Below are 144,179 nucleotides of genomic sequence, written 5' to 3' on the forward strand. Positions count from 1 at the left end.
ACTCTTAAAATCAATGGCAATAAACACTTTTGGTTAGATGCTAAGCAGCTTTCGATAGTAAAAAGCATTTTGAGAATCATTTCACTTTTATCCCCCCAAAAAATTTAATCCAAGAAAATGTTACTGCCAGAGACTTTTCTCGGATTGTGTACTCCCATTACAAATTTTTCTTCCTGTATCGACTAACCGAACGGGATGGTCGGCCATATCCCCAAAACTTGCCAAATTTTTAAGTGAAATTTTCACAAGTTATAGTTTTATTGTTTTCCCATTTATGTAAAACGGTTCGATAAAGACAAAAGGTATATTTTGCCTTTTGTTGATTTATAGTTGCCTGGGAATCTCCGTTACATAGTTTTATATCAAATTAAGATCAACCTCAACGATATTAACTAAATTGATATAATATCAGCTATACTGGAGGAATACATTTAGATCAATACACATCCTTTTACTTTTTTCCCCTTAAAATTAATTAACCACTAATTTAAAATAAAAAAAATGTTTGTCCCATGTGGACATTGGGAATCAAACTAAGAATCGTGTGGAATTTACTGCAACTGTTTAATTAGCAGAACGATGTAATGTTTCAACAATCTGCTGTTTGTCTTTTGATTGTGTTTATTTTGAAATTATTTTGTGGTTCCAAATTCCATCGATTTTTAGAATCAATGTTGTCCAAGTATCATCGTTTGTAAAATGAAGGCTCTCAAACGTACACTCGTTTTAAAATTAGTTATGCTTATTTATAAAAATAATGTCAAAAGTGTGACAACGAACTTATCAACTTTCTCTTTAAAATCAACGAAAACAAAAAAGTTGTTGCAAACTGCCAGCCAACTAAAAGGGCCAAAAAGTATAAATGAAATAAAAAATATATTGTTTTAGCAAATTTCTCTTTGTAACCACTGCATCACCCAGCCGCCCAAAGTGATCGTGACGTGCGGTTTAGAACGAAAGCTCATTAATTTTTGCATTGCGACAAACAAATCCACATAAAACATTGTCTATCAAAGCCAAAGGCAATCGTTAAAATTGGTTAATTTTCTCCATTCCAATAGACTTGTAACAGTCTTTGCGCTAATGATGATGATATGAATAGCTTTCACCATACAGCACCACACTCACCGGAATGTTCTTTCATCGTGATAATACTATCCGAAACATAATGAATGCGCAATTAATCAGTATGAGCAATATAATGCCAGCTACAAGCCTTGTCAGTACTATCATGATCATTCAACCTAATGAATGCGCAATTAATCAGTATGAGCAATATAATGCCAGCTACAAGCCTTGTCAGTACTATCGTGTTCATTCAACCTAATGCAAAATAACCGCCATTAACATTACCACTTCCCTTATGACCAATCGTCTTCCAACTTGAACTTGTCCAATTACAATTTTACTTCAAAGACTAAAACTGTCCTAAATAACAAGCCTTGGTCTGTTGAAATTTGATCCACGATTCTGTACTGTAAGAGTCTTGAAAACTAAACATCGTTTGAATGAACTCGATCGGTGCAAGGGCTAAAGGGTCGGGAGACGGTCTTTCAAACAATGACTGTTTGGTCAGATTCAGAACCAACTGATTAGAACCACGGTTCTAGCATTAACAGTCATGAAAACTAAACATCGTTTGAATGAACTCGATCGGTGCAAGGGCTAGAGGGTCGGGAGACGGTCTTTCAAACAATGACTGTTTGGTCAGATTCAGAACTAACTGATTAGAACCACGGTTCTAGCATTAACAGTCATGAAAACTAAACATCGTTTGAATGAACTCGATCGGTGCAAGGGCTAGAGGGTCGGGAGACGGTCTTTCAAACAATGACTGTTTGGTCAGATTCAGAACCAACTGATTAGAACCACGGTTCTAGCATTAACAGTCATGAAAACTAAACATCGTTTGAATGAACTCGATCGGTGCAAGGGCTAGAGGGTCGGGAGACGGTCTTTCAAACAATGACTGTTTGGTCAGATTCAGAACCAACTGATTAGAACCACGGTTCTAGCATTAACAGTCATGAAAACTAAACATCGTTTGAATGAACTCGATCGGTGCAAGGGCTAGAGGGTCGGGAGACGGTCTTTCAAACAATGACTGTTTGGTCAGATTCAGAACTAACTGATTAGAACCACGGTTCTAGCATTAACAGTCTTGAAAACTAAACATCGTTTGAATGAACTCGATCGGTGCAAGGGCTAGAGGGTCGGGAGACGGTCTTTCAAACAATGACTGTTTTGTCGATTCAGAAACAACTGATTTGAGCTGTAACTCAACATCACAGTTCCCATACACAAAGATGCGAACTTGGTTTGGCACATTTCTGGAACATGACATCATTATGTAACAATGAACAACATTAACCGATGACGAAATTAAATAATTAACGTTGTTTTTTGCGAAATTGAAATTGACAAGTGAATATTAAACTGTTGAAATTGAGTTACCCACTTTGACTGTTGAATGTTGAAGCAACGGAGTATTAATTTTCAAACGAAACTTATAATAAATTGAGTTTGAGTTGAGTTTTAAATTTTTTTTTTCATTCAGAGAAATCTCTAAAATTTGAGAAAATCTATATCATAAGTTCCCACAATAAAAATATATTTTATAATCGAATATCTTATTTTGGTATTGGGTAAAAAAACAAAACATTATAAATAAAACATGACAGATGTCAATACTTAATAATACAATCAACGCCATATCGTCATGGATGGGCACCCGTTACCACGCACCAACACCAGCATCACAGTAATTAATTAATTTTTTCGTCAATCCCATTGATACGGTTCTCACTCCACAGTAGCTTTATTGCTGTAAAGGATTTTAAACTAAACATAAAAAAACGAGACTCGTAAATGGCATCCTTGAATATTAAAGTCAGAAACAAATAAAACAATACATGCATGGTTACCAAGGTGATATGCATCGGTTTATTTCCATTCCCTTTCCCCCCTCTCATGTTCGTATTATTTTGTATACTCACCCCCCCCCCCCCCAACACACACACACACACACTTAATTTATTTACACGGACGTATTGACTCTGTCTTAATGAAAAAAGTATACCTTTGAAATAGCTCTAGAGTTACCTTAATTATTTTCAATGGACGTAACATTAATTTAGTTGACGTTTCAACCATCGTGGCCGATTGGTATGCAAAAGAAAGCTGAATACTGTTCAAATGAATAACTTAATCACAATGATGAATCAAACATGCACAAAAATTAATGCTAGAGAAAACAGGGGAAAACGCCCACAACATTAGTAGGCCTTGATTGATACTTCCAAAACGAGTCAGCTAAAACACAAGTATTGTCATTACAACCACAAAGAATGAACAAGGAGGTAATGGCCATCGTACATTCAAAGGTACAATACAATGTACCAATTAAAACAATTATTCGTAAAAGACCATTTTGATATTAAACAAAGGATGCACATTTTAGTTATCGAGATATGGCATTAACTTTGTATTCATAAAACCCTAAGCTTATAAGACAGTTTCTTCATTCCTATTGGTCGAGAGCAACGGCCGGGCTGTTGTGCCACATCAAGCGGTACGCGCGACGCGCACATCATCTCCTTATAAGGAGTTGTTTACCCGAGGGCCTTACCATTTCATAGCTGGAGGGGTGCTGTGTTCATTGAAAAATTAAAATGTTTGCATTTATTTTACTTTTTGACTTCGTCTCGGTAAAATTATCAAGAACCATGCCTCGTTGGGATTAAACCACTATAGTTGGAAACCTCTCACCACACATTGATTCCCTTATTTATTATAGACAAGGGATGGGCAAATTTACCTATGCCCAGGAGCATGCAGGCAATCCGGCAAAACACAGTTGGGAAATTCGAGCGTAGACCGCCACACATACAGGCAAAGAAAGCATATGACATTTTAACCGGTATTACAAAGTGGTGGTACTTGTGTTTTGGACTGTGTAGTACTTCGGGCGGAAAAAAAACACTGTCACCAAGTCCACTACCCCATCCCCGTTTGCCAGAAAGAGTATCATGCTTTGAAGGTTGATATCGTTAGCAATAGCCGAAGCTGAGCCGCCAGTTCGAATAGCCTGATGCAAATATACTGAATGTCAGAGCCCAACCTTGGTGGAGGGGGGGGGGGGTCATTGCTACGCGTGACGTCATTGTAATGGGTCAATAAGTTTATTGTTCAACATTGACCTTCGAATATATCTATATTTTACATGAAGGTCCTCTAAAGAAGGTCCGGTTTGGATCGAAAGCTAAAGGCCATCTACCCTACTCGGCTCACTATATATTTTACTTATTTAAAAAAAAACTATTAGCAATAATGGTAATGAACAAGCTTGAGTACCACATGAACCCTTCTATTGATTATGATAATAATAATTAACATAAACCAACATTACGTTTTCCCTTTCATTTCACTTGCTCAATTAAGCGACCAAATTAAACGTCGTGTTATTGAAAGCTTCTAAAAAAAAACAATCATTCAATTTCAATGAATGTGTCGGCAGATGTCTGTTCAGGTCATGCGATATAAACGATAACCATTTTTAGTATTACAATACACTCAACAAACGACATTACAATTCGAAACCGCTTTTCACAGAAATCTCTAGTTGCGCCTATTCTAGTAATTAATTGAAAACCAGCTTCGCTTGGCTAAACACGAGTTTAATTGACTCTCTAATGTAATTTGCTTGTCTCAATTAAGTGAAACCGAATAAAGGTTTCAACTGAAGGAGCAAGAATCATGGAATATATTTAATAAATGCAAAATGACAAACCATAACAACCAGTGTATACCGGTAAGATTAAGCCCTGATGCATTTCACCTCAGCACAGAGGAAGATTCTGTTATATTAGTTCACATCTCCCCCATCTGAGCACTCTAGAGTAAATTGTACGTGAAGACAGGTGCAAGAAGATACACGCATGTCTTGAGACAGAGCGCCCCTCCACTTCTCACTATTTTCTTAGGGAGAATGGGTTGCAACTACATGTAAAAGAATATATGTTGTGTTGCAGCCGAAGTCCTTATGCATACAGTGCCAGTGGTTGCATCCAGGTTGCATGAGATCATTAATGATAACTTTTTGTTTTGACTGTGTAGAGAAAACATCAAATCATAAAAAAACCCGTGTGCATTACGGCTAGCTCCCGCATGAACACTTACTACCAATGAAGACTATAGTATCCCAATCGCTATAATATAGTATCTCTATAGACAGAGAGAGCTGATGAAATCGTCAATATTATTTAGTTTCAGATATAGTTCATCTTTTTGTTTCCTAAAACGTAAACCTTCTTCCCTTTACGGATAATAATGTATAATAATTATGAATAATGAACAAGCTACCTCCCGAAGAGGTGATCAATATAAATTCATTAATAGTTGATTTAGGCGAGGGTTTTGGATACCGGCATGTATTGATGGGATTGATCAACTACACAATGATGAACGAGGTACTGGCCTCGACTTGTTAGTCTTTAAACAAGTCGTTATGTCTGATGTCGGTATGGATTTATTTGCTCACAAGAAGAAAAACTATTGGTTTTTATAAAAACGTATTTTTTTTTAAGTATACTGTATTGTCCAAAGGTTAACACTTCGTGTATCACAACTTATATATGAAATAACAAACCTGTGCAAATTTAGGCTCAATCGGTCATCGGAGTCGGGAGAAAATAACGGGAAAACCCACCCTTGTTTCCGCACGTTTCACCGTGTCATGACATGTGTTTAAAATTAATCCGTGTTTCTCGATATGGAGAATTTATATTGTTTTAATGTTTTCTCAAAAAGTAAAGCATTTCATAGATAATATTTTACGGGAAGTATTTCACAATTAACTTCTGTAAACCATCTAAGTTATATGTAAATCTGTGCAACTTTTGATGTTTGTTCTATTTAGAAAGTGTCCAATGGCTTTAAACAGAAACAGTGTTGTACAACAAATGTATCCACGGGTGTGAAAATGTTAATGCTTTTATTTTCACAAAATATTTGACTCATTGATCTTGGTCCCACTTTTTAGAAGAAAAACAAGTTTATAACTGCACTTACTATAGCAGTAGTAAAAACATTACTGTAATAAAACAAATAACATTATACATAATGTATTTTGTTTCCTTTTGTTGGGGGAAAATGAAAAGAATAAAAAACACGATAAATGATTAAATAATTATGTATTTTCAGCCATATCACAGTGATCATGAACTTCGATATCATCACGTACGACGATTACACTTAAATAGATTGCGTACGTTAGCATGGCTGGACTTTTGCTATTCATGTGACGTCACGTCCTTCCATAATGTGAGGGAAAGCCAAGGTTCACTATTACACATTGCAACGCGTAGTGATAGAGCTGCCAGTTTTTTGACAATTAATTGGTAAAAAATTTGCCTTCGCAATGTTTCTTAAATGGACTAGATAATAACATCAGATAAATAACGATGATGTAATTTTGTAAAAAAATAAATAAAATTCGTTCCAGCATTAATTTGTTTTCTGTGTATACTGTCAGTCCAAATACACTGATTGTTAGTGGTCTGCTATACGGAATTTCAAGCATAAATTCCATTAAGATTCATACAAATCCAACTCATGAATAATGTATGAATCTAGAATACCAGGACAACTCTTTAATGAAACGGCTATCCCTTCACTTTACAACAATAAGGGGACCAACAATAAAATCCGTTTTATTTTACCACTAACGTCGTCTGTAATTTCTTCTTCTTTTTTTGCTCACGAAGATTTCTGTTAACGATGGAAAAATTTCGATGTACACGTGCGACCTGATTAATTGACAATCTTTCTTTCTCCGCTATGTCAGTCAAGGCCACCTTTTATAACAATTCCCTGCAATCATGTCTTCGTACCCAATGATTTGCCTCTGTTCACAGCACCATGGAGCAAAAAAACACATTAATATCCGAATACAATAGACACGAGAGAGAATAGGAACTATAGAGTAAAGAAAATCACGTAACCATGGTATGGCTCTGAAAGGAACATCAAAAGCGGCAGTCTTTAGAATCAATTAAACTTAATACAACCTCTTCCTGATGCAGTATATGGTGAGACCTGGGGAGGGGGGAGGTGGGAGGGGCTGGTGAGACTAGAAGTCGTCTTCATGGACGCTGTTTTCAGTGAAACGGTACACTTCTTCCACGTGTATAATATAGATTTCCGTGTCTCTGGTCGTCGCATTATTATTTTAGGGAATTTGAAAAAAAAAAAAATTCTACAAGGAAATAATAATAAAACATAGTGGCAAGAATAATTTCTTTGCGTGCAAACGATGGAAAGCAGTTTTCTGAACGAATGGAACATGATTTGTGACGTCTTCACTCAGAGTGCTGAGTGCAATCCCTCTGCAGCCAAAACAAACACAGTGCAATATAATGCTGTTCTACATCATTAACGACGCACGTGTCGTAATACATTGTGACCTGATTGACTCAAACGAAGGCAAGACATAAACTTTCTGAATAATGGATCACGCATCTCGTTGCATAAGACTTTCCAATAATTTGATTCAAGATGCGGCCTATACAGGAGGATGGATTTGTTCTGAGGATGACTATAAGTAGCGCCTATATTAATTTGCCAAACTTGTAGATTTACACACTGAAATAAACCACTAAAACCACAGAAACTCACGTTCCGTTGTTTCTGGTTTTGTTGTTGTTGTTGTTTGTTTGTGTTGTTGTTGTTGTTGTTGTTGTTGCTTTTTGTTTTTTGAATACTGAATGTGTCCTTATACTCTGAGCGTATACTGACCACACCCCTCCCAGTCCAAGATGTCACAAGACAGACTCTAGCCCCCCCCCCCCCCCACCACCACCCCACCCTCCGTCGCAGTAGGAAAAAGTGCCCAGAAGCATGCAGGTCCATTATGAGCGATGCACAAACGCCACCCGACCGCATTATTCACTTTTTTGCACATTCTGTCTGTTCTAGATTATTAGGAGACCTAGTAAGGATGACCTAGTATCGGGCATAATGCTCATAATGAGCATGGCAACTAAACAACCGCTATGCAGGTGTCACATTATTATTACCTCACTGGGCACGGCCTCTGTCAGCAGATGAACACGAAATCAATCACAGATTTGCCGCCCAAAATCATGCAGATTCAAGGGAAAACAGTCTGAAAATAATTACTAGATTTGTGTTTTTACGAACAGGTGTATGGGAAGTACATTTGATGCTGCGTACGTATGGAGAGTGAAGATTTATGTTGCATTGAAGCGTTGACGTAGAATAATGTTTGAAGGGGGGGGGGGTGTAAATTAGCTAGGGCTTTGAAGACACTGAATACCTTTTTGTCAAATACCAGTCTTCTCACTTGATGTATCTAAACATAATGCACAAAATAACAAACCTGAGAAATTTCAACTCAATTAATTTATCGTCGAAGTTGCGAGTTATTATAATGGAAGAAAAAAAAACCTTGTCACACGAAGTTGTGTGCTTTTATGCTCGATTTTCGAGACCTCGAAATCAGTTCAAAATATTACTGAGTAATACTTCTTTCTCAAAAACAGTTACTTCAGAGGGAGCTGTTTCTCACAATGTTTTATTCTATCAACAGCTCTTCGTTGCTCCTTACCAAGTAAGTTTTTATGCTAACTTTAGTTACCAATAGTACCCATATAAAACAGTGCCTTTAATGCAAACACCACACAACTTCTTGTAAAGAGAAGGCAAGTACTTTAAGTTTTAGACATGGGAGGGAAACCTTTGGAGTTTACCTACGCAGTCAGGGACTGAAAATACCCAATTCAAAAGCAATGTGTTGGTCTGGGAATCGAACCAGGGTCCACAAAGGTGACTCTAACAACCGAGCCAAACTGACTGAACTGCTGTGATAATGTGACTTTATTATGTGACAGGTATCAACGTATAATAGTTATCTTTTAAAAGTCGCCTGACTCTCCAAAGAAAATGAAGATGTCACTGCTAATGTGAGTTTCATTCTAATGAGTTATTGACTATTTAAAGAAATATATCATTGTTTTTTAGTATCATTGAGATCGCATTAATAGGTTGGGTGCACCTAGCACATGGTATTCTATGTCTGTGGGTTGTACCCTCCGCCCCGCCCCTGTCCACTGTAAACGTTTTATACAGCGCCCTCTCGCGCGCACACATCGAACGTTCAGAACAGAAAGCAAGATGGCGGCTTGTCCACCGCTAGCAAGATCCCGAAACGATGTCCGTCCTCCGGCCGGAGCGAACCCTAAAACACCCGCTTGGGCTCAGAAAGATTATGTCCTAAAGAACTGGATCAAAGAGGAGAGGCAACGAAGGAGGAATTTTCTTGCCGATCAGGTTCTGGAGCCCAATGAGCCCCGACCAGAATACCTGAAACCAGGCAAGGCCAAGAAATTATGGTTTGCTATTCGAAAGCCGTTTTGGAACGCGCTATGGCCGCTTAATGAAGCAATGGTAAGTCGGCTTCTTCTTCTTGTTCCAGTTTATGTGCCAACTTAAGAAGTATCTGAAGACAAAGTCACATTGTGATAAGTGCAAAACATGGTGGACTGTGTAAAGTAAAAGAATCGGTCGGCCAAGTTGGTGGAGCACTTGTTTACGTCTCTCGATTGTCTGCTGATGATGATTGTTGTTGGTTGGTGTAGCCACAACACAGTCCAACACACTGCTGGTCCTACCATGCCTGCGGCTTTTTAATGGGTGTCCCTCTGGCCATGACTGGAGTCTGAATGGGGAAGTCTTGTCAATTATATTTACAAATATCTGTTTAGTGTTAGGTTTACTTCTAGAAACTGTAGAGTGTAGGCCTATAGTATTACTATTTATACGGTTCCGCCGTGAGCCTAGTAATAGGGGTCTGTGAGCACATCATTTACTGTGCAATAATCCGCCATCTCGATGACAACAACATCTTGTCAGACTCACAGCACGGTTTTCGCCAGCAAAGGTCGTGTGACTCCCAGCTCATCCTCACGGTTCAAGATCTAGCAAGAGGATTGGATGACAAGTCACAAATCGATATGATCCTTCTTGACTTCGACAAAGTCTCACACCGTCACCTCCTATTAAAGGCTGATCACTACGGCATACGCAACAGCACACTGGACTGAATCCAAGATTTCCTCCATAAACGGTCCCAAGTCGTTGTAGTTGATGGTCAGAAGAGCACTGAATCCCAAGTAACATCAGGAGTACCACAGGGTAGCGTCTTAGGTCCATTGTTGTTCCTTATCTTCATCAACGACCTTCCCGATTGCGTCCGTCACTCAACAACTAGGCAGTTTGCTGATGACAGTGTAGTATACAAGCACATCTCATCTCTCAATGACACGACCAGCCTCCAAAAAGATCTTGATGCCCTACAAGACTGGGAGTCAAAGTGGCTGATGAGGTTCAACGCTAACAAATGCAATGTGCTCCAAATCACCAACAAGCGCAGGCCCATCCACGCTACCTACACCGTTCATGGCCACACATTAGAAGTTCAACATTCAGCTAAATATTTTGGAGTCCACATCGACTCACATCTCAGCTTCAATACCCATATCGGCACTATCACTAAAAAAGCCAACTCCACTCGAGCTATCCTGTCCCGTAATCTCAGGCACTGCAGTCATAGGATCAAGGAATCTGCATACAACACATTCGTAAGACCAACAGTCGAGTACGCTAGTGTTGTATGGGACACCCACACACAGTGCAACTCCAAGAAAGTGGAACAAGTCCAACGCAATGCAGCCCGCTTTGTCACAGGGATCTACGACAGGACAAGAAGTGTCTCTGCTATCCTACAAGAGCTAAACTGGCAATCCCTACAGGACCGACGCACTAGCAGTCCCCTGGCTATGATGTACAAAATCCGTTATGGTCTCGTTGACATTGAGTGGAACCGGTACCTCGTCCATCTATCTACATCAACCAGAGGTCACAAATCCCGCTTTGTCATCCCTCACACCAAATCAACTGTGTTTACCAACTCCTTCTTCCCACGCACCATCCGGGACTGGAATAGCCTAGCAGTAGACCCAGCGGAGTACAAATCGCTGACGCCTTTAAGCTTGCACTTGAGGCTCATCCATCTAAGTAGCTCTCCATATCCAACAGTTTTTACTTGCACTTGTTTTCATAAATTATTTCCGCACTCGACAGCATGTCCTAACTTATTTTTCTTGGACGCATGCGCAAACACGCAGTGCATTTATCCTCACATATGTGAGGCTGCACTTCACAGGAAGGAAGGAAGGAAAGGGTCTAATATTTTGGGCCTCCTAAATAAGGACCTTATTTAACGCTATACGTTTTTCAAATCAGCGTTGATAGGTGAAAGTTTTACGACCGTTAGCCAGCAGTAACTGAAGTTTCTTTTGTACTACACTACCAAAACTTTTCCCACATACATGACATACTCAATCTACATTATGCTTGCATTTCCTTTTAGTTTAGTGAAATTAAAAAACATCGTAAAAAAAAACAATTTTCTGCTCAGTACTCACTGTTGTTTTTCTGGCGCATCACACATTTTTTGACTTCTCATATGCAGCCTACTACATGTAGATCGACGAACTGCCGAGCTGCGGCCAAGTCAGACTAAACCATTCTGTGAGAGGGGTGTTACAAACCCGTTCGGCAGTGCGTAGGCGCTTTATGCGTGAACGGCGGGTATTATTGTAAACAAACAGCGCACGCACTGCCACACGGGTTTGTACACCCCTTTCACAGAATGGTTTAGTCCGACTCGCCCGCGGCTCGGCAGCTCGTCGATCTACATGAAGTAGGCTGGTGCCCGATTTATAAGCGTTGAGCATATTGAGAAGTAAAAAAACGTGTGATGCGGCAGAAAAACAACAGTGAGTACCGAGCAGAAAATTGCTTTTTTTGACGATGTTTTTTAATTTCACTAAACAAAAAGGAACTGCAAGCATTATGAATGTATGAGTATGCGGGGAAAGTTTTTTGGTAGTGTAGTACAAAAGAAACTTCAGTTATTGCTGGCTAACGGTCGTAAAACTTTCACCCAGCAACGCTGATTTGAACAAACGTGTTAAGGAGGCCCAAAATATTAGACCCCTATAAGGCTCACAGGGGAGCCTTATAGTTTCTAGAAGTAGTGTTTGGTGATGATGCTATGTAAATACCTCGGAGCAAGAACTTGCTCTTCTTAGAGTAGGAGGGTCTCTGGCTTGTCACTGAAAGAGTTAAAAAGGGAGCCAGGTAATGAGTTAAAAAGTGGCGCTTGTATTTTGTAAGTAACGTTTAAAAAAAAAAGAGCAATCAATGATTAAGTTTGTTTTTCCAATTGCAATTTACAAAAAATTTTCAATGATTGTATTTAACTCATCAAATGTACACTAGTATTGATGTATGTTTTTTTTTATTTATTCACAGAATTATAGATTATTTCATGGCATCTATGCAGTAAGACGTTGCGTCACCGTGTTTCTTCTACCGATGTGGCTCACGCATTATGTCATCAAGTACCATGTAGCTGTGAGTATTTCTACATCATGATCCTTTTGATTGACCAATTATAGTTTGTGTCCCAACTTAGAATCATTCAAGTCCCAAACAGCCTGGGGTATAAATTTTTAGGTCTCGTGGTTCCGACTGAAGTTGGGCCTGGCCCATCTTGACATTCTTGATCTCTTTTGATGCTACAAATCACAGTCAATAACATTTTGTTTGACAGAAGGAAGGTGAGAAGTATATTAAAACCTTTACAAAATACCAGCATACATTTAGAATCTTATTTTGTATACTTTAAACACCTGTTTTTTTTTATTATTTATATAAAGTAAACTTTTGAACACTTAAAATTAAATACCGAAGTTCAAAAACTTGCCTGACCATAGTTCAGGTTCCAGTATTGGACCAGGCAACCCAACACGTACATTGTACGTAAGTCAAGCAGCAGTAATCTAGTGGTTTTCACACATATACTTATTCAGACTGATTTTTGATAGTAATTGTTCCTGCATCTGCCAATGTTGTTGCTCATGGCACATAAACATATCTGGGGCATTTATTTTATTCCTAAAAACCGCCTCGGCTCCTTGGGGAGTTTACATCCTGGGCTGATATGCGTACATTGTACGTGTAGTACCATGATGGAGCAATAATAGTACACTAAGCTAAATCAATACAACAACCACCTCTGCCCTCACAGGTACCCATGTACATGTACATGTACTCCCTGGTGCACAGTGCAGAGAAGCAATTATAGGCACCAGGTGCCACATTTACATACACCCCCCCACCCCATGACTTACGCACGAGAACTTGAGACAAGCGACCATTCGCTCGGCATAACACGCTAAAGGGACAGATTCCAAATCTCCTCAAGGTTCAGTAAATAATACAAAATAATATAAAACATGCTCAATTGTGTTACAGTACGTCTAATCTTAAAACATGATCCTTGATTATTGATTATTTGATCCTTGTTTCTCGTCTTTGCAGACCGTTCCAGGAAGTATTCAAATCCAGAAGGCTCCTATATATCCAGTAAGATTAATTGTTTCATCAATTAACTATTATCAGACTTAACAAATATATTGATTTTCCTGTTAACCCCAATTCATTGAAAATCTGCTGACTGTAAAAAAAACTTCAAACCCTCAAAATAGTTGTTGCTTAACATCAATTTGTCCTGACTGGCTGCACGTTTCACTACTGTCCAACTCAAATTGAAGACTTCACTAAAATATTAAATCAATGCAGAATCTGGTTCAGATGTACAGTGTTTTTCCAATTCAGAATCCATATTATTTCCTTTTTATCCTTGAGTTAATAATAATTTCAAACTAAATGCAGCTTTGAGTACACAAAGATAAACATTTCCTGGGTCAATGAACTTTATTACTTTAGGCATGTGTACAAAAAGCAATTTAAAATAACATATTATTCTTCCCACTGTACCAATCACACCTTTTTCCCCCAAGCGACCAGAAATGTGTTTTTGTTAGCCTTGCCAAAAACCCACAGGAAATGTATTGAGCCAGTTTCCCTTTCATTATTTATTTATGCTTCAAGTCTCAACCTCTGTTTTTGTTTTTATTCAGGGTGATGAGGACAAAGTCAAAGCCTAGAGGGCCATTTTATGCTTTCAACGGTTTCTCCAGTTTGCTGTTAATACATGAATGAGATTTCTTATGAAGATTTTAAACATTTGTGACCCACTCTGTGAAAATGAGTCAGATGTCGCCCAATGCATTATTAAGTTATGGACAGTTTAATGTGGAAAATGAAAAATAAGAAATATATCATTTTACTTGTAATTCGTTTTTCACCAAAAATCATGTAGTGGCTTATTTTAAACGGGAGTGACTCAGCAACGCGATACACCCCAAAGCTTAGACATATACCTAATTACTGCTGCTGATGTGTTCTTTCCAGCCATGCATAACTCAATTCTTGAAATTGCCTACATCTGACTCATTTTCACAGAGCGGGTCACATTTGGAATTTACTTAAGTTACCATTACTGGAAAGTCAATTTCTTGTGAATGGTGGAAGGACTGTGTTAAGTTTAGAGTGTTCAATACAATCCATCATACAAGGCAGTCAGTGGGAGGTTTATTAATAAGACATGTTTATAAAAGTAGGTCACTTAAGTTTGATCGATTTGTCACACTTCATACTGTAGTTGGCTTAATAATTTAAGTTAGTTCAAAAATAAGCAAGTGTTTTCTGGAGGAAGTATTATAACAAATTGGGACTTAATTCCTTAAGATTGCTTAGTTTCACAGGACACGTATAGGTTCAAGATAGAATTTACTCTCTTTTTTGTTGTGAAACAAGAACTTTTTTAGGTTGTACCAATTAAGCACAAACTACATGTAACGTGCTCACTGCTCCAACTAACTTCAATGGTCCATCTGTTCTAATACAACACCAATGTACGCTTAAATGGTTGGGGGGGGGGGGCTTTCTTGTCTCGATGATTTTGTTATTGATTTGTATGATTTATTGGGTGTCTCTTTTCTGAACACTCGAACGGACACAAGTTGAATAATAACAGTAAACACAACCGAGTATTAGAAAATCCATTGTACAGTCTATTGAATGTGTCACCAAGTTAAATTCGGACATTGAATTCTGTTAATCACCTCAATAGAAAAAATCCTCGGAAATTTGTTTTTGTATAGAAAATAAATTCCATGGGCACTTTTAGGACTCTACCAGTCAAAAGCAATGTATATTGTTATGGTTGGTAATCAGGTGTCACTATACTATGCGATATACTTTTAGGAATCTACCAGTCAAAAGCAATGTATATTGTTATGGTTGGTAATCAGGTGTCACTATACTATGCGATATACTTTTAGGAATCTACCAGTCAAAAGCAATGTATATTGTTATGGTTGGTAATCAGGTGTCACTATACTATGCGATATACTTTTAGGAATCTACCAGTCAAAAGCAATGTATATTGTTATGGTTGGTAATCAGGTGTCACTATACTATGCGATATACTTTTAGGAATCTACCAGTCAAAAGCAATGTATATTGTTATGGTTGGTAATCAGGTGTCACTATACTATGCGATATACTTTTAGGAATCTACCAGTCAAAAGCAATGTATATTGTTATGGTTGGTAATCAGGTGTCACTATACTATGCGATATACTTTTAGGAATCTACCAGTCAAAAGCAATGTATATTGTTATGGTTGGTAATCAGGTGTCACTATACTATGCGATATACTTTTTCAGTAAATGTATGTTAAACATCTCTTTGAAATTTGCCCTTATTGTTTGCAGTTTGATTTGAATAAATAGTTTATAATGTTAAATCAGAATATTTTGTCATAAGTAATTGGTTTTCAGAGTCATAAATTTCCTATTTACAGGGGTGTAACTTAATTTAGTTTTGTTGTTTTAGGTAAAAACAATACACCTGTAAGTTGTTTTTCTGGCGCTTTATAAAATTCGTTGCATGATTGGTCGGTGAACCACTTGACTGCAGAGAACAATTAGACTGCTTGATGCAGCCCATGTCAATACGCAAGCTGCGTAATAGATGTTAAATTTGCATCGGGGATAAAGAATATTAATTTTTTTGGTTTTTACCCATATACACCGATGTGTGTAGCACTGTATACTCAGTACTTTCCCCCGAGTCCTGTGAAAAAAAATCACAGGCATTTTACTCAGGTGGGATTCGAACCCACGACCTTTGCAATTCTAGAGCAGGCTTGTTAAGATGACATCTGTTAGCTGCTTGTTAAGATGACATCTGTTAGCTGCTTGTTAAGATGACATCTGTTAGCTGCTTGTTAAGATGACATCTGTTAGCTGCTTGTTAAGATGACATCTGTTGGCTGCTTGTTAAGATGACATCTGTTAGCTGCTTGTTAAGATGACATCTGTTAGCTGCTTGTTGAGATGACATCTGTTTTCAGGCAAATTTGAGCCTTGAAAAAAAAGTAAGGAAACTCATTCAGATTTCCAAGGACTTATTACATTTGTACTAATGGTTTCCATAAACACATAGAGCCTTTGATTGAAGCTAATTAAACAATAATTTAACTGATTTTAGTAAGCGGAACAAAACTTAAATAAACACATTGGAATTTCAATATACATGTACACTGTGAAGTGTTTACTCTATGTGCGTCTCCAAGAAGACAAAAATCCTCACATGGAGAATTTTGAATTGAGACCCATATACATGTTTGTACAAGACCGCTCAACCACCAACTCTGAAAGTGATGCAGTGTGTAGGAAAACACTAGCAGGGCCTCTTTTCTAGACGATAGGTGCACTGGGTTCGTTTACTTTCAATACAGAACACAATATACCATTGGTTCAAGCCCATCCAAAAGACAAAGCAGTAAAGTGTCTGGCTCAAAGACAGAAGTACCAGGACTTCGACTGGAAGCTAAACTCACACAACACCAGTGCTTGTGCCTAATGTGCTAGGGCACTTGAACAAGACTCTTAAAAAGAAAGCCACAGAAGCGAACAAAAAGTGGTACATATTTACAAAAGATCTTTATTTGTTGTACCTTATTTACAAAGTACAGTATAAAACTTACCAGGCATTCAATTATCTTTTAACAAAATGTACAATTCATTTACAAAAGGCACTCTTTTTATGTTTTTTAAAGAAATGTACACGGGATAAATGGTTACTTCTATAACGGACAATGGACGGAATTTAAACAAGGAAGAACAACAATATTATAAAAAGTTAAGTGTGCTGAGCACATATATACAGCTCATTATGGACAGTGAGAGCAAAAAGTAACATTACTGTAAATATGTTATATTGCTGAAATGTTAAAGCAAAAATGACAATGAAAACAATTGTTATTATCCAAATAATGTTTGAGTGTGGTGAAAATACCCAGTAAAAACTGGCCAGATATTTTGAACAATGTTCTTGTAAGTACATGTGGTAACTGACCCCCAAACTAAAAAAGGCACGCAGAAATACTTTTAAGGAAATGTACGCTTGAGCCTTTCATTTCCAGTTATCCCCCTAAAAAAAGAAGAACAAATAAAACAAGTCTTGCTCTGTTTCACAAAGCACTAATATTTATCTTAAGATGAGCTATAGTGATTTGTATTGTGACATCACACTGTGCTTAGTAATTGATCCACATACCAGCTGCCGCTACTGCTGCTAAGATCAATCTTGGACCTTTGAGAAATCATCCCCTGGACCAGTAAAACATTTTGCGTGACGAGACATGTGGGCTAGTCATGCTAGTTGGGAGTTTCTTTAAACTCAAGTGAGTTCTGTCAACTTGAAATCTTAACATGAAATGGACGAACGTCCATAGATGTTATAACAATCTTGGGGTGCTTTATCTCTTTGTCTACTTGTTCTTTAGCTTTACTTGAGCTGGCATTATTTTGATGAGCTTCTCATCTTTTTGTCTGGAGCTCGCTGTTCACCGTCTGCTTAATGAGCTCTTCCAGTTTTTCTTTCTGCGATGAGTGAAAACAAAATGAAATCCATTTATAAATCAATAAAGGAAGTTGTTAATGACAGATTGTGAAAAAGACAAAAACAGTTTTCATTAAATAACTCGGACATGTCTTTTTGATCATTAATTGTAACATTCATTGTTTCAGTCATTTAACCTAACAAAACAATTTGCAGCAAGAAGATAAAACAGCAACTATGAAACAGAAAAAGATAAAAATCACAGAAAAAGATGAAATCACATCTTTTCGAGTAATCTGATTCATCAAATCATATTATGAAGTTAGCAGATTTGAGCTCTGAAATATTGAATCCATTGTAAAAATATTCCCACAACCTCCTAGCCAAAGTATTGTTCACCATGGTCACAGGGCAAAGTCAGACAGCCTGATTTCAGATCTTGGTTAAAAGCCTCCCCACCCACACCATCCTCCTATCTAGCACTAGTGACCACCCTCCCCCTTCAACCCCACCCACACCATCCTCCTATCTAGCACTAGTGACCACCCTCCCCCTTCAACCCCACCCACACCATCCTCCTATCTAGCACATATTGACCACCCTCCCCATTCAACCCTACCCACACCATCCTCCTATCTAGCACATATTGACCACCCTCCCCCTTCAACCCCACCCACACCATCCTCCTATCTAGCACATATTGACCACCCTCCCCCTTCAACCCCACCCACACCATCCTCCTATCTAGCACATATTGACCACCCTCCCCCTTCAACCCCAACCACACCATCCTCCTATCTAGCACATATTGACCACCCTCCCCATTCAACCCTACCCACACCATCCTCCTATCTAGCACATATTGACCACCCTCCCCCTTCAACCCCACCCACACCATCCTCCTATCTAGCACATATTGACCACCCTCCCCCTTCAACCCCACCCACACCATCCTCCTATCTAGCACATATTGACCACCCTCCCCCTTCAACCCCACCCACACCATCCTCCTATCTAGCACATATTGACCACCCTCCCCCTTCAACCCCACCCACACCATCCTCCTATCTAGCACATATTGACCACCCTCCCCCTTCAACCCCACCCACACCATCCGTCTATCTAGCACATATTGACCACCCTCCCCCTTCAACCCCACCCACACCATCCTCCTATCTAGCACATATTGACCACCCTCCCCCTTCAACCCCACCCACACCATCCTCCTATCTAGCACTAGTGACCACCCTCCCCCTTCAACCCCACCCACACCATCCTCCTATCTAGCACATATTGACCACCCTCCCCCTTCAACCCCACCCACACCATCCTCCTATCTAGCACATATTGACCACCCTCCCCCTTCAACCCCACCCACACCATCCTCCTATCTAGCACTAGTGACCACCCTCCCCCTTCAACCCCACCCACACCATCCTCCTATCTAGCACATATTGACCACCCTCCCCCTTCAACCCCACCCACACCATCCTCCTATCTAGCACATATTGACCACCCTCCCCCTTCAACCCCACCCACACCATCCTCCTATCTAGCACATATTGACCACCCTCCCCCTTCAACCCCACCCACACCATCCTCCTATCTAGCACATATTGACCACCCTCCCCCTTCAACCCCACCCACACCATCCTCCTATCTAGCACATATTGACCACCCTCCCCCTTCAACCCCACCCACACCATCCTCCTATCTAGCACGTATTGACCACCCTCCCCTTCAACCCCACCCACACCATTCGTCTATCTAGCACATATTGACCACCCTCCCCCTTCAACCCCACCCACACCATCCTCCTATCTAGCACATATTGACCACCCTCCCCCTTCAACCCCACCCACACCATCCTCCTATCTAGCACTAGTGACCACCCTCCCCCTTCAACCCCACCCACACCATCCTCCTATCTAGCACATATTGACCACCCTTCCCCTTCAACCCCACCCACACCATCCTCCTATCTAGCACTAGTGACCACCCTCCCCCTTCAACCCCACCAACACCATCCTCCTATCTAGCACTAGTGACCACCCTCCCCCTTCAACCCCACCCACACCATCCTCCTATCTAGCACTAGTGACCACCCTCCCCCTTCAACCCCACCCACACCATCCTCCTATCTAGCACATATTGACCACCCTCCCCCTTCAACCCCACCCACACCATCCTCCTATCTAGCACATATTGACCACCCTCCCCCTTCAACCCCTCCCACACCATCCTCCTATCTAGCACATATTGACCACCCTCCCCCTTCAACCCCACCCACACCATCCTCCTATCTAGCACATATTGACCACCCTCCCCCTTCAACCCCCCCCACACCATCCTCCTATCTAGCACATATTGACCACCCTCCCCCTTCAACCCCACCCACACCATCCTCCTATCTAGCACATATTGACCATCCTCCCCCTTCAACCCTACCCACACCATCCTCCTATCTAGCACATATTGACCACCCTCCCCCTTCAACCCTACCCACACCATCCTCCTATCTAGCACATATTGACCACCCTCCCCCTTCAACCCCACCCACACCATCCTCCTATCTAGCACATATTGACCACCCTCCCCCTTCAACCCCACCCACACCATCCTCCTATCTAGCACATATTGACCACCCTCCCCCTTCAACCCCACCCACACCATCCTCCTATCTAGCACATATTGACCACCCTCCCCCTTCAACCCCACCCACACCATCCTCCTATCTAGCACATATTGACCACCCTCCCCCTTCAAACCCCACCCCACACCATCCTCCTATCTAGCACTAGTGACCACCCTCCCCCTTCAACCCCACCCACACCATCCTCCTATCTAGCACATATTGACCACCCTCCCCCTTCAAACTCCACCCACACCATCCTCCTATCTAGCACATATTGACCACCCTCCCCCTTCAACCCCACCCACACCATCCTCCTATCTAGCACTAGTGACCACCCTCCCCCTTCAACCCCACCCACACCATCCTCCTATCTAGCACATAGTGACCACCCTCCCCCTTCAACCCCACCCACACCATCCTCCTATCTAGCACATATTGACCACCCTCCCCCTTCAACCCCACCCACACCATCCTCCTATCTAGCACATAGTGACCACCCTCCCCCTTCAACCCCACCCACACCATCCTCCTATCTAGCACTAGTGACCACCCTCCCCCTTCAACCCCACCCACACCATCCTCCTATCTAGCACATATTGACCACCCTCCCCCTTCAACCCCACCCACACCATCCTCCTATCTAGCACATATTGACCACCCTCCCCCTTCAACCCCACCCACACCATCCTCCTATCTAGCACATATTGACCACCCTCCCCCTTCAACCCCACCCACACCATCCTCCTATCTAGCACATATTGACCACCCCCCCACTTCAACCCCACCCACACCATCCTCCTATCTAGCACATATTGACCACCCTCCCCCTTCAACCCCACCCACACCATCCTCCTATCTAGCACATATTGACCACCCTCCCCCTTCAACCCTACCCACACCATCCTCCTATCTAGCACATATTGACCACCCTCCCCCTTCAACCCCACCCACACCATCCTCCTATCTAGCACATATTGACCACCCTCCCCCTTCAACCCCAGCCACACCATGCTCCTATCTAGCATATATTGACCACCCTCCCCCTTCAACCCCACCCACACCATCCTCCTATCTAGCACATATTGACCACCCTCCCCCTTCAACCCCACCCACACCATCCTCCTATCTAGCACATATTGACCACCCTCCCCCTTCAACCCCACCCACACCATCCGTCTATCTAGCACATATTGACCACCCTCCCCCTTCAACCCTACCCACACCGTCCTCCTATCTAGCACATATTGACCACCCTCCCCCTTCAACCCCACCCACACCATCCTCCTATCTAGCACATATTGACCACCCTCCCCCTTCAACCCCAGCCACACCATCCTCCTATCTAGCACATATTGACCACCCTCCCCCTTCAACCCCACCCACACCATCCTCCTATCTAGCACATATTGACCACCCTCCCCCTTCAACCCTACCCACACCATCCTCCTATCCAGCACATATTGACCACCCTCCCCCTTCAACCCCACCCACACCATCCTCCTATCTAGCACATATTGACCACCCTCCCCCTTCAACCCCACCCACACCATCCTCCTATCTAGCACATATTGACCACCCTCCCCCTTCAACCCCACCCACACCATCCTCCTATCTAGCACATATTGACCACCCTCCCCCTTCAACCCCACCCACACCATCCTCCTATCTAGCACATATTGACCACCCTCCCCTTCAACCCCACCCACACCATCCTCCTATCTAGCACATATTGACCACCCTCCCCCTTCAACCCCACCCACACCATCCTCCTATCTAGCACATATTGACCACCCTCCCCCTTCAACCCCACCCACACCATCCTCCTATCTAGCACATATTGACCACATCTTATCCTTCTCCGAATCATCATGCTTAGTGACAATCATGACAATTGCAAGAAATTAGACATGGACAAAACAATTTTGTATAAAAGCTGATAAACTTTTACTTGAATCACTTTCTGCAATCTCTTATCAAATGCTACACACCGATGAATTTACCTGATTGTCTTCAACTGGTGGCATATTCCTCAGTTGGAAAACTGACACTTGACCCTCGCTATCGCCAACTAGAATACACTGTGGATTTATAAACAGATTCAAATCAGTGGAATTAATGCATTTATGTTTAGAGTGTCAAGCTTTCAACTTGGTAAGTTAGTCATTATTATGTAGAGGACCAAAATAGAATAGAATAGAAGAATAGAACAGCAATTTATTTGCAATCTTAAAATAAAAGTGGTTGGATTTAAATACACTCAAAAACAACAGTAAAAATCTAAAAACTACAATACAAATTATTTAACTGTACACATTTTAAAAACATTGGAACAGAAACCAGGCAGGGCAAAAGGCAAAAGCAGATGAAACGCAAGTGAAAAACTAGGCAAAAAACATATGAGGACAATGGGCACGAAAACTACCACTAGACGTTTTACTTTTTTCAAGAGATGTGAACATTTATACTTACATTTGAGTTGAGAGCAAATTGAAGGCATGACAGCTTTACTCCTGGCGCTGGTACGTTGACAATGATTGGATCTAACCTATAATGGCAGCAAGAAAACAAAATCAATCTTGGTTCTTTAAAAAAAGGATTTGGAATAGTTGTGGTAGAGTTTATATACCAGTGTTTGTAAAAGTCTTGTGTGTTTTAATATTCATTCATTCATACATTCATTCATTCAAACTTACATTTATTTTCATAATTCATCATATTCATGAAAACAGTACAAGTACTTTTTTTAATGGAATAACCAATAAACAAAGCTATTTTATGAGGCAGAGAAAAACAAATAAATAGAGTATGGAGGCATCATCTGGAAGCCGAGGCTTATGTAAGGATGCCTGGGGACAGACAATAAATGGGGACAAGAACGTACATACATGACATATTTGATACGAACAACAAGGTCTCCCTGCACTGGGTAATTCTAAAGAGATGGGTGTTCCAGAGGGGAATGTTTATGTACACATCATATGGGGGAATATAAAGCAAAGGAACATACAAAGTCTGGTACACATCATATGGGGGAATATAAAGCACAGGAACATACAATAAGTCTGGTACACATCATATGGGGGCATATAAAGCAAAGGAACATACAATAAGTCTGGTACACATCATATGGGGGAATATAAAGCAAAGGAACATACAATAAGTCTGGTACACATCATATGGGGGAATATAAAGCAAAGGAACATACAATAAGTCTGGTACACATCATATGGGGGAATATGAAGCAAAGGAACATACAATAAGTCTGGTACACATCATATGGGGGAATATAAAGCAAAGGAACATACAATAAGTCTGGTACACATTATATGGGGAAATTTAAAGCAAAGGAACATACAATCAGTCTGGATAGCCAGATTATTGTCAGATTTTATTTCAACTGGCAAATGGATAACAAACTACAACATATATTTTACAATATGAAGGCATAGAGTACAACAAGCAGTAAAAGGCTAGCCTTAAGTTACAAAAATGTACTGGCAAAATACTGTATTAAAAATGCACTATAAAGCAAAAAGATACAGCACATCAGAAGATAAAACAAAAAACAATCAAATGATAACAAATAAAGGAGAATACAAGTCAAGCACTTTATTCTTCATTTTGTTGCTTTCACAAATAAAGCAACAAACATAGAAACACTCAATACTAGCGCCGCTACGGGTTAGATTGGGGGTTGGAGGAGTTCAAGTGGAGTGGATAAGAGACTTACATGTTTATACTGAGGTCCCATATCTCAACAGCGCCCTCATTGACACATCCAAATACAGTCGCTGAGTTTGGAGACCACGACACATCCATGACTGCTTTCTGAATCCATCAAGAATAATAAAAATGATAACAATGTGAAGGTTCAAACAAAATTCACAAGATTCTCAATTGCTCTTGGTTTCATACCAGAACAACAAGAAGTAGGATTTGAAACGTTGCATGGTGGAAGTATACCTATCAAGAGATGTTTGCGGTAACACTATGTGAATATCTCTCTGAGTAGTGTAATGTTGGTTCTGAAATTGATCAGAAGAAGACGATCAGAGCATTCTGATTGAAACGTTGATTCGTTAACCACCGGCTTCTTTTCAGAACCAACACTTCTTAAAGGAGATTTTCACATGGTGTTGTAATACCTCTCTTAGCACAACAACAATAAATAATACTAGATAAGCCCCTACCGTTGAGGAGAAACAGTTGAGAACAGGTTGCTGTCGGTCTTGTACCCAGAGTCTCATACTCCAGTCAGCACTACAGCTAATAAATACATCAGGTAGGAATGGTGACCACTCTATCTTGTAGACTGGTCCCTGTGGGTGACAGAGGTCAAATATGAATACAAAAATCAGTTAAAATTATGCAAATTTAATCCTTGTTTGTGTTGCTGGTAAGTTTGATTGTAAAACAGCGATCAGAGTCACAAGAAAATGGTAATGAATAATATACTTATGTGTTTCCACTGTGCTCAAACATTGAGTTTTACAAGCGAGATCAAAACAAACTATTTTACTCATTTCTCAAAAACTACAGCACTTCAAACAAAGCAATTTCAGAATTTTGTTTCCACCATGACCATCTTGTAACCATGTAAGTTAAATGCGCAAATCTGTGATTTTAAATCTTACTAATGTTGTATAAGTTCTAAAGTTCCCTGAATGTTCAAGCAATATTATTGTACTGATTCTGGTTTTATCAAAATGGTGTCTGACTATTTGTTATCCTTTGATTCTCAGATCAGTTTCCTTTGATTTGAATGATTCAAGTAAGACTAATGAAATGGTGAACTCACCGTGTGACCGAAGTAAGTGTCTAAATATTGCTCATTGTAAGAACAAGAACATTTATGAATGTGCCCTTCCTCTGTTCCTGCCAAGTAGCTGAAGCAAAAAGGAAACAAAGAAAGATTATTAAAAACATTTGGTTTGTAAATTAGGATGATTTTCTTTTTTATTCATGTTATTGCTATGAGTCTACAGTCAGAAGCCACAATGAACTGGGTTTCACAAAGAGCCAAGATTGAAGTGCCTTCAAAATGGATTCGCATTATGATGTTATTAGTTTTCATACAGTAAGCACCGGAAGGTTAGCAATCCTTTTCATGTGATTACGGTAAGCAGTGCAAAGAAATGGGAACTCATATAAGAGACCAAGAGCACATTAACGAGACCAAGCATGACAGTAAGAAGGTGTATCATTTTTCAGATGTAGATTGGAGCAAGTTAATAAAGTACCTTAAAAGTGAGAAAGATAATTTTAAATTACATGGCAGCCATTGAAGATGATAAAGTTATGTTGTGATGTGGCCATATTTCCTTGGTTCCAGTAATTATGCAATGAACTGACTGGTGTTATTTGGTCCTAACAGTTGGGATATAACTGTTGAGGTTCAGTAGAATGGAGTCTTTAGGAGGATATGGGGGAGTCTTCTTCCAAAAATGGACTCTTGCCTTCCTCATTACTACTCACATACCGCGATAATTACGTTCTAGTAATTATGCAATGAACTGACTGGTGTTATTTGGTCCTAACAGTTGGGATATAACTGTTGAGGTTCAGTAGAATGGAGTCTTTAGGAGGATATGGGGAAGTCTTCTTTCCAGAATACTTATAGGGGTCACCCTTATAAACTCTTGCCTTCTTCTTACTACTCACATGCTGAGATCCTTGGGATTGAAATCAAAACACATCCCTGAAGCTTGACGTGAGATGAAACCTTCACTCTTTCCTTCTTTGCCGTCTTTCTGTTTCTTACTAGCCTTGGCTACCCTCTTTAACTTCATCAGGTCCGAACACTCAAATCCCTGAACACAAATAAAAACAGCCAAGGATTTCATACCAATTTGTTTTACACTTTTTATCAATGAGGGTTTAATCAAATGGCTACAAATGCTGTAAAAAAATGCCTGCTAATGAGAGTAGTTGCTTCTTATATGTTCTCATATCCATAACTTCAACATTCAGTATCTTCATCATGCTAGTTTTAGATTTGATTACCTTTCTGATTTGCCATTGTGTGACTCGTCCATCAGTGGAGATTGAGATGAGAAGTTCCCCCCTCTCCTCACCGGATGATGCCCCCTTCTCTTTATCGATCCATTTCAGCTGCCAGACGGGTGCAGCATGCTTACCGTGGCTCTCACTGAAAACAAGTATTTAAATCATATTTAAGCAAACTTACCTAACCCTTCAAGACTGACTGTTGTAGCTCTCAGTTGTTTGTACTAAAATTCTGATTCAGGCGACAGCAAGTTTGTACCAAAATGCTGGTTCAGGCGACAGCAAGTTTGTACCAAAATGCTGATTCAGGCAGTAGCAAGTTTGTACCAAAATGCTGGTTCAGACGACAGCAAGTTTGTACCAAAATGCTGGTTCAGGCGACAGCAAGTTTGTACCAAAATGCTGGTTCAGGCGACAGCAAGTTTGTACCAAAATGCTGGTTCAGGCGACAGCAAGTTTGTACCAAAATGCTGGTTCAGGCGACAGCAAGTTTGTACCAAAATGCTGGTTCAGGCGACAGCAAGTTTGTACCAAAATGCTGGTTCAGGCGACAGCAAGTTTGTACCAAAATGCTGATTCAGGCAGTAGCAAGTTTGTACCAAAATACTGGTTCAGACGACAGCAAGTTTGTACTAAAATGCTGGTTCAGGCGACAGCAAGTTTGTACCAAAATGTTGATTCAGGCGACAGCAAGTTTGTACCAAAATGCTGGTTCAGGCGACAGCAAGTTTGTACTAAAATGCTGGTTCAGGCGACAGCAAGTTTGTACTAAAATGCTGGTTCAGGCGACAGCAAGTTTGTACCAAAATGCTGGTTCAGGCGACAGCAAGTGTGTACTAAAATGCTGGTTCAGGCAACAGCAAGTTTGTGCCAAAATGCTGATTCAGGCGACAGCAAGTTTGTACCAAAATGCTGGTTCAGGCGACAGCAAGTTTGTACCAAAATGCTGATTCAGGCAGTAGCAAGTTTGTACCAAAATGCTGGTTCAGACGACAGCAAGTTTGTACTAAAATGCTGGTTCAGGCGACAGCAAGTTTGTACCAAAATGTTGATTCAGGCGACAGCAAGTTTGTACCAAAATGCTGGTTCAGGCGACAGAAAGTTTGTACTAAAATGCTGGTTCAGGCGACAGCAAGTTTGTACTAAAATGCTGGTTCAGGCGACAGCAAGTTTGTACCAAAATGCTGGTTCAGGCGACAGCAAGTTTGTACTAAAATGCTGGTTCAGGCAACAGCAAGTTTGTGCCAAAATGCTGATTCAGGCGACAGCAAGTTTGTACCAAAATGCTGGTTCAGGCGACAGCAAGTTTGTACTAAAATGCTGGTTCAGGCGACAGCAAGTTTGTACTAAAATGCTGGTTCAGGCCACAGCAAGTTTGTACCAAAATGCTGATTCAGGCGACAGCAAGTTTGTACCAAAATGCTGGTTCAGGCGACAGCAAGTTTGTACTAAAATGCTGGTTCAGGCCACAGCAAGTTTGTACCAAAATGCTGATTCAGGCGACAGCAAGTTTGTATTAAAATGCTGGTTCAGGCGACAGCAAGTTTGTACTAAATAGCTGGTTCAGGCGACAGCAAGTTTGTAACAAAATGCTGATTCAGGCCACAGCAAGTTTGTACCAAAATGCAAAATATCCAAAGCGACTGCAAGAAGTTTGCACCAAATTCCCCACTTGACTGGTCACAAGCAACTCTTGTACTAAAATGATGCAAACGACTGTAGGATTTGACCTGTTTGATTTGACAGTGCACATGTAAATATTACAACCTGAACTGACATCTATTTTCCTAATGTCATTGTACTTACTAGCTATCAAGTACTGGAGCACTGTTGTTACTTCTAACATTGTAGATGGCTACCATACCATTGTACATACCAACCTAGAAATAAAACAAACATGCTGTAAATTCTACAACAATAAGTAGAAGAATTAAACGGTAGAAGGGATATGAGAAGATGTTTTTGTTTTCTTCTGTCCACACCTTCACTGACCTAAAACTTTCTTAATGTTAAAATACATGACATGAGAAAACCTCTCAAACTGATGAATGTTGTTCTCTGTTTTTTCCAGCTTTCTATAAGGCAACAAAAACAAGAAAACAATTGTTTAAATGAAGACATGTGCGTCAGCTTTTTAAATTGTTGATGTCTAAAGGATAATGCAAGTTCTGGCCCTACCCTAGCTGAATAATAAGAATGACTTACTGCGAGAAGGTTTGGGTTTGCTGAAGAGAAATCCATAGCTGTTACTCCAGACTCACATTGGAACACTCTCTCTGGATACTGAGGAGGAAAACAAATAAACAAACAGGATTAGTCAAGTCCCCTGTGTGTGTTGTGAAATGCACACAAGAATCCAGTTACATCGTTCTGTTCAGAGAAGGGGTTCACCCAAGTGTTTCTGGCAGTGGCTAATGAGTGTATCTCAGCACCTTGTAAACCCGATAAGATGCTATCAAATCAAAAAACAATCATGTCTGAAAACTATTCCCCTTGCTCAAGTGCTTTCAGTGCCTACTTGGTAGATACATGTACATGCGCTATATAACATGTATAAGGATTCATTTTAAAATATGATTTCATAATACCAAAGGTAAAATCAAACTCATCAAAACATGCCTCAGTTTTTAGTTTCACTGCCCTATGTATAGTCACAATACACAACCAATTACATTAGTAGGCAGCAGGGCTCGAATTTAGGGGTACAATCAACAATACCACAAGGCTAACATGTTTAGGTTACAATATTTGCTGGACCAGAATTTATTATACAAGATCAGAAACTAAATAATGTTCTTACCTCAGGGTTTTTGAGCGACCAGCAGCAGGCCAGACCTCCCTTCTGTTCTGTAAATCCAAACTGACTGTACCCAACAGCAAGGAGATCCTGCAAGACAAAAGGTGTTGATATAATAAACAAATAAAAAAGAAAAACACACGAGAGATCAGCAGATGATAAGGGGCCAATTTCAAGACTCTGCTTAACGTAAGTAAAGAGAAGAAAAAGCAGGAGCAGAAGCAAGGAATTCCTCGCTAACATCAAGCATATTTCGCGAATTAGCAGGGGATTTTTGCGTGCCTGTGCGTACTCCATGTGAATAGGTTTTCTTCTCTTACAACCAGTTAGTGCGGAAATTCGGCGCTGGTGATTCTAAGTGCAGAATTCGGCGGTAAGCAGTCATGAAATTGGACCCAGATGAAAAGACAGAGTTGTCAAACCTTTTCTGGTGCTACTTCAAAATAATGACTAGAAAATCCTGACAAGAATTCATCACCATCTTTGACTTACACCAATTCCTTGGGTCTGTTCAGCAGATTATTGGTGCACAAGACAGTCTTTGGAATCTTGTTATGGAATCTTGTTTAGCACAGCACTGAAGTAAACGCAAACATTGTGGATTTTCTCAGATTAAAAATTTAAAAGTATTTGCCTTTTAAACATTTACAAAATCAGTAATTGTACATTATTGCAAGTCATACTTACTTTGTTGTGGTTATTCCAAGACATACAGCTAACGTTACGTCCTTTGGTGAGATTGCAGGTGTAGGCCCAGAGTCGGTCTAGGTTGGGTCCAAGCTGCGCAATATTAACAGCTCCAGAGGTTGTACTGCCCTCGGCTGGTTCTTCTTCTACGATGCGGTCAATATCTACAGGAAGCAATACAGGAAATTGAGCTTTAAACAAATATTTCACACGACACTCAGGCTTGAACTTCGCTTTTCAAGGGGCAGATCAATTTCCCTTCAGTAAGGGTCACTTTTATGAGGAAAATGTTGTAAGAGAACTTTGCACAGGGCACGACAGCAACTACACTGTGGGTGCTGTGGGTTATTTTTAGGCCCAGCCAAAATTCCATGGTACTATTATTATTATTATTATTATTATTTTATTTGCCATAACAGTACAAAACAAAATACATTGACAATATACCCCGAGATGGGCAAGGGACAACAAAAGCAAATACATACTATGATCCGTAGATCTGTTGCCCCACATCTGGGGTACACAATGAAATTAATATAGATTACACATAATATAGTACACAAAGCAATAATAAAAGCAGATAATTATACAACCAAAAGTGAATAATAAATATCTTATAAGAAAACATAAATTCAAAATCTAATAAGAACAAAAAATATATTAAAAATAAATAAGTAAAAATAACAGATAAGGTAAGGATAAACAATAAAAGGAAATAAATAAATAAATAAAAAGTAAAGTTGTAGATAAATTAAAACGACTTAAAATATTGCACAAGTGATTGGGCTAAAGCTACTATTCATTAGATTCATAGTAGCCTGAACCAAGCAGAGAATGTTTTGCTTACATTGCCCTGATAATCTGAGGAGCTCTTAGTGCATGGATTCTACAGTATGCAGTACCATCAAGATTGGTTCATAAACACTGTTTTCATTGTTTATGTCTTTACTAATACAGAAAGACATAAACATTGAAAACAGTGGTGATGAACCAAACCATCTCTTCTATATGAGCCATTGAGCCATTAATGGCTCTGAGAAGACATGGTTTGAACTGATAGGCTGAGAAAACACCAAACTCTGACCCCCTTGTACCACTGCAAAACAAGTTACGTCACTAGTCGTAAAGAAAACAAACTATCCAGGTATTTTTAAACTTACCGGGTAAGATAGGCAGCCCTCTGTATGAAGCCTGCTTAGGTTGAAAGTTATTAAGAGTAACAACTCTCTCCATTACAAACAAATGCTTCTTAAGTGAGTCAGACTAAAGATAAAATGACAAAGTAGGACAAAGTTTATATCAAATGTGAGTAGCAATACTGATGATAATGAGAGTCAAGCTGGCAGCAAGCAGACACAATCTCTGGGCCCAAGTTCATGTCTCTGCTTATTGTAAGCAAAGACTATCTTGTGCACACTCTTTGTTACACGGCCTTCTTTGTTACAAGGCATTCTTTGCTTAAACAGCTAGCCCAGCAGAGAATGGTGGTCGTAAGCGCAGAGGTCTGCTGTAAGAAAAATCATGAAACTGGGCCCTAAAATTTCTCAATTGCGATACAAATCATCTGAGATATGAATAGAGACTGACCTGTAAGATGGCTGCATCTGAAATTGTTGCCGAGTCTGATAACCCTGCAGTATCTTTAGCTGATTGTGCATCTCCTTCTGAATCGGCAACTGAGCTTGCCATTAGGCTGGTTCGACTCTCACCTGTGACGTAACAAGATCAAATCAAAACATTTCTAATCTCACCAGACAACATTCCACACTTACTGCCCACAGAATGCCAAGCTTTATGTGTACATTGTATCAGGGTTTACTCTAATGTCTAATCCTTCTCAGTGACAAATATGTAGAACCACTTGTCTTTTTCACTTGGTCATAATGAAGCTTTTTCAAGGAAATTCCTCTCCACAAAACGTATTTAAGCTGGTATTTTTAATCCAGGTGTACAGTGCTTTTTAAGCCAAATGAATAGTCTGTGCATGGAAGCAATGGACTAGTCCCCTGGACCAACAATTGAAGAAACTTGTCCGGGTCTTCAGGTGTTTTAAACGGTTTTTGACCAGCAGGACCACTGTTACCAGATTATGCGCCCAAAAGAGTTCAATTGGCGTTTAGCAAGTAGCAACTGTATGAGAGGACATGGTTTTTGTTAATTTGTAATTGTTCAAAGTGCCTATTCCTCTTTGTACATGTTGTATACTATTAGTCAAGCTTTCTGGACTTAAAGAGCCAATAAAGGATGATCTCAACATGTCAACTACTACCTTTTTACCTCTCAAAATTTGCATTTAGTAATAATACCTCGAGTCAAAAATGCACCCGGCCGTGCGGCTTTTTCAGCCGAGAGTCAAAAACGGCTTATCTATTATAATGACCCTGGACGCCAGTGACGATTATCCCCTATTGGTTTTGAACACAGTTCTCCAGCTTTGGCATTTCCACACCAGATAGCCGCCACTGACGTCACGATTCCTTTGTCGCGCGGGTTTGTTTGACCCCAAGTTTTTCAGAAATTTGGCTTGGGGCGTTCTGGAGAAAACCCATTTTTACCATGTTTTAACGTGAGGTAAGAGACTGCAGCTGTTAGAAAACTGTAATATCTATATATTTGAGGTCATCCTTTATTGGCTGTTTAAGGATACAGTTTGACCTTAAGTTGTAGTCAGATAAAACACTCACCAACTTTACAATGATAAGGAACTAATAATAATTGATAAATACTGACTTGTCCGAGTTGCATTCATAGATCCTTGCGTCGTCTGTTCAGCTGAAGATGTTGCAGTCTTAGCTGTGCTCTTAGAACTCTCTCCAGAAATCTCCTCCTCTATTGTATCTTCTCCATCAACTGTAAGTAAACAAAATATATTTAGCACTTCATACATGTACATGTAGATGATGAATTATTTCAAGAGCCTAAGGTTTCAATTTATTTTGTAGCTACTTTTATTGGTTCCGGTCAAATGTTTTTTTTTTTATATATTTGATAGAGATAAATCTTCTTATTGAAAACATTTTTTTAAATGTACCCTTCGTGTCGCCTGCATCCAGCTCTTCAAAAGTGTCGTACATGTCCCAAGTTGTTGCAGTGATACCACAATCCTATAAAGTAAAACAAAAATAACAAATTTGTGTGAATGACTTTTCCAAAGATTTATGTTTTAAGTTTAACTATGGTTTGTGTTGATTGCTGGCTTTCAGCTGACTCCATCCCATAAGGGCCTGAAATATCTATTGGGACTTGGGTTCTCAGCCTCTATTTGGACTTGGGTTCTCAGCCTCTATTTGGACTTGGGTTCTCAGCCCTGTTTATGTAAGGCCACCAAACATCAAGATACGGTAATTCTAAACTTCTTGATGGAAAACTTTTAGCCTGAGTCACTGGGAGCAAGGTAAACATCAACTTTGACATCTTTAAGTTTTAAAAGCATTAAAAAAGTCACTTGAACAAAAGAGTAGAATCTTTCAATGTCAATCTGAAACATCAGATAACTTTGATAACACAACTCAAACAAGTTACCCACTAGTCACAGCAAAAGAATTGATTCTTTATTTAAGTATTTTAGGTTGTCATCCTCAACAGTATAGTGAGTTTGGTTAGCATTTATTGTCTTTCTAGACTGTCATGTATACTTACGACATGAGTAATCTTTGTAGATTGGACTTCTTTATTCTTAGGTTGCTCGTTGAATGTCTGCATTCCTCGTTCTGCGTATCGATCATTCCCATCACGACTTTTACATAACTGTTGGGATATTCATTGTATGATTTAAGTTTGAAATTAATTGGAACTATGGAAAAAGAACTCAGATTCACCTTATGGAAGCACTATTCTCAGTGCTAGAAAAGTAGATCAAAGGAGCAGGATTTCATGTTAACTGGAGAAAACTACTTTTTGTATTTTCACCAGTCAGGCATAAAAATGTCCTAAATTTCTCCTTCCTAATATTGCTAAATGCAAATGGCTTTTGCGCTACACTAGCATATAGAAAAATTGTTACATTTCTTTCTTTATTTTACCTTTTGTTTTGCTTGATTGTTGCCTTTATTTTTGCAATGTTTTTTGAACTATTAAATTGTTGTAATTCACCCTTTGTACTATAAGGAAATTTTTTAAATAAGTCGTTTTATCTATCTACATCAAGTCAATAACAATGTCCGTCACCTCTTTATATTTCTCGTTGCGTTCCTTGACTTTGGCCGCTTCATCACTCTCTGCTGACAGGCAGATCCCAGGCAGGTCTAGCATCCAGATCGTATCTGTCTCACTCAGGTTAATGGATACTACTTTATCAAGGTCCTCTTCAGTCAGTAGCTGTTTCTCTATGTTACGTTCTGTGTGAACATCTGCAATAAGAGTCCGATTGTTTAGTACAAAGATTTAGTGGGCAAAGGTTGTAGGATTAATAGACACTTTCTTTGTTCCTTTGGGTGCAGGAAGTTGTTATTATTAACATGTATAACAAGATTATCTTGTGCAACAGCACTAAACATTCCTAAACACTTTGCCAAAAAACAGGAACAAGTACAAATGCCTCAACTAAAGTAGAGATGGGGATTAAATGACTCTACTAAACAACAATGATGTGCTTTCCCTTTACTTATCAACCCATTGTTTCGTCCTATTACTAAACACTGGGCCAGATCAGGGCCACTTCAGCTGACAACTACAAGAAAAACCAAGACAATTTAAAAAGAGAAAAGGTAGCTGTTCACTTTTCACTGGAATTGATTGTAAGGTCAGAGTTCTCCCCCAAGTACAAGTTAGAACATCGGGCTTACTTATGTGAATGGATATGCCATTGGTATGCCAGAATTGTGGCCAATACGCAGGACTTCAGCATTTTAATTCAGCGTACTTCATCCAAATGTCCAAAATGCCCCCCAGTTTTTAAAAACCCTGACAGATGGTGGAAAACAAGATACAGATAGGGAGTTCTGAAGTACAGCAGCACAAGGAAAAAAGCTGGCAGAATATCATACAGTACCGGCCATCAGTACAGATACCTACATCAGATAATGACAGGGAATCGACCAGAAGAGGCAGCAAAGTATGTACATGTAATGTATTGATAAAATAAGTTTGTTTTTTAGTTACCTCCGAGTCCAGATACAATGTCAGTAGCAGCAGCAGGTTCAGCAAATTCATCTGTAAATGATTCGGCAGAACGACTTGATTGAGTCATGCTGGTTCCAAACACTGATCTGTAAACATGGTAAAGAAACAAGAAGATTTACGCTTTATCTATCACTTAAAGATTCCAAGATATTAATAAGAACTTCACAACAAGTTTCATTTCATTTATTCTGGGTAGAAAGCCACGGACTCTCAGAATGTGAACTTAATCACTGGACTAGAACTAGCCAAGGAACCAATGGAGTGAGAAGACAAGGAAAGAAGTTTCAGTTTTAGATGTGGGAGAAAAGTAACCCCAGATAATTGTTCTAGGGAAAACCCAGACAGTCTGGTAGGGACTGACAATCCAATCCACATAGTGCAACCCTGTTTGTTGTTAGACCATTTTGTGGATGCAAAGTGGCTTTTTGTTACGCCATGTTTTCACCTGTGTTTCAAAATGACATGATGTGACCCATGAGTGGGGCCAAATATGCCATACAGATTGTGTGACATAGATAGACCAATGAAAGATGCTGAAAATGCTTGTCCTCATTTTGTCAAGATGCAATCCTTGAATCACACACCTGGCAGACTAGAGACCTATAAAAGGTCTAATTCTAATGAAGATAAACAAGCTTGATTAAGTACTGTTGAAGTACAGATAGTGATAATAGTAAGGCTTGAATTCAGATGTCCGTCATGAATTGTGTGATATACACGCCATTGCAGTATGCAATATTGATACATGGAGTCCTATACCGTGTACATGTACTTCATGTTAGCGCATTGTGCACTATGCATTACGCCCACGCATGATGGATACATAATTTCCTAGCCTTCAGGGTGGACTATAATGATTAAGTTATTAAATAAAGTTCTACCTCGTGAACGGTCCGGCAAAACTTGTATTCCCACCAGTTTGGTAGATGGAGGCTTGAGACATCAGGTCAGTAGGCTGCAATTCAAAAAGGATTGTTGTTTAGACATTTTATAACTATGTCACTGTATGTGTAACAGTGTGTATTCTTTGAATCACAGGCATGATAATTGACCCTTTGGAAAAAAGCAGGAACGTTTTATCAAGTACAAGGGCTGACCTAAATACTACACATAGTTTAAGCTTTAATCGACTTTTCAGGCTTTTTAATCACAATTTCTGAGATTCTTTCTTCCAAGGGCAAAACAACCCTGAAAATCGTGCCTGGAATCATTAAGATAATTTGGAAATGTCCATTTTTCGTTTTGAGGAATTTCTGTTTAGTCAACACCAACTGACAAAGCAAATGAAGAATAATTACTTAACTGATTATAAAGTTAATACCAGTACCAATCCTTTTCTAAAAGCTCACTGCAATAGCATTTCCATTCGGGAGTGTTATATGGCCAGTTTGCTGACTTGTATCCAATCTTTCAAAAAAACTCAAGTGCAATGTTAAAGCAACAAATAATATGCGTCTTAATAAGAAAATAATATACACTGTTGATGAACAAATCTTTTGGAACTTGAGTCTGGATATTCTGTAAAAGAGCTTTATTTGTCGACAAATGCTGACTGATGAAAATGATTGAGGATCTTGGGATGTACTTTCCCTTTAAGATAGTTCAGAACCACGGCTTTACCACTAACTCTCACAGTGGACAGTAGTTAGTTCAGAACCACGGCTTTACCACTAACTCTCACAGTGGACAGTAGTTAGTTCAGAACCACGGCTTTACCACTAACTCTCACAGTGGACAGTAGTTAGTTCAGAACCACGGCTTTACCACTAACTCTCACAGTGGACAGTAGTTAGTTCAGAACCACGGCTTTACCACTAACTCTCACAGTGGACAGTAGTTAGTTCAGAACCACGGCTTTACCACTAACTCTCACAGTGGACAGTAGTTAGTTCAGAACCACAGCTTTACTACTAACTCTCACAGTGGACAGTAGTTAGTTCAGAACCACGGCTTTACCACTAACTCTCACAGTGGACAGTAGTTAGTTCAGAACCACGGCTTTACCACTAACTCTCACAGTGGACAGTAGTTAGTTCAGAACCACGGCTTTACTACTAACTCTCACAGTGGACAGTAGTTAGTTCAGAACCACGGCTTTACTACTAACTCTCACAGTGGACAGTAGTTAGTTCAGAACCACGGCTTTACCACTAACTCTCACAGTGGACAGTAGTTAGTTCAGAACCACGGCTTTACCACTAACTCTCACAGTGGACAGTAGTTAGTTCAGAACCACGGCTTTACCACTAACTCTCACAGTGGACAGTAGTTAGTTCAGAACCACGGCTTTACCACTAACTCTCACAGTGGACAGTAGTTAGTTCAGAACCACGGCTTTACCACTAACTCTCACAGTGGACAGTAGTTAGTTCAGAACCACGGCTTTACTACTAACTCTCACAGTGGACAGTAGTTAGTTCAGAACCACGGCTTTACCACTAACTCTCACAGTGGACAGTAGTTAGTTCAGAACCACGGCTTTACTACTAACTCTCACAGTGGACAGTAGTTAGTTCAGAACCACGGCTTTACTACTAACTCTCACAGTGGACAGTAGTTAGTTCAGAACCACGGCTTTACCACTAACTCTCACAGTGGACAGTAGTTAGTTGTTTTCTTTAGTCACTTACCGTTCCACCGCTAGAGTCACCCCCACTGCCAAAGATTTTACTCTGATTATGTTTGACAGCATTGGGATCCACAATAAGAAGAGGTTGAGGTGTAACATCACTGCCTTGCTCGTCAAATACCTACAAACCACAAATTAATACACTTAACTGTCTTTTGGAAAATGGTGTGTAGTCAGCTTCTTTATGTACTGCATAAATTTAAAGTTTAACGACAGTTTAAAGGCACTCTTGACACGTTTGGTAATTGTCAAAGACCAGTATTCTCACCTGGTGTACACTGTATCCCAAAATACATGTATGTTACTTCAGATGGAGCCGTTCTCACAATGTTTTGTACTATCGTTGCTCTCCATTGCTCGTTACCAAGTAAGTTTTCATGCTGACATTTACGTTGAAAAATTACCAATAGTGTCCAGTGCCTTTAACATTATGGTGTGTGGCTTGCTAGTAAGGCAGTATCAAAGGGTGCTATAGTACAAATTGAAATCATGTTGGCCATGCATGATACAAGTCACATGAAAGTTTTTTTGTTTTATTGTCTGGAACGAAGAAAAATATACCTGGATCATGGTGTTAATCTTTCCACCGAAACCGTGTCCAACTTTATTATCCAGAGCTACTTGACTCTTACGACTGGAAGAGTTTAGTGTTGTACGAGACGCAACCCCAACAGTCACACTGCGATCCTTGGCATTGAGTCGACTTTGGCTTAGCTGGCTTGTCAACAGCTTGCTACGGTTAGCACCAGTAGGTACTGCCCCAGGCACCTTTAGCACGCTATAGGGAGAACATCAAAATAAGTGAAAAAGTTTGAGTAGTCTGGTAGTATGGAAGTATAATATTATCCTGAATGATACAAATTATGAACAATTCATTTAGTTTTCCCTTCAGTGACATAATTGTTCTTTTTTCAAATATATTCTGAAAATGTGCTCATTTAAGTTTGTGAATACCGGTACAATACAACATAAACAAATGATTTTTTGTTCAAAAGAATAATCTTTCAGAAAAAAACATGCACTTCTGCACCAATCCTACACTGAATCAATCAAGTACTTGTATTTATATAGGCCCTACACGACATTATGCAAAAACTGTTTGATGATGGACAAACTGAACAAATGCATGCATTCTAGACAATATTTCTGCTGACACTGGCCGGCCCACTTCAAAGTGAGACAGCATGTGTGTGCATGAACGACAGAATCACAAATGATGCCCAAGTCCAATTCCTATACACCTCTAGAACAGTCTAGAATGATGATAAAAAACCTATTATATTAGTTGTGTAAACACGTACCAAGTTGTTTGACTTGGTTGTTGATCACACACGCAACCATTTTGAAGTTCAACTTTGGTTATTTGCACATCCATTTCACACCAACATGACAAGACCTTGAATGGTTTGGACTTAATTAAACATCAGGACTTTTCAAAAAGGCAAAGTTAACCGTTGGCCTACCAATGGCATATATAATGCGTGCATTCGATTAGATTCCCCGGGTCGACCCCGGTACATATGTGGCATTTTCTTTTTCCAGGACGAACGTGTGCAGATTACCCATGTTCGTCCTGGAAAAAGAAAATGCCACATATGTACCGGGGTCGACCCGGGGAATCTAATCAAACGCACCCATTATGTAAACACTTAAGGCCTATCACAAAGATGTCAAACTTAGTATGAAATGAAAACAAAATGTTGTTGGCATCAATTGGCACTGTCGTCACATGATCAAAGCTAGTCTTGTTTGCAATGCTGTTTTTTTAATATTATTGCTGTTAAACACTGGTAGAGGGCACAACATTGGTTGGCTCAGTCGGTGGCTGGATTGGAGAGACTAGACAAGTCTAATGAATCTGGATCTGGAGCCATACATTTGGAGGTAGAATATTTGCGGAAACAAGGGTGGGTTTTCCCGTTATTTTTTCCCGACTCCGATGACCGATTGAGTCTAAATTTTCACAGGTTTGTTATTTTATATATAAGTTGTGATACACGAAGTGTGGGCCTTTGGACAATACTGTTCACCGAAAGTGTCCAATGGCTTTAAGTGTGCATTAATTTATTCAAGATATTTTATAAGCTGCACTGCCAAAACCAATTTGAATTAGTTATTAAGTAATTTAAAAACAATACCCACTTCTACTTCTACTTCTCTACTCGGCAAAGTCCCTAGATGGGATATCACGCCAAGATTACGCACGCGTTTTAACAATAAAGCAACTCGGGTAGATTAAGAGTGGATTTGAACTGGGAGAGCGGGGGAGTGACAACAGGCAGTGGAAGATTGTTCCATGCAGGGGTAATTCTTGGGAAAAAAGAGTTTTTGTAGAATGTTGGTGCAAACGTGTTTTATCTTTTGATTTGGTGCGTATACGCGATGTCAATATGGCGGCGCTCTGAAATAAAGATGGCGTGCACCATACGTAGTTTTTTATAAAACTTTGTTTTTGCTGCAATAGTCCTCTTTTTGACACCATTTACATCAACTAATCACCTTTGTTATTCCAAATCTGCAATCCACTGAAAACACAATGTAATTATGTTTGTGACAAAGAAATAATACCTATGCTTGTCCGCCATTTAAAAAAACACTCGCCAACACTTCAGACAGAAGTATGTCCGCCTAAAGTTGCCAACGTTCGCCAACGGTGGCGGCGAACAACGCGTTCTACTTGAAATTGTTGGCAAACGTGCGCAACTGTTGGCAACGTTTGCGCAAGTGGAACGCACCCCAGGTGTACAAAGGCATAACCAATAGGCCGTTTTAATATTTATTTAAATTTAAAAAGACCAAACCAAGTAAAAATTAAATTTAATATTGAAGGCATATATGATATAAAAATAAGTTAACAAATCAATCATGATTCAATCTGAATCAGGCCCATCATTTATCATGTAAATTAATGTATCGTAGCGTCATACGTTATCGACCCTCATATGTTTTCGGTCCCCAACTTTGATTCCCGTTTACCGTGAGATTGTGCAAGCTGCACCGGTGACAGAAGCTATGCAGTTTACTCACGGTCTGTATTTTCATCAGGCTTAATCATGCTGAGAATAAAGTTTCCTGTCGTTGGTTATGCTCAAACATTTATAAAATGATTGATTTTTGGTACTAATCACTAGTGCATTATTATGCCAACATTCAAATGAGTCAAAGAAACATCATCCAACCTCCAAAGTACAAAACAAAATTACTATCTGCTAGATTGAGTTTCATTCTACTTTAGTGACTAGGGATTCTATGGTGTGCAAATGTGGGGAAAAAATTAAACTATTTTAAGTGAAAATGAAAGAAAAAAAATTGTTTTGATTTATTTTACTGCATACTGTAATAAATTCCGATAAGCGTAATAATTAAGTCTACATTAAAGAGAAAATATCATAGTTTGGTTTCTTGTCTCCTGAAACCAAACATTACTGATCTGAAATGGGGGAAAACGGATTGTTATGAAGTGTGTGTGCTTCAAGGGGGGGGGGGGGGGGGGGGGGGGGTGGAGTGTTTTACTTTCATGCCTTACAATGTATGATATCTCTGGATTCTAATAATACTATTAGTGTAGTACTAGTAGCACATAATGCCTTTGGACAAAAATGTAATTAAATTTGTTAAGTAGGCCTAGTAATTGAATAATATTTTTGATTTATTTTGCACGTCATACTAGCTTCTGAATATTCAATAAAATACCAACCAATGAAAGGTGTGAAAACATGACGTTGCTAATTCTAATGTCGTGCATGCATCCATAAACTTATATTACCCGTAGGAGGTCCTGTTTTCGAGGTGTCCCCAAAATCGTGGCAAATCTTTTACCTCTCTGTGCGCGATGTAAACAGTCCCTAGATAAAAATTGTGTGGTTTTATTTGCCAAGCAAAGAGTCTCCTCTCCCTTGACCAAAACTTAGAAACACGTAAGGCTCCACTAGTCATTTGCACTTGTAAATGCAAAAAGTTTGGTATTTTAGGCATTTCTACAAGGTACAAAAATATGTCATAATGTTGAGGCCATATAAAAATATTTGCCCACCGAAAAAGTTTCATCAAACGCTATTTCAATTCACAATTTATGATGATCAAAATCATGTGACTGAATGTTTTGATGAGCATTCTTGAAAAAAAATACCGAGGTTTAAAGAAGCCATGTGCCTTATATCATTTTCTAATATTTTTGGAGATTTTTATATTGTAACCCTGGTATCAATACTATTATTAATATTAAAATTTAAACATCAGCTCGTTGATTCAATTATCACTGTTTATTTATACGCTTTCTTATAAATATTAAGAAAAAAACATATACAAAAAATAAATAAAAATCAGATTTGGAAGCCAGTAATTATTCACACTTTTTATGTATTTTTTTATTTTTTTTTAATTTTTTGCAAGTTACCATGGTAATTTAAAAAATTTAATAAAAAAATATTTTGAATAAAATGAAGGCAACTGCTGGCTATATAATTATACAGTCATACATAGATTCTCAAAGAACACTTGTAGTCACTGCAGATGTTTCTTCCATGTATGGCTTCACCGGGAAACCATACTTTCTCGTTTGCCGTGAAAACAGGAAAAACTCTAAACAAATGGGGCCAGTTGAAGTCATTGAAGATCGGTGTGTGGTGTGAACATTTCAATGTCCATCAAGTTTTAATACATGTTTGCATACTTCATATTAACAAATGAAGATAATTAGGGCATCGGTTGATATATGGCATCATTATTTTTTTCCCAATTCAAAGAAAAAGGCATAATAGCGTGAAAACTGGTAAGCAAGAGGATATATATAAGCACTGTGTTAGTGTTAGTAATAATAATGGTAACATTTATGAAGCGCTTTACGCCCTAACGACCCCAAAGCGCTATAAATAATATTGTTAATGGCGGATTGTCTCTCGCAACAGAAAACCAAAACTTTAAAAATTTCAACACACCATGAAGTGTAAGTGTTATTGTTAAAAAATTGGAAAGATGATTTGAAAAAAAAATATTCAGTTTTTGATTGTGAACAGTTTTCCTGTTAATTAGTGTTATCCTACTGAAAACACATATGAGTGACACCAGGATAAAACAAAAAAATTAAAAAGGTAAACATTTTAAAACAAAAACCATGAAAACCAACTGAACCAATCTGCTTACCCCGGTTTTGCTTTCCCGGTCGACATAACTACAGCTCTATTTTTAGCTGCACAAACACTAGAAACTGTTAGTCATTAATAGCAGGAAATTTCTGTAGTGATGTTACTGTAAGAACTTTGACAGTGCACACATTTCTCGTTTAAAGATCAAAGCAAACCGCCGCTCACGCTGAAGGGTTGCTATGACATTTTTGCGTGTCAGATTTCTTCAGTTCCTCTTTTCTTTTGTACGCTCTGATTGGTGTACTCCGAATTACTGACGTAGCCGTAATTGAAAAATACCGAAAATACTACTCATTATTTGAATAAAATTAGAAATTTTTTAACAATTGAAAAGTATATTGGTTTGAATATACATTAATTTTTTTTTTTAAAGTATGTTTATGAACTTAATACTCTCTTGTATATGAAATACTTGATTTTAGAATAAACCAATCACCGTTCGCTTTTCATTTCGTTCGGTAAGACCTTTTCATCCGGGCGTCTTTTGACCTTTCAGGTCAACGATATCCCATCGTACTCTTCAAAATGGCCGAGGTGAGTAATCTAAAAAATCCTCTCTGAGCGGAGTTGATTTCGTAATTTTCTTACTACTTTTCCTATCATTAACATGTATTTTTTCATTTAGTAGGAAGTTGACAACATACAGTTCATATTTATGTGAGAAGTGAGCGTTGACTGTCGTTATTTGTTTGAATAAACAAAATATATTGTTCAACTTCCCTAACTGCTTAACGTTACAAAGTTCGTAAGTAGTGCAGCAGTGGCAATGCGCCATTTGGATGCGCACAGGTAGGTACATCAGTGCGCTCAGTGAATCGGTTTCTGAATAAGTTTTACCGGCGCGGGTTCATTAGGCGAATGTTCATATCGATCTAAATTGAAACTAATGTTTACAAAAACAAATATATGAGGTGAAATTGATCAATGGTGTTATTATCAAGCAACAAAAGCTGCAATCATATTTGTGATTTTAGTTAGATAAATTACATTTAGGCCTACTTAGTTACTTAAAGTTAAATTATAAATAAGTAAAATAAAACAATTCATAAAAAATGATTGCAAAAAAAAGAAGAGAATTAATTTAAAATTAAAATAAATATTTATAACAAAATTAACAGTTGGGAAAAACAAATTGAACAATTGAAAAAACTAAAAGACAATTATATTTTTAAACTGCAAAGGAACTTAATTTTTTGTTAAAAGGGAAAAAATAATGTAAAATACAGCGAACAATGCAGAATTAATACGTAGTCTGAAGAAGATTTAACTAATCATTGCTGACCGAGTGAGTATTTGCAGATGGAATTTAATTTGACTTGAAAAATAAACAATTACAGTTTACATATTTTTGTATTTGTTTTCAATGCAAATTGACCATTGCAAATTGAACACCTCTTTGCTAATTTAATAATTACATTAAAATGAATTTGTACTGTGTTGTCAGAACTGCAGGAGCACAGAAAAACACTAGAGTCACTCTCTACAGCAGGCCAGGGAGGTATCCCTCTAATTAGTAAATAATATGTACATAAACAAATAATTAATGATAGTCATGTATTGTTGTAAAGGTGTGTTATAAGCTAATAATGTAGAGCAAAACCAGGGAAAAAACTAACATAATTGAAGACAGTTCACTTCTTGAAGTATTCTCCAATTCTCTGGTAATCTCGTAATATTATTATTTCATGTCATCCTTTAGAACACTAACACTAACATAAGCAGCCACTGGACTGCCCAGCGGTGAAAGCGATACTAGAACATGGTACGGGAAAAACCATACCAGCTTCCGGTAGCGATACTAGAACGGGAAAACCATACCAGCTTCTGGTAGCAGCACTAACATAAGCAGCCACTGGACTGCCCAGCGGTGAAAGCGATACTAGAACATGGTACGGGAAAACCATACCAGCTTCCGGTAGCGATACTAGAACGGGAAAACCATACCAGCTTCTGGTAGCAGCACTAAGATAAGCAGCCACTGGACTGCCCAGCGGTGAAAGCGATACTAGAACATGGTACGGGAAAACCATACCAGCTTCTGGTAGCAGAAAAAAGGGCTCCCTACTGTACATTTTCAAATCAATTGGAGAAGCGCAGTGTGTAGTATGGTTATTTTTCCTGTTCAATTTGCTCTGGTCAGAATAAAATTGTTAATCTTTGGAAAACTGATCATAATATTATCCCCTTGAAATTCTTTAAAATTGAAATCTGATGAATGATGATCTCAATCTTGTGTTTATTGTTTCAGCCCACTACAAGTGACTCCAGTCCAGGTAAGCAAATAATAGTCTTAAATTTAAAGCATTCCAATCCCTGAAAACAAAATGAGTAATACACAATCAAATAAGGAAAATGATACATTGTAAAAACACTATTCCGGTTGCCTCTTATTGCAGAGACTGATCAGGACTTTGAAATGACGGCAGAAATGCTCGTTCATGATGTTGACGACGAGCGAACCATTGAAGAAGAGGAGAGTGGTGATATTGGAGAATGCTTCAGCAATGAGTTGGATGAACTTGCTGAGGTATGCATACTATTCAGAAGTCCTTTGTCCTGTAAAAGTCAAAGTTTGTTGAAGTAAAAAAAATACTTCAAAGAAGAATGCTTCTCAGAAAGTTTGTATACCTTTAAATTTTGTTATCTTTTCTTAAAAGCAGTATTGATTTTCTTTTAACAGGAGGCAGAAATTCCAGTAGACCAGCTGTGGCAGATGTACTGCCCGAGCTCACCGCCCCAGCAACAACATCACGAAGATTCCACAGAGACAGATGGCAGTACGGACGAGATCCTCAACTCCAGCAATCTTACTCTTGACAAGGAGGAGATAGCCCAGGACCTGCTGCCTAACGAGAGTGAGAACATTGAGGAAGGAACTGGGGAAGAAAGTCTCGATGATCTACACAGTGATCTCTTCCCGGGACCAGGGAGTCATGCTAGTGACAGCCCTGGTAGTTACGGAACACATAGACTACTTAGATGTAAGTCACTTAGATGTAAGTCATCTTTCTTCAAGAATTTGGGTACTCTCTGTAAGACACAAATTACAATGTCCACATATTTACATTAAACTTACAAAATTGTTTTAGCATGTTAAACTTTATACATGCTATTAAAAGTGCGATGGAAATTTTGTGACATTGTTTTACTCATTTCTCAAAAACTACAGCACCTCGGCAAATATTATTTACATGTAAAGGGAAAATTTCATTAGTTTATTGTAAATCTGATGACATTGTGTTTTGTGTTACAAAAAGTACCCAGACCCTTAAATCAAAACAAACTCTCATTTGTCTTTCTCCATGTTACGTTATATGTTATACCGCCCTCTTGTGTTGGTAACTATAGGCAGTTGCCATGCGGGCAGCCATCTTGTATTACATGTGATTCCTGAGAGTTAGAGAACATGACCTGATGATACTACAACAGAAATGTGTCTTTTGTCTCTATTTATAAACTATAAATAACACTCCAGTATCTGACTTACTTTATACCAATAAAAACAGGGTTGACTGGTTGCAATTTGTATTTAAAGTTGAGAATTGTTGTTTTTTCTGGCAGCCAACACAGCTACTGATGGAGATTCTGATTCAGGCTCTGAAGATTCAGATTATGTACCCCCAGAAGATTGGAAAAAGGTGAGATTAATCAAACTAAACATTCAATTTACATGATTGGTTTGATTCAAGAACATGGGCAATCTACATGTATCTAGTAATACCAAATGGTATAGGAGTTTAGATTGGACTGTACTGTCAATTTGTTTAATCAGATTGTGTATAAAATGTTTATATTTGCAGAAAAAAATGATATGACCTTAGCATACAGTAAGTATGCCAAAGTAGAAACGTTAAGCAATAACACTTACTGTATTCAAAGCACGGGTCATTGTTGTTTGTATAGACTGCAACAGCAAACTCATTTTAATTCTTGGATTTTATTAATTTACCAGTTTTGGGTATTCATGACTTTTCTTTTGTTTTGTAGACAATAAGCGTTGGGTCGGATTATCAGGCTGTCATCCCAGACGGATTGAGTCACTATGGTGATGCTCCAGGTAAGTCACTAATAAGAGGGGGGGGGGGGTTCACATCCCACCAAGAGTTTCCTGAAAGTTATTTTGATTGCCTGTCAGTTCTTGGTAGAAATTGTGAACCTCGTATGTCCAAAATTTTTACAGTAAGTGTATCAGTCCGTTAAGATCATATTGAACTAATGAACTAACCATTAATTTAATTGTAGCATATGACAATGAAGACAGGCTACTATGGGATCCGAACCAGCTTAACATGGAACTAGTTGAGAACTATCTAAGAGAGGTTCAACGACCTCCGGTAGGAGCGATGGGTGTCAAGTCACTTCCTCAGGGTTGTCATGTACGAGACGATGAAAGGGTAAGATAAAACAAAACAGGAAACTATCAAACTAAAACGAACAATACACTCGATGGCACTCCAAAATTGTTACCCCAGGGGTTGGATTTCACAAAGAGTTAACACTAGTCTTTTTATCTCGAGTAAGGACGAATTACTTGTCCTAACTTAGGACTAGCCTTAAGTTTTTAGTGTCTCCTAGAACAAGTCCTAAGTTAGGACAAGTTCTAACTCTTTATGGAATCCTCCCCTGGTCACTGGCTCATTTATTTCATTCCTGAAACCATCTGGACTCCCTTTGAAGAGTGCAACTTGTGCTGCCCTGCCAAGTATCCCAGTATGTAGCACAACAAGCTGTTTCAATTTGCCCTCACAGGTACCCATTAACCCCTGAATGACAAGGAGCAATTGTAGTTGAGTGTCTTGCTAAAGGACGCATGTGGTATGACCGGGATTATAAATCTGTGCACTACAGGCCACATTCAAACCCTGTATTTTATTTTTGTCCATCTCGTTCATTGTTCAATACTTCACCTAAAAAATTCCTGGACTCTACTGTCCTGCAAGGAGGAAAGTTACACAGTTTTGAATACATTTGCTCTGTTTTTGTTTTCTTCTTTTATGCGGCTTGTTCTGTAGACCCTTTATATTCTCTTGCAATGCGGCCACAATGTTGATGAGGCCCTAAGGCGTCACCGAATGCAAATAGCGCCCCCAATGGACGAGATGAGTCTATGGTCAGAAGAAGAGTGTCGCAACTTTGAAAGTGGGCTAAGAGCGTACGGGAAGAACTTCCATATTATCCAGCTGAACAAGGTAAGCCTAAAAATGGAAATTAAAATTTATAAATGAAATTATTCAGTAAACAAAAATTGTTTGTTTTTTTATTGTGTACATGCCAATGAAGAGCCAAGAGCCTGTTTATTTTGTTATGTTTTTGTTTTATGCAAGTTTGCCCCAAACAAGTCTAAAGGCCACTCTTGGTGTGGGGCTACAAGAAGAAAAGTTTTTTTAAATGGAAAGAACTCCAGGGAGCTGAAGGTAGGAATTTATATTCCTCTTAAAGCAGTCTACATTGTAGGATGGAGGGAAACATGCACCAGGCAAGGAGTTCCAAAGAGATGCAGTTGGCGGAATAAAGCTGCTGGAATGACTCGTCTCAGCAGATCAAGAATGTTTGGATGAGAAGAAGCAGAAAGTCTGGTTTCAAGCTCAAAAACTCTGATAGGTGGAACTAGCTGGGCAAACTGAAGGCACATTTACCATGACATCTGTAGAAAAGACAGATGCTGGCTACAGACCAACGGTGGGAAAGAGGTTGTAACGTTGACCCCAACACTTCACCAACAAGATTAACAATACGCTTCTACACCCTATCTAATAAAGATAAGTGACCGGCAGAAGTTCCAGCCCAAATGTGACAACAGTCCTCCATTAGGGGGCATATATTTTTCTTATACAGGTAGAGAGTAGCATAAGAATGCAAGAACTTCCGAGCTCGATATAGACAACCAGTTCGCAAGGAAGCACTCTTAGCAATGCCTGAGATATACATGTACCTCTCCCAACTGGCATTGGTGGAGATGTCAAGTCCTAGAGGCAAAAACCTGCTACCTCAGGCAAAGTCGATAGACCCATATGAAAACGATGTTTGTTTTCATTCCTTTTGGGATAAGGTAGTTTGGTGCTCTGTAAAGATACTTCCAAACATGAGCAAGCAACACAGTCCAGCGTTCTCCTGAAGACAATCAGAGCATACTGATCGAAACGTTGAGTTGTTAACACAGGTTATCAGAACCAACATTACTCGAATGAGATCTACACATGGTGCAACAGCAAACCTGACCTAACTTGTGTCTGGTATGTTTTGTTGTAGGTTCGGACACGATGTGTTGGTGAATTGGTCCAGTTTTACTACCTTTGGAAGAAGACAGCAAGACATGACTGCTTTGCTAATCAAGCCAGGCTATCCAAAAAGAAATACCATCTCCATCCAGGAATTACGTAAGTAACCACCATGTTGGAATAAACTTATTAAATGTTTGTAGGGTATTGCTTTTAGCTGCTTCCCTGCAACTTCTCGTTTGATTTGTCGTTAAATAGGTTTGCGTATTGGATGTTATTAATGACATGTTTATATTTTTGTTTCAGCAGGGATTACATGGATCGTTTCCTAGACGATGCAGAGAGTCTTGTCAGTCCTATCCCATCACAGAGTTATCTAGACAAACATGGACTCAACAACAAGCTCTCTCATTCTGTCTCCATGCTCTCTTCTCTCAATGGATCTTCCTCTGCTGAACTCCTGAACAATGGATCCCCTGAGGTAGGCGGCCTCATTACTGGGGACTTGCCCTATGAAATGTCAGCAACTGCCACCAGCCAAGACAGTTTGAAACATGCTGTAGTGTTTGACCCTGATACCAACGGTTCAGCCAAGCGAATGAAACTTGATGCTGGCCCTGAGAAGGAGTTTTTACATGACCTTAATGTTAAGGTGGATTCCAATAATAAGGAAGTCGGTGACAATATGTTTTCCAAGGACAATGGAGCCGTCATGGTTGGTACTCCTATAGTACCCCACTCATCCCATCAGGTAATCCACTCTCCAACGGTTAAATCAATACGAGGGAACCTAACAATGGTTTCACCAGTGCACAGTGTTTCCTCAGACTCTTTAGCCAACGGTAGACCTCTCGTCAGTAGCAATATGCAAGCAACTAATCCAGTCTCGCATTGAGGGGCGGAGTCTGCAAAAGTCCCAGTGATTTTCTCTTCCAGAAAAAAAAACGATTGTTGGCGTTTTCAACACCATGGCAAATATATGTGAGCGGTCAAGCACTTCTTTTTCGTGCAAGATGTGGTCATCGTTTGTAAGGAGCCTATAATCAACATTATTTATTTTTTCTAAGAATATATACTATTGTATGATTCATATGTGGCGTTGGAGATGTGTGTGTTATTGTTTTCAGATTTGATGATGGGTTTACCCTACTAGTGTCTCAAAAGGTTGGAATGATCTTAGTGAAACGGTTAAGTATTCCATCGATTGTACAAGTATTGGTCCATTGTGCCATCCGAACACTCCATTTGAATGTTCAACATGCTAACGTGCGCATTCCTTGACGTAGGATTGTTCCCGCAGTGCATTGAAACATTCTAGTTAGTGTACACTGGTATAGGCAATGCCTCTGGGAACATTTATTTGTGCTTCGAACCTGTCTGCCTTGTGAGACACTTCCCTATTGCCCCTATTGACTGATTAGTAAAGAATCTCATCACTGCCTGTGTTTGAATGGTGGATCAGAGAATATTCTGCCATAGTAAGACACAATCCTAATTGGGTAAATCAATGACCGCATATTTGCAATGCACTTCTGTCTACATCCATACCATACAGTACAAATGTATGTGAAACATGTATTACTCCAAGATGCAGCCCAGCAACACAACAGCCCAGCAACACAACGGTTAAACCACATGTATTTTATGAGACTGAGGTGTATCCATGTGGCTATGACTGTTGCTAAGACTGTCCTATTTCTCAATGCATGATAAAGCAGCGATGTAGTCATAGCCGCTAGCTGTAGCCACCATTTCAGATATGGCATTTTGTATTTAATGATCAGTCAATAGGGAGGGTTAGCTGACCCAAAAGTTAAAATGACATCAAACCTGCTAAGCACCTAATGCAATATTGACCCAATTCACCTGACATCAACATCGATGCACCATTGGTGAGCAATGTCAATGTGCGTTATTCAGTGAAGTGCGCATTAAAGGGGATGCGGCGTTTACACGTAAACCCAATTTGGCAATCAAAATGGTGAGCGTGGCACAGTCGCCGGGTATGAAGTGCGTGCAAGGGGTTGATATATCTTTTGTGACAATGTGTTTAGCTGCTCTGCATAAGGCCAGACTGTGAATGAAGTTTGTACTTTGGTTTAGTTGTTTTGTTTTGTTTTATTGAAATGGACTGAAATTTAAACAGAGAGATTACAATATTATTAGGAATAGAATGACATTATTATTTTAAAAACATGTTGGGTGCTTGAGCAAAGTAAGTTATCTTCATTTATGCACGTGATTGGACACTGAACGTCTACTACCTTGTAGTTAGTGAAGAGCTTCTATGCTTAGTTGAGATTTTTACACATTATTCACACCGAAAAAGACCCAGTTGTAAACCAACCTGTTTACACTGTCACATCTCTCAATTCCTTCGGTACGACTAATGTGCACAAGTCATCACGGATGCAGAGGCCGTCAGGCCGACAGCCTTGTCAGGTCGTTAACTTCCGGGTTTAATGTGTTTCAAGAAAGAAAAATAATACAAAATCGGGGAAAAAAATTGGGGGGGGGGGGGGGGGTCTCGGATATGCTAGTATGCAGCTCATGAATATTTATATCTTTTGACAGACCAGATATGAAGTAAATGAATTATTAATTTTGAGGTCCAATCGTGACTTTCCTCATCATATTTTTGTACCCTATCATGCATGCTGAGCCTCCGTGGTGATGCGGTGTAATATGACACCCTCCAATGACCAAGGTGGTCTTGTCTTTCGCGGGATTATGGAACTTAGGTGACCGTGGGAACTCTTCTTTCTGGCGCATTATAGTAATAAGTCAGTGGCTTCAACACAAACCTAACCCCCTCCGCATGTGGATAGTGTGGGGGGGGGGAGGGCCAATGTGATACCACACATTACACAACGCAGTGTTTTGGGGTGGGTTTTTACAGCGGCGGTCTTTTTCGGAGTGAATATTTCAACTGCATTGAGCAAGGCTAAGAGATGCCCCGTTTGTTCTAAGGGAAAACTGCCTTGCCAAGTCAATAATGACGTATTAAGCAATGTGGCACATCAACATTGTCATGTTGCAATGAAAACATCATCATGATATCTTAATTTAGGAATAGGGCTCTTTTATGTCTGTAGGTATTTTTGAAAGAGTTATCAGAGTCTGATGGTGGTTTTGTACATCTGGGAACATATCAGCGTTGTCCATCAACAGTGTTCCGCTGGCTGGCCAAACTGAGTCCAAGGTTAGTCCATGTACTTACCAAGCCTGGCTCAAGTGACAACTAGATGTTCCCATAGTCTGTTGTGACCATTGATGTGATCATTCAGAGTAGTCTATGCTATAGTGTCATCGCGATTAGTACAAATGCTTTTATTTATTAAACCTTTAAAAAAAAAATCAAATTTAAAAATAGTTTTTTTGAGTTGATGGGAAGGATAATTTCAATTGTCTGTCAGCAAAATTTCTTGTACATGCTTAGTGTAGTTCAGCCAAGTTGATTATCTGTTTGCTAATAATGCTCTTTTATACTTGTGTTTTTATGAGGGTTTTTCGGGGTGAGCTTTTGGGTATTGTTTTGTTTTGGGCGATGGCATCACAAACAAAAATGGACATTCACTAAACCCCTGAATATTATTATAATTATATGTTTAGCTAAGAAAACACATTTCTGGGATTGGTAACTTTTTCTAGTGAGTTAAACAAACCTTTCAAGCCTAGTATTGTGTACAAAGTGCGGTATATATCATATTGCAGGCTGGAGTAGTTTATGTGTCATAATTAGACCTTTGTGGATATGGGAATGTTCAGACAGTGGGAGTGTTAATGACAAACTTCAATGAACTTATAAGATAATAATTGTCTTTCTTTTGAAGCAAGTGGACACTATTGGTAATTGTCAAAGACCAGTCTTCTCGCTTGGTGTATCTCAACATATGCATAAAATAACAAACCTGTGAAAATTTGAGCGCGATCGGTTGTCGGAGTTGCGAGATAACTATGAAAGAAAAAAACACCCTTGTCACACGAAGTTGTGTGCTTTCAGATGCTTGATTTCGAGACCTCAAGTTCTAAACTTGAGGTCTCGAAATCAAATTCGTGGAAAATTACTTCTTTCTCCAAAACTACGTCACTTCAGAGGGAGCTGTTTCTCACAATGTTTTATACTATCAACCTCTCCCCATTACTCGTTACCAAGTAAGGTTTTATGGCAATAATTATTTGGAGTAATTACCAATAGTGTCCACTGCCTTTAAGCACTTCATACTGGTATCAAAAGGCCGTTATTACCAATCACTCCTTCCAGGGAAATTCTTTCCTGGACTTATCTCAAATCCTTGGGAGGAAGCGGATCCAGCAATATAATAAATTCATGTAAAATTAACCATTCACAATTATAAGTAAACAAATTATTTGTCCAATATTTTGTGATCTATTTCAAATCAATTGTTGATTGTCATTTGGTAAGGGTAGGGCCTTGTGTCAGTGAATGCTTGATTTTTATATGTGATGCCATCGCCATTTCATTGATATAAATGAAAGTATTCTTGTACCTTTATATTAAGTATACAGTATATATAATAGAAATTAAAGTATTATTAAATTGTTTTGAAAAGATGGGAGTAGCATGCACTCATCCGTTTTCTTCAATACCTGCTATGGTTTCCTCTTACCCTAAACCCTTCTCCCAAAATCCCCTAAAATCTACTCCAGGCAGTTGGCTGATAATGTAGGATTGGGGACTGTAGGCCTTATGTATTTCCCCATCACTGGCCATGGGCCAGGCCTACCACTCTTACCCAAAACCAAACATGTTGTGATTGAGTGACATAGGAGGATGGGGGACTGCAGGCCCAGTTAATAATTGGTTATCACTGGGCCAGGCCTACCAATCTTACCCAGGTCCAAACATGTTGTGATTGAATGACAGAGGAGGATGGGGGACTGTAGGCCCAGTTAATAATTGGTTATCACTGGGCCAGGCCTACCACTCTTACCCAAGTCCAAACATGTTGTGATTGAGTGACATAGGAGGATGGGGGACTGTAGGCCCAGTTAATAATTGGTTATCACTGGGCCAGGCCTACCAATCTTACCCAGGTCCAAACATGTTGGTATGAAGTGACATAAGAGTAGAAGATAGTGGAGGATTGAGGTCACCAGTGGGCCTAGGGATTAAGAGGTTTTAATAATTGATGTAAATATTGTGACTGAATCTGTGATTCTGGCTGCAAATGGCAATGTGGTTTGGATTATTAATTTATAAAAGGAGACACTTACCAATTACCATGTCAAGTTTGTGACTACAAGATTCCTATACCATTGGATGCTGTCTAGGTGGTATTATATTTTGGACAAGTCGTTTATGGTCCCACGCAGTGAGATAGTCGAGTTGCAGCGGTGCTCTTCACTTGAACTGCTGGTTGCACGACTACTGCGCGCTGCCCGACTCTACTCTCCATTAATGTGAAGTAGAAGTTGGCAACCAGCAGTTCGCGCAAGAGCAGTGACAACTCGACTATCTCACTGCGTGTCGCAACATTAACGACTTGTCCACAAGTCTAAGGTGGTATTGGATATTATTAGGAGCTATTGTGTATATATACCAGTTCAGTTCATTATTGCTTTCTACTCTTGCAATGTTTGTAAAAACACTTGTTGATTAAGAAACAGAAAACGGTTTGTCCCCCTCTATTCCCACAATGGACCAGACTAACTACAGATATACATTCACTTATCTAGCTTTGACTTTGCATCCAATACTGCAAATTGTGTTTAATAAATTTATTCTGATTAAGTTAAGGAAAGGCACAGTGTCATTTTGGCCCAAAGTAGAAAGCCAAATCAAACCAAAAAGACCTCGTAAAAACAAAACTCAGGTGAAGTTGTAAGTGGACTATGCAGTAAGGCCTAATCACAAACGCTGGCCACAATTTTGCTTTTCCATTACCAGTTGGTCTATTTTTTCTGCACACCAACAATGGTGATAAGCGCTGTTAAGTCACAGGGAACTAAATCACACGGCGGCTCAGAAAGCGCCTAGTCAACAGTGCTTATCATTCATCAGTTCAAGTAACGGTAAAACACTGATAAACTAGCTTAGCAGGAATTGATTACAAGCTTAAGGGCCGTGTGATACCTGTTTCCACCTGGGCCTAATGTCATTAAGCTGTTAACTGGTAAGCTGCTCACTTAGCGAAAAACAATGTAAGCTGAAGTTAAGTTCATTAGTGATCTTGAAGATTACTTTGTTTTATAATGAATTCTGCAAAACGTCCCCTGCATAGTTTCCACTTGTGAATTACTTGAGGCAGTGCAAAAAAACACATCATCAATTTGGTATCAATCTTTAATTGGCTATCAATCTTCAGTTAAGCGCATACAAGTGTTATCTCTGGCTATGGCTACAGCAACAAAGAATAAGACTCTTCAGCCATAGCCACTTGCAAAAGCCATTGGTTCAGACACGGCTTTAAAACAATCTGTGCCAAGATGTTTTACTTTGCTGCAGCCGTTTATGCCCACCTTTCAGAAATTTGATGTATTGTACATCTCAAACTATCGGAGCAAGTATGACTATCCAAATCCTAACTTCTTTCCTTACACACTGTAAATAGTTAGAATGGTGTACTCAAAGTAGTATCAAACTGTAAGTATGTAAAAAACAAAATTTGAAAAAATGTCAGTATTTTAATTTTCAACAGATATTTTAACCTTAATAGTTATCCCTAGCTATTAGACTTTGTTGTCAAAATGAAGTTCTTATTTTAGCAAATAATGTAGAAGTATTTAGAAACAAAGACAAAAACAAGACAACTGCAACAACATTATGACAGGAATCCATAAACATTTCTCAGGGTAAGACTTGCATACAAATATACTGAAGTAGACAGTGAAGTATTGTGACAAAGTTGAAATACAAAGTAAAGGTTAGAGAGAGACTTAACAAAAATCCTCTGAAAATCTTAATTTATGTAGCTTCACCTTTTATGTTTGGTTGATACAGTAACTTGAAGAAATTCAAAGTTTGTTTTGTGTACGTTGATTGATTTATTTGAATTTTCCTACAATTATTTGTTTTGCTGAACACAATCAAATCCTAAATGTTCATGTTGTAGTTCCAAAAATAATGGAAAGTGGTTTGTTTTACATGCGCTTTGTCACTCGATTATGTTCTAAAGACAATTGAACAGTAACACCCATTGTAATGTGAAGAAGTAATTATAAAGTATTTCTTGGGATTTATTTGTGAACTTCTTCAAAACAATTTCTGTCATTTCATCCAGTTGTATTTCACTTTAATAATATTTGATGAAAACACTCTTCAAAAACTAAATTTAAACTTTTAAAGATGAAAACAAGACAATTCAAGAAAGAAGTTTTTCTTTTTGAATACACAAAGCCTCATACAGGCAATGATATTCATTATAATACAGTAATTATTCATCATTCATGGTGAAAACCTTTCTAAAAACTCTTTATTGGAATTAGTTTCAGTATTATTCTTAAGAAACTTCTTTGTACATGTTTTCCTTTCTTGTTTTTGTTTTGTTTGTTGTAAAATTCTTATGGAGATTCATGGTGGGGTACACACAAGCATGTCAAGTTGTGGAAATACTGCAGAAACAGCCATCATTCTTAAAATATTATTCACAACAAATTAATTGCGTATTTATTATTAAAAGAGTTGTACAATTTGTGTGTTTTGGGGGTTTTTTTCAAGGCTGTTTTGATTTTTTATTATTTTGTTGTATGTTAATTATTTGAAAGATTTGAAAGATAATTTAATGAAATATTTATTTTTCCTTTGTAGTTTTAGGGTGTATGTACTTCAGTGCCTAGGCAGAGAGAGTGTCAATAACATGTTAGCTTTAATTTATGAATTTTATCTTGATAGACGTTAAATATGACATGTTTACAATTGATTAATAATCAACATACATGTATACTGTATTATGATTATGAGTTTATTTTGAAATTACCTAACTTGTTTCAAGTTCAAAATGTTTTCTTTTGGCCATTACAAATTTCAGGGGAATGTTTTACAGAGACTCCGAAATTATGGCAAATAAGGAATAAATACAAACAAGATCAAGTAGTAGGTTGCATATTATCTAATATCATAGCATAAGTGCAAGATCTAGATTTTGTAGAAATATAAATCCTGTTTTAGTAAGGTTAGTCCAAACATCAAGACAAAAATGAACCATAGTTTTTTTTGTATTAACAAACATTGAAGAAGTTTATTTCAACAAATGCTACTCTATCTGTACAGTTGGTAATAAAATGACAAATATAAATTGTGATGTTTGTATTGAATGTAACTTACTTGCGTCCCCGTGATCTGTAAACAGCCAGAGCTTTCTTAACCCCTTTACTCCTTCCTAGACATGATTTTCAGAGGTGAGAAATGTCTTTGTCTTTGTGACTGGAACCCGAACACAGATTGCAACATAAGGCTGGATAGCTCAGTTGGTAGAGTGAATATAAGGCTGGATAGCTCAGTTGGTAGAGTGAATATAAGGCTGGATAGCTCAGTTCTTGGTAGAGTGACGGTACGGTAATCCGGAGGTTGTTAGTTCAAATCCCATCCAAGTAAATTTGTCTTTGTTCAAACCCAAACTATTTAAAAACTTAACCAGTCAGTTTGCCCATTTGAGTAATTAATTTGTCTTTGTTCAAACCCAAACTATTTAAAAACTTAACCAGTCAGTTTGCCCATTTGAGTAAATTTGTCTTTGTTCAAACCCAAACTATTTAAAAACTTAACCAGTCAGTTTGCCCATTTGAGTAATTAATTTGTCTTTGTTCAAACCCAAACTATTTAAAAACTTAACCAGTCAGTTTGCCCATTTGAGTAAATTTGTCTTTGTTCAAACCCAAACTATTTAAAAACTTGACCAGTCAGTTTGCCCATTTGAGTAATTAATTTGTCTTTGTTCAAACCCAAACTATTTAAAAACTTAACCAGTCAGTTTGCCCATTTGAGTAATTAATTTGTCTTTGTTCAAACCCAAACTATTTAAAAACTTAACCAGTCAGTTTCCCATTTGAGTAATTAATTTGTCTTTGTTCAAACCCAAACTGTTTAAAACTTAACCAGTCAGTTTGCCCATTTGAGTAATTATTTTGTCTTTGTTCAAACCCAAACTATTTAAAAACTTAACCAGTCACTTTGCCCATTTGAGTAAATTTATCTTTGTTCAAACCCAAACTATTTAAAAACTTAACCAGTCAGTTTGCCTTGTAGTTTATTACCACATAAATTTAGAGTTTTCTTATATCTGCTAGGCAACAAAAGAATTCATTATTATCTTTGTATACAATTAGAATTATGAGGAGACTGTTCCCAAAAGCTCCATGAAATCTTTGACTCCAGGGGATATCAAAATCTGGAAATGCCATCATTTAAAATTACCGCCCATTACTTGGATCCTGGTTGCAGACTGTTTTGTTAACATCAATTCTTACCCATTATATTTTACGTCCATTGATCAAACAAGCTCAAAGTCAAGATAGCCTGTTCCCACTTTAGTTAACACTCGTTCAACATAGTCGGGGAGCTAGATAAAGACAACCTCAGTAGTAACAGCTTCATTATTTTTAATTGATGAGTTTTCCACAAATAAACAATTCTGTGTTAGTTTCTTCAAGAGAAGTGAATGCCTTCCAAATTAAAACAGTTCAGTAATCGAAGGAAGTCATCAATGTCCATGGTACGGGCTCGCTTCTTGTCAAAATCGTTGCTTTCCAAAATTTGCTGAATTCGTACTTTGATGTCAAAATCAGAGGGTATGGGCTACAAACAAAAATATATATATATATATATAAATACAATTGAAAAGTTGATTCATTGCTTTGAGTGATGAAACCAATAAATTAAAAACAACTGGCACTCATGCTGAGAGAATTTTGGGTCGCGAAAAAAAACCAATTGTGACTCGACTAAAGAAACATTTCAGGAGTTTGAAATTGATAAAAAGTATACTCACAATATTTTTGACAGAGCAGTGAATTCTGTAGTTTTTTTCAAGCATTTCCATAACAGATCTGGTCCTGTAATAAATAGGAAAGGACAAAAATACGATAAGTGCCAAGTTAACTGCAAAATCACATAAAAGATTTGGTTTTGTTGAATGATGTAATGAATTTTCTTCAGGGATACTTATAATAAATCTGTTACACATTAATACTAATGTGCGATAACCTCTGTATACTTTATGCTTTCTAAAACCTGTGGGAAACTATCCACAAGCTACTAGCATCCCATCACCAGCTAGCTCAAGACTCAAAGAAAACATGAGTTCAAATCCCATTCAATCAAACTATGGATTTGTCTTTTCTGCAGGACTCAATGAGAACCGAGTATACAAATCTTATCAAACATCAATGTAAGGATGGAAACTTTGTAAAAAAAAATGAACAAACTTACTTGAAAGAAGCATTCAATGTCTTGTTCTTCCTAACAAAGGCTATTCTAACGAGACCATCCCATTCCTGGCAAGACAGAAAGTCATTTTGTTTTAGAAACCTAGACAGAATTCAATCAATTGAATTTATAAACATTTTTTATATCTTTATGATGACATCAGAGGAATCTAATTTGGCTCGTTGTAACGGTCATTTACCTTTGGTATCAGTGATGGTACATGTATGCTTCTCTTCACCAATGAGTATAAACAGGTGACCTGTGAAGACTGAACAGTGGACGGCAAATTCGATTGGACACATTTGGTTCCCAAAAGAGAGTGTCTAAATGTGTCCTTAAATTTTATATTATATTTATTTCATTTTTCGGGCAGATAAAAAGTACCAGATCGCATATTATTTGTACAAAATAATACAGGATAGAACTAGAGCAATTAAAACGCAGAGCAAGGAGAGAGAACCAGCTGGAGCGGAGTGATTGCCTAAAAGAAACAAAGCTCCTGTCTAGAGACTCTCCTCTCCACACTCCAGCTGATCTTCAATTAAACAAAAAATTACTTGAAAAAGAAATATCAATTTATAACGCACACAATGATATACAATATTGTTCATAAGACTGATAAATCACTAATAATAACATTAAAAATGGAATGAGGAAGTATTTTGATAAAAACATATGAAACAAGTTAGTTACAAATAGAAGTAGATCAGAAAATAAATCAAATAAGATTGATTATACAAAACACTCAGACATGTGTGTAGGTATACAAACGCAGCCCAGTGGACCAAAAGACAATAATTCTGCTGGACCATGAAAGAGCTACAAAAACATTCCATGTTTGTGCTCTGCAACATTTAATCAATCACATTAGAACAATCCTACCATTCTGACTGTTGAAACTCCCTAATTGATTGAGAAAAAACAATTGTACAAGAAATCCACAATGGACTGGTCTGAGGCTATGATAGATTTTTTAAATACATGGCTTTTAAATAATAATATTCAACGAAATTGAAAATCAGATAAAAATATGCCTTGTCATCCATGAAGTAAACAGTCAATTTATGTCAGTTGATGAAGAGAGTGTTCATTGCAGCTAAATTTATAATCGGAGCTTTAATAGAAAATACTGACCTGAAAGTTGACAGGAGGGGGAGGATTCCGTGGCTCGATGCGAACAACACTGGACTCAACCTTTGGGGGTGGTCTGAAATTATTCTTTCCAACCTGAACAAAATTAACATTTCTAAAATGATTACACAGGTTTCTTAAAATGAATTGAACCGATGTCGCCCTGTGGAGGAGTGGTCAATTTTTGTTATGACTGATCATAGAGTAAGGACTAATTGTTAATTACTTAGGGAAGAACAGCTTTATGAAGTTGGACCACAGTGGTCCACTGTCACTAAGGAAACCAACAAGGAGAACTTAGTGTCAACTGAATATAACTTTGAAATGAATGCACTAGATACAATATATTTTGTAAAGGGGCTGAAAGAGACTCAAACTACAACTGCGGCGCAGATTTTCATATTTTTGCAAGCAGGACAATAGGCAATCACTGAACATGGACATGTAATTAGACGAGCATACATGTAAGAAGGAAGGAGAGTGTTCTCATTTAAACATTCCAAGAGCTCCTGAGTCTTAAAGCACTTCCTTACCTTCATAAGATGGTCAACTCGAGCCAATAGCTGTGTATTAATAGAAAGCCTGCAGTACAACTTGTCCCCTGGCTTGGCAACTAATCGCTGAGCAAATTCCTGCTGAAACATTAACACTGCACACCTATACAAACAAAGAAATGAGGATGTTATAGCAACAAATTCTACCTTACTGTAAAAGACTCTCTCCAAATACCAGTTAAAAACATAAAAAACCTACAAATAGACCTACAAATAGACTTTCATGAAAAACCTACAAACAGACCAAAGTAGATGCATTTAAATCTGTGAACATATTATTTTCATTCTTTAATGCACACTCTTTAAATATCATATGATGGTGCCAGCAAACGTCTTACCATCTTTCTTAAACATTACAAATAGTGGAGGAGCATCAAACACTGGCATGACTGATGTAGCTAAATCAAGTAACTCACAGTCACTGCTGTATAATTTGTATGGAGGCCCAAGGTGACTATGAGATTCAATACAAGAAAGGTTTCACAATTCAAACACAAGCCTTACCTAAAGAAGGGTCTATGGAGAAGGAGTTTGAAGACAAAAGGAGATGAGATTTGATAAGGAAGATTAGCAACACACGCATCAAAGAAAGGTAGATCTGACTTCAAGACGTCACCGATGATCATGTGAAGTTTGCTCGCTACATGCCTGTCAGAATAAAGACATTTAAAAGACTTTAGAAGAAGTACCAGAGTTACTGTTGGATTCAAGTAAAAAAGAATAATAATAATTATGTTTGAGATGAAAATCTGATGCCTTGGGAGGGATACTTACGTTCCTTGGACTCTTTTCTGAAGCTCTGCTGCAAGTCTTGGATCAATCTCACAAGCTACTACCTGTAATGAAACAATAAATTATCCATCAACAATTATTTAGCAATCATGTTAATTAAGAAGCTAGGCTGGAGGTTATCTTTGGATCTTTCTTTCTTTGGCCTTGAACATTGAAGCAGGAGGATTGGGGAGGGGAGATGTGTCTGAGTGGGAAATTGGGGGTGGGGGCAAGGGTGTTACGTAGAAGATTCCCTTGACATATAGTGGGGGGCTGCTGGAGAAATTCTGTGAATCTGTTAGTCATTGTCAGTATATCAAAATAAATACTGATGCCTTCTACAAGTTATAATTTTGATTGACTGCATCTTATGTCACAGGTTTTCAATGACTAATTTTGTTGTGTCTGTTTTTCTTTGTGTTGTGTTTTGTTTTGTTTTTGGTTTTACTGCGCCTTGAACACCAGCAGGGTGGATATGTGCGCATTACAAGTCTTATTATTATTATTATTATTATTATTATTATTATTATTATTATTATTATTATTACCTATACTGTCGTTTTAAAAGTAACCTACTCAATCACCTACTGGATAAAAGTAACCTACTCAACTTTGGGTGTTTTTACAATGACAAATGTTGACAAGGATATTGGGAAGTGCATCAAGTACCTTTTTGGCCTTCTCCAGGAGTTTGACAGTCATGTTTCCAGTTCCAGGTCCAACCTCTAGCACTGTGTCTGTTGGACGCAAGGCCGCCTGTAGGAAATGATTGATAAAAATACAAGAATACAATATCGGTCAATCAATGCAATCGTAATAGGGCCTACATGTATGAAAACTTTCTTTACTGCAATACAGTCCAATTAACATGATTTGGTGATGCATACCTTATCAATGATTGAATCAACTATCAATGGATTCTTCAGAATGTGCTGACCGATGGCCGTCCTGAACTGGATTCCTGTAATGGCAAGAAATTCAAACAAATTAAAGGAAAGACTTCAAGGAAATTATTAACTTACTTAATATGTTACCATGGTTAATAGTAAGTAATACTTTTTTTTAGCTTTCGGGACAAATGTGTGATAAAACAAGAAAACGTGGTCTAAAAAATGGTAAAAAATTCATGCTATTTTGAGCCGAAACTTAACCAACAAATAATCATGTTTTGAACAGCGGCGTAGCCAGGACGTTTTTTTTAGCAAGGGGGCATTGCTCTGCCTCTTATCTAAGTAAGTGGGCTTCCAGGGGAACAGGTTTATTAGTGGGGGGGGGGGGAGTTTTAAGCCTTTATTTGTGTGTACGCTGCTGTGCAGGGTGAAAAGGGCCACCATCCTCAGAATTGTTGTTGTTTTGACGCCGCAGCAACTGACTGAGACTGCGGTTGTTTATTTTGTTTAGGCCGAGTTGCGATAACGTAGGGTTACGTTATATCGCAACTAGTTTACTTAGTCCCTACCTAACTAACCTAACTAAAAAAACTATCATGATTTCTTTTTCATGGGGGAGAGCAGGGGCACCTCTGAAGGGGCACTGGAAATGTCTAATGAACCGTTACAAAACAATGCCATCGCACTTATATTAAAGGAACACATTGCCTTGGATCGGACGAGTTGGTCTATTTAAAGCGTTTGAAACTGTTTGTTATGAAATGCATATGGTTAGAAAGATGTTTTAAAAGTAGAATATAATGATCCACACAAGTGTCACTCAAAATTGCACGGTTTTCCTTGTACGTCGCGAACTATCAAGTAGGCCGACCGTGTTAGTCGACGAGGTAAAAAGAAAACCACGCAATTTCGAGGCATGTTTGTGTAGATCATTGTATTCTACTATTACGTACAATATCTTTCTAACCACATATGCATTTTATAGCAAACGGTTACAAAAGCTTTTTATAGACCAACTCGTCCGATCCAAGGCAACGTGTTCCTTTTCCTTTAATAAGGGAAAAGGGAAGCCAGGAGAGCAAAACAAAATGTATTGCGAGAATCTAATTTCTAAATCTAAAAGTAAAGTATAACTAGTATAATAACTAATTCCAATAACTACAAAATTATAAATTCTAACTATAGTATTAGAAATTCACAAATTTAGGAACTAAATATCTGGTTTAAACTGGTTTATTTAACTTTTTTAAATGGCAATGAGCATAGAAAAAGCAGTGAAAAGTCGTGGAACTCTGATGTTGAATTGTTGTGCAGGTATGTAATGTAGTTCTGTTTCATAATCACACCGACACTGACGTGACTGGCACTGTGTTAGTGTGTGTTCTCATAATATTTAATTGGAATTTGCAATGAAAATAATGACTTACCCTGCTTGAAAACCTGTTCATGAACGCGAGATTTCTTGGCACTCTTTACTTTAGGCATATTTGATTTTTTTTTATTGCAGCATCGAATCAAACAATATGGATTCTTTTTAGGGGAAAGTGACAGATATTGTCGAACTGATTGCCTTTTACATTTTTTCAATAAACACCACCCAGCAGCAATGCACACGTGTGACGACGAGTTGTGTTGTAATGTTTGTATCGAGTGCGCCCTCCTTTGACAGTGTTTAGAGAGTTTTTATACAGAACAACTGACACAGAGGTGTGTACAGCATTTTGTTTCCAACAATGTTTTATTTCGTGCTTCCATGGGTGTGAATTGATTAAAACATCGAGGAATAATGCAAATACACTTGGTAAACACCCGTTGCCCATATGGATGTGGTGCTAATAATGCCCCGTTGCCCAATGGATGTGGTGCCATATTGCTTGATTCTACCTGCATGATTTCTTGATGCTGCATGGCTGGGGTTCTTATGGGTCAAATAATGGGTCATTTTTTTTCTTCTCCCAATTAGATCAAAATACATGGCAGTTTAGTAACAGCTGGTCTCTCCGATTCAACCTAAATCTCTATTTTCTACTGTATTCAGTGCACGCCCATGATCTCACAATGATCGCAAGAATTGGAATCTTCCTTGATGGGTTTAAATTGTCACAGGCGTGGACCTGGGCCAATTTCATAGAGCTGCTTAAGCAAAAAATTTGCTTAAAGGCAGTGGACACTATTGGTAATTGTCAAAGACTAGCCTTCACAGTTGGTGTATCTCAACATATGCATAAAATAACAAACCTGTGAAAATTTGAGCTCAGTCGGTCATCGAACTTGCGAGATATAATGACAGAAAAAACACCCTTGTCACACGAAGTTGTGTGCGTTTAGATGGTTGATTTCGAGACCTCAAGTTCTAAACTTGAGGACTTGAAATCAAATTCGTGGAAAATACTTATTTCTTGAAAACTATGGCACTTCAGAGGGAGCCGTTTCTCACAATGTTGTATACCATCAACCTCTCCCCATTACTCGTTACCAAGTAAGGTTTTATGCTAATACATGTAATTATTGTTAGTAATTACCAAGTGTCCACTGCCTTTAAGCACGAAAATAGCTCGCTTGTTTTACACGTTACTGGCCAAAATTTCATGCCATATACATTGCTTGCGACTGGTATTTTGCTGTTTTTACTTAGCATAACAATTGAACGGAGTCTTGGCCGGTAATCTGATTTTACTAAGCAAGGATTTTTTTTATTACGCAAAATTTTGTGCTTAAGCAGCTCTATGAAATTGGGCCCCGTTCAGTTTTCAAGATACATTCCATTCGGATCATTACTTCTCGCCCACTCCATTCTGGTTACACTACTGCCCATAGCCACTGTCCCAGTGACCTTTGAATTGCACAGTATCAATTAACCTTTCACTCATAGGTAAAACATGCCTTGCCCTTACAAGAAAAAACAAAGCATTGGGCTTGATTTCTACCCCAAACCCAAGAGACAATAACCCCCCCCCCCCCAACAAACAAAAACACTTTGACTTTAATTACAAATACAGACAATAAACAAACTTTTTTACAATGTCATGACTAAGTTTTTATTCAGAAGATTGCCAGAATGGCCTCTTTCAAAAAGTTTCCGTAATAATGAAATACATTGTAGATTGTTTATCCTTGCGCCTGAATGCATGTTCAGAAACAGACCTTGCAGATAATGAACTACTAATTCGTGGATTGTTCTTGTTTGCTGTTTTCAGTAAGCGAATTGTGGAATCAATCTTGAGCTGACATCGGATTTCCATTCTGATGTTTCCTCTGATGATGCACAAGACGTTTCGTTTGGAGATGTGTACTACAGTTCTGTGTTTTACATTTGATGTTGTTTCTGATGAGGATACGAGATGTCACCTGCAAAAAAAGGGAAATGAACAATCAGGGGTCAGAGTCTTTAATGACAACAACAGTTCTGAAACTCTAATAAATTGAATGAGGTATGGGAATGCTGAAATGATCGCAGTTCCACCTTTTGGAATATCAGGTTTCAAAAAAGCTTTTTGGAAAAGTATCCTCAGCACTAGAGAAGTTGATCAAAGATCAGGATTCATTTATATCTGGAGGAAGATTTGTTTCCACCAGGAAGACATATCAAAATCTGAGTTATAAAAGGCTGAATTTTCTCAGTCACCAAAAAAAAGTTGACATCTAGACTTCTTAGAATAATCTTGCTGCTTACTGTTAAACCAGAATGTTTAGGATCCTTCAAAACCTTACAAAGTTTAACCTGATTTTGTATAGGATGCAACCCTTGCAGAAAAAAACAAGTTTATTTTGTAGTACTGTACAGCACCAAAAGACAACAGAGCCTGACGTTTGATTCTGAAGTTTTTAAATACTTTTTAAGGTAGATGGAGGCAAGCATCAAAGATAATTACCTTGTTACGTAATGCGAAATGTAGCCATTGCTTTTTTCTTCTACCTCAACCTTCGAGCCTCTCTCTCAGACTCAAGCAGAGTAAGAATGTCTCCATCTCTGACAGGCCCTTTCACATTACGGATGATAGAACGATTGGAGTCATCAAGGAACTCCACTCTCACTTGTGTACACTGTCCCTGGGAGCCGGTACGGCCGAGAACCTTGGTTACCTGTTCATAGGAAACATGTGCATTTATTATTGATCTTGAAATAGTAAAATACAATTACAAATACAACTAGTCCCTTTACTGGAAAAGTTTCTGTATCACGCCACCACCTTTTCGTTCAATATGAAATAATAAACGAACTAATTTACCTCAATGAGATATAACAATTAAAAAGGGGTGGTGGCAGGATCGAAAAGTTATCCCATTTACTTTCAGATTAGCAGAAGAAATACATTGATTTGATTTAACCTTGGGCCCTATGTAATTTTAGCTTTAAAGGAACATTACAGAATTGGTTTCTACTAACAAAACGGTTGCTGGCAGTGTACGAACTTTATGTAATCCAACATATACATAAACTAATGATCGGTCATCTGGGTCATGAGAGAATAGTGAAAAAACGGTTACAAATTTTGCATTGCATCAACGTCAAAATAAACAAAACAGACACTGAGCGATAAACTCCAAACGTGAAGTTAGATTATTTATCAAATATGACATTTCAGACAGAACTATTTCAACTTGGGATGTTTCCAACTGTCATCATCATTAGAACTAGTAAGTTTTATGTAAATCCGTTATCTTTATGATTTTTGTTTCTTACCAATTCCGTGACGTTCCTTTAAACTGTCTGCAAATGTTTACCAAATTTCTATTTCTATAATATATCACACTATGGTCCAACTCTCGGACTCTTGTCTTGTTTGTATTAATTTTTTTTTGCCTATTTTCAAAAAATGTACAAACACAGTAAATACAATTTAATTGAGTAAATTAAAAACAATTCAATTTCAAGCACAACGTATTGTCAATGGGTTTAGAATGTATGAATTAATGGAAAGGGTTTCATTAATTGCACAGACACTGTAAGTTCAAGTAATTTACGGCCAGAAACAACAAATCGTAGGAATGTGCAGATGGTTAAACAGCGCCCTCATCGGGCACACGTGCAAACCTACGCACCCACAGTGCACGCATGGGATGCAGGCTGATAGAATCACGCACTTTTTAATCGCCGAATTTTAAGTCTTCCGAAAAATATGTTTTCATGTATACATGAATGATGAATTTTGAAGTAATATAAACTATGGTATCATATCTACATTATATGTAATCCTGGTTGTTCAAAGCATTCTATAATGTGACATTTTACCTTCGCAAGCTTGACTGGCTTGTCCATTTTTACGTCGTCTCGCAAGTGAGAAATCAAAGAGGTCAATTTTGACGTGACGGGCTTTTTCATTGCGTTAAAATAAAAATAGTGACAAAAACGTTTACGGTTAACAAATTTATTACAAATTTCGGTAAAAAAAAAAAACCCATTATATTAAGTATGTTCAATGTAGTTTTTGCTCTTAAGTTCTAAAATAAACACATTTTAAAAGAAAATACTTTACAACTTATCGCAAGAAATGTTGACCTTCGTTGGTGCCGAAGGGCAAGTCAAAACGAGGCGGAGCGTTGCTCGTAGGTAGGTGCGGGAACCAGCGAAATATCAAAATGGCAACTGCTTCGCCGATAGTTCAAGCTCTCCGCAATTTTTTGGCCGGGGTATGTTTATTCCCTTATTATTCTTCAACTTTCAAAAAGCAACATCGACAATTACTTGTCTGTGCAACTAATGAATCTAGTACGAAACGTTTGCTGACGTGTTAAATGTTTACACAGGGACTTTCTACAGTAAACCATACGATATACTGACTGGTGCCCTTGAAAATAAAGGGTTAAAACAACATTGTCATGATTGTGTTGGGGACTGACTGGTACTCTGGGGAAAATTCTGTCAAAAAAAAAAAGATTTCTTTTTTTAAATTAGCAATTTTAGTGTGAATTTGTCCATTAATAATCCTATTGTTTGATTGCATAATGTGTGTAAACTGTCATTTGTACCCAATTATTGTAATTAATTTTTGTTGTAGGAATGTAGTGACTAGTGGTATAATTTTTATAAACTATGTATTAACTTGGATTTTAATTAAAAAGATTGAACGCAATAAACCATGGAAAGGTTTCCGTATGGCGCCACCACTTTTTCATGCGATATGAAATAATATAATATTAATAATAATAAGAATAATAAGACTTGTAGTGTAGTATATAGTATCTAATTTACCTCAATGAGATATCCCTTTTTGTAGAAAAAGAGTGAAAAAGTGGTGGCGCCATACGGAAAGTTATCCTAAACCAATCCAAACAATATTGTGTGGCTCTTGGGTAAAAGAAATGTCCCCTCAAACTAAATTATAAACTGATTTGGGGGATTTTTGTTGTTCATATTGTCTTTTTGATATAATTATAAACCAATAAAACTGTTGACATTTCTTCCCGTTTTTGCAGAGAAATCTTCAATTGAAGTTACAGAATCGCTATCCGAAAGAAGTCTCTCCCAGGTCAGTAACAAATAAACACTAACATGACTAGGCCTAATGATTGATAATAATTAACAGCATTCGATGAATCTCTTTTTCCAGTGATGCAAAGCGCTACAACAAAACAAATGAAAACCATAAACGAAATGTATTAATTTTACTCAAAGTCAAACAAATTAGTTTTAAGAATTAAGGTGCTTTTTGAACTGGGAAATTGAAGTCACTTTGGCTAATGAACAAGGTATTGGGTTTCAGAGTGTAGAAGCAGTGCATGAGAATGAACAATTTCCAGCCTTCTTATTGGACTTTGGAAAATCCAGGGCAGTCCGGCATGATGAGCACAGAATGCTGGATTCAGAGTAACTCTACTCAGTCAGAACTAGACAGTAGGCCTACGTGTATGTAATACTTTACGGAGGCAATGGAAGCAATTGTCTTTGTCTATTTGATGTACTTTTTGGCCTGTCTGGCCACCAGTGCAGTAAATAAATAGGCCTAAACCACAATAATAATAAGTTGATAAGGTCAGTGGTCAATGATGCTACTACCTTACAGATTTGGAATTATGCAAAAAGTAGTTAATGGCCTGACGACTCGACGAGTGACGTTTCGACACTTTGCAGATATTTTCTCAATGTTTAGCCTTCGTGAAAGAATTCTTTTGAGGTTGAAATGTCTGGCCATGAACTACTTTTTGCATATGTACCATTGGTACATTTGGTTGGTAAGTTGTTTTCATCTTTGCTTTTGTAAGGGCAAAAGGGCACCCAGTCATTTTCTACTACACTGTATGTAAAGGGCATCTACAACACTAATTTCTAATATACAAACCAAAGAAGTGATCAGGGCAAACAGAGTCAATGTCCCCTGTTAAGTATCCGGTCTGAAATTGCAAAATAGCCCTACCCCAACCTTTAGACTACTGTTTTAACCAGCATGAGTAAATGTCCACTGTTTTGCCTATAGGTCTATACCAGAGCCCAACCTCCCTGATGGGGTATCTCATCGTCTGTCCGCTAACTACTACTTCACTAGAGATGGTAGGAGGGAATCAAAGCCTGGTACTACGGTTTACTCAGGGGTTAAGAGATTAGCTCAACCCAAACCAGCTTCAGAAGGGTCAGTTCCAATGATCAAATCAATCATGTTTTTGTGGAGTCAATAAACAAAGCAAAAGTCTTGAGTTTTTGTTGAGAACTTTGTATGACATCGGTTCTGCTCTTTCATTTTTTCATTTGTATGATATTTTGTATTGTTTTATTTGTGCATTTCTTTTCATTACAAATATTTGTGTTTTCACTGACCTTACTCATTATTTGTACTTTTCAAAATATTTGGTGTGTTTTGTTGTAACTGCATTTTTCTGTTTTAATTAATTTATCAAATAATGTATTCTTCCAACTGCTCATTTTTATATCATTGTGCCTTTATGCTACTCTGTGATTTGTATTCTTTTTATTCTGATGTGAATACAGTACATGTATGTATTGTTGTTGTGTGATTTGGGTCATTGAATGCTGTGTGAATTTGCATTTTGTAATTCCTCATAATATACAACTTGCATTTATTGATATATATGTACTTGCATTGACTTTCTTGCTCTTTGTAACATTTTAATGTTGTTTTACCAATAATTTAAACCATCGAAATGCATGGTGTTGTGTGGTGGCACAACTGACTGTGCACAAAATGAACATAATTATGTGTGTACTGTATATACTGTATTATTTGGTGATTTCAATACATATTGCAGACTGACATAGTTCATCAGTCACAATCGAAGTGGATGATATTAATTGGTTAGACTATGTATTGTGTAGATGCTTTTGCCACATTATAATTATACTGTATGTTGCATAGTTTTTTTAAGTTCTACATTTTTCGCAATTAATCTTTGGTATTGTCCTCTTACCTTTAGCACTTTTGGTCCAAAATGTCTATTAGTATTTGAGTGTTTTCTAAAGTAATTGTTTGCATTATACATAGTATACATACTAGTATTGGCATAGTTTATCTAATTTCTTCATTAGTTTTTTTACCTTTTTACTTTATTGCCCAATCACTTTGATCATTTTTCTATTTTGACTCGTACATTTTCAATCTTTCTAAAGTAATGTTTCGTATTACACTAAATGTCTTGAAATGTCTAGCACAAGTACAAAATGTTTATTTGAATCTTTTCAAAGTGATTGTTCCCAACAAACTAACTGTTTAAAAATATTTACCACAGGTGTACAAAATGTCTTTGAAACTTTCCTAAGTGATTGTTCTCATTACACTATGATAATGTTGTTCAAAATGTAACCTTTGACTATTTTGGTTCATCTAGTCAATCTCTAATATTGACTTCCTTGTGATTACTCCATCAGAGCTACAGCTATTGCTGCTGCCAAACCATTGACTCCTGGAAGCAGGCCATCATGGAAGATTTCAGCAGATGAACCCTACTTGATGTAGTCTCCACTTTGGCTTAGAACATCATTGTACATAGATTCACGAAAAATATAATTATTGTAATAACTTTGTGCAGACTAATTCAAGCAATCGAGTTAAATCTCTTTTGCAAAATTCTCCCCAAACTATTAACTTATAAATGATTGGTTTTGATGTTTTGTTTAAAAACAACACTTGACTGATGCTGTGAACCACAAGTACAGGTAGAGAGATTGGTACTTGCACCCAAACAGGGCTCTAAGCCAATAATTTGTCAAGGAGCTGGAAAACAATCGTCAAATTTGCTGGAATTTTACAAACCGGCGTCCATTTTTACAAAACTACTTGCTTTCCACTGCAGTCAGGAGGAGCGATACACATTGCACAGTTATATTCTGACTGGTAAGCCATTTTAGCCAAGCAGGAATTCTCTGTGCTCAGCAGATAGATGAAATAGGGTCAAGTTGTTGTTATGTACTTTCCATAGCTTAGAGTTCCATGTGTGTGAGCTTCATCTCCAGAACAGAGGACATTGTTATGAAATCAAGTTGCAACTGATCGACTACTTCCCCTTAATTCATAACACTGCTACGTAAGACTATCAAACTCTGTACAAATTGAAAAGTGGTTGACCAATGCTCTTTTGTTTTGCAATATTGCAAAGTTTTAATCTGATTCATTATTTTGTGAGTTCTAAAACTCCAATATGAAGTACATGAGTGCATGTTTGTGATTAATAAACGAGTTTCAATGTAATTTGCTCAAGGTATTTTGTTTTTATTTCAAATTGTTGGTACATTGGACTTGTATTATATGTGCTGCATGTTGTTTTTTTCGTAAAAAGGAGCTATGTTTTGTCGGTGATAATCCCTTTAATTTGCGGTTGATTCTCACAACCAGACGACATGGGAATTACCCAAGACAAAATGCCAAGATCGGTTGGTGGCTGAATAAGCATCACCTGATACCATGGATGTACGAACAAGCAAAAACATAAACTGTTTTCTAAATATCTAGTGTCCTAAACCAACGAAAACTATACGCCGGTTTGTGCGCGGGGTACCACTGGGCTGCGCGTGACGCTGTTTTGGCGCCAATAAGCTGAATAAATGGCGCGTATTTACACAAGTAAACCTCCATCTCGTCTGCACCAATTAAAACCATGTTCGGCCTAAAATAACTTCACATCGAGTCTCCTCGGAGAAGATCTCGTCTCTTTATTTTGTAAATGATCACAATACGTCATACAGTTTGAGTAGAGCTGCGATTGAAGTTTTGTCGTCAAAGACGGTTTTGTGACGAGGTAATTGGTGTACCTTTAATAGCGACCGTGATGTACCAGTTGGAAGTCTTGTATGTTTAGATCGCTATAGCAGCTGAAATGCTCCTGATTCTAAGGTTCTGATTGTTGATGAGGAGTTGAATATCGTAGACTGTTTAATTTATTGTTAAATGACCCCAATCACCAACCCCTTGCGATTTTGCTGAACTTGTTGATGGTGGTATGATTATGCACTCTGACAACACCGTAAATATTGTATCAATTCACACTAACTTCTTTAATTGTTTTATACACGTAATGGATTTGTCTATCCGTTGTGATGGGTAGGTTTTGGTGTATGTGGCAGTCAACCCCGAAGGCTTAAAATACTATGCAGGGTCTATAGCTCCGGGAACCGATTACAATAGGTTGGAAGCGCCCTCTTTGAGCAGACCTCTCTGTTTGGTTGTTAGTATACAAATGGATTAATGGTCCATATATATAGCCTCACGGACCCCTCCAAGAAGTTTAAAAACATATAAGACCCGTCCTGCCTTTCTTCCCCAGTGATTTATTCCACCATCCAAGAGAAACTTGTGTCTGAAAAGTGACACTAAGTTTGTGGAAGCAGAGAGCCTGCAAGCCGTCATTGCTTCATACACGCACCTGTCACTAAAGGTAATTGAAATGACCGTCTTATTTCATAATTCGCGCAATAATGACGCTCGATCCTCGACACACAATACTCTCGGTTGTAATGCAATAGGCCGCACGAAATTTCACAAGGAATCGGGTTCCAATAAACATGTTTTTCTTTTCTTTTCATTCTTGTAAAGGATCAATAATATTTCGGGACGTCGGGGGAGGCCAAAGTGAAACGTGAGAGGAATTTTTCTTATGGTGTCAAACTTGTCATAGTTTATTTAATTTTTATGGGATTTACCCCCAAACCCAAGACGAAAACATCCCGGATCTAAACTTGAATTCACCAACTAACAGTGAGACTACGGTAATTATAAACGACAAACAAACAAACAAATACCCCAACAAACAAACAAACAAACAACTACCCAAACAAACAAACAACCAAACTTTGAGTCTTTTACGAGAAATACAGTCGGACGGCACAATAACCCCGGCACGTAAGACAACATTTTAAAAATAATTTATTTTACAAAACAATTCAGTAGCTGGCACTTTACCTGTAAATTGTCACATACGATTTTATTTTCCTCAGTTGTAAATATTTGTTTTAAAGTGATGTATCGCTTATAGTTTTTGTGTTTTGGGGAAGTCTTGTCAATGTAAATCGTTCCCGCTATGTTTGGTACCACATGCGCAGCAAGGCACTTTAAATCGTTCCCGCTATGTTTGGTACCACATGCGCAGCAAGGCACTTTAAATCGTTCCCGCTATGTTTGGTACCACATGTGCATCAAGGCACTTTAAATTGCAATAATATAGCAAAGGTACTAGACGTCAATCCAAACACACAAGCAACAACATAATGTTGACTTTGTCAGTGTTCATCTTTAGGTTTTATTTGTTTCAAACCCCGACTCCGAGTAAAATTAACAAACAGCAATTCATAACACAAAAGTACTAATGGCAACAGTAATTGCGAATTATTACTGCCTGTGGCAATTTGTTAATGTCATGACACTTTAATAATTAAGTGAAATACGTTCGGCGTATTATTGAGTAATATTGAGTAGACACACTGCTGGCTTAAGTTTTAAATTGTTATATTATTCAAAACGAGCAGTTACTTCTAAACTAAACTATTTAAAATATATAAAACACTTCAGTTTCTTGTAGATCATATAATTTTAAATATGCCGAAACTCTGTTGAAGAAGTTGTTTTTTTTATGAACATTCTGGTGCCAAACTTTGCTTAAAGTTTGTGGTTTTACTTTGAAATGAATTAATGCGCCAATAGGAGAGTCACCTACAAAGGAGCGATGTAATCCAATTCTGTAGACTCATCAAATTAAATTCCCACTTCACACCATAACATGTTTGTTCCTCAACCTCGTCCAAGTTTGGTGTCTGATAGGTCAAACTTCATCCGCTTTAATTGAAATAGAAAAAAATACCAAAGACACAAGAAAGTTAACGGTAAGCGTAAAGTTCCAAACTTAGCTTTAGAGCTAAGTGAATTAAAAGACTGCCCACGCAACACATTGATTCCCCTTGATCATCAAACATAGACCCCAATTGGTGGACATGAAGTACTGGGGCTAGTCACCCACGGTGTTACGCTTAGTTGATGGAGTACAGCAACCCGCCCGCCCGCCTAGCTTGCCGTCACAACTGATAAGCATCAGACACCTCAGCCCAGATCATACGGTGGGCCTCTCACTGCGAGATGGCCTATTTTCTTGGGAGTTATCGTTGCTCTGGTCGTCTGCGGTCATTCGCACTCAAGTAGCCCGATGACTTTGTTGCCAGCAACACGATGCATCTTCCTTTCTATCAATGAGATTGATCTTCAATTGATAAGGAAGCCGTCCTGCTTATTAGCGGAGATTTCTGATCGCTTTTAACACGTGGATGATTCGGTTTTAGAATCATTTTGCATTCTACCCGCGGTACAGCCGGTTTCAGCTGAGTTTATTCGCCAGATAGTGAACTGCAACTTTAGGGGTAAGCAAGCAATATTTCCTATTCGTTTCACCGAATTAACAACTATAACTATTCTGTTTTGAGACTTAGGTAACAAGACAAAGTTTTAAAAGGTAACTCTGAAAAATGAATAACATTATAACATTATTCACTCATTTTTCGACAAATACAATGTACAAGTCGGTTGTTTTTTTGTGCGGAAAAAAAAGAAAAAGAAAAACAAATATTGTATGTGTTATTTTATTCAATCCGTTTGAGTAATTAGCCAAGAACGGTTAATGAAAATGTGTAATTTTATCGTGTGCTACATTTTTGTACTTGTAATTAAAAGTTATACAGATCCAGTACTATATGAATCCCACTTTGGAAGATAAAATATTATGAGCTAAAGCGACAATATTGCATATACAATATTACAAATCCATAATTATGTTTAAACAATTAAGAGAGAAATAACTGGCTGTCCTAAATTTGGTTTATATCGGACAAAAATGTTGATGATGGAATTGTGATAAAGGATAATTGTTTGTTTTTATCACAATAACCCTTTCCTCCTTTGTGATCCTTACATGTAGTCTTGTGTCACGACCTGAAGAAACTTTAGATAAAGACAAAGTATTGTTGATTATTATTGAAATTATCTGAGTTGTTCTGGTTAAGTGTCAAAGTGTGTTGTCACTCTGTTTTAGTGATCTCCATAGTCAACTCAAAACTAAAGAACACATAACAAGGGGAAAACGTTCTTCTAATAACTTTCACACTTTATGATAACAATCTTATGAAAACGAATACACTTTAGAACAAAAATTGCAGTACAGTGGATTGAGTTTAATGTTTGTGGCCGGTCATTTTGCAAATCTTTTAATACTTTGTTTTGTTAAGGTATGGCTATCTTGAATTTGCAAATCGTTCAATACTTTGTTTTGTTAAGGTATGGCTACCTTGATCAGCGATGAATTGACGGTACACATCATAGATGGTGACGACCAAGATAGCCATGTATGTCACACACCCCACAGTAACTCAGATTCATCCGTCCCCCCACCTATGATTAAAGGTAGTCCAATGAACACCCCTCTACCAGTTCATCCCATGACTACTCCAAGGACACAGACCACAAGGAAGGTCTTAAGGACCCCAAAGTGTGCCCGATGCCGTAACCACGGTGTGGTGTCTTGCCTTAAAGGCCATAAGAGGTACTGCCGGTGGAGAGATTGCCAGTGCACCAATTGCCAACTCGTGGTGGAGAGGCAGCGTGTCATGGCAGCTCAAGTAGCCCTGAGAAGACACCAAGCTACGGAAGGCTCGTCTCCAGTGTCTGGTAAAGATGGCCAACCTATAGGGAGTGGTCCTCCTCGTAAGGTGCCGTGTGGAACTGGGAAGGGGACGGGTGGATCTGGTGCTCGTAAGACGGCACCACTGAGGAGTGTCGGTAGTGGCTCAACGTCTGTGTCTAAAGACATCTTAGATGGTAAGTTACCATCGGTGTGTATAATGCATCTACTGCAGCATTTTAAGATTGTATTGAAAGGATGTAACGTTTCGTCAGACAACAAACAGACAAAACCCACAATAAACCTTAGCTTACAGAAAGTCATAAACGATTTCGAAAACGTGCCGGCCTATAGGACCAAATTAAACACAAAATCATGGCAAAGTAAACCAGGCTGCAGATTTGCTGGGTTTTAACGCAATTTGTCTTGCGATACATTTCGTTGATATGTGAAATCGGCCCCTAAGGTCGTTGGTTCAAATCCCGCCCAAGTCAGTTTTCTTGTTCAAAGTATTAAAAACAAAAAATCTAAACGGACGTAAAAAATACTTTCATGTTTCACGTACATGCACTAAACAGTTGAACTGTAGTAATAATTGTTCGCACATTGCATAATAAGCGAAAAGTAGTAATGATTGTGAAGCAATTTACAGTTAACGAAACTGTTTCATAATAACTATAGTTTCATTCGTAAAAAAGCAAAGTGCATTGTAAAAACAAAGCTAGGATCGGAGGAGTCAACTCCAATTATGTTGATGAGTTTCATCAGTGATTTCCCCATTCATAGTATTCCCGTATCCAGTATAGGTTTCATGTTAGCCCTAAGCATTGTTTACCTTTTTGATTATCACATAACTTTGTTGTGAGATATCTTGTTGTATCTACGCACTATACCGTGTCGTAGTGAAACACCCACCGGGTGTTAATCCACTCAAAGCCCGGGAGCCGTTGGCTGGTTTACCCCGCTTGCCCAACGGGCGCGGCGCACTGTCAACCCCCATAGTACATTTTGTTGGTTTGGTAACGGATCCTCTGTACTTTGGGTATATTTTTGTTAGCCTTTAGCTCTTGTTTGACACCACATGCGTTGTACTTGGTGATGTTTTACAGCACACCCTCGGTGGCGTCGTAAACTTTATGGGTTTTTAACAGCTTGGTAACTTTAGATAAATTGTTTTGTCGTAACTTTGGTCAGAACTGTCGAAGTTTTCAGCTTCATATTTCCCAAACGATATTTTTACGTGAGCTGTAGAGAAACACTTGCACTGTTCCGCAAACAATGTATGCCTGTACCACTTGTTGGCTTGAACAAGCAGTTCTAGATTTTTGAATTGGAAACACTTTGTAAAAGTGACAGTTTCAGTTTTTTTTTCTCTTGTTTTTTTTCCCCAATATTATTTGTTATCGATACCTCAGAATTATTCACATTTTTATCAAATTTTGTTAATTCTGAAGCAGTGTTTTTACAACTACGCAGACTGGGAGAGACACTTCGCGCAACCTCTTTCGTCTGCAAAATGCAAATTTAGTATTGTAACTAGTTTTATGCCGCTAGAAACTGGAAAAAGTGCAGTGTTTGGCTACCCATTTCTTATAGTTCTCGTAAATTTTCTTTTTTTTTCCAATTCACTTTGATTATCTTTTCGAAATTCCATCATTAAAGGGATCACACCACTGTCATCATTGACAACAGATTCCCAAAGCATTTTACTTCATCTGACAAATCACATAAACATGTCATAACTTAACGAAATAACAAGAAACGTACTTTGTTTCATCTATATGTTTTTATTTAGGATGCCGAAGCCGAAGCAGCCGATCATCTCATGCTACCGCCAGCACCTCACCTCGTCCAGTCATCTTCCTCCCCCCATCCGTCAGTGAGAGGATGCGAAAACGTCGTGCCTTTGCTGATAAAGATTTAGAGAGCACCATGCTACAACGGGAATGTCAGTGGAGCTTGATGTATGCGGCTCAGGCTGGTCTATCCCGACTGCAACCACCAGGGACTGAGCACCATAGACGGGCCTCTACTGATACAACCACACCCCTCACTGATCAACATGGGGATATAACAAGTCAAACCAAACACTTCTTAAGACGATTGTTCCCTAGTCTAAGCACATCGACCCTGGATGCAGCACTACGATGTAGTGGTGGTAATCTTAGGCTAGCTATTGAGAAACTGGTGACAGTTCATTCACCACCCTCCCAACTCGGCCCCGGGACACGCCCAGAAGCGGAACACGGAGTAGTGCCAGAGTCAACTCTTTATCTACCTTGGTATTTGTCTTACCAACGAAATGCATCACTTCTTAAAGAGAACGATTTGCGAACTCACACAACAACACCATTTGAACAGAGAGACACAAATTCACTACTGGCGAGTAGAACAATACCCAAGTATTCGATGCAAGAGTTTCGAGGCGATAGTTCAGTATCGGCGTTCACGTCATTACAGAGAGAGGGAAATAGTATTCCTTTCTCAGATTCTCGAAACCGGTTTGGCAGTGTCGAGAGCGAATGCGAATACTCCCGCGATCGTGATGAAGAATCGATACTGACAAACTCTCAGGATGCATGTGGCCCAAATCAAACTCACAGTAAGCGATTTCTAAAGACGCCCTCAACGTCAAGACTATCGTTTTCTGTCGATTCCATAATGGGGAAAAGATGAAATTGACAAACACAGGCTAGCTCATTTTGATTTTAAATGTTGGCTCATAAATCCGTTAACTCTTTTCGAACATGTATCTTTTGAATGGAAATTTCAAGGGATTTTGTCAGTAAATTTGATTAGTAGTAATATTTTTGTTTCATGTTGATAAACTGTTTCTATCGACCAAGGCAAGCCGTCTTTTTGTTTCAGGAAATATTCAAGAGCGTTTCATGCAGAAGGGCTTTTTTCTCTAAAGTGTGTACAGGGAATCTGACGTTGATGGCCGTGGTGTAATAAACGGCTATTAAAGCAGTCAATATAAATATTTTTTTTTTTTCAATTTGAAAAAAAAAGAAAAAAAGAACTTAAACACGAATAATTTTGGATTCCTGATTGAAGCTTTTTCATCCTGGACGAAGGGCGTCACATATTTTTCAGGAGTTTCTTCACTTGCATCAACAACGCAAAACAAAAACAAAAGCACCACCCCATCGAACAAACGAACAAACCAACAAACCAACATACAATATAATTTAAAATGTAATTTCTTTAGGTGGTAAGTTTATGTCAACACTTGTCCACCGTTTAATTTAAATGCTGTTAATAGTCCACACTGGTTATTTCTTTTTTTTTGTGTAAGGCAACTTCTGTCAGAACGATTTATTGATTGTCGTAGCGATAATAAACAACAATCATGAAACTTACCCTACAAACTGTAAGATAACAATTGTCGTCTAATGGAGTGGTTTATAAACTGCCCAAATTAACTTTCCTTGTTGAATTCGTTGAACAGAAACTACACGACGACCACACTAAGGATTGTCGATGTCAAACTCTAATATACAATGAGTTAATTAACTTTGATAGGAGTTGAGATGTAGAATTGGTTTCGATTACTATATGAACGCTCACACAAAAGTGAATACCAATATTAATGTCATTAGATTATGAGCGATGTGGTTACAATTCAAAGTTCAAATAAAAACGTTAAATATACAACAGTTGCTAAGCAGAAACCGAGACACACTACCATGACCTCCAAACTAACTTGCTTAGTGGAAAGTACTTTGCGCACTTATCATCCGGTAGTCAGTGTCTTGCATTACGACATTCGCCAAATCTGTACTAAGCATTTTAATTAAATTGATCCTCACCTAAACAATGCAGCCAGAAAGAAAATCACACAACGAGCATTGAGTTTAAAACATCACTGTTAATTTGTTTTTTATTGATCCGTTCTCAAACAACTAGAAACAGAGAGGTTTTAAAAAGCGGTCAAGTTTCCCTTTAATTATAAAATGCAGTTGTTCATCATGCAAAGTAGCAATGAGTACTGGAAGACGGGGTGGGAATGTTCAAAATCGCCTAAACGGCTGGGGTCGAACCCACCTCTCTACAAAATACTCACGCTTGGTTTAAAAAAGGAAACATAATTTCTATTCATATTTTATACACAAAATAAAATTTAATTTAAAAGACAGACCCAGCTCTGACAACCTCGGATGTTATAAACAAAGGTTCTCTAAAGCATATTCGACGGCTATTGCATGTTCACATCGTCGAAGCAAGGCTTCAGAGCACGGTCAGAGCTAGAAAACTAGATTTGTGTCGTTTCAAAATGGTCAGTTCTTGGTTTGCCACCCGAACTTGAACTCAAGCTGGGCTTCTTTGTGGAGATATGGGGCTCGACCAGAATTACCAAATGAATGGCTGGGAGTCGAACCTTGGTCCACTGATGACATAAGAACTGACCGTGAGAGAAGACTAAATCAAGTGTCATTGATTGACGTCCGATACTAGATGGAAATGTTATTACCAGTCCCAATCCAAACTCAACACCTCGGCACGATGTATGCCTTGCCCGAGAATTCTAAAGCTCAGACGGGGGTGTTTCGTTGATGAGAAAAATGATTTCCATGAAATAGCATCAAACTCGACATCAGTGTCATCATCCTGGTCCTCGTACCAATCCTCTATAGACGGTCCGAAGAACTCTGGACGAATCATATTATGTCGTTTCGTCAAGGCCTTGCTTTGACGTACATCAGAGAGGATACTGTCCGTTGATGGCCAGGAGAGTCCGTCCACGTCGCTGAGTCGGGCCTTTCGGCTTTCCACACTCGGCATCAGTGAGATCTCCATGTCTGATGACAGCTCGCTGTCTGTTTCAAACAAACTCATCCTATCCACTAAGTAAGGACTGATGACTTCCTCACTTAGGTTTGAAAGATCTTCTTCCTCCTCAACTGTTAAATCGGTCTTCCTACATCCTTCCACCAAGAATCTTCTATGGTGGTTAGTGACAAGGTTGTCCCCAGCTCCGGACTCGCCAATAACAGTTGATCTCTTACCACGCTCCTTGGGCAGTCGACGGGCCACCAGACTTTCAACAGCTGTAAAGGTTACGGCTGGGTCCACACGTGGCCTGTGCTTCCAGAAGAGCGTTTTCCACAGTCGAAAGAAACCACAAGATGGTTTGATGGGGCTTTCTTCCAACTCTTCCACAGATGTTACAGTGGGTTGTTTTTTCGCCTTGAATCGCATTTTGAGAGATAAAAACTCACCACTCAAAAGTTGCACTCAGAAGAAATCTTGCATAACACAAAATGACAAAGTTTGTCTCATGTCTTTCGTTGATAAAGGCTTCGAACGGATTGTAACCAACGCAAAAGCCACTGGTGTGAACTCAAAAAGTATGTGATGTAATAATGCCGGTTGGTTTTATTTGAGCGTCACAATGATAATCTGTGCGTATAGGCCTTGAATGTGACGTCACATCGAGCGTCGATTTAAGTTACAATCTTTAAGAAACACTCTGACAATGACAAGAAGAAACCACAGAACACACAAACATTGCAATGTGACGTCAAATCGAGCGTCGAATGATAATCTGTGCGTATAGGCCTTGAATGTGACGTCACATCGAGCGTCGAATGATAATCTGTGCGTATTGGCCTTGAATGTGACGTCACATCGAGCGTCGAATGATAATCTGTGCGTATTGGCCTTGAATGTGACGTCACATCGAGCGTCGAATGATAATCTGTGCGTATTGGCCTTGAATGTGACGTCACATCGAGCGTCGAATGATAATCTGTGCGTATAGGCACATGTAACCATTGACACCGTACCAATGATGAGCCAATGCAAGGATGCGTATCGAAAACGAGAAGAAATTTCTAAAGAACATTACCATCAATGAAATCAAATCTTTAAAAATTATATTTTGGCCGAATAGGCCTATGAAAATTACTAAGAGCATTACGTTATTAATAATACAATTTCACACTCGATTTTGTGCGACCATTCTATGGTTTAAATGCATTGGGCACTTTTGGTTATACTCAAAATAATTGTTAGCATAAAAACTTAGGTAGCGAGCAATGGAGAGCTGTTGATGGTACAAAACATTGTGAGAAATGGCCCCGCTGTAGTAACTTAGATTTTGAGAAAGAAGTAATTTCCCTCAAAAATATTTGAATTTAATAAGATACCTCATCAGCTGAGGTCTCGAATACAAGACATCTAAAAGCACACAACTTGTGCAACGAGGGTGTTACTTCCATTTTAATATTGCAGCTTCGACGACCAAATTGAGTCAAAAATTTCACAGATTTGTTACTTTGTGCATATGTTGAGATACACCAACTGAGAATACTGGTCTTTGACATTAATATTACCAAAGGTGTCCGGTGCCTTTAGTGTTAACATGAAAACAGTTTAGCAACGTTCTTCGTTGTCTACAATAATTATCAGGATATTGGAACCAAGTCTTGTCCTCGGTTTGTCTTTGTTTAGGTTTTTTGCATTGTTTCGTTTTTAATTTCCCAACAGGGTGACATGTTTAAAACTCGTCATCAGTAACCGTCGAACCTGCTTTAGAGGACCTTTGTTATAACATTTTTTTCACGTCAGAGGTTGGATTTGTCATTTAAATGTTTTTGTCACGATGAGTTAAAGTCGTTTTCCCTTTAACAAAGCGTGAGTATTTTTGCAAAAAATTTAATCGGATTTATTGCAAAATCTGTAATGTTTCAAGGATTTTCACCGATGGCGAAGGAGCAGATAATAAACGATATGGTCTACAACCAAACATATTATGGTCACAATAATTAAGCTACAGAAAGTGTTGACATTGTTGTTGATTCCTTTATTTTGTATAATGGCGGTCAAGACTTAGTCACATAATTGAAATAAAAAGTTATTTTTTTAGATGTTATTCACAGATGCATACAATGAAACGAAAAATTCAATCAGTTCCAACCTCTTCAAGCCTTGTATAGCGAATTCCAATCATCTGATTAATTATTGTTCTTCCCTTCACCCACATTAATATCGGCTGCACTCTATTTACACATTATAATTCCACCTTTCTTTTTCACTGACCTACCTCAAGTCTCTACTGAGTTCACAGAGTCAACAAAACCCCCTTCTATCTGACAATTTCAAATTGTTCTGGGCATAGAACTGGTTTTATTTTTCAATTGTTTACCCTTTGGCGCCATATTTGTTCTTTCGATGGTACAATATTGGATATCAGGTTGGCATATCTTGCACCATGTGCGGTGTGTGTTATAGCCTGGGGGCAAGATATGAAAGCAGACATTTTTATTTCATCCTAGAAAATTATGATAGACATATTGCACCACCTGGTGAAATCTGGAAGTCACAAACACTCGAAACCTGAGCGTGTAAACCTCGCCATTCCAAAATGTCTTCACGTGTGTTCAATTGACACCAAGTCCCCCATGCTTCTCTGGGTGAAGCCTCCCCTTTCATATCAGCGCCAAGCCCGGCCGGAGCGAGACGGAACGCCCGGGCTTCGGCGTTGCAACATCAGGGCCATGTTTCCCCCTCGGCATATGCCCCGTGTCGCCAGTTGCGCTCAGGAAATTAAATACTAATGTTCTTGGGTTACAAATGGCCCAATTTGACGGGAGATCGGTTGTCCCTGAAGGCCCGCCTGGAATGGTGGTCTGGAAGGGGGGTGGGCATACCTCAACGGCAGGTGAGAGAAAGTACACTTCCTGCAGATCGTTGACACCTTAAGGCGTGATATGACCTGAGCTGTAGAGAACAGTAAAGTGCACTGCGGGCAAACAGACGTATCCCTACGGTTGTGACGAAGAGGCCGATTGCACTACGGGCAAAATAGTCTCACCCGACGGTGCACGAAGACGCCGATTGCACTACGGGCAAACAGACGTACGTACCCCTACGGTACACGTTTCTGGGTCTCCTTGAGGCAAACAAATACACTGGCCTTTAGATAAATCTAGCCAACAAATGGGATAGGTACACTAAGCTATTGCATTGAGACAATGTGTCTCGCTTCTCCTTTCGCTGAATATTGAGTTTGCAATAAAATAAAATAAAAGTAAAAAAAAACAATAATATAGGTTTTCTCGGCCAATTTCAGAAAAAGAGCAGCCAGTTTAAAACCATCAAGCTATTCTATTTCGCGCGAAATCGAATGATACTGAAAAGGGTCATTCGATTTCGTTTTATGATTAGTCAAATGTAATGATGCGTGATTCGATTTAACAAAATAATCATTTAACAATTCATCAAAGCAGCGTTCAAATTTGCAGTCGCTTTTGAGGCGTGTGTGTCACACAAAAGAATGACGATACACTGAATTGAACATAGTGCTAAAGGAATTTGACTCGACTCAAAACTAAATTGAATGGCCGAATTCTGAATTTGAAACGCAATAACAACTGGAGAGGCAAAACAGCTTTAATTCGAACGCATGAATATGAAATTGGCTGCTCATTTGCCGAATCTGAACGAGAAAACCTATAGTTAAAACAGTTAATGAATAATCAGATAACAAACATCTTCACCAATCAAAGTAGAACACCCCTTGGAAATGCTGGTTAATCAGCATCACAAACAATCGGACCAGATTATTGATTTGCTCTCAGCCTCCCGGTTTTGTTACATTAATTTGCAACATAGGAAAAACAAAATGGCTGGCTGTTCGGGATGAAAGTATCTTTGTTCAATTCAGATTTTGACAAGGGGCGTGGTCGTGGATGAGGTGCCTACAAATTGGATTGAATTGTTACATTAGGCCTATTTATTACCGGCAGGGTCGTTGCCGTGTGATAAAGGCCCGAGACGAAAGCCTTTATTGCAGGGCAACAACCCTGCAAGGTTTTAAACGGACGTTTAAGAACGAGTCACTACTCTTTTATTCCCATTCATAAATGCCCTTTTGTTAAACAACGTAAAAAAATACAATTATAGACACTTTGACAATTGAAAATTCGAGGTTTAAAATATTTTTTTCAAAAACTGTATGAAAAATCTGTTTGATGCGCGTGGGTTGTGTGTACGCGCGCGCGCTTATAAATATATTACGCGCGCACGCTTACATATATTACGCGCTATATAACTATGAATTGCGTTCCGCGTGATAATCTTGCGCGCGCGCGCCCGACACGCGGAAGCAAGCCGGTCTTAAACAGCGTCAGCTGTGTCTTTATCAACCGTTTAAACACCCTCACGTGAAGCGCTCTCCACCAATAGGAGTAGAGAAACCGTCTGGGGTATTTATGAATACAAATTAACAGCCCAAACAAAGTACGTGGATCTTTGGGAGAAGAAAAAAAGGTAAACAAAAAATTATTTCTCACGAATTTCGAAGTGGAATTCAAAGTATAAAGTTGCCCAAAAGTAAACCAGTTAACAAATTATTTGCAACACCACAACCACAAAATGACAACCTAAGGGTTACTGTGTGTCATTATACTGCCCTTATATGACATTTCCATACTACATAAAGTATAGTTTACACCCAGCCACTAGTCGGAGGTATTTTCAGCTAACCTAATTTCCCCAGATAGCGAGCATAATTCATTCTCGTAAACATGTAAGAGATATGTAAATGTTATACCTACGACGAAGCGGAATTTACCCGGCCGCCGCATGCACGACTGGGCAACAAACACGTCGTAATCAAGGTGTACTTACACGGTGCGGATTTCATATTGAACAGTCCCGCATTTCTCGTCTAGGAATTAGACGGTTAATAGGAAGTGACAGCACAGGGGAGGTGGGGAAATTCAGTCTGGTTACGGGGTATCGCATTGAGCCCATGTTGGGGAACAAGTTCAACGACATGGCTTATAGACACAATGAGGGCGCTTTACCAGCATGATAAAAGTCGCAGAAAAATAGGCCTACATTATTTGTGTGCGTGATTATTTTAAACAAGACAATATTTTTCGTGAACAATAATTGTTAACTTGCATAATACTATAACTCTCTACATGAAAAAGAGAACCTGGGGGAATTAAATTACCATCATAACCACACAACGTGACTGAAGTGGATTTGAATTACTACGTATGTCCGGGTATTGTACTTCATCAACTGCTCTCCTGTTCTGGATTGCAAGCAGAGCAAGCCGTACATTGGGAAACAAATTATGCGACTAGAAGCCATTCTGTTCCCCTAGAAACGGATGGACGAACACTGGGTGCCAGACTAGTCTGCCCATGGGGGTGCATCTGAAACAACATGGCATCCGGCAACCAAGTGACCAATACAGTGCTCTGATTGCAAGTAAAGTAGTGCGCCCTCTAGTTCAAGTCAAAGCCAACACACCCAAGTTATTCAATGTTCAGTCTCACAAAGTGCGCCCTCTCTATCTATTAATTGTCAAAGCATTTATAAAAAAAAAAATCAATGATTTTTGTGTTCCAGGTGTATGGCCAATTGTTGTTTAAAATTCAAATTCTGTCAGGCACTAATTAAAGGCCTACTTGCAAAAGAAAGATCACGACAATAACTACGTGTTGCTTTAAACGTTTCCCAAATTAATTACGTTGATGTGAACGACGAATTCCATTCGACGACGCATTCGCAAGCTGGTTAGTACACTGTGTTTGTTGGATGTGAGCAATACTGCTGACAAAGAACAACACATAAAAGTCACATTAGCAAAACACCAACCCACAAGAATGTTAGTACTTTCTGAAAGTTGCTTATGATGATTAAGCAGTGCGCCCTCTGTTGTCACTGATTTCCTAGAAAAGGGACCCTTTCCCTGTCAATGGCATCCCGTCCTTAAGAGCTGTAGAGATCTTGACATGTTAATCACCTTCGCCAAACGGTCTTCATGTTTCGGATGAAGGAGAACTCAGAGCTTCCGACGGAGGCGAAGTGGCTTTATCTCCGCCTGTCTTATTGGCTTAAAATCACTTCCAGAGTGTAAGGAGTTCAGCGTCTAGCGTGTCGAGAATATTAATTAAAGCATGATTTCGGGAAATCCTTGGTGGTGATTTCCTTGGTGGAAGAGGGCATTATCCTGAAGGTTATGATTGTACTATTAATTGGTTATAAAGAAGTAAGGAAAGTTTAAAACACACTCACCAAGAGTCGGACATTGGCCCCAAACTCCCTGTATGCAATTGAGTAACGCTGAAGTTTAATAATTTTTTGTTGTTGTAGGCATTGTATGAAAATGAATTCACAGCTATCAATATCAAACCGGAAATTCTTTTTTCATTTTAGGCTTTCGGTTCCCTATCTCTGAACCAAAAACCAGGTACATCGGGGGCCTATACCCTAACGAGCCTGTTTGCTTTTAGGAGACTCATACTTTCTAATTGTTTAAATCTGATGTATGTTGTTCTTTTCTTTTTGTTAGTGCGCCATGAGCGTCAGTCATGGCGGATACCGGCGCCTTATAAATTTTCACTATTATTATTATTATTATTATACTGCACCGTGTGTAACCAAACTGATTCATAAATAATTTTGTGAGTCGATAATAAACGGAACTGAATAGAACGGAAACTGTTCAATATTGGGCTTTATATACCTTTAAATCTAGCCGGCCTTTCTAATGTTGCAAAAAATCGTGCGGGGCATGAAAAACAAAGCGTGTGAAGTTAAAAAGAACGGTAAGTCGTCGTCCATCAGCTAAAAAGGGTCTTCCTTTTAATTTCGTAAAAGCAAAACACTAAAAAACGGGCATTATTTTGTTGGCCTTCGTGAACATTAACTGAAAACAGCAATCTCCGTTTGACGTTTGCTTTCAGTCCGTTTCACATGCAGAAAGGTTTTGAGTATTAAGTACAAACACAAGAGCTGCCTTAAATCAAGAACATTAGTTAAACGACTTAACCTATCAGCAGCTGCTTGTATTTGTTCGAGAGAAGAATTTTGAATCAGTTCACAAAGATTCGAACACAGTTTAATGCAGCATTTCAGCTAAAAGGAGTTTGTTTTCAGATACCATCTAAAGCTTTATACATTTAATAGTTCCACAAACAAAGTAGGCCGATAGATTTGATGTTTTTAGAACCTGAGCTTTGAACACTTTGTTACCTTTGACAACATTTTAAAGCTCTTTAAGCGAATTGTCGACATTTCCCCCGACCTACTTTCCGCTTACGACGTCCTTGCATCCAGGACCGGTTCTAAAGGAAAACAAGTAGATACGAAGCAAATTGTCCTATGTTGGTATTGCAGATTTAATCTCATTTTCATCTCTCTGAACAAGTGATCACGAATCTACCAAAAACATACAATATTTCCAAAAAAAAAAGTAAAAATAAAAAGTAAAAACATAAAAAGGGTACTTCTTTTATTCCAGACCGGGCTTTAAAATTTATTTCTCTGTTTTATTACTTTGATTTAAGATCAATCTGCATCTCCTTATACGCGTATAATCAAACCCTCTCGTACTAGAAGAAGCGTTGGAATCATTTTCTTTTTGATCAAGAACAACGTACACTCAAAGAACACACAATGGTATTATGCTTCCTATCGCTCAATATAAAGGGGCGTCGAGTAGGATTTCCATTTGTTATACATCACCAATTAATTCCATCAGTCTATATCAATATCACCCTGGACATAATGATAAAAGTGAAAACAAAAAGACAAGTTGAAAAGGCAATCTCCCATTACGAAGCTCACTGTTCAGACTCCGGAAGTGCCATCAATAAAGTCTCATAGTCGGCTGTCCTCACTTTCTTCGCTATTGTAGTGCTCATAATTAGAGCCCTTATTGCAAACTCAAAGTTGAAAAAAAAAAAAAAACCATCATTTCCACCAACCATTATTGTCGTGTGGTTAAATAATTAACAAAACATTTAGAGAACAAGATGCAAGGCCACCTTGTATTTTTCTTACCTTGAGTAATTTTATCCGTCGTGGCCATTTTCCACGATAATTTCTGAAATGATAGAATGATATGGTTGTGACCGTAGGCGAACCCGACTCCTTCCGCTCTGGCGGGGTTATTTCCAAATCTGGCCGGCAGTAAGGTAAATGGATTTTGATCGTTGATGTTTCAGTAAGACATCTACAGCTTTTCACTTCCATTTCTTTCAATTAAATATCTTGTCAGTTTCAATACGTGGCAAGCTTATTTTGGAGCTGGGAATTAACGAATATAGAGACGGGAGGTTTTTGTGTGTGAAAAGTGACTAATTCCTGTTTTTATACTGCTCGGAGTTTGTGGGTAGAGCAGTTTGGACATTATGTGATGTGAGCGGTGCATTCACAATAAATTGTATTATAATTGATTGTCGAGGAACTTTGCTGAGGTAGTCTCGGGGAAAGATTTTCTATCACTAACTTAGACCAAACAAAGAACATTTCACTGTTTTATCCATGTTGAGACTTCTTGTGGTTTGACCCTGTACTTAACATCCGGGCCTCCCGTAGACTTTGTACACAAAACTGTCATTTTGGAACATCCCTTATTTTAGAATTCCCGGTCATGTAGATGAATTTTGTTCCTGTCTTCAGTCTCCATTGGGTAACAATATTAAAACAAAACGACCCAGAACATTGGAATTTCAATTAACATCTCTTTAAACAGTTCAAACGGTAAGTTTTCCATTTCAACCATCTTTATGCCTCGTTATTGTGTGTATTTTTAGGATCATTTATATTTTCAATTTTATGTTTTGCAACCACTATAACAAAAGAAAAGCAATTATTATAAATGGATGAGAGACACAATATAAACAGTTTCCGAATTGACTAAAATACCATGAACCTTGTACAAGTATCCAATTAAATATGAATGTGGTCAGCTATTATTCATAATACTACCCTTGATCCCATACCGAGGACTAAGGATTTCTCGTCTTTCCGTTCACTTGAGGTAGATCCAGCCATCAATTTTAGGAAGTGTTATCCGATAAGCCACCAAATCAAATCATGGCCAGTTTGGACTAGCCGTCCAGGCTCAGGGAGGATGGTTGAATCAGAGCCGAAACAAACGCCGTGTATCAAAACATCTTTGTTAACCTCCTCACAAGAAATACCCTGACTAGATTCCCGTATGCTCTGTTTCCTAATTGCTTATTAAATTCTAAATCACTCAACTCCTTGCACAGAACGCCATCGATAAGGTCAAACTATGGAAATGTGTACACGTCACGTTGACCTCTCAGCCAATGATAGGTCTACTATGTACGGTGGCTGATCTCCGCCAACAAATAAACACTTTTTCAGTAGGGCGTTATAACGCCCTAACGGCGTTATAACGCCGTAATTTAGGGCGTTATAACGCCGTATAGGGCGTTATTACGCCCTAATTAGGGCGTTATAACGCCCTAAATTACGGCGTTATATAGGGCGTTATTACGCCCTAATTAGGGCGTTATAACGCCCTAAATTACGGCGTTATAACGCCCTAATTTAGGGCGTTATAACGCCGTATAGGGCGTCATAACGCCCTACTGAAAAAGTGTTTATTTGTTGGCGGAGATCAGCCACCGTAACTATGACATCAGTGAGGGCGCTCTTACGGCGTTATAACGCCGTAATAGACCTTATCGCAAATACCAATGCGCAAGCGCAGACTGTTGAATGAGGTGCATTGTGGGATAGATATGGATCAAATTTGGATACCAGCAAGACCACAATGCACCTAATTCCAAGCTTTACGCGCGCGCCCCGGTATTTGCGAAAAGGTCTATTTAGGGCGTTATAACGCCCTATACGGCGTTATAATAGGGCGTTATAACGCCGTATAGGGCGTTATAACGCCCTACTGAAAAAGTGTTTATTTGTTGGCGGAGATCAGCCACCGTAACTATGACATCAGTGAGGGCGCTCTTTCAACTTGTGACGTCACATGCAAAGGACTAGACAGAATTATGAGAGGACCATGCAAAATCTTGAAAAATCTTAAAAAATCGACAAGGTGGGGGGCAGCGAATTATGTTCAAATCTTGGCTATTTGATCCCCACACCCGGGACGATAACATTATTGGTGAATAGGATTTGGAACTTTGCATGGTGGAAATACGATTTAGAAAGGTTTGCGGTAACACCATGTAATCACTGAGTTGGGGTGGTTCTGAAAAGAACCGTTGGTTTCAACTCGACGTTTCGATCAGTATGCTCTTATTGGTGAAGCAGCTCGAAAAAATTCCTCATCATGGCCGAGTACGGGGCACCAACTGTTTTCAGCGAAAACTGAGACTTTCGAGGAGTTAATTTGTTGCATTTTTGGTGTATCATTAAAGCCCCGTTAATTACCTTAAACTTCATCAATTACAGTCGACTTATATATCAAAAGAAAGAGCCCATCCTCCTCTACATGAATATTAATATTTGATGTGCAGTTTTTAACTAGTAGGCATTAGGAAAACATGTATTAGCTCATTAAAGGAAATGCGTAATTTATGCAATTAACCATAACTTAATTAGTGCAGGTTTGAGAGTCAACAAAACTGGTGGAAATATAGTTAACCTACAATAACAACATATAAAAACTTTGTCAGCTCTTCTTGATTTTGTTTGCCAATGGTCCAAAAAGATGAAAAACTTCATTATTGGGATCAAACTTACATATAGTTCTGAGTACGGTATTGCTATCCTTTAAACTCACCCACCGAGTAGATTGTTATTAACACATAAGAAATTTGCCAAAAAACTAAAACTGTTACTTTTCTCATTATTGTGATGAATGGGAGACCTATTTAGGCCACAGTATACCGACCATTCAGAACGCCCAGATGCATCCCACCCACCTAGCGCAAAGTATCACACGAGGGGTAAAACAATTAATAAGAAAATAATAATATGTGGGTCCATCACTCTTTGCATTGGTTGTGGACATCGACAAAGATTTATTTTAACGCTCATTAAAAACGACGAAACGCTGTCAGCATGCGGGAAGATCAGAATAAAAGTTTCTCACCAACCTATAGTGTCCAAATATTATTATAACTTTTCTCAACTTTGACGTAAAAGGCATGATTTTCTTGTTTCGCACTTGAAAATCACGAAAGATGAACCGTTCCAAAGTGCAAGGATAATTACAAAATTGTGGTACGTAATTAAAACGCCTATTAAATAAAAACTAGTACAATACGGCACAAGTCACGTCATGACTTGACTTGGGTACAAAATGATTTGGGTACGAAGTGACCAACATTCATGTAAGTAACTGTGACCGGCTTAAATAAATGATCCTGCGGGACACAATCGTCGCTGTTCCAGACTTTTATTTATATCTGAATTGAAGACGGAGAAAATAATGTGATGTTAAGTCTCCGACGTGAAAGGAAAGAGTCTAATTAAATAAACATAATTTAAATAGAACATTAAGAATAAAACTTACAAGTCACAAATACTATTTACAATTAATTAGGAAATCCTTAAAAGACGCGAGAGTGTTGCTGTTTTCCAGCCTAGAAATTAAGTATTAATTTTTAGAAATAAACAAATCAATGAAATAATCCGTGAACTTGGATAAAGACTATCTATAATAAACGATTTGCCAAAGACTGGACATGGATGGCAAACAGAAAAGCATAAATAACGGCAAACTAAATAATATAATTAAAGTTCCCGCCAAAAGTTTAATGGCGTCCGCCATCTTGGAATTGTACCAAAATTAGAGGATAACTCCGCATAATCAGCAATATTTACATCATTAAATCGGAAAACAAGTACGGCATTACTTTAGATCTCTAGTAATGCAAAACTAGAAACAAAATCTAAGAGAGGAGACTTGAGAAAATTCAAATCAAAAAGAAATATATCTACTACGGGAGTTTCCTTTCCCGACTCAAAACTAAGTAAATTAACTCTAGAAAACCGTTCTCTTGTCAAAAAGAAACATGTCATAAAATAGGCTAAACTCTACGAATAATTTATACAAGAAGAATTTATATGAAATCTAGGGGAGAATGGATGGAAAATAGAATGGTAATTACCTGAATTGAAGACGGAAAAAATAATGTGATGTTAAGTCTCCGACGTCAAAGGAAAGAGTGGCCCTCTGACATCTTGCGGCCGATGAGTGCGCGCTAACCGGTGTATTTAAAAAGGTGAGTATGAATAAATGAAAAGTACCCGGATGTGAATTATTCTACTTGTCACATAACCTTTAATCGCGACAAAAACTTGTGAGTTTTTTTTTACAACTTGACAGATATGTTTATACCGTTAGCAGATTGTAGAAGTATACAACATCTGTGGTGTGGGTGTGTTAACCTAGCTAGTCCCTGCGCCGCACGAGTTCGCTGGAAAAACAAATAGTTTTCAAGATTCTTGCTGGAAATTACTTGACTTGTGGTTCAAATTTTAAAAGATTGCGACGGCTTGTTACTTATGTATATACAATTGTTGTCCATTTCGGAGAAGTGTAAGTCCCTTTGGGAATAATGAATGCTTCCCGTGAACGGCTACCTGGAATTGTTATGGCAGTTGTTTGTATACATTATTTTAATGAAAACAATAACTTGTTAAAGCTTTTATCTGGCTTAATGCTCTAGCTGATTAATATTGGGATTTTTCGACATTATCATCATCATGAAATACATTATTTCGTTTGTGTTTACAAATGAGCGTTTTGGGGACAAGAACTACTTATTGTATCATCATTAGCGTCGACATTTTTCAAAGCAACTGCACAGCTGCTGTGCAGGGGAGAATTAATTATCCATATAAACAACTAATTGAATTCACCAATGCGTAGGCCTACTAATGACTAATGCCATTGACTTGACTTATGACTATGACATTTTATTTTTATGTTACTTTTTCCCCCTTCAAGCAACAAGCTAGAAAGGTTGCCTATACTCCTGCATGTGACTTCTGGTTAACAAAAACTGCAGTTGACAATACAACAATGTTTTGTGCTCCAAAGTTGGAAAACCGTCTCCCATAATAATGACTTCTGTAAAATAGTTTAGCTTTATAACGAGTACGTTACCCTTGCTGTGTACGCCCTGTACCGTAGGTTCAATTACTGAACCATTCATGTATTTCCTTTTTAATTATCAAGCCAGTTTAGTAATTTTGCTTCTTCTCTCCTTATATTTTATTTAACCTCCAGGCATTTATGTTTATTTCCATACATACTTTTATTTCCATGTGGCAATAATATAGCATGATAGGTGCACTGTCTTTCGTTGCTGAATTTTTCCAAAGATCCGATAACAATTGCCTTTGACATGTGTCCAAGTTTATAAATTGATATTGTCAGTGTTTCTATCAATAATTTCATCAACAAGAAATAATAATCAAAACGTTATGCAAACATATAAAACAAATACTCGTACCAAGAACATATTTAATTACCATGGTTAGTCAGTTTAAAATAAGTAACGTATTAGTTACAGTAAATCACTCTTGATGTTTTGATTGAGTGCAAATACTTTGTGTGAATTAAGACTTTAAATTAAATATTTAAAATGTTTTAACAAATTCATCAGTTTTATAAATAGAAAAACACTTTTGTGTAATCTTTAATAGGTAATATGCTTTGGAAGCAGCTGTAAAACAGAGGACAACAGTTTGTAATGGAAGTGCCTGTATTGCACCAAGAGCACTTACGACATGAAGTTGTAAAGCGGGCCCAGAACCACTTAGCGTAAATCATATAACTCCCAGTATCTCCCAACCCACATTTCAAGACAAAATGACGCCCATGGTTTCCCTGCAGCGTAGTAAGAGGTTTGTTTCATGTCCAGTTTATGTCCAAGGCAATCAAAGGGTACAAATTTGAACAATACAAGGCTAAATAGCCATTTTAAGGCAAAAACAAGCTCCCGTAATTTCTTACTAAAAACTGCTGACAATATTGAATTGATGCTTCCAAAAGACCATAGTGAGATCTCTCTTTCACCCAAGTTTCATTTCCCAATCAAAGACCTGTACTGTCTCTACGCCGACTCAAATAATGCCAAAACTATGACGCAACTTGGGGGGTACCCCTAGTAAAGAGTTGACAATGCCTCTTAATATTACCCCCCCCCCCCCCCCAATTTTGAGTTTCTCGTAGAGGTCAGGGTACAACCTTAAGACCCTTGAAATTTCAACGTTCTACGGCATTCCACCATTCAATAGAAAGCATTTGAACTTCAAAATTATCAAAAACATTTTGGCCTCTTTTTTTTCTGTTGGGGAGGTCGGATTTGCCTAAAACTGTACACAGCCTCAAGGCTACCTAATGAACCACCTACAAGCAAAAATAATTTCAGCAAAATCCGTTGACCCCACCTTTATCACGGTCTGCATGGTCCTCCCGTGGACATGCACTTAAAGAGAAAAACCAACTATTCCATTAAAAGCCATTGAAGGTTGGAACTCATTATAGGCTAACGACGAGATCTTTGTGATCATCTGAGATGAAATCACACATTTTTTCAAACACTGAACAATAAATTACTTCATACACGACGAGGTTAGGATGAACCCGAGATTATTGCCGGAATTCCGACATTATCTCACGTCCATCAGCCATGTAAAAACATGTTCGGCATGTTACATACATTTTGTACATTGTCCATGATATACACGTGAAAGTTCTTATGTGTTTTTCGTTTTGCAATCTGTCAATATTCGTTTACAGAAGAAAAATTCATTAAAAGTGTTCCCAGGACGGAAACCTTGTCCATAAATACATGCAATGTTTTCTTTGCACCCATCATGTGGGATTCGTATAATTCACACAATCACTTAGTACTCATTAATTCATTGTCCTTGGTAATGTACCAGCCAAACTCAAATGACATTGACGTTTGTTTCCTCTTCATACTTGTCTGCAATTTTAAAACAACAAAAGAAGTTGAGAGTATGAAAATAAAGTACCGTATGAAAACACCGTTTTACTCTAGCCAACTCGCCGTAGTGTAATTTACCTATGGACCGTATGACCATGACCTGCATTTACGTTGGGACATCTTCAAGCGGAAAATAAATGGCCATTAAGGGTTATTAAGAAATGGGTTTATAATTCACTTCAATGGGTATAGTGTCCTAATACTGCAGGGTTGGTTTACTCTAAAAGGTCCAAAGGCAAGAAAGTCCAGTGCATGACACCATAGAGGTATCTGTCCTTCCTCTATGATGACACCTATACTCGTGCCAGAGTGATTCCAATCAAATCTGTAGCTTTAATTCTTAAACAAGGAACTATTGAATTTCACTCCACTAATCATTTAGGGATAAATCGTCATCTTGTTTTGCTGTTTTTAATTTTAATTTTGTTTTTGCTTGTGACTGATTCTCCCTTTGATGGATATAAAAACGTGTACACGACCAGTTTTTAATAAAGCAAAGAAGAGAAGTGAAACCAAACGTTTCATGATAATAGTTTGATCGTGATTGAGCTATCTGCACGATTCTATTGTGAAAGAACGAAACAATTAAACAATAATTCATAAGAATAACCTTTAGATCTGTCATTGCCATTGACTCATAAAGCACAGCCAGCGAGTGATTTATATGTCGTCTATTAAGCACTTAACCCTGTTTACAAAACCAGAGACCTTGTGCAGTCCACGGTATTTCCTGGTAGGCAAGCTACTACACTGGTTATAATGGGATATTTAATTGCGTGTCATAATCCTCACACAAATTTTACCATTTCTTTTTTTTGAAGTTCGCCCCAAACAAGGCTAGAAACTACTCTTGGTAAGATGTTACACGAAGACAAACTATTAGAATAAAGAAATAACTCAGATGAGCTAAATGACGGTATAGAAAATCTAACGAGCTGAGCAAGCTGTGACGTCTTCCTTGCTCTATGCTCTGAGATATGCCCCCTTTCTTCATATCGAAAGTTGATAAAAACGGACAGTGTCATTCCAATGGAAGCATAACTGCGTTTCTTCTTACATTGGCTGTGAATGTGCCGCATGAAGTCCAGACACTGCTATAAAGTCTTTTGTAAACAAGTGACGTCACATGTCACATGACTATCTCTTTCACCATGGCTCTTTTGCCTCTGAGTTAGATTCAAAGCCTCAGTAAAAACAATCCCCAACAGATCCGGTCTAAATGTCGGGCAAATGAACTTTTGAAACATCTGCTTCTCGGGACATGTTGCTGAGTGTGGTCACTTAATCGCCTCTTCGCATTCATGCAAACTAGGAATCAATATGTAAAAATGTGTATAATAAAAGCAACACAAACGGACTTTCGATTTCCAAACATTAAGATAGAACCATGGAGATAATATGAATTGAATTGGAAATCATAAACTTAACGAATGTTTGTGTAATAGTGTTACATTTGGATATCATTCAATTGATTTACATTTTAATGATCTTTTCATGAAAAATCCATCGCAGTTTGACGCTCCATTGTGCTGATAAGCGACCGATATACAACGGTTAAGCAATTGGCTTAAAATGGAGTGGACGCCTGCTTGGTTTGTGTCCGTATAAATTATGTCACAACCTCGTTATTATAGTCTAAGCCCCATACCTTTGTGCAACGTTCCGATTTGTACGCCTCATAGCTTGCTTCAAGTTAATCAGGAATGAGGAGAGAGCTTAGGCTACACAATTCAACATCAAGATGTTGGCTACTTATTCTTCAGGCCATAACCTAAATAAAGCCAACATAATGACATTCCCTATTTTTAACAAACTGAATTTGAAAAATCAATTTACACAATCCCCATCTGGTTATTAAGTAAATCAACTAATCTTACAATAACTAAAGTGTGGGGTGGAGGTTTTTATTTAAAGTCACAGTTGTAAAAAAAACAACAGGTAGTAACATGAACACACCACTGAGTCTACCAGGGAAAGTAACAATGCTACAATAACAAAAAAGCAACCCCTGTTCGCTCGTGCATATAAGATTCACTCAGCGAACCCAAACTGATCAAAATTGATCCTGAATTTATCATGGTTTTTTATAACCCTCAGATTTGTAAGCTCCAAATGACTACCTCTCACAAATTAGAATGCCAATCCCTGCGCAGCGTCTATTTCATCCATTTACAGAAGTGAGCGGTGCTCACCCAAGCATGAATTATTTTCGGACATTTTGTGTCATATGAAAGTTGAGCCCATAAGCTATCCATACATATACACTTTTTCCCTAAGAAGTATAAATTTGTTATTCGGCAGCCAATTCAAAAAGTGTTTCAATTTCAATGTTGAGACACCCTCTGTATAACATCTCCTTTCTTTGCATACATTTTGCTTGTTCAAGTTCCATTTTCAAGACGTTCCATGTTTCTGTTGACAGTCCAATCCTATCCAAGTAGTAGGCCTACTTCATATAAATGTTTTTTGCATTTTCCTTGTTTCCTCCCTGTGTTGATGGTTACCGCTTGTATGTCAACTCTTCCGTCTTCCTGACTCATCTTGTTTTGCAATCTAATCTTGTTTGTCCCATTGCGATTAAGCTGCTTCTAAAGATCGGCATCCCTTATGTGGGATTGTGTAGATTCTCTTTAGCATTTCATGCCGTCCACCGAAATTCCGTTTTCGTTTTCGGCATAGCTCAAATCTTTGTAAAAATTGACAAAAATAGCTTTAATTTCAACCATCGATTGACGAGTGACAAAGTTATGTTGTTTTACCAGAACGTGGATGGAGAGCTCTTTCACAGAAGAAGTTCAGCTGAAGTCGTTTAATTTTCAGCAACAATATTGCCTGTTCATTGTGATCTTGTGATAGGAAGAATTAAATCAGCAAACAGTTTTGAGAAACTGTTATTGGGAATGTATTTTATGTTTTCTGGGCAAATTTCAGCAAAAACAGTCAAACAGTAAGATCTTGCAAATTGATTTACTTGGTCACCAAAATCATCCAGTTTCGCAACAAAAAAACAAGCAGCAAGAGGCTGGTCGTAAATCAGTTGTGGAAATTCAACTAAACAATTATCGTTAAATATTGTGGTCTTGGATTGCTCTATATAAATGAAATAAAATAACAGAAATGAACCCGAACGAAAAAATGTGAACGGAAACAGAACTGAATGCGGATGTGGTTAAACGTGGAAACTATGTGTTTGAATGATTTAGGGAAACAAGTCTGAATACGAATGGTTTGTCTTCCAGACGGGTTATTGTAAGCGTAGGTCCCATATACTGGATTGGTGATGCTCGAAAAGAACTTGCAACACTTTTTATGAGGCATCACTGGCTTCAGTACCGACATTATACAGTAACACTGATAGTAAAAAAAAAAAAAACGATAACTCAATCAATGTTTTTTTATTATCTTTTTCTTAAATTGACTGGGTAATCTATATTGGTTGACTGGCAGATACAATTTAGTCTCTATACTCCGCATGTCACAATTTGTTTTCAACCTCCATTACTTTGTTGTCATTTTTCATCCTAACAATTACATCCATGTAGTCTGTTTAGAAGGAGACGTCCAGGCCGAATGATTGGTAAAATAGATGGCAATTAAGGGAATTTAAACCCAATTTCATGACGGTAATTTGGAGACTTAGTCATAAAGATTGTCTGGGCTGGGAGGTTAATAGCGCCATGCAAAATTTGCAATTTTGGACGGTATGTTGCTCTTAAACTTTCTGAGGCCAAAGCTGCTTTTCTTGGTTATTGGCACTTATTAGCACTTCTGCTAAATGCACACCGAGAAAGAATTCAGATAACGACATAGATGATGCACCGTGTTTGGCCAAGAAAGGGGGGGGGGGGGTGGGGAACATTGAGACTTAACTTAAGTTTATTGAATTTCAGAGTATGTTTTGTTTACGTAGCATGATGTGATGCTAGTATTATACTCTTTTTTTTTTACTCCTATTTTTGTATTTCTTATTTATTGTTTTACTGTTCAGCTTTTATTTTTTAAGATGTAAGTATGAACTGTCTAGCATTTGAACGTGTACTCCCAAGCCTCGCTATAATGATGTCTTTAATTCTATGGTATTGATTCTGAGTTATTAATAAAAATGAATACAAATCTGTAATAAGAGAAATACTTCGAAGATAATTCAGTCATCAATGAGAGAAAGAACCGATAAATGAAGACACCATTACAAAATTTGATTCGTAGAGTTGTGCATAATGATTTTAATGAACAAGACAAAGTTGCTTTAAACACAATAATATCTAATTAATAACAGTGACATTATAACAATGTACTCTTGGCTCATACTAAGAGACAACACCCACTATGCCCATAGGCTAGCCACGCCCCTGTCTTTTCCCTTAAACCCGATTGGTTTTTAGAGGGCGGTTTATAAACAACTAAGGTTGGCAGCTAGTGAATTAAATTTATGTTGTATACCGTGGCGGAGAGAAGAAACTATGATGCATATCATTGCAAACAGTGAATGCCAATATCAATTACTCCTCATACAGCACTATATATACTCTGCACCATATCTTGATTCAAATAAAGTAGGACACAGAAGCGGCAGTTAGAACCAATGCTGTACACTGCATTGATTCAACAACACGGACCACACATCCCGTGCCCAAGCTCGGAAAAGCGGATTACCCTGCTTCCATAAGCACTGATTCTTTGCTCACGGTAAACAGAGCTATAAATTGGGCCCTGATCTCGACTTCATAATCAATTCAAGGAATGTAACTCAAGCATCTCAGATGCAAGTATTGTACCTTATATTGACTCAAAGACAGTAAGACCACCATCAGCAACAGTAATAACCATTGCTGGTGATTCAATTGCCTGTGTAAAGCAATGGGTATATATAAGTAGGCTTTGGAGTTTTGCAAGATGACAGCCGAAATTAGGTGAGGTTTTCGGTAAAACTAAGTGAAAATCTATTTTGAGAAGTGTTGGTTCTTAAAAGAACAGTTGGTTGACAACTCTAAATAAGGATAAACGTTTCTTTTAGTATTAGCCTCCGCAACCGCCATGTCACATGTACTGTTTCTGCACTATGTGCTGAACAATGTATAGATACCGGGACAATATTCGTGCATCTCCAAATTGGATCAAAAAACGTGTTCATTTTAACGGATTGCCAAATCATATTATTTGCTAACCCCGTACCGATCCTTCACAGTTACAGTTAATATTATAAGTCAACATTCAAAATACTTCTACCACGTATATACGACGTATATATATTTGATGCTTTTCCACAATGCATTTATTAAAATAGTCTAATTAAGTATAATATTTTAATGACCAGAAAAATATCTATTGCACTCAATAAAGACATTTTTGATTAAAAATTTACAACCTTTTAGATCAAAAAAATAATTACACGTTTCTCCATCTGTTTAATAAATACAGAGTTTTCTAACAGTAAACCTTAAAACGAGGTTTATCTGTTCTTCTTTATATATTTGTATATATTCATAAATAGTTTACATTTTGCTACTATAGTAATTACTATGTACATAGACGTCATGAAAATTCACTATTATTTTGAAATCAAATTCATCATCAAGATCCTAAGCAGACATGGTTTATAAAAAATAAAAAATAAAAACCGACTTAGCTCGAATTGGTAGTTTCATATAAAGTATATACTGGCTGTAAAACATGTCTGAGTTTTTCTAAGTAAAGGTTTACATGTGAAATTGTGTTTCTAAGCAGAACTAAGCGAGAGCAGATAACTTCCCTAATGATGCCAATTTAACTGTTAACCATTACTGCTAACAAAACCCTTCGAGAATTTCAATGTGTCCGTTTCAACAGTTATTATTAAGATCAGTCTATATTATAACAAGATCAGTCTATAGTGTACATGTAGACAGAGATTCTTGTAAGCAGATTCAGTGACAGTAATTATATAACACTACACTATACACGTAGACATTGTACCAAATGACAGGTGTGTCATTAACAGGTACGACGCTGAAGTGTGAACATAGTGTGTGATTCAAAATTTAGATTTGATATCAACTTTGAAACTGTAATGTGCTTTGATGTGCTGTGCTGTGCTGTTCTCATAAGGTTAAAGCCATTATACACTTTCGGAACAGAAACAAAAAAGTTCACAGATTTACAAGTAACTTACAGGGTTTACAGAAGGTACTGGTGAAAGACTTCCCTTGAAATATTCTTTACAGAAATGCTGTACTTTTTGAGAAAACATTAAAACAATTATCAATTCTCGATATCGAGAATTACGGATTTATTTTAACGCATGTCATGACAGGGCAAAACGTGCGGAAACAAGGGTGGGTTTTCCCGTTATTTTCTCCCGACTCCGATAACCTCTCCCCATTACTCGTAATCAAGAAATGTTTTATGATAATAATTATTGTGAGTAATTACCAATAGTGTCCACTGCCTTTAAGCAGTGCGTATAAAGCATCACAACTGGATTATGGACATTTTTGTTGGAGTTATGTCCCCTGTGTGTCCCTATACATAATGTGCTCATGCTCGTTGACACAGGGACCAAATTGTTTTATCTCTCGTATTTTAGGTAAATTAGTTTTAATGACAGAGTTGACGTAGTGATAGCTCGTTTTCTATTGTCTTCTCCCTTCAAAGAAGACTGCAAATTCATTACAAATGTATTCAAAACGAACGCGTCAACTTTACCCTTCGCTTCCACAAAACCACACTTTTGTTTAAACATTATGCATGCGTCGTAATTTATAAGAAAGACTTTGAATGACCACGTCATTAATTTATAATGTTGCATAGCCAATCAATTGTGTTTCCTGTCTGCAATGTTGTGTTTGTTCCCGGTATATAATATATTACTATAAGTACTTAATCAGCCATAAGGGATCCGACTAGTTTGACCCTCAAGCCTCGTTTTGGTCAACAACATGGCTGCACTTTGTTCTAGAAAATATTACTACGAAAACATAACCTTCAGATCGTTACAGCTTGTAATTTTGTTATTTCTATTATACACATTATATATTTTGAGCAATACCCTTAGATTTTTAGAACACACAATAATGAAGAAAATTGAGTACTCCTCGAGTACTAAGTTTGAGGATAAAAGGACAAAAGGGTTTGTAAAACAGTAAAATCGTTTGTGAAATAAAGAAATACATTTTTTAATTACATTTTGCCAAAAAGCATACCAGAAAGTTTCAAGCTACACTTTGTATATGGCTGTATGTTCTTAGAGAATAATAAAAACAGAGTGAAAGATATACCTTAGTTTTGCTTTTTTACAACTTACAATAATGCTACAATGCTACATAGACTATACAGAAATAAGACCAACCAAGAAGGCACAACGTGTGACCATCAAATAAGACTGAAAGTTCTCATTTATTTATCAAACTCGATTTTCACATAATTACCGTATACAATTTTAAAAGAATTTTCATTTCTATTGTAAAAATTGCACAATCGAGGAAATCAACAATAGATTCCGGAAAAAAAGTTCTGAAACCGGATTTCCGGCCAATATTTGACTTTTCAAAAGATAATTCCGGACGGGATTTTCGTTTGCAGGAAAGAAAACTCCGAAAGGGATATTTGGTAAGAATGATCTCCAACCATGCAACGGTTTTATTTTCGAACAAAACATATTACGTAATTACCTTCAAAACTGGGTCAGTCCTATTATAGGAATGCGGTCAAATTGACCCAAATCTGAATGAGGTTTTGATTTTGGTTAAACCCAAAATAGACTGATGTGTGTTAGCAGCTTAGTGTACTCAGTAGTTTCCCGAGTTTTGTGAAAAATCACAGGCATAATACTCGGTTGGGATTCGAACCCACGACCCTTGCAATTCTAGAGCAGTGTCATATCAACTAGACCACCGAGATTACCGGGTAGTTAGGGGCAGGTTTAGAGCAGAAATTCTCAAACAAACAAACTTGTGTTTATAGTTTGATAGAAGTGTACTGGGAAAAGACTTGTAACTAGGATTTCGGGCGTTGTTCACGTCCTTTTCAAATCAACCTAACAACTCAAAGTAGTGGGTAATATTATACTTACCCGTTGTAAGCTCACACTGACTGGATGCTAATATTATCGCGTGTACTGTTTGTGTCAAAGAGACAAAATATGGCCGATTTATACGCTTAAAACAAGGTATCGGCTAAAAAAAAAAAAAAAAAACGTAAACAAAATACAAACGCGTTTTAAGAACGCAACACCTGTTGTTCAAGGTCGCACAAATACCGTTTGTTAACCCTTCAGGGTTCGAACCCGCAACCTCCTGCTTGATATCAAAGATTTGTGGTGTTTACAGTGACGTGTATCAATTCATCTAACATGTTTGGTTGCAGCAGCTCCAACTCGGTTCCAATGTTAGCGAGTGTTAACTTCACTCGCCGGTCCCTATTCAAGTACATTACACTCCTATCGGATATGCACCATTGCAATTGACACTCTGTTCTTGTGAAGTTCTAAGACACAAATACTACCATAGTCGAATCTGGAGGATTTCAAGCAGCTAGCACCATCTAAACGCTATCCACTTACTCAGTTTTCTCATGACAAGTAAGTATATCATCTCGTATGATGAACACACTATGGTTTCTTGGATGGGGTGTGAATCTTTCGTTATGGAAACTCGGTTCAGTTCTTCATATTAGGAATTCACTTGACGCAAATGTGTTTGGGTGACTCTACGGTGATGTTGAAGTTAATGAATTGGACATTGAGTATATAATTATTTTTGAAAGACTGTTAGAGAATCACACGATCCAGTGTATTGGCTGTAGTCGAGGCTAATCATGTTTATAATGCATCCAAAGCAAAAATCAATGGACGATCCAGAGCTTGTGGCAACTTTTATTTAAGAATGAGAGACGACTTGTTGCACATAGACTTCTTTCTATTCGTCAGCATGTAGTTTGGTTCGACTCCAGCTCGAAAAGGGTTCAGCTATAGAACCCGAAAAACACTCGCGATTTCCTTGCTTGTGGTTCCGTGAATGCGTCCTGGAGCCACCATCGAACTTAGCGACACAAAGATTTAACTTTGAACTAGATTGTTGGCGTATACTTCAATTGCAACTTTCAGACGTTTAGGTACCAGACGAGCAATCAGACTGTCATTTTAGATGTTTTGGCACCAGACGAAAAATCAGGTCGTCATATAGGATGTTTGGGTACCAGACGAACAATCATTTAAGATACAGTCAAGTATAATACGTAATGCATCAGTCCCGCAAGATAACTACATCTTCTTGCAACACATCTTATTCATATTTATAGGCTATTATCAAGTAATATGTACACTCTGTTCCATTCTTGAGCTCAGACCCCTCAAGCTATAGGCTCAGTGTTAGGTAGTCTGGTGTACTGACTCATCTCGATGTTTTGTCCTTTACATGGTGAGCAGTTACCGTCACTCGTGGACCGATTCCGTTTGACCGAACTTGCTTGTGTAACTACTGTCGTGCTACACCGTGAATTATAATACATAGACTCTCGTCCTCTGCGTGTTTGGCCGTCATTTTTAATAAAACAACGGCAGCAGGACCGTAATGCCTCACGCACCGTCTCCCGGAAGTTTCTTGACATGAAACTGTACACTATCGGATTGACTGTACTGTTCAAGAAGGCCCAGATATGAGCAGCAGATGACATCTGACCCAGTGCGTGTCTACATAAATCATTGAAGACGTCAAACGCAAAGAGAACGGCTATGACGAGTAGAGGTCCCCATGTTATGGCGTAGAGGGCCACGACGAGAATCAACATTAAAATGACCTGGAGATATGACAAAATGAAAACAATAATTAAAAATGTGAAGTCAGATATCAAGAACTTTCAATAATCAAAGTTTGGGATCGAGGTTGAGCCGCAAAGTATACCCGTTACGTCATATATATCAATGTTCAGTGATTGGCCAATGAGTAAGGGTTAGACTCAAAATCAATCTACAACCAAAGTGAAGTTAGTTTCTAAATTATTGCAGTCATGAACAAAACTATCCGGAAGTTATATAATGGCCAAGCTATGAAGCGAACTGAACTCATCAAGCCCTGGTGTTACTGCTCAGCTGTGTCGGTTCGAGTCCCGGTCTGGACACTTGGGTACTCAAGCAATCAATATTAATTTGTCCTTCAAATGGGACGTAACATCCGTGTTTCACTTATCGGTAATGAGGGTTTGTCTTGTGTTTTTGGACTATTGGCGTCAGATTGAGCCACTCAAACCGTCCAATGTGCCAATTAAACAGGTTTCGATTAACAACAAGTTAGTATACCTGCTCTGAGCTCAGTACGCACATTGAGAACCCAGTAGATAACGTGTTTTAATAATTACTATTTATTAGATTTACCTGCTGTCTATCTTTCAATGTGACTGGTCTTCTTTGCCGTCTTCTTTGACGAGCAGGTGGTGCACCTGCCGTAGACACGCTCTCCCTACCCCCATCGTATCTAGATTCCGAAGCTGCCGAGAATGGATCATCATCTACTGAGGTTTGTACCGTATTAGGCGTCATAGCTCTGAAGCCATTAGAACGATTTGCACTGGAGTCTGTCGTAGGTTTGTTGTAGATGTACTGTTGTGATGTGGAGGAACGGGGTGTCTTCATACTCTGTAAACCCCTGGAAGTCTTGGCACTTGCGTTAAGTCTTAAGCTGACAGTGACGTACGCAACGCCCATGATAGTCAGGGGGATGATGTAAAGAATCGTTAGCCCGTAAAGGTTATACCCTTTTTTGATCGCTGAATCTGAATAGTCTTTTCTGCAAATGAAGTGATCCGCAAACCCTGGATCTCCTATGTTTTCGTGTATCTGAACATGAGAAGAAAGATACACATCAATTGTCGTAACTGCTGACGTACATTTTACACCACAATTATGCTATCGTCACGAAATACCTCGACAAAGAATCAAACTGATGCATGCATCTTTGGAAAAAGGGTGCAATTTCCAAAATGCAGTATGAAAAGGTAACCACATGTTACTGTGTAGTTTTGGTAATTTTCTAAGATTGGTGATTTCATTTCAAACAGTCAAAGTAAAAACAAGTGATTCCTTATTGCAAGTTACATCTTACAAAAAAGTGAAAATTGATAACAGAAACCAACATACGAACAACAAAAACGAGATCAACAACAACAAGAACAACAACAACGAGAACAACAGCAAGGAATGAGCAAGAACACGGACAAGAACACAAACAACAACGGGAAAAATAACAGGAACAGAAACAACACGAATGAGAACGACATCAACAAAACAAGAACAACAACACGGACACGAACAATGACATAAATAGTAACAGAAACAAGAACAAGACACCAAGCAAGAACGGGAACAAGATCAAGTAAAGCAGGAACAACACGCACAACAAGAACAACATCAGCGGCAGCAACAACAACCACAACATCAACACCAACAACGACGACGACGACGACGGCACCAAGTAGAGCAGGAACAACACGCACAACAAGAACAGCAACAGCATCAGCAGCAGCATCAACAACTACAACATCAACACCAACAACGACGACGACGGCGACGGCACCAAGTAGAGCAGGAACAACACGCACAACAAGAACAGCAACAGCATCAGCAGCAGCATCAACAACTACAACATCAACACCACCAACGACCACGACGACGATGGCACCAAGTAGAGCAGGAACAACACGCACAACATGAACAGCAACAACATCAGCAGCAGCATCAACAACTACAGCATCGACACCAACAACGACGACGACGACGGCACCAAGTAGAGCAGGAACAACACGCACAACAAGAACAGCAACAGCAGCAGCATCAACAACTACAACATCAACACCAACAACGACGACGACGACGACGGCACCAAGTAGAGCAGGAACAACACGCACAACAAGAACAGCAACAGCAGCAGCATCAATAACTACAACATCAACACCAACAACGACGACGACGACGACGGCACCAAGTAGAGCAGGAACAACACGCACAACAAGAACAGCAACAGCAGCAGCATCAATAACTACAACATCAACACCAACAACGACGACGACGACGACGGCACCAAGTAGAGCAGGAACAACACGCACAACAAGAACAGCAACAGCATCAGCAGCAGCATCAACAACTACAACATCAACACCAACAACGACGACGACGGCGCGACGGCACCAAGTAGAGCAGGAACAACACGCACAACAAGAACAGCAACAACATCAGCAGCAGCATCAACAACTACAACATCAACACCAACAACGACGACGACGACGACGACGACGGCACCATCAACAACGACAAAAAAACAATGACTAAACGACATCAAAAGCAAAACCACAAGGAATACGCACACTAAGATCCACAAAAAAAACATTACAAGAGGAATTAACAATAATAGCAAGAAAGAAACACCCCCTACACACCAACAAACAAACACCATGACAGACACACCAAAAAAACAACAACAAAACCAGACAAACAAACAAACAAACAAACAAACAAGCGAACAACCGAATACACAAACAGCACATCCATACAGGTAAAATATGAAGACGAAATCGACAGCGGCAACATCAACATATCAGAAACCCACCATCCAGAAATGACTGAAATTAACATTTCGAAAGTATCCGACATATGCAGAGCGCCATTGTGACTAGAATAATGTAAAGCTCAATACATTGATGAAGAAAAACAAAACAAAGAGATGCATCGGGTTTCTTTGTAGAGAACCAAATCAATATCCTTGTTCATCTAGAACTTAGAGAACAACTATACAGAATAGCAATAGCACTGCGGGAAAATCCAAGCGAGAAACTTTCCACCATACACGTGTATCATATTTTCCTTGCTTGTCCGAATCCCATTCTCTGTGAGCAATTCGGTCTGGCAAGTAGTCTCTAAGCTATAAATATTTGGTTTCCAAACCCGCAGGTTGCGAGTGTATTTAATAACGGGCAAGGTACTTGTTAAACAATCAGAATTCAAAACGATTCTTTATTCATGACTGATGCAATTTCTGGGTTGAAAGCTTCGATTTCAAGCATTCTTCATGTTTCTTTCGTTCTGTCACTGAACCCCGGAATCGCTTAGTACCTCTAAAGACAGTTTTATAACACTTTTCAAAGTCCTTAGAAACCCTTTTGTTTGATGTTTTATGGTTCCTTTTGGTCAATGCTCTAAGGTTGCAATTTCCTTTATCTCACAGCCCGGATATAAATATCTTGGGACTACGTTGACTAAGAAAAATAAATAAAGAAACTCCCTTGATAATTCGATCGATTAAAGAGAGTGTGGTTATAAAATATCGCCATGTCACCGTCCAAAGCAAACTCGCAAAACTAATTAAGTAAATAATATCATGCAGTGATTGAATGTTGATTTTAAGATCGATTTGCCTGCCCCTGACTTGTTGCTTTGGCACACAACATCCTCTGTGGTGATGATCATTACAAAGAACATTACTCGCAACGTTGTATCGCTCTCTCTCTCTCTCTCTCTCTCTCTCTCTCTCTCTCTCTCTCTCTCTCTCTCTCTCTCTCTCTCTCTGGAAACCTCGTAGGAGCTAACTGCTGATGACTAGTGGGACACTCGACATGAAGAGTTGTTTTTATCTTAGAATGGCTGCACATCAAAGAAAGACAGCCATCCTTATTTATAACCTCCATTATGTATTGAGTTGAAATTTACTATGAAAGGGTTGTGAATGGAACGTGCAACGTCGTTACATAACGGTGCCTCTGGATAAGCCGGTTACAATGATGGTCAATGTAAAAACCGAACTCTCGTTGATCAGCGATTACTAATTAATGTCTGACTACTTGATACTTACTTGCAATACCAGACCAGGAATACCCAAGATGAGGCTGACAACCCACGTGATGACCACAATGATTTTAGCCCTGGTCCGAGTGATGAATGACCTCGCCCTTAAAGGATACAAAATCACGATGAACCTGGAGGGGGAAATAAACCATGAAGTAAATCATTCAGGTCTGCTATTGTTGCATTACCATCGAGCAATCATTGCAATACCTTGTCTGCTGAGTGAGCATTTTGCTCAATGGCTGTACTTCAAACATTAGAGTATAATGTTCCTGAACAATAACACAATGTTTTGAGTAATTGCTTTAACGATTAATATAAAAAAAAAAAATAAAAAAAAAAATGGTGTAGGGGTGACTCCGCCTACCCCTTCTGTCGAACATCGAACACACGTACGTGCAAGTACATTCAAGTCCTAGTCGTGAGTTTGTACGTTTTGGAAAAGTTTTGTTCTTCCATTTTTTTCGGCATAGTCGACCAGGTGTATTGCTGCTGGATGCATCAAAACAACTAAAGATGGTGTCAGTTTGCCAAGTTGTCCGGTCCGACGTCTTTTCCAGCACTGTGCAGCAAACACTTCGAGCCGTCGTGTTTCGAGAAACCGGAATACACTACACATTTTGACATGAAGAGAATGGTTCTTTTCTTAAACATGACGCCATCCCAATAATTTTTCCAGCTAGTGGGGAAGTCGAAGAAGGTACCCGTAAGACGTAACGAACCTAAAGGATCATTTGCCTAACGTGAAAAAAATCAGGTATTGTTTCAACTTTGAGGGCATGTTTTTAGCTTTGGCACTGCATGCGATTCATCGCGCTTCGATTGACGTCACGAACAGCGCCCTCTCGGGTCGGGCTTTTTTCAAATTTGTAAATAACATGGAAACTAATTTTTGTTAAACCTTAGTTAATTTGTTTTCTCTTCATATTCCACTCATTAAAACACATATTTTTTATTTTAGTGACAAAAGCTTTATTTTGACAAAATACCACTTCCGGGTGACTTTAAGCAATGCATTTAATACTTACCGTTCTAGACCAATCACCATCAGCATGCATGCTGAACAGGCAGGAGAGATTAAATTTAAATATCCGATGATTTTACACGCCACTTCTCCAAGAACCCATTTTGTCGTCAAGAGGTCCACAAGTTTCATTGGTAGGTAGATACTGACCACTATGATATCCGACACGGCTAAACTACAAAGAAGCATCGAGGTCACACTCTGTTGACCTTTCTTGTAGAATATGGTGAACACTACCAGAAAATTACCGATGAAACCTGTGTGGAAAATGTCATGAAATTAGTCCTGTGGATAGCAAGAACTACAAAAACAACGACGACGGCGACGACGACGACAAACAACAACAACAACAACAACAATAACAACAATGATTACGACAACACAGCAACAACAACAACAACAAACAACAACAGCAGCAACTTCATTCACCACAAACAACCACTAATAACATTAACTTGACAGTGTACTGCACTTACCTATTAGACAGATGACAATGTAGATAAAGCATAGAATGACAATAATGGGCATGGTTGGCCATTTATATTCACATTCTGGTCGGAAATAACTGGATGATGATGATGATGAACTATTATCATCACCATTAGTAAGTATCGCGAATGATTGTGCCACAGATCGAGGTGTTAGAGTAAACCAAGACATCGTTGCCAAAGGGATCTAGAAAGAAAGAAAAAAACAATATTGAACATTTCATTACATTTTGAATGATGTGTTCAGAGCATGCTCCACATGGGCCTAACAGAAACAATCCAAATCATACATTCTCAGGTGATCGGGCGTTGGGGAAGGGGGGTTATGTCCACAAAAAAACGTAATGTTCGGGAATTTCTGCAGTAGGCCCTATACCCTTAATTACCGTAGAAAGATGTGTAAAGACACAACGTTAACATAATAAAGCGAACTATATGGTATATAAAGACACAACACGATTTTCGCACACGCTCGATAGGGTCCGGACAAAACACATAAACCCATTTCATTTTGGGAGCAGTTAGCCAGTGCTAGTACAAGGTTGTCATATTGTGTTTGTGCCATTTTGTTTTGTTAGACCTTGGTTGAATTGTTTGCGTTTCATTCTACGTATACAGACTTGACAAGTGAAGCCTTTTGTTAAACTGACTTAACTTTACCTTAAATCTTTGTATGAATGTGATGTTTGTTTCCTTGTTTGAAGCCAAGATCATCCATAATAAAAGTCCATATATTCACGCACATTTAGATGTATAGCTTGTCCTTCATAATACCATATACAGGTCACCTTGCAATAATATCCAATCCTAACGCCAAAACCAGTGGTTGTTTCTGCAATGAATCTCGCACTGTGACTGGTCAGCCAGTCAGCTCTCGACTAAAACTTCGAACCCAACGAAACCAACTCTGCTTTCTCCCGACTGCCTCGTTGCGCCAAATTAAACATGAGATTCTTCCAGCAATGGCATCACGTACACCAACAAACTCACACTCAAACTTTACCACACGTTTGCATGAAGGAAAGGTTCAACAGGTTGTGTGGTTTAACTCAGTCAGGAAACAAGAATACTCAAATTTCATGCCAGTACACAATACATCCATAATTCATGTATAGTAAGCTTTTCACCTGACTGGTTCTGCAAAATTCACCAATGCTTACCTATTGTAACCGTTCGCCTTTTGAATTCCAATCAAAAGCTTTATTGATGAAGTCCCTTTCATAAACACAAACGAACAAGTACATTGTGATATTGAAATAAATATTTGATCGATTTTGCGTCTGTGTGGATGTCCGGAACAACTTAACATTTCACCGGTGTGGGGAGCACGTGCTTGGCTCAGCGAACCAGGAAGCTTAAAACAGCCGTAGGGTATTACAAGCTCAAACCTGACGTTTTGTTTGCACAATGTAAAAATGTCTTAATAACTAAGTCGTATAATTTGTTTCGAATGAAATAGAGAAAATAAATAACCGTGTCACGTGGTTATTGCAATAGCAATTGAAGCGCTTGGCCTATAATAATAATCAAAATGGTGAAGTACCATTTTGTATTTTGTTTTGTGTGCGTTGTTGATACACTGTTGTAGTTATTGTTTTATGTGCATTGTCAATAAACTATCGACACAGGTGATGAACAGTGTGTTAAGAACCTAGATGGTTCATATACATACTTATTTTTCTAACGAATACATAATACATGCGCCTTGAACACCCAGCAGGGTGGATATGTGCACATTACAAGTCTTTTTATTATTATTATTATTATTACATATTTTTTTCTACCGAAAACATGTTTGTGGTATTTTGTGCACAAAAGCTTCGCTTTCTGTCATAGGTTTAACATTTCTGACATAAACACATTGCGTTTCCTGTAGGGTAGGTACATGCATAAACTTCATAATAAAACAATCTTCCACTTAAAACTATTCACCCTTGTTTACTTTGGTTTAAATTGGTATCGAATTATACATGATACAAAGGAGACCAATTTGGTGTGGTATGAAATGCCATGCACGCGAAGCAGCTGCAACACTGACTAACACAGAGGACGAGTCCCTCTTCATACGGTACCCTTCATAAGGTTGATTGGAAAATCCACGCTATATTAAATGCGATACAATTCGCCATTGCAGCGTTTTCTAATCAAACGAGTCTCAAATGGTTGCTGATATTAAATACTTAATTGATATACGCGTTAAGAGCTGTTCTAGTCGCAGGTGTTTCATATACGATGGCGTCACTTTTTTGGCGTGAAATACAATCATTTTGACTGGAAGCATTTGAGCTTGGACCACAGTATTAAAGGAATTTAATTCAATCGGTGGACACCCTTTTTGAATATCATGATCAGGCTGAATATGCGTTCATTTTTTTTATTTTTTATTCATTAACTAATTATCTATTAATTGACATATGTATTAACTTATTTATTTATTTATTTATTTACTATTTGTTTTATATTGACACGTGTTAAAACAAGACACTTATTCACCATTACTTAAAAATTAGCAGAGTGTGGGTTCGAGTCATGGTCTTGACACGTATTAAAACAAGACACTTATTCACCATTACTTAAGCTGATTAGCAGAGTGTGGGTTCGAGTCCTGGTCTTGACACGTTTTTAAAACAATACACCTATTCACCATTACTTAAGCTGATTAGCAGAGTGTGGGTTCTAGTTCTAGTCTTGGTCCTATTAAAACAATACACCTATTCACCATTACTTAAGCTGATTAACAGAGTGTGGGTTCGAGTCCTGGTCTTGACACGTATTAAAACAATACACCTATTCACCATTACTTAAGCTGATTAACAGAGTGTGGGTTCGAGTCCTGGTCTTGACACGTATAACAACAATACACCTATTCACCATTACTTTATTAATCGGACTGCTGGACATACAGCTGTAGGTCATGGTTTCTTGCGTAATGTAGACGAGTTCAAACTTGTTTTCAAATCGAACTCTGATTGTTAGCCATTGCTGCCATCCGTGAAGCTAACGATATTAATAATTATAAGCAAGTAGGCATGGATAATTCAAAATAGATATTTCACCTGTATTTTATCTCAACTTTGACGAAATTTGTTAAAATTGTTTTGGAAACGGCTAGAATCAAGTTATGCCGACACAATATAATTTAGTTATTAGCTAATATGAATTTACGCGAGGCTGTATTTTATGTTTTACATTGCCTGCTTGTCGTAGCTTCGTCGCAGCATGCATTACATCAACATCAATCAACTTCGTCTCGGTACAATTATCAAGAACCAGGCCTCATTGGGTTTAAACCACTCGTTGGAAATCTCTTCACCGCACATTGATTCCCTTATCAATTAATAAGCAATATCATTGTTAGTGAAAATCAACAGCACCGTCTGTTTGCTTCCTTCCTTCGCCAAAATTTCAAAAGTGTTGGTATCTGAAAGCGAGACTGTCCCACAATTCAATTAGTCTGATGACTTCACTAAATGTTGCACGTGTACAACCTTTGTCTTGATAGAACTAGACACGACATGACCAACTCAGCAACGCCTCGGGGAGTTAAAAAAAACACGTTTTGCACGTGACGAGACAAAGTTTTGACGTCACCTTTTTTGTTACAGTCATACATCAGACTTTTGAACGTGACAAGTCAGACTCAAATCAAGAAGGAAATTATAAAAAAGAGACAAGAACAAAAAGAAAGAAAGAAAGAAAGAAAGAAAGAAAGAAAGAAAGAAAGAAAGAAAGAAAGAAAGAAAGAAAGAAAGAAAGAAAGAAAGAAAGAAAGAAAGAAAGAAAGAAAGAAAGAAAGAAAGAAAGAAAGCTACACGAACAGACTACACTCCTACATGAAACGTGCACGCTTTTCTTTGATGATTTGCGGGAAATGAGAGGGAACAGTCTCGCATGAGATGACATTTCTAAAAGTAATTAAAAACTAGACATTAGGTGTAGAGTCTTACTAGACATACGGATTAAACCAATACTATAGACGAATTCAATCTTATGTGCATCAACATGTGTCTTTATTCCGTTCCTCGGTTTTCCACCCTTTTCCATGTACTCTTACACGAGGCCAACTCATTTGCATAAATGTATAACATTACATGTATTACAGTGTGATCACGTGAACACTACATTCTCTCCTTTCTTAAAATAACAAACCCTTAGTTAAACTGGAAAGTAAACGCACAGTATCAAACTTTAACTTTTAACAACATCATCAAGTTTAAACAATGTTAACCATTTAACAAAACAATTGTGTTTCTTTTAAAATACAGTAGTCCATACTATGACTTATCATATTAGACTTAGACCGGGATATTGCAAATTTTATGTTGGTGAGATATTTAAAACTATCCCAGAAAACATTTGTTACTTATCTTGTATCTCCTCTGGTAAACAATATTTACCCTTACATCCTGTGCTTACTGCTTATAACACATACTTTAAGTTTTATCTAAACATCCATTACAAAATCATCAAAACGCTTAGGGAGACAGTTTCTCGTTGTACGAACTGCCCTTGGTGAACCTAGCATTGGACTTGAGATGGAGACTTGTGGGTCTACAATGTCTCCACTAATATCCTCATTCTGTATTGGATCTTCGATACTCTCCTGACTAGTGTCAGACTCTGTTTGCTGGTATTTCTTTACATGAGTGCTATTTCTTTTGTATTTCACTCCCTCTGGAGATTCAACAGTGCAACTGTTACCCTGTTTCTCCACTAATGTGTATGGCACTGCATGAAATGGTGTACTCATTTTGTTTTGTTGACTTTGCTTCACCAGTACAGCATCTCCCTTTTTCAGATCACTTTCTTCTGCTCTTCTTTTGTTATCTACATACAACTTATTTTTGTGTTTCATCAGAGCATCTCTGTCTTGAACTTCCTCATCATTTCTGTACTCTAACTCCTCTATTTGTGGCAATTTTGTTCTGAGTTTTCGCCCAAACATTAACTCAGCTGGGGACACACCTGTAGTGCTATGAGGAGTTGTTCTGTACGCAAACATGTATGACCGGATTTCCCTTTTCCAGTCCTGTGACTGAGCATGAGCTATTCTAATGCGCTTCATCAGCGATCTGTTTTGTCGTTCAACTTCACCATTTGCTGCAGGGTGCAGAGGTGTCACTAATCTATGGTTAATACCATTTTCATTTAAGTATTCCTTGAACACTTCTGACCTGAACTGTGGGCCGTTGTCCGAGGTAATTGACCTTGGTAGCCCATAACGAGAGAACATATTCTCCAGTGCATTCACAATCTTAGCTGTTGTAGTATCTTTCATAATTTCTACTTCATAAAATCTACTGTAATAGTCTACCACAACAAACACATAGTGTTTTGATGGGAGAGGTCCCAGTAGGTCAATGGCCAAGTCCTGCCAAGGACCCGTAGGCATTTGCGTTGGATGCAATGGTTCTGGGTTGGGCATCGCACTTACTAGTTGACATCCATGACATGATCGAACTAATCTCAAAACATCTTTATCCATGTTTGGCCACCACACTTTACTTCTCAACCTTTGTTTTGTGCCTACTATGCCCAAATGACCACGATGTGCTAATTCTACACATTTTGTACGTAACGTCTTAGGTATGACTAATCTTGTTCCTCTCAACACCAGGTAACCGATTGAACTCAACTCATTCCTGATTGGAAAATAATTAACACTGGATTTATCAAAATCACCTTTCGCTAGACACTTTCTAACTTTGATCAATTCTGCATCGTCCTTTGATGCTTCTTCCACTTCACGTGTAGTTAAAGCTTTGGGTGTTGCCTGTTCTGCAACAAACTTAACATACTCCTCAGCTTTATTTGCTAGTGTGTTTGGTTTATCAGCTACATTGCTTTTTACCAACCTTGACAACACATCTGCAATGTTTTGTGGCCCAGGTGCATATCGAATTGTATATGTGAATGGCATTAATCTTAACACCCATCTCTCAATTCTGGCATTTGGTTTTGACTTTGGCCCATACAACACTTCTAGTGGTTTATGATCTGTGATCAATTCGAAATTCAATCCATATAGATATATCTGAAATTTCTCACATGCCCACACAACGGCAAGTGCTTCTTTCTCAGTAGTAGAGTACCTTGTCTCCACATCACTTAATGTCCTACTGGCATAACTAATGACTCTAGTTTCCCCTTCATATTCTTGAAGTAACACAGCCCCTAAACCAACATTACTTGCATCCGTAACAAGTTGTGTACGTGTAGCATCAAGACGGTAATACCCTAATGTCTCAGTCTTAGTTAGGCAATCCTTCAACACATCAAAACTGTTTTGTTGTTCTTTGCCCCATGTGAACTTCTCATTTTTTCTAGTCAGCCTACGCAATGGTTCAGCCACAGTGGCCAAATTTGGAATGTATCGTGCTGAGAAATTCACAAGTCCCAGAAAACTCTTGATTTCGGCTGCATTGTTGGGGGGTCTTGCCTCTTTCATGGCTTTGATTCTCCCCTCTGTGGGCTCAACTCCGTTTTTGGATAACACATGACCCATGAACGTAATCTTTGTCAAACCAAACTGACACTTTTCCTTATTTAAGGTCAAGTTCTTTTCCTTCAGTCTCTGCATGACTTTCACTAGTCTTTCATCGTGCTCTGCTTGGTTTTTTCCATGAACAACAATATCATCTGATATGTTTTGAACTCCTTCACAATCATGTAGTACCTGAGCTATTACTTGCTGGTACTTCTCTGGTGCTGCACTTATGCCAAACATCAATCGTGTATACCTATACAGGCCTTTATGGGTTACAAACGTTGTGATTTCTCGTGAATCTTCTTCCAATTCTATCTGGTGATACCCATACTTCATATCTAACTTACTGAAAACTTCACTACCATTCATATTGTACAAAATCTCATCAACAGTAGGAATAGGATGCCTTTCTCTGATTATGGCCTTATTGGCTTGTCGCATATCAACACACAGTCGAATATCGCCATTTGGTTTGGGTACAACAATCACTGGGCTTACCCACGAAGTTGGGTGATTAACCTTCTCTATTATACTTAGTGACTCTAATTCATCTAGTTTGTCACTGACCTTCTCTCTTAAGGTGTATGGTACCCGGTACATGTGTTGTGCCACTGGTCTAACCTCTTTGTCAATGTGCAACTTCAGCTTATGGTCCTTCAACTTTCCTACCCCTTGAAAACATTCTGGATAACTATCTATCACTCCTCCAGCCACAAGGTTTACACCAATCTTAAGCACACCCAGTTCAACACTTGTATCTTTACCTAGAAGTGCAGGCCCTTTACTTTCTGTGACATAAAAATCTGCTTCTACTTCAGTGTCTTCATGACTCATACCATCAACTTTAATTTTGGTTACAAATTTACCAAGAACCTTTAATGGATTTGTTGATCCATATGCATACAACTTCTTATTACTTCTTTCAGATTTACACTGAATTCTTTTACCTTTCAATTCCTCCCACAGACTTTTGTCAATGATATTTACTGAAGCTCCACTGTCAATGATAACATCTACTGGTATGCCCTGCCCCAAACTTACTTTGATCTTTTCCTCTTTATTACTTCCCACCATGCCTACATGGAATGCAAATTCAGTGTCACTACCAGTTTCAGTGTCTTCTTGCACTGTGTGAACTTTTCCTCTTGGTTTATTTCCTCCGGTTCCATTCCATTTTTGTCCTTTGTTATTTCTCCATTTGACATCCTTTTGCTCGTAATTGTCTTTTCTGTTTTTGCTCGTCTGGGTCTTGCAAGCAACTCCATAATGTCCGCGATTTCCGCATTTGTTGCACACCGCATTTCGGGCTGGACACTCCTGATCACGGGCATAATGTCCTCTGTGTCCACAACGGAAACACTGATCACCGTTGGCATGTTGTCTTGTCCCAGCGCCGCCTCTATAACCCTTGCTGGTGTCTCCATGTTCACCATTCTTTCTCCTTTGCTCGTAGTCAGAGGCCTTGTGTCGCCTTACAGCATTTACATGTGGACCATAGTCTGGTTTCTTCGCCTCCATATCCTTGGACTGTTTCTCAGTCAATTCTACATTTGTTGCGATCATCCTCAAACGGTCAAGTGTTAATGAGTGCCCCTTTTCTAACAGTTTGGTACGAATTTTATGTGACTTACATTGTGCAATCACCTGGTCCCTGATCTCCTCGTCTGACTTGTCAAACTCGCATAATAATGCCTTCTGTCGGAGCCGCACTATGTACTGATCAACTGTTTCCCCGGCCGCCTGTTCCATGTTGCGAAAACCATAGCGTTCGTACGGCACGTTGATTTTCACTTCGAAATGTTTGTTCAAGGTTTTCACGGCTTTATCATACTCGTCTGTTCCCTCCTCCTCCGTCAGGGAAAAGAAAATATCCTGAACGTCAGGACCGGTACAATGCAGTAGAAGGGCTTTCTTCTGTCCTTGATTTGTGACTCCCTTTCCAACAGCAAAATACTCAAACCCACGCAACCATCGCCGCCACATTTGTCTCAACTGTGCGGGGTCACCATGAGGGTCAAATTTCTCAACTCCATTCAGCTGGATATTCTGCGCCATTTTCGTCGGTGTTTCGCACTTTTCCTCTGTTTCAAAACAACTTAAACTTTTCCAAAAGTTGCTATGATGTTTATCCTCGTCGCCAATTGTAGAGTCTTACTAGACATACGGATTAAACCAATACTATAGACGAATTCAATCTTATGTGCATCAACATGTGTCTTTATTCCGTTCCTCGGTTTTCCACCCTTTTCCATGTACTCTTACACGAGGCCAACTCATTTGCATAAATGTATAACATTACATGTATTACAGTGTGATCACGTGAACACTACATTAGGTGTTTGTGAACAAACACAAAGCTGTTCCGTGTTCTTGTGCTTGGATTATGAGCTAAAATGACCAAGGAGTCTATCATTGAAAAAAAGAAGAAAATGCTGAATGAGTTATGGTGCCACTTCCGGTTGACCCGGAAGGAGAGGTCGACATGGGGTCATGGTAACCTAAGGCTAATCTCCAATGCCCAAGGAGTCTCTAACTGAGAACAGTTTGAAAATCGATATTGCCACACTTTGGGTTGACCCGGAAGTAGAGGTGAACTTGAGGTCACGGTTTTTCAAAAGTAATCTCCAATCCCCAAGGAGTCTTTAACTACAAACAGTCTAAAAAACGGCAGTTTACTTCTTGAGATATGGTGCTACAAAGATTTCCCAATTAAATATGCAAATATGGGTCACGTGGTTAATTAATTACGATTTTTAACATTTTTGGGGGTCGGTGGTTTGATGTTTGATCTAGTACGATTTGATTTCACAGAACTCTTAACCACCAAACTCTGCGCTTATGATCACCATTTTCCGCTTACTGTGTTTTTCAAAAATCATCGTGTACACATGTTATGTTGGGCTAACAATATTAGGAAAAAGAAAAGGCAACACTATCGATATAAAGATAAGAATCTAACTTAAATATTACAAAAAGAAATATTTGTTTAGTTTTGGGGGATAAAAAAAAATATTGTTCCCGTGCGCAGATTCGAACTCGCATGTATCAGTGTAGTAAGCGCGACTGATGTATGTATATCAACATATCAATGTTTTGCGAACATTGTCACTAAATATGAACTGCTAACGCCTTTAACTATTAAGTAGGGTTGAAATGTAGTATTAGATGCCTTTAGGGTTTTTTGACGAGGACGTCGTCGTCGTCAAAAACCCCTATTCAATTACGCACGTTCGTCCACGGAGGACGCCACCTCGGAGTCTAAATTTGACATTTTTTCACTCATTTCTCAAAAACTACAACACCACAGCAAGTAATATTTTAAGGGAAGCTTTCAACTGTCATTATCTTCAAACTGTTTAAGTTTAGTGTAATTCTGTGGACACCAACGTATGTCGTCGTCGTCAAAAACCCCTATTTATATACGCACGTTCGTTAAACGAAAACCCTAAGCCTTCGTGTACAAAGCATATTAGTCCAGAACTCGGTTAGGAAACGAAGAAACAGACACTGCGCTGTGGTCCAGAACGTATGTAGAAAAACAAGAAAAAGAGACTTGAGTAGACTCCTCTCAAGAAGTCACAACTCATGATAGGTACATACTGAATTGCATTTACCATAGAGAATGTTTAACAATAACATGGAAGTGACTGCATCCAGTTATGTTCAAACGCCTAGACACATCTCAAGAAGTCACAACTCATGATAGGTACATACTGTATGGCATTTACCAAAGAGAATATTTCACAATAACATGTAAGTGACTGCATCAAGTTTACAAATTAAAAATTCAAATGAAGCCCACGTGGTTAATTAATGAAGAATTTTTACACTTTTTTATTAGAGTAAAGCTTAGGCTCTAAGCTTCAATTTGATATATGATTTAACTATTTTATCCTAATACTTTAGGAGTAGGGGCCTAAACAAAAACGCTGTACAAACGCTATGGGGTTTTAGGCGGAAACAAATAATAATAATAATAATAAAAATAATACAAATCTCGACGAAAACAATACCTGTTCCGACGGTAGGTCGGAACAGCTAATAATAAAAATCTCGACGAAAACAATACCTGTTCCGACGGTAGGTCGGAACAGCTAATTAAAAATAGGATGAAACTATTATATAAAAAACTAGAATAACATGTACAAACTTTGTCATCACTGCTGATAATGAAGCTGATGTTTTGGGGGTACAATCAATTCTGTCGGTCGGCTCGGATTATCCCCAGAGGGAGCAAGGATACGAGGTTATTAAGTCTAGAAATATCAGCAAGTCTAAATGACTAATGTTTTTTTTTTATGCACAGCAACCCTAATTAGTTACCATTACCCAACGTTCTTGCACATGTTATTATAAGAAAAACAGGCAACCTTGTTTGGTTGCGAAGCTACCCAACACGATGTATTTACAACATCTTAACCTCAGTGCTAAATAAAAAGCGTTGATCCGGTGGAGGGGGTTCCATGTCAGTAGGATTTCATGTCAGTAGGATTTGAAATTGTGCAAGGTGGAAATACGACACAATTAGCTATAATCGCTGAAATGAGTAGGGTGGCTCTGAAAAGAAACCTGTGGTTTTAACTCGACGCCTTAATCAGTATGTTCTGATCGTCTCCAGCAGCAGGCTAGGGGTCCTTTGTTTTAGACAACCATGTTCACCACTTTTTTGGCAACCACTACTCGCATTACGCGACCCTTAAAGAGATCCATGTGCACAATCATGTTATATATTCACACAAGACAAAACGTTAACACCCTCACGGAAAAACTATGCCCACAAAATAAAAAAATATCACTTGAATCACCAACCTTTGTATTCCTCCACTCTGGAATGAAAAAAATGCTATTGAAATATGCTATGGATTCATTTTACATAATACACGAGTGTGGAAGATGAACAGTGTCGTATTGTAAGCATTGCGTCTCCTTTATGGATCATTTTTTCCTCCAATTATCTTCTTTAGGTAGTCTGGTGTCAGCCTAAACCACACCAGACCTTTTCAGCGTTCCAATTTTAGTATCCAGAGCTACCGTATACCTCTACGGTATAGTCTTTTGACGCACGGATGGCTGACTCAGGTCGATCGTAACTACGTAAAGTAGATCCCATTTTGTAGGTCTTTAAACCCGAAACAACATAAACTTTTACACTGTGACCTGTTAAGCAGAAGTAATTGAGTTACACAATTACTATCCTGGAAACGTTGTGTTGAGATTGAGAGTAAGTCAGCAAACTGAAGGATTTTCTCACTGCAGTTAACAAACCCTATAAAACAAGCTATGGGTAACCTGCATTTAGGATCTTCCAGACTCATTCCACGTGCCAAGTCAAGCGATTTGAATATAACGTCCAAGTCTGATCAACCTCCACCCCGGTGTGCTGTACAGAGAGACTGCTTAAAACTAAAGACGTATCACGCGTTAGGCTATTGACTCGGGCATTGTTTAGTGCTCCAAGTAGTGGTTTGTTGTCGAGATGTAAATCATTCGGTGGTCCTTTTCTTCGTTTTTGTTAAGTTGTTTGAAATGCTCGGCCAGTAAATGCAAAGCGCCGAAATACACAGATCTGTACGTCATAGTTGCAACACAGCATTGTTTTTATGAGTTGTATAAAGAACAGTGTATTATATACAGAGACCTTGTAAACAATAGTAAATCTAATTATCATCGCCATCAAATATCCGAGTGCAACCAACGAAGGCTGTTCCGTGTTATTGACAAGCTTTCTTCTCCGAAGTGTTTGAAAAAGCTTCCAAGTTTTGATAATCCTGTTGATCTTGCCAACAATTTCGCTAGTTTCTTCGAAGACAAAATTAAGAAACTGTATGGCAGATTTGATAATAATCATCCTTCACCCATCTCCGTTGACATTCATGATCATTGTACTTCGTCATTCGCCACTTTTCGTGTAGTCACTTCTGATGAAGTGATGAAGATGATCAAATCTTGTTCGATTACCTCCTGCAAGCTGGACCCTCTGCCATTATCTGTTTTTAAGGAGTGTTATTCTGAATTGCTGCCAGTCTTCACAGAGATTATTAATAGATCTTTGTCTTTTGGTCATTTCCCTGATTATCTTAAGGAGGCTTGCATCCTGCCACTTCTGAAAAAGCAACATTTGGACCCAGAGTGTTTGTCCAATTATCGTCCTATCTCTAACTTGAGATTCATCTCCAAATTGATTGAGCGTGCTGTTGTTAGTCAACTTCATGACTATCTCCATGAAAATAACCTCCATGCAAAAATGCAGTCTGCTTATCGTCCTTTCCACAGTACTGAGACTGCTCTTGTTCGTGTGCAGGACTAAATCTTACGTGCACTGGACAACCATAAGGAAGCAATCCTCGTGCTGTTAGATTTTTCAGCTGCATTTGACACTATCAACCATGAGCATCTCATCCAACGTTTATCTTCACGCTATGGAATTACTGGAACTGCCCTTAACTGGTTCTCTTCTCATCTGAACAACAGAACCCAGCATGTTCTCATCAACAATGTTAAATCAGATCGCCATCATCTCTGGTGTGGTGTTCCACAAGGTTCTGTAGCTGGGCCACTTGAATTTATATTGTTCAGTGCACCCTTGCAATACCTCATTGCTGCCCATGGTATTTCTAGTGTTGCTTAAGCTGACGACACCCAGCTTTACATTACATTTGATCCAGCTGATCGCGCTTCTGCCATTGCAAAAGTTGAAGTGTGCATTCAAATTGCCCAGTCTGTCATTGAACCATCTGAATTTGCCCGTAACCTCGGTGTTATTATGGATTCATCATTGTGCATGAGTAGACATTGTGATAATGTTTGCAAAGGAGCTCTCATGGCTATTAGGAAAGTATCACAAATTCGCCGCTACCTGGATGAAGCAACTACTCTTCGTCTTGTTCATGCCTTCGTCACTACTAGACTTGATTCCTGCAATTCACTTCTGTATGGACTCCCCGATAAAGATCTTGCTAAAATTCAACGTGTACAGAACACTGCTGCTCGCCTCGTTTCTTGTCTGCCTCGTTCTCACCATATTACACCTGTACTAATGCAATAATTGCATTGGCTCCCAGTTAAGTTTCGAACAGTTTACAAAATTCTTCTGTTAACTTTCAAGGCTCAAACATGTCAATCTCCTGCTTATTTATCTGAACTTGTTCATCATTATTGCCCTACTCGGACTTTACGATCATCTCAACAGTCATTGCTTTCTGCTACTAGTGCTTCTTCCATTTTTTATGGTCACAGATCTTTTTCTTACGCCGCACCGTTTCTTTGGAATAGTCTTCCTGAGCATATTCGCCAAGCTAATACTTTACAATGTTTTAAGTCCTTGTTGAAACTCATTTGTTTAAAGCTTCTTTTTGTAGTTTGCCTATTTGTATCTTGTATCTTTCTCTAATTGTTTATTTTATTGTTTCTTTAATGCGCTTAGAGGCTTTTGCATTAGGCGCTTTACAAATGTCTTATTATTATTATTATTATTATTATTATTATTATTATTATTATTATTATTATTATTATTATGTCAATTGTTTTTTATTAAGTGTACTTGGCAAAACGCTATACAAATGATCAGTTATTGCTATGGTGTGTACAGTTGCGTGTTGGCAAAACGCTATACAAATGGTCAGTTATTGCTATGGTGTGTACAGTTGAGTGTTGGCAAAACGCTATACAAATGGTCAGTTATTGCTATGGTGTGTACAGTTGAGTGTTGGCAAAACGCTATACAAATGGTCAGTTATTGCTATGGTGTGTACAGTTGAGTGTTGAAGGTTGTCTTGACACCTTATGACAGAAATCGGTTCTACAAGCTCAGAGTGTTAAGTTAATCGTATTTCTCTGTTCATGTGATACGAAACCTCTAGTGAATTCATACATACATTTTAGAATTCAAAATTGTATAATGTCAATTTTAAGCCTTCCTCGTAAGAAAGGAACTACGCAGATTTGATTCCCATGGTACATCCAACCCTCAAGGAACATACCACATACAGATTTGTATAATCCAGTTTGTATACACCCTGCTGCCATCTTATAAGATCATGGGCTTTCTGCGAATTGTTGATTTGGAAATATTCCGTTGCACATTATGTAGATATAAGAATTCTAGTCTTGTGTATCTGGGTTAGATGTTAGTAGACATGTCTTGTCCGTACAGGCGCCTTGGCTCCGTGGAGATCCGCCGCAATGACATCCTCTAGCGGCAAGGGATGCCGCCGGTAGATGCTTCGGATGCGCCAAAGAAAAGTGCAATACGTCGTTATAGCAGTCATTGCGACGATGGTTGTTTTACTGGCATCAGGTGGCGACTTGACACCCGAGGCGTTACCAAACTGATCAAGAAACTCTACTGGGAGGAAAGGAACCCGTACACGGTCAAGATGGTCTTGTCTCAAGTCAATATGAAGAGTTCATTCTGACCTACTGCTTTGTTTGGTTAGGTGATGACTGGACCAGTCGCTGGAAAATGGGAAAGATTGTTATAATCAAATCTACAGGGGTTCTGCGGCACTGGATGCGGCGGTACTGATGACCCCAGCACTTACAATCAAATTGAATAAAATAATATAAAAGCACAGTTGAGGTAAATCTCGTGTGGAGTTTTGTTCAATTAAATTAAATTTTAAACGGAGAGTAGGTCATTCAGAAGGCAAGTTTTGATGCCATGTAATGTGGTTTACGATGGGGTACACTTGCGGTACATGCACGAGGACACCAACTTTGGTTCATCCCCATCACGTTAAGTGGTCAAGCGCACTGGACTCAAGCTATGGTACTTAGCATCAGAGTGTGGGTTCGAGTCCCTGTCTTGACACTATGTTTGCCCCATTATGAGCAGTAAGTCACAACTGCTTCGTCCTCTGGATGAGACGTAGGCCGGTGGTACGAAAACTAATCCGTTATTATTATTAGAATTATTATTAAGATGTTCGCCTGGTGTTGCGGACCTACAACACGTTGTGCTACATGTATATTTTGTCAAACTTGTCTTGTAATTTCATACATGGGTCCTGCAAAGAGCAATAACACCCCGTTCATTAAAACCAAACAAATTTAGAGAACCGATATGTGCATGTTTAATTCACACTCCAGCCTCTATATAACACACATAGATAGACATGTTTCTTATAGTACTGCATTGGATGTCACATGCTCTCAAATCCAAATGCTATGCTTTCATTTCAAATAACCAAATTGTATCAGTGACATTCTGAATCAGAAAAAGCAAAAATTAATGTAGTTTGTGATTCAAGTCCCGTAGAAGCCAGATGACAGACAACACAATCACGGCAACGGGTACTCTAAATTGATCACTGGTCTAGAAGTGCTGTATTTAGTACGACCGAGGAGGTACAAAAGGGACCGACTGGAATATAATTGCATCTTAATTCACTGGTAGCCCAGCAACCTTCCTTTGCATTTGAGTGGAGGGTTTTAGTGAATTATATTAAAGAGTTATTCAGTCAATAGCAGCAAGTAATGACCAACAACCCACTGGGAAATCAAGTTATGTACAAAACGTTGTAATACAACAATAGCTGTTTTACTTGATTGGCTTCGTGATTCATAGATTGTTAATTCAGTTATATGTTTAAAAGAAAACACATTGTAGATTTTGACTCACTCAGTAATGCTATTCATTTAAACTGTATGCAAATGAACACGCAACCCTATGGTAAATTATACTTATCTGATATTTATTTATTCATTTTCTTTGAAAGTGATTAATGCTTAAGGGAGAAACCAACCAAAAATTAATATAATAACAACATCTTATGCTAAACATATCTTAATCGGCCCCTTCGTATAAAAAATGCGCAAGGCTTCATTGCGCATTCTTACTTATATAAGCAAAAAATAGAAGCTCCTGTGACTTTGTGATTCATTCTTAAAGATTTGCTTGCAATAATTGAATATGGTTGACCTACCGTTAAAAGCCATCGTGCAACACGATATCGAAGAAACACATCGCGTTGTCCCGGTTACATTTCACTAGCAGTGCTTATTGAGCAGTCCATCACACACAAACTAATCCTACCACCAGGTAGGTATGGTTATCAATATAAATTCCCAAGTTCCTTCACTATACGCGACTTAAATTGATTTGCCGAAGTCTATTGAAATATTAAATCAAAATAAACTACGAGTGGGATGCAATGCACCCGGTAGTATGGAAATGTGATTCCCAGTTATGCATGTAATCGTGTAATATAATAAGTAAAAAACTATTGAAGGTAACTAGCTTTTTTTACGCACGTCGGTTTTATGTAATGATTAAAAAAACAAATCGTGGGAGAAAAGTTAACAAAATGATATTATAAACACGGTAGTCTACCGGCAATCAATAGCCTTGGGCGGAGAATCAAAACGCCAATTTCCTAGTCACATAACTTGATATGAAAAATAGTTTGAGCACTTACCTGAGCGAGACGGTTGGATGATGCTGACTGTACGTCTTAATGGAACGAAGAAGAATGATGGAACGAGGAACGAAGTCGGGATGATGTTAGAGAGGGGGTAGTCACCCGAGGCGTTTTACGGCTGTTCGCCCGCCGTACACATGGATCAGTTCCTATGCAATAACGAGAATACGGAAGAAACACAAATAAGCTTCAGGCAGTTTCTTCATGGATATATCGCTTTCTATACGACCTCCTTATCTCATCAGTGCATTGATTTAAGAAAGGAAATAAAAAGAGGCAGGAGTTTCTAGCGTATAAAGATGAACTGTTAAGTTTCTGCAGTCGGCCCTGTGGGTCAGTAGGGGTTATCACCCTATTGCATTGAATGTTGCATTCTAGTGGTTGAACAAACAGCTTGGCTGATGTCGAACACATATGCAGGCGATTAAGGGAGGGATGGTTAGCACTAGCTTTGACACGTACTTGGGACGGGATTGTGACTGGTTTTACCAGTCAGTACCACACTATCTCCCCTCTCCCCTGCAAAGACTCTAACCCTGCGCAGCCGGTTTTCACACCTAATTTTCGCGTCCTGTCATCGATTATATAGTCGCCCGCACGTCACTGCCAAATTTAATAACTGAGAGAATCAATTGAGATCTGAGGAGTGTGTGTTTTAGAATGCAGAGCATCTTGGTACACTTATACTGGTGCAGCTTGGATTTAATGGAAGGTGAAGTAGGAAGGTGGAAGGTGGAATCAACTTATTGTGTACTGCGCGCTCGTTTGAAAGTTAAAAAAAGGAAAAAGGGATGAAATAACCGTCGTTTAGTTTTGCAGGCAGAGACCTCTGTCTGTGAAAGTTATCACGTACTTTGTCATTTTACCTTGAACGAGTTTTCAAGTGATTACAAACCTCAGTTCGGAAGTCTTTTTCATTCTGCCTCTGTGGTTTCAAGCAATAACCAACTATTGTTTATGGCGCGACCCTCCAATGACCGTTAGTTGTTTTACACATGTAATTCACCGCATCGTCCTATCATTTTGACCAACACCTTGTTTCAAGGAACATATGGTATCAGTGGATATGTTTTACTTTAAAAGCTAGAATTGTTAAAACAAGAGATCTTAATAAATATCACTAATGTAACACCCAGCATGGTGGATATGTGCGCATTTCAAGTCTTATTATTATTATTTATTATCTATTACCCACGTCTGATTTGATTCGAATACTTAAATCAAATCATTTATGTTGTGGAGCGTAATGTACCTATTTATATCACCTATTTCATCGGCACTCTTTCTTATTAGTGATAATCATTTAAGACATAAAGCCTATTAAGGGTTAAGAAAACTGTTCAGTGATCTCAAGTGTAATGCAATATGCCAACACGTTCTTCAAGGTGACTTTCAATTCGATGACTGTATCCACTGAGCTGACATAGTATACTTTTGAGATCAATTAGGGGGGTAAAAACGCGGTTGCATTTAAGAAGGCTTGCTAGTCGGATGCAGTGAAGAGGTAACAGAACCTGACTAAAGTGAGCTATGTCATTATTTAATGTTGTGCCTTTTCCCTTCGATACAAAGCTTGTGAGATGGGTGTAAGAGGTACAACACACCATGGGCATCAAACTAGAGCACATTGCAAAGACTAACCAGTACTGAGTATAGATATAGCACTTCGTGCTGGTCACAGTGACGGCAACTAACCATAAATTGAATACAATGGTATCTTCTTCATCAATGCACACGTACGCATTTATTAAAGAGGGGCCGTTCCAGTCTCATATCGTTTATTAAAGAGGGCCGTTCCAGCCTCATATCGTTTATTATCGAGGGGGCGTTCCAGCCTCATATCGTTTATTAACGAGGGGCCGTTCCAGCCTCATATTGTTTATTAAAGAGGGCCGTTCCAGCCTCATATCGTTTATTAAAGAGGGGCCGTTCCAGCCTCATATCGTTTATTAAAGAGGGCCGTTCCAGCCTCATATCGTTTATTAACGAGGGGCCATTCCAGCGTCATATCGTTTATTAAAGAGGGGCCGTTCCAGCCTCATATCGTTTATTAACGAGGGGCCATTCCAGCGTCATATCGTTTATTAACGAGGGGTCTGTTCCGGCCTCGTATAATGTACACAATGTTCTACTGTATACACAATGTCGGAAGACATGAAAAGAAGAATACATCCATATATAATCAAATTCTACATACAATCCTCCAATTCAAAATGTGTTATACACACTGTATGTAAATGTGTTATACACACTGTATGTAAGTGTGTTATACACACTGTATGTAACATGCCACTTTTTACTACCCCCCCCGAAGATTGTACCTAATGTGTTATACACACTGTATGTAAATGTGTTATACACACTGTATGTAAATGTGTTATACACACTGTTTGTAAATGTGTTATACACACTGTATGTAAATGTGTTATACACACTGTATGTAAATGTGTTATACACACTGTATGTAATATGCCACTTTTTACTATCCCCCCCGAAGATTGTACCTAATGTGTTATACACACTGTATGTAAATGTGTTATACACACTGTATGTAAATGTGTTATACACACTGTATGTAAATATGTTATACACATTGTATGTAAATGTGTTATACACACTGTATGTAAATATGTTATACACATTGTATGTAAATGTGTTATACACACTGTATGTAAATGTGTTATACATATTGATGTAACATTCCACTTTTTACTATCCCCCCGAGGATTGTACCTAATGTGTTATACACACTGTATGTAACATGCCACTTTTTACTACCACCCGAAGATTGTACCTAATGTGTTATACACACTGTATGTAACATGCCACTTTTTACTATCCCCCCGAAGATTGTACCTAATGTGTTGTACACACTGTATGTAACATGCCACTTTTTACTATCCCCCCGAAGATTGTACCTAATGTGTTATACACACTGTATGTAACATGCCACTTTTTACTATCCCCCCCGAAGATTGTACCTAATGTGTTATACACACTGTATGTAACATGCCACTTTTTACTATCCCCCCGAAGATTGTACCTAATCTGTTATACACACTGTATGTAACATGCCACTTTTTACTATCCCCCCCCCCCCGAAGATTGTACCTATGATCACTAGTTTGTTTCACGACCGAATAATTTGTAGAGCACTCTCTTTCTCAAAATCACCATTTACTTCAGATCGACATCTCTTGTGTTTATCATTTATTTTGGCGGGAACCTTTTTGTGCACTTCTCTTATAGATGGTAGTATGCAAACTTAAATCTCATGCTTTATTCAAACAATGTACTTATGTAAAGGCCGAGTTCACAGCACTACAAGTTAGTCTTAACACGTTAACACGTGGTTCATAAAAAGTTGTAACCGATATCTTGTGAAACTCGTGCCAGTAGATTTTTCTGTAAAAAAAAACCACGTTGATCGTTAAACTTGGACTACGTTTTTGTGGGATACTTTGAGTTAATTTTTTAAGTGTTTTGTATATAGGACAAAATGCATTCAGCTCTGAAATGTATGTACCCTATGGAGAGGGAGATTCTTTAGGCAATTTTAAAAGATGTTGAAAAATGGAGTTGAGGTTAGGGCCCAATTTCAAGGCGCTGGTTAGCGGCCGATGTTGTGCTTACTGTGTGATTTCCATTTCATAGCGCTGCTAACCGTATAAGCACAAGCAAAGACTAGACTGGGCTCCATGATAAAGACAAGTCCCAGCTTCTCAGATCCAGTGATTCCATTGGATACAATGATATTGGAATAACGTGCACCCAATATGCCCAAACAGTACACTGATCTCACGTCCACAATAGAGTTTGACTGTGTATATCTATGTGACATGACTGAAGTCAAAGGTTAAACCACACGCCATTTTTTTATGCCGGTCTCTGACGTCATTCACGAGCCTCGAAGTGGAAGTCAGATGTTCAGGCTAAAGAAAAGACATGCTAACCTTCGGGTGCTTACCGCGCGAAAATAAATGTCGTCACGATGCAAATCGATGATAAACGAGCAATATGGCCGCTAAATTGTTCTGTTAACCTGTGAAATACGCTTGCACCTTAGCAACTGCTTCAGTTAGCACGAAAATTTGCTTACCGTTAAGCAGCGCTATGAAATTTGGCCCAAGAGAAAACGAGGAAAATCCATGTCCTGATGGCAGGCAGGACATGTGACTGGGTATCTAAAAAACATGACGTCTATAACAGTGGTAAATGGCGAAGTAGTCCAGCGACCATCCTCCTAGCAGACTGGTTATCATCTGACAGACAGGCGTTGACTTATCGCTACAACTACGCTACTATAACTTCATGGGCTTGTAAACACTATTCATGTACCTTAAGATCGTACTATGATGAATATCCCATTATACCGAATAGACATTCCAGTCTCGGTTGATGAGAGAAAACATAACGGCGTCACTATGAACAATAATCAGACCTTGGGTAGGTTTTTATTAAATTGCCAAAACGAGCATGGTTTGGATGCTTTAACCTAGGAGTCAATGCAACCTATTTGGAGATGCTCTTTAACAAACCAACTTTTAATATTCAAAAACCTTAACATGCCCATCACCCTTCCCAGGGCGAGACGCTCCTAGGGCTGAGCGGTGTGTTTGTTCCAACTAATTAAAATATCTATGTCAGGGGAGCCATGACCAGCCTTGGTAGAACCTTAACATTAAGTTAGGCTCCTGTGGTTTACTTAAGGTCATGTTCTAGTTCCGCAAATAGTCTGGAAATCAATTAGTCAATCTTGCGTCGTCTTGAGAAATAGTCTGCAAAAACATGTCTTTAACTTGAGTCTGAATTCTCTTTTGATGTCATAGAATAAGTCTATGTTGGGTGGCCGAGATCGATACAACTAATGACTAAATGGATTGTACTAAAACACAGGTGTACAAGAATTGTCTTTCGACTTTGTTACATTGATTTTATTGTGAAAAACACCATGACTATAATGACAGCATGTTGAAAATGTGCTGGAGAACACTACTAGTCTGCTTACACATGGGCAAATGTCATCATTATTTATTGAGAATAAACGGTTTGATCGTGAACCCCTATACACAAACAAATGATAATTGGTATGCCAAACGGTTTGATCGTGAACCCCCATACACAAACAAATGATAATTGGTATGCCATTAAGTTACGTCTGATAGTATCAGCATGCCAAGTCTTAATACAATTAAACACCACGTGAAACATTGGCTAGTAGTCTGTTTTTCAGAGCAAAAATTTGGGGGCCAAAGTGTGTTTAAATAACCATATAATATTAGAACAAGTGGAGTTGCATCGTGGCCTACTGAAAGTGAATGGCATTCTAGTTACGTATTCGAAGTAGTATCAATTTTAACGCGTGTATTTCACGGCCGATGTTTGGTGTTTTGTTAAGTTTGCTCCGCTGGCTTTTATCGCTGACTCGGATGACAATCTAGGATCTCTAGATATTATCGCCACGAGGCTTCAACTGATGATAGAATACACTGCCATGGCTGGAAATAGAAACGTCATATAGGCCTACATGGAATTATAGAAAACGCTGCTTGCAAGTTGTGGTCGTACGGCGGGCAGTTATCAGTTCAATATTCAAGGCGACCACACTGCCCCTATAGACACTCCCAGTAGCAGTAAGTATTAAACAACATGTCATGTCTATTAGGCTGATGCTATTTTCTGACAAACCCTGAACCACGGCATCATAATAATAATAATAATAATAATAATAATAATAATAATAATAATAAGACTTGTAATGCGCACATATCCACCCTGCTGGGTGTTCAAGGCGCAGTAAAACCAAAAACAAAACACAACACAAAGGAAAAACAGAAACAACAAAATTAGTCATTGAAAACCTGTGACATAAGATAAGTTTTGAGAAGAGACTTGAATTTTGCGGTACAAAAAATTAAAACACTATTACATTCAATTTTAAAAGGCATTTCTATCCGACAAATAAAACTTCAATCCTTAGTATAAAAAAATAAGGATCCCGAAACTGTAAAATACAGATTTTCCGCTTTACTTCCTGCAGTCAACTAATATATATTTTTCTAAGGAGGTATCACTAATATAGATCGATATTGACTCCCTACTATAACCCCAGACCACTATCCCACCAGATTCCAAAACTTCAGTTCATCATCAATTTGTACCAGTTTTGAAGTAATTTTGTACCCAGAGATGGCGATGTTGCAGGGAAAGCGAGTTCAACATGTTTAGCTGAATCAGAGCATGCAACGTGCTTCTCCGGTACGAGTCAACTCGAATACAGTATTCCGGTATGATCATTAAACACGTTAATTGTGTCACCTGTCTTCATTTCCGACACTTGTTTGAATTTAGAGTTTTACCGTCTGCCACGAAGTCCATGTGACCTTACCATACAGTGTCTTACCCCTACTATACTGACATTAGTATGCAGAGTTTGGGCAAGTCTGGATTGCTCCTCAAGGAGTTGGGTTTCACTCTGGAGGAAATTGTCCGGGGATGAAATGCGATACTTCACGGCGGAGGAGATGTGCTTGGAAGGTGGGGTGTTTTTGGGAGAGTTGCTTTTTTTTGTTTTACGCAATATCAGACTTTGTTAGACACGGCATGATTATGAGATGTTGTCCGATCGACCGACCAGCCATTCCAATACCCCCGCCCCACCCCCCAAATCCCACCGCCGCACCATACGACTATGAGGAAAACATATGGAGAGCCTCAGTTTTAGTGTCGATTCGATCAATCCCAAAATCACTATACTAAAATCCCTCATAAATTATTTGCAGAACAATGTTTATCGTAAGCAACCCATTGAAACTGGTCCCGGTTTATGTACATTGTCATCGTGTGACCAGCGCAAAGTGAGGTAAGCTACACCAATCAAAGTTTTAAAACATAGCTGTTATTTTCTGAAAGCAATTTCGTGTTTTAATATCATGCAATACACTAATAGCTTGGTGATGTGTGCATAGATCTCCATGCTTACCACTTCGTCGCCATTCTATTTCTGGAGCGTAATTGCTTTGGGTTTGTTTGTCCTTGTTTTAACAGAGCCTAATTGCCTCCCTTTGGTAATCACTTTGCTGGTTAATGCGCTGGATGTGTGATCTCGTTAAATGTTAATATACCGTGGTTTTTATCAAGGTTTCAAGCAAGATGTTAAACATGAAAAAACAACTCATTGGAATAATGAAATTTTCATTTTAAATCGACTATGAAGTCATTTATTCTTCATTACGAGATGGCAATAAAGACGTTGAACGGAAATACAGTACAGAATATACACTCACTGGTAGTGGTGGAAACCTTATCTCCATGGTGAAGAAATGTCACCAGAATCCCTCTGACACCAACAAATGTACAAACTTTGTCTCAAAGTCAGTAAACGAGAAAGACGGTGTAAGACGTGAACACACTCTAGGGCGCCTAGACAGGTCGTTGCTGCAGCCGCGACTGTTTCAACGACAATTAAGGCAAATCAGGAAACTAGCATATAAAGAGAAAACGAGACAGATCAAGAAGAAGGAAAACAATGCATGAAACTACTTCAAAGAAGAGAGATTGACTAAAAAGGTACCTGTTGATGGAAACATAATGCCATGTGTTTCTCGACAATATCCCTTATCGTGTTCGGCTTCAGCCAATTAGAAGCGATTGCTTTTGCTGCCACATTTTAAATGCTTCAACGACATGTCACTCATAATTAACCCACAATAATTGACATCATTAGTTTTTAGTAATTTGAAAATGCATTTCTTGCCCCAGGGCTAATATAAATGCCTCGATTATAATATACCCACTGTGCACAAAGTGACCTACATCCTCCATATTGCTTCAAATTCCTTGGTTGCCATAGCTATCATCTAAACTAGATGGGCAGACTCATCTCTCAACTTCCCCTTTTTTGATCAGCACTTCCGGTAACGTATGCCGGAGCCTTTCTCTTTGATCATAGCCCGGACATCCCCTCCTGACATCCCCTTCTGACATCTCACCGTAGCTCTTATTATAAGATGCCATCCGGCTCCACTTGATGACATCGTCAATTAAACAAGCAAAGAAACTTCCTGACACCATATAGCTTATCGTACACATAACAAGAAAGGTTCAAATAACAACTTTATCTTCACTTTCTTCTGCTTCAATATGAAAGCAATAACGCCATGTGTCACTCTGCCGCCACCCGCCCGTCACCCAATAGGCAATAACAAATAATATTATATTAAAGGCATAGAAACATTCAACGCTCAAAGTCTTCAGGGCTTCGACAGAAAGAGATGACTATGTTGACATGGAAAGTACTATGGCACGGTATCATGTACACAACAACCAGCAAAGGGGGTTGTGGGTATACAACCCCCTTCCCAGGAGTGTGCTATCTTTCGGTAACAACCTTGATTGGGGTCGATGAAGTAGATATTGCGACTGAAGGAAAACGTGGGGTTATGGGGCTGCCGAAGGGATAAGGTTTTAGTTGCTTGCTGGAATAGATTCTCCTTCAGGAACTTCTTGCATTGTTGTTTACAAGACGAGAACATTATATTAGATGATGGGAATTGGAAAAAGAACCAAACAAGAAGAAACTTTCTTGCATCTAATAGCCCCATACTAAAACTAAGACTACCACCACCACCACAATAGAAACGACGACAACGACAACGGCGACATTGACATAAACATAAGCACCAGTAGCAAGAAGGACATCGATTGCAACTACGACAATGTTAACAAGAGCGACAGTGACAGCCCCAGCGACAATAATGACAACGACAATTACAACAACAGCGACAGCGACATTTTATTTGAAACTTGGGGTCAAAAACGAGACTTCCTTGTGAAATCTTAACATTGTAGAGTTGGGTTATCAAACTTCAATCTCGTGGCGGTTGTTGACAAACTTTTCAATTCTGGGTCAATTGATAACATTGCCTCTTGCAGTTGTGGAGAAGAAAATCACCACTTCCACATCGGTCGATAACAATTTCTTCATGTTGACATTTGGCAAACAGAGTGGGGCGTAAAGTGATAAGAAATCTAGTCGACAACTTGAGAAAGTAAAAGTGAGGAAGGCTACAGGATGATATCAATGACATTCAAGATACCGCATCCAAGTCATTCAGGCAACCTCTTTTACTGGATCCCGATTAAGTAGTAAATCAAAACGGAGGGACTCTAGCAAACTGCTTACCAAATGACATGTGGTATAAATGCAACATGTGCTGGTGACCACACGCTTCAAACCTATTAAATAGCCCTGAGAAAGACAGAGTCGAAAAGTGAAGCAGTTACCGCATCTTGCAAACAACGGAATCAGATCAGTGGTGTACCCCTATCAAGACACGTTTTGTGGTCGAACCAACCTCGATGTGATCAGTTCACTGGTATAAACAAACACTTCAATCATTGGGGGACTAATAAGTGGGTTACACAATCAAAGATAACTCTCAAAACTCATTGAGATCACGTCTTCCTCAAATTGCAAATCTTTAACTTTGCATAGCAACCTAATACATAAAGGTTTACACATCCCAAGAAAACCCCAATTGCTCCTGAAATAAATCGCGCAAAATTCCTTAATTTGGGAAGGGACTATATTTGGTTATCGACGCGGACTTAAACAGACTAAATTGACCAATTCGACCAAATGCCCGTCAATTTATCGTAACTTATCGTGGACTCCAAAATCAACATTGACTCGGCACAGACTTCTTGCACTGGCAAGTACGGTCGGACTCTATGAGATATAAATGTAATTGCGGGCTATTCCCTCAAGTAAAACGGATGAGATGAATAATATGATAATTTCGGATAGACTCAAATCCAAGATTGAGCAAGTATCCATCGGTGTCATAAAAAGCCTGGAAAATTCGATTTGTCTTTCGTTATGAATCGGATCTTTTTAATCTTAGTTATTGTTATTAATAAGGGAATCAATGTGTGGTGAGGAGGTTTTCAATTAGTGGTTAAACCCAACGAGGCCTGGTTCTTGATAATTTTACCGAGACGAAGTCTAGGTAAAATATCAAGAACCAGGCTTCGGCGGGTTCAAACCACTTCAACACACTTTGATTCCCATTCATTAATACCTTTTCGGTCAAAAAACATCAACTCTTTTTGGTAAAAAGTAAAATAGATGCAAACATTTTAATTGTTCGATGATTTCTTTCAACAACACAACACTCCTCCAGCTATAATGGTAAGGCCTCGGGTAAACAACTCATAATAAGGAGATTGCAGTTCGCGTCGCTCGTATCGCGTGATGTGGCACAACTGTTCCAGCCGTTGCTCTCGACCAATAGAAATAAAGAAACTATCCCGCTCACAACCGGTCATAAACACTGGTCATTATCAAAGGTTTTGACACCCCACTTGACGCGCTCTCCACCAATAGGAACTTACGAAACTGTCTGATATGAATGTATCATAAAACATGGACTTGAGTAGTGGTAAGAATGCAGTATAGTTTGCAGTCCGGAAGGTCAGTTTTAGGGCAAAAGTTTGTTTAAGGTTCAGAATGAAAAAGAAAACCTTGAGAAAATTGCTTTTAGATTTGTTTTGGACAAAGCGTGTGTTTGATCCACTCCTCATTAAACTGTAAATTGAAAACAGCATTTAAATTTATTGGAAACACTTGTATAACACACGTAAGAAATGCCGATGCTTCTTTTCCTTTGAAAACAGTTTGATAAAAGATTAGAAATACCTTTTCTTTAATCCAGAATATAATAACAAAAATAATATATATTATAAAATTGTTTATGTAGTGCCCTATGAAAGGCCCCAAAATGCTTCACAAAATTAGAAAATCAGCAACTATTATATAAACTACATTACAGAGAAACACTTGAATCTTACAATACGCAGACAATCAATAAAACACAAAGTAGATAGCATTTGAGTAGAAGTCATTACTAAACATACGGTTTGCTATTTGTTAAACTGACATACTACCGTACCGTAAAACACACAAGACATAACAGTAACACGTACAAGAACGACAAAACAACAACACCAATTATTATGGTTAGTGTTGAAAGTAAAACGAAATCTGGCAAAAGTTGAATCAAACACGATGTGATAATTTGTTGATAAAAGAGGAGTGCCTTGTGAGGAGATTGTTATTTATTATATTATTATTATTATTATTATTATTATTATTATTATTAAAAATTATTCCAGTTTTGCTTCATTATAATAATAGTATTTTTGGCGCCAAGACATTCATGGCTAAATCGGTCATGTATTGTTACTAATTTTAAGGTAAATAGGTCAGTATCACAGTTGAATCATTCAGCCCTCTTGGTTTTTTTTTTTTTTCTTTTTTTTCGTCTTCGACAAAAAGTATGTCTATTCCGGCAAGAACACAAGAATGAGAAAAAACACACGATGCGAAGCGTTTTTTTTAGCGAAGTTCAATACTCTGCAAGTAAGTGCAAACATAATGCAACGTTCAAAGCGTAAACAAAAGATACAAACCATTATTTGAGATACGTTTTAAAGGGTTTATGTACTTTTTCCTAACAAAAAACACAATGTCCACAGATATACATTAAACTTACACAGTTTGAAGATTATGATAGTAGAAAGATTCCCTTGAAATCTTACTTACTGAGGTGCTTACATTAAACTTACACAGTTTGAAGATTATGATAGTAGAAAGATTCCCTTGAAATCTTACTTACTGAGGTGCTGTAGTTTTTGAGAAATGAGTAAAAGTAATAATGTTCGTCTCAGTTTTAGCATGCAAAAACGTACTAACCAAATATGCTATGGTTTTGGTATAATATCATAACTGGCTAAGGGACTTTACATGCTAAAATAATTTTGGTCTCATGAGACCAAAATGATTTTGTGACTTGTTTTACTCATTTCTCAAAAACTACACAACCTTAGTTATTAATACTTGATCGGAAGCTTTCCTCTATCATTATATTTAAACCCTGTAAGTTTAATGTAAATCTGTGGACATTGAAAAGGTACTCGAATCCTTTAGTACATAATTTCCAAAATATTTCAAGAAATAGTTAGTCTAAAATTTTGACGATCTGTGAGCTTCTTCTCCCTTGCACCAACTTATATTGCGCATTCAGACGGTTATTGTGAGATGCGCCATACAAGTTATTATTACTTATTATTATTATTTATAAACGACAGTAGAAACACAACTCGTTTGTTCGTACTCTTGCTCTTGCATCTTATTCCCAAAAGGCCGTTACTTATATTTTTACCCGTTCAACCTACACGCAAGAAACTAAATAATAAATGTTTACGAATTAGAGTTAGCATAAACACACACTTTCTGCGACTACGACGAAACTATACATTAGTGTGAGCAAACAATGTTTGTCTCATACACGCAAGGAAAATGTTCAAAGACACAACATGAACATAAACTGTGCGTCAATTCAGAAACAAAAACACTATACATGAATAATTCGTAAAGACGGGAAATAGATTGTCTGTCATCTCGGTCATACTTATTGATACTCCCATGATATTGGCATATAGTGACATTCACAAGACAACGGATAAGAAAAGTCATTGAGAATCGCACGTTCTTATTTGAATGTTTAAGAGTCGTGTCGCAACGCAGATCATAGACAAGTGCCTTGTGAGAAAGTCGTCAACGACAGACCCCTTTTCTTGGAGATCCAAGACGTGTTAACAGATATTCCTACTTTCCTTTAAAGTGCCGTTTTGAGTGTGAGTTTCCGACCGGTTGCTATGATACTGTTGATCCGTCGATTATTGAAGTATGATCAATTGTTTATCAATAATGATAAGCTATATGTGCATCTTGAGAACATTAAATGACTTACAGCAAACACACTTTCTGCATTTGTTGATAGTAACAAATAAAGAATACCTATAAGTAACCAACTAAGCTTTATAAAGGACAATTTGAAATATAGATTTATCAAAATAATTGTCACTTTAATTTTATTATAATAATAATAAAATAACAAAATGTAGTATTTGAGCACGAGTTTGTGGACATATTGAGTTTAAATCTGCGACAGAAAGAGTACCTGAGTTAATAAAGCCCTGCTTCAAATAAATCTACTTCTTCTGTAACGAGAAGTCCAATGAGCACTGCTCGATCAAAATCGCCGAACGGTAAATTGTTTGCTCACAATAAAAACCAAGCAATATAAAAATGGGGCATTCATTCGAATATAAAAGCTAACCTTGTTAGATTTAAAAAGACTCTAGTAAAAAACTAATCTGCAAAACAAGCGCGTCCCCGAGTCCACCAAGATAATTCTCATTATTAGATTTTAAGAATTACAACAACGTGGATGTTATTGTGCACTGTTTGATGGTACAATGCGAATGTTGATTGCAACCAAAACCCAAAGAAAGTGACATTTTCCCTCTGGAAAAGAGACATGTATTTCCCCTAATTACAATCAAAGACAAGATTTGACAAGACTATTTGCGATACGTTGTGTTGTGTTTCTTCCATTCATAGTTTGGGGTTAGGTACGTTGTTGCTGCTGTACACAAATAGGATTATGGTTCCGTTGTTGCGTCGACATCAAGTTGTGTCCCAATTGAAAACTCTTGTTATTTTCAAACTTACGTCAAGTTTTCAATCCTAAGACACAAGAGTGAATGCCCGTCCAACAACGCCAAACAGGAACAAACTAAACAGGTTAATATAATGACATTTAATTAGCAAGGGCAAAGGTCAATTAATGAGTGGTCAAGGATTGGCTCGGCTTGACAAGGAGAGAGGATCGGATGTCCACCTGGGCAGTCAGGACACCCGGTAACTAAACTGAGACCGATGTTTCCATTTAGTTATGTTCTGCTAATATGCTTCAATCGACGATAACAAAAAGCGAATGATAGATGAGTTTCGGGTAATTCAATAGAGCTTTTTAGATCCAAAAAAGTGATGTCTTTGAAGTTCCTCTATAACTACTCGTTAATCCTAATAATCATCACTGGCACTGTTCCAAAGTACTGCGATACTTTGCTGCTAGCTTTCCTTCATGCTGCACTTTGGAACACCCATATACACGTATCTCGCTCCCCACATTATTATATCAGTTTATCACTATTCAACAACAAATATTATACTTTCCATTTTAGCCCTAATATTGAGTGATCTTGTGGGGTTTAGTGATATCGAGTTATGTATCGTCAGAATACATAATGTATTAAACATCACGGTAATCACTGATGAATGATGAATTCAAGAGGTCCCATAACTGACCCCTGAGGTACACCATAAGGAAGGGGATGGGCCTGTGAGAGAATGCCGAAAGAGATCACGTAACTGCCCCCTGAGGTACGAACGAAAGAAGGGGATAGGTCAAATGGAGAACGCCGTTAGATGTCCCATAAAAGACCCTGTGGTACGAACGAAGGAAGGGGATAGGTCAAATGGAGAACGCCGTTAGATGTCCCATAAAAGACCCTGGAGTACGAACGAAGGAAGGGGATAGGTCAAATGGAGACCGCCGTTAGATGTCCCATAAAAAACCCTGGGGGTACAAACGAAGGAATGGGATAGGTCAAATGGAGAACGCCGTTAGATGTCCCATAAAAGACCCTAGGGTACAAACGAAGGAAGGGGATAGGTCAAATGGAGAACGCCGTTAGAGGTCACATAAAAGACCCTGGGTACAAATGAAGGAAGGGGATAGGTCAAATGGAGAACGCCGTTAAATGTCCCATAAAAGACCCTTGGGTACGAACGAAGGAAGGGGATAGGTCAAATGGAGAACGCCGTTAGATGTCCCCTCAATGACCCTGGGTACAAAGGTCTACGGCTATTTCAGGTGCGTACTTATTGTTGAGCTTAATTAGAACATGGTTACTGATCAGCTACATTTCAAAGGCACTCAAGTTCGACGACTGAATGAGATCAGAGTTGACAGTAATTTATTGGAACGAAGTTTGTCAGAGCCAATTGCGCGTAACTTACGACAACAGAAGCGTCTCTTATTTAACCCTGGACTAGTGAAATCAAGAGTAAGGAGGACTGCATGATGGCCAGATGGCAATCCAGTTACTATAAAAGAGTCACGTTCAATGTGGCCTAACTTCCGATGAAACATACTGTATGTTTGTGTTATTAAAGGAACGTGTTGCCTTGGATCGGTCGAGTTGGTCTTTGAAAAGCGTTCTGTAACCGTTTGTTATATAATACATATGGTTAGAAAGATGTTGTAAAAGTAAAATACAATGATCTAAACAAATATGCCTCGAAATTGCGTGGTTTTCTTTTTACCTCGTCGACTAATTCCACGGTCGGCCATTTATGGGAGTCAAATTGTTGACTCCCATAAATGGCGACCGTGTTAGTTCGCGACCTAAAA

The 144,179-nt window shown here is 38.5% G+C and overlaps 9 protein-coding genes across 10 annotated transcripts in view; 5 read left to right on the top strand and 4 right to left on the bottom strand.

Moving 5' to 3' along the window:
• The window catches only part of LOC117297897 (D(1A) dopamine receptor-like), a 3,096-nt gene extending 2,422 nt beyond the window's left edge, over positions 1-674 (top strand). The window contains exon 1 of the mRNA XM_033781076.1: positions 1-674. This exon is cut by the window's left edge and continues 2,422 nt beyond it. The gene's annotated coding sequence lies outside the window, so the exon portion shown is untranslated.
• An 8,493-nt stretch (positions 675-9,167) lies between these two features.
• LOC117297908 (NADH dehydrogenase [ubiquinone] 1 beta subcomplex subunit 6-like) lies at positions 9,168-15,808 on the top strand. The gene is made up of 4 exons (XM_033781089.1): positions 9,168-9,465; positions 12,397-12,498; positions 13,468-13,512; positions 14,070-15,808. Exons 1-4 carry the CDS (start codon positions 9,193-9,195, stop codon positions 14,094-14,096), a joined length of 447 nt encoding a protein of 148 aa, XP_033636980.1. The 5' UTR covers positions 9,168-9,192; the 3' UTR covers positions 14,097-15,808.
• A 1,178-nt stretch (positions 15,809-16,986) lies between these two features.
• On the bottom strand, positions 16,987-43,077 carry LOC117298026 (WD repeat-containing protein 78-like). Its single transcript, XM_033781251.1, has 23 exons — positions 42,922-43,077; positions 38,341-38,557; positions 37,781-37,900; positions 36,032-36,105; positions 35,130-35,236; positions 34,197-34,378; positions 33,669-33,776; positions 33,061-33,133; positions 32,760-32,879; positions 31,617-31,738; positions 31,190-31,292; positions 30,030-30,193; positions 29,346-29,432; positions 28,751-28,828; positions 28,352-28,425; positions 26,543-26,687; positions 26,201-26,349; positions 25,338-25,425; positions 24,730-24,858; positions 24,270-24,367; positions 23,009-23,084; positions 22,540-22,617; positions 16,987-17,945 (listed from the first exon to the last, which is right to left on the bottom strand). The coding sequence occupies exons 1-23, from the start codon at positions 42,945-42,947 to the stop codon at positions 17,883-17,885; spliced, it is 2,481 nt and encodes an 826-aa protein (XP_033637142.1). The 5' UTR covers positions 42,948-43,077; the 3' UTR covers positions 16,987-17,882.
• A 2,088-nt stretch (positions 43,078-45,165) lies between these two features.
• Positions 45,166-51,627, top strand: LOC117297934 (mesoderm induction early response protein 1-like). 2 transcript variants are annotated; one of them, XM_033781125.1, is made up of 9 exons: positions 45,166-45,196; positions 45,320-45,450; positions 45,604-45,919; positions 46,485-46,561; positions 46,911-46,980; positions 47,166-47,317; positions 47,936-48,112; positions 49,173-49,300; positions 49,451-51,627. In XM_033781125.1, the coding sequence occupies exons 2-9, from the start codon at positions 45,340-45,342 to the stop codon at positions 50,034-50,036; spliced, it is 1,617 nt and encodes a 538-aa protein (XP_033637016.1). In that variant the 5' UTR covers positions 45,166-45,196; positions 45,320-45,339; the 3' UTR covers positions 50,037-51,627. The 2 variants fall into 2 exon arrangements, with proteins under 2 accessions (XP_033637016.1, XP_033637017.1); XM_033781126.1 differs by having other exon boundaries at positions 45,604-45,904.
• A 5,204-nt stretch (positions 51,628-56,831) lies between these two features.
• LOC117297440 (probable dimethyladenosine transferase) lies at positions 56,832-65,047 on the bottom strand. The gene is made up of 10 exons (XM_033780476.1): positions 64,302-65,047; positions 62,872-62,945; positions 62,654-62,740; positions 61,988-62,049; positions 61,718-61,861; positions 61,193-61,316; positions 60,663-60,755; positions 59,532-59,596; positions 59,092-59,155; positions 56,832-58,898 (listed from the first exon to the last, which is right to left on the bottom strand). Exons 1-10 carry the CDS (start codon positions 64,357-64,359, stop codon positions 58,749-58,751), a joined length of 921 nt encoding a protein of 306 aa, XP_033636367.1. The 5' UTR covers positions 64,360-65,047; the 3' UTR covers positions 56,832-58,748.
• A 3,354-nt stretch (positions 65,048-68,401) lies between these two features.
• LOC117298092 (NADH dehydrogenase [ubiquinone] 1 alpha subcomplex subunit 7-like) lies at positions 68,402-72,516 on the top strand. Its single transcript, XM_033781333.1, has 4 exons — positions 68,402-68,505; positions 69,292-69,344; positions 70,290-70,442; positions 71,693-72,516. Exons 1-4 carry the CDS (start codon positions 68,455-68,457, stop codon positions 71,778-71,780), a joined length of 345 nt encoding a protein of 114 aa, XP_033637224.1. The 5' UTR covers positions 68,402-68,454; the 3' UTR covers positions 71,781-72,516.
• Positions 72,517-76,735: 4,219 nt separating this feature from the next.
• LOC117297813 (doublesex- and mab-3-related transcription factor 2-like) lies at positions 76,736-79,593 on the top strand. Its single transcript, XM_033780960.1, has 2 exons — positions 76,736-77,114; positions 78,713-79,593. Exons 1-2 carry the CDS (start codon positions 76,736-76,738, stop codon positions 79,591-79,593), a joined length of 1,260 nt encoding a protein of 419 aa, XP_033636851.1.
• A 26,048-nt stretch (positions 79,594-105,641) lies between these two features.
• LOC117297511 (allatostatin-A receptor-like) lies at positions 105,642-129,252 on the bottom strand. Its single transcript, XM_033780587.1, has 7 exons — positions 129,205-129,252; positions 128,851-129,002; positions 111,937-112,135; positions 111,465-111,717; positions 110,444-110,567; positions 106,978-107,439; positions 105,642-106,403 (listed from the first exon to the last, which is right to left on the bottom strand). Exons 3-7 carry the CDS (start codon positions 112,118-112,120, stop codon positions 105,957-105,959), a joined length of 1,470 nt encoding a protein of 489 aa, XP_033636478.1. The 5' UTR covers positions 112,121-112,135; positions 128,851-129,002; positions 129,205-129,252; the 3' UTR covers positions 105,642-105,956.
• LOC117297814 (uncharacterized protein K02A2.6-like) lies at positions 116,393-120,490 on the bottom strand. Its single transcript, XM_033780961.1, has one exon. The coding sequence runs from the start codon at positions 120,488-120,490 to the stop codon at positions 116,393-116,395; it is 4,098 nt and encodes a 1,365-aa protein (XP_033636852.1).
• Positions 129,253-144,179: the final 14,927 nt, after the last annotated feature.

Source organism: Asterias rubens, chromosome 12 (assembly GCF_902459465.1).
Source record: "Asterias rubens chromosome 12, eAstRub1.3, whole genome shotgun sequence".
Lineage (NCBI taxonomy): Eukaryota > Metazoa > Echinodermata > Asteroidea > Forcipulatida > Asteriidae > Asterias > Asterias rubens.

Bases quoted from the DNA above. Each gene is read 5' to 3' on its own strand.
- LOC117297908 (XM_033781089.1), top strand. From the start codon at position 9,193: ATGGCGGCTTGTCCACCGCTAGCAAGATCCCGAAACGATGTCCGTCCT. The intron at 9,466-12,396 runs GTAAGTCGGCTT...ATTTATTCACAG, and splicing joins GGCCGCTTAATGAAGCAATG to AATTATAGATTATTTCATGG. The intron at 13,513-14,069 runs GTAAGATTAATT...GTTTTTATTCAG, and splicing joins AGAAGGCTCCTATATATCCA to GGTGATGAGGACAAAGTCAA.
- LOC117298026 (XM_033781251.1), bottom strand. From the start codon at position 42,947: ATGTCGACCGGGAAAGCAAAACCGGG. The intron at 32,880-33,060 runs GTACATTTAAAA...GTTTACTTACAG, and splicing joins GGATGCAGGCGACACGAAGG to TTGATGGAGAAGATACAATA. The intron at 28,829-29,345 runs GTAAGAACATTA...TTTCCTCCTCAG, and splicing joins GGTCGCTCAAAAACCCTGAG to TATCCAGAGAGAGTGTTCCA.
- LOC117297934 (XM_033781125.1), top strand. From the start codon at position 45,340: ATGACGGCAGAAATGCTCGTTCATGATGTTGACGACGAGCGAACCATT. The intron at 46,562-46,910 runs GTGAGATTAATC...TTTGTTTTGTAG, and splicing joins CCCCAGAAGATTGGAAAAAG to ACAATAAGCGTTGGGTCGGA. The intron at 48,113-49,172 runs GTAAGCCTAAAA...GTTTTGTTGTAG, and splicing joins ATATTATCCAGCTGAACAAG to GTTCGGACACGATGTGTTGG.
- LOC117297440 (XM_033780476.1), bottom strand. From the start codon at position 64,359: ATGCCTAAAGTAAAGAGTGCCAAGAAATCTCGCGTTCATGAACAGGTT. The intron at 62,050-62,653 runs GTACTTGATGCA...GTTTCATTACAG, and splicing joins TCCTGGAGAAGGCCAAAAAG to GTAGTAGCTTGTGAGATTGA. The intron at 58,899-59,091 runs GTGAGTATACTT...TTTTGTTTGTAG, and splicing joins ACTGCTCTGTCAAAAATATT to CCCATACCCTCTGATTTTGA.
- LOC117298092 (XM_033781333.1), top strand. From the start codon at position 68,455: ATGGCAACTGCTTCGCCGATAGTTCAAGCTCTCCGCAATTTTTTGGCC. The intron at 68,506-69,291 runs GTATGTTTATTC...CCGTTTTTGCAG, and splicing joins TCCGCAATTTTTTGGCCGGG to AGAAATCTTCAATTGAAGTT. The intron at 69,345-70,289 runs GTCAGTAACAAA...TTTTGCCTATAG, and splicing joins CCGAAAGAAGTCTCTCCCAG to GTCTATACCAGAGCCCAACC.
- LOC117297813 (XM_033780960.1), top strand. From the start codon at position 76,736: ATGACTACTCCAAGGACACAGACCACAAGGAAGGTCTTAAGGACCCCA. The intron at 77,115-78,712 runs GTAAGTTACCAT...GTTTTTATTTAG, and splicing joins GTCTAAAGACATCTTAGATG to GATGCCGAAGCCGAAGCAGC.
- LOC117297511 (XM_033780587.1), bottom strand. From the start codon at position 112,120: ATGTCTTGGTTTACTCTAACACCTCGATCTGTGGCACAATCATTCGCG. The intron at 111,718-111,936 runs GTAAGTGCAGTA...TTTTCCACACAG, and splicing joins CATTGTCATCTGTCTAATAG to GTTTCATCGGTAATTTTCTG. The intron at 110,568-111,464 runs GTAAGTATTAAA...TTCCCCCTCCAG, and splicing joins ATGGTGATTGGTCTAGAACG to GTTCATCGTGATTTTGTATC.
- LOC117297814 (XM_033780961.1), bottom strand. From the start codon at position 120,490: ATGGCGCAGAATATCCAGCTGAATGGAGTTGAGAAATTTGACCCTCAT.